The sequence below is a fragment of the Siphateles boraxobius genome, unplaced genomic scaffold, assembly GCF_051911475.1.
Source record: "Siphateles boraxobius isolate OS27281-9 unplaced genomic scaffold, OSU_SipBor_1 66, whole genome shotgun sequence".
Lineage (NCBI taxonomy): Eukaryota > Metazoa > Chordata > Actinopteri > Cypriniformes > Leuciscidae > Siphateles > Siphateles boraxobius.
Genome location: NW_027509193.1, coordinates 8558426 through 8677757, shown reverse-complemented (window position 1 = coordinate 8677757; position 119332 = coordinate 8558426). Strand labels below are relative to the sequence as shown.

The following is a 119332-nucleotide window of genomic DNA, read 5'->3' as shown; positions in this document are numbered from 1 at the left end:
GTGTCTGTGCACGCATGAGTTCCCAGCAAACACAGAGCATTGGCACAACGTACCCTAACCTTCTAACAACGTTTTAACAACATGGCCAAAAGGTTGTTATAACTACGTTGTGTGGTAAGGTTGTTACAGGTTGTCACAATGTTGACATTGAACCACCGTTCAGGGCCATTGCTTAAAGGGATAGTTCACCCAAAAATGAAAATTCTGTCAGTATTTACTCACCCTCATGTTTTTCCAACCCCGTAAGACCTTCGTTCATCTTAGGAACACGAATTAAGATATTTTTGATGAAATCTGAGAGCTGGATCACTCCTCCATACTAGTCCATAGGCTTCTTGAGGGATTGAAACTTGCCGGCCTCGAAAAGTTATTAAAGACATCGTTAAAATAGTCCAAGTGACTACAGTGGCTCAATCTTAAGTTTATCAAACGACGAGAATACTTTTTGTGCGCAAAAAAACACATAAATAACGACTTTGTCAACTATTCACTTCCTTCTCTGTGGGCCTTAAGTCAGTTAAACTAGTGTAATGGCGTAGAGCTACGTCACATGTTGGCTCACTATTGGTCGACGCTGGTCATGTGGGTGATGTGTGTGACGTACACAACAGATCATACGCTGTTAAGAATGGTTGCATTCTGATGCTGGAGTGGACAGCAAACAGTCATTGAAACTATGTTAAATCAACATTCCATTGTCAACATTAAGTCATTGAATCAACATCGAACTCTGATGTTGATTCTACATCATTTTGCACCCTGTTTTAATATTGAAATCCTGTCCATAGATCAACAGAATTTCAATGGTATTTCAATTATCAGGAATATTGAAACAATGTTGAAATTTCAACTGAACTAAGGATCAACATGATTTCAATGGAATTTCAATCGTTTTTAAATGTTAATTTTAAATGTAATGCCATAAATTAAATAGCCTGCTACAGCCAGGATGTTAAAAAGTAATGGAACATTTGAAATCTTGTATAAAACACTGAACACACCACACAAACAAATTCATTTTTATTAGCCTTTTTATTTAATTAATTGTAGGCAACTCTTTATTTACACTTCAATGTCCTCTGACATTAAACAATTGAGCATGTGCAGTGTGAGTGTCATTACTCTAGCTTGTTTCTGGTTGGAGAAAAATGACATGTTGCAACCATCCCCTGTTGCAACATGTTCCTCGTAAGGTGAGCCAGGGGACCTCAGCCTCCGGTAAGTGATGGGCATCGAACAGATCCCTGGACAGGCTCTCGGCAAACATGGTAACCTGGGACCCTGTATCTACCAGGCACCGAACAGTAACTCCATTGACTTTGATCTCCACGAGGGGGCAACGTCCCACCAGGCCATCTCGTGGGGCTGAGCTTACAAAGGGGTCCATCCGGGGACACAGTATGGACTTCTGGCCGCTCAACTCCGAGTGGTACCCTGCCGACTTACGCCAAAAGTTGTGTCACCGATGTTAAGGCCAAGGGTTATTTACCACACTCCGGAGGAGCAGACACCAGAGGACAGACAACCAAGGTAAGTTTAAAAGGTTAGTTTTTTTATTAAAATTAAAAAGGGATAAAAGCAGGGGCAGGGACGTTCGGGGCTGTGGCTTTGGTACGATACAGGGAGGGGAGTGCTGGTAGGTATTCTTCCGTTCTTCAGGTAAATATATTCCTCTCTGGGTGGGCTCGTGGGACGGACAGTGACTCCTCTCGTCGTCAGCCTCGTTGAATAAGCTCGTAGGACAGACAGTGGCTTTTCTCGTCGTCAGACTCGTTGAATAGCTCGTAGGACAGACAGTGGCTTTTCTTGTCGTCAGACTCGTTAAATAGCTTGTGGGACGAACAGTGACTTTTCTCGCCGTCAGACTCGTTGAATAGCTCGTAGGACAGACAGTGGCTTTTCTCGCCGTCAGACTCGTTGAATAGCTCGTAGGACAGACAGTGGCTTTTCTCGCCGTCAGACTCGTTGAATAGCTCGTAGGACAGACAGTGGCTTTTCGCGTCGTCAGACTCGTTGAATCAGCTCGTAGGACAGACAGTGGCTTTTCTCGCCGTCAGACTCGTTGAATAGCTCGTAGGACAGACAGTGGCTTTTCGCGTCGTCAGACTCGTTGAATCAGCTCGTAGGACAGACAGTGGCTTTTCTCGCCGTCAGACTCGTTGAATCAGCTCGTGGGACAGACAGTGGATCAAACACAGCAGTCAGCAGACTCACAGAACAGCAATAGCAGTATACAGCGGCGGACGGCAGAATCCCTGTTCACAGAACAGCAATGGTGAGTACAGAATCCAACAGTTAATAACTGAGTCTTTGCTTACCACAGGACAACAATAGCAGAATGCAGCAGCGGACGGCAGAATCCCTGTTCACAGAACAGCAATGGTGAGTACAGAATCCAACAGTTAATAACTGAATCTTCGCTTACCACAGGACAACAATAGCAGAATGCAGCGGTAGACTCTCTGTTCACAGAACAGCAGAGGGGACAGATCAGTTTGAATGAATCTTCAAAGTTATGGGTCAATTTCATCCGTCAGAGACTCAGAGAAAACACAGTTGTTTGATCTCACCACACTTGTGCATAAATCACTCTTGTAAATCTCCACACGTGTTTGTTTCACTCTTTCAGACACTGCAAACTTACTCAACCTTCACAGTGATTAATCAACTCGTTTCTCTTCTCTTCATAGGGTGAATGATCCAAGGAATAGTGGTCTCAGAAGATGAACATGGATTCAGCGATCTTCCCAGCCGTTACCATTCCTGTTCTTTGCTCTGTCAACAGGATAACACACACTGCCCACAAACACAGGTTAGTCGTACACTGGTGATGGTAAATCTTTACATGTGATTTTCTCCAGAAGGTAAATCAGAAAAGGGTGCACTTAACTAACCTCGGTGAATCACGTGAATCCTGCAGCGGGTTTCCACTCTCTTTTCTGCCAGTCACTCTCCTTCTTTCTCTGTGAAGTTTTCTCACTTACTTCGTTGCGTTGCTGTTCGTGGTTTCTTTTAAAAGACTCACTTAATGAGCATGTCTCGGGGGACTCAACATAGAACACTGATCAGGTCTTAAACCGCTGCTTTCTGCACCTGTCACCGCTCACTGCCGCTGCTACAATCCACTCGCGCACTCTTGTAGAGCTTTCCTACTGCCCGAGCATTTTTCCTCCTCTTACTGTGCTTCAAGCCCCTCTCTTTATACTCCTTTTTCCCGGACACATGCATCAATGAAGCGCATCTCACTGGCTTCAGCTGGTGCTTGTTATGGTCGGCGGCCATGACAGGTAAACCCAGCACCGGCCCGGTGTTACACCGGCATTCCTTCCCCCTGGAAACGAGTCAACAATTTTTTTGGTTCCCGGTTTATTCACCCGGTGACAAGAGGAACGTCTGCGCTTCTCGTCCACTGACCACGATTCAGCCATTTCTTTTTTGGAAGTTTTTTTTCTTCAAGCAAGTCAAGCAAGTAGTTTTAAAACAGGTGCTACAGCGGTGGCTGTTTCTGGCTATTTAAATCTAGCGGTTTTGATGTCTCGCAAATACAATGACGCAGGTAGTGACGATTCTGTCTGTCTGACCAATCAGTGATCTACAGTGCTTCCACGTCACATTTTAGAATCGGTATGGTACGCTTGGAACCTCAACAGAGGTGGTACCATTTAAAGCGAGCCAAAGCGAGCCGTACCGTACCATGCAGTGGAAAAGCGCTACAAGTGAGCTGTAACGAGCCGAGCCGTACAGTACCGTACCATGCAGTGGAAAAGCGCCAAAGCGTGCCGTACCGAACCGAACCGTACCGTACCATAAAGTGGAAAAGCGGCAATAGTGTCGGCCCACATCTGGTACACACGGATTCCACACGGGCCAGATGTGGGCCGGATCTGGGCCGACATTATTTTGCTGTCTGGGGTACATCCAAATTTCATTAATATAACACACATTCATTCTATTTTGAACATTGTTTTTTAACAGTCGCAAAGGAAGCTTCAAACCAAATGTAGTACTACAGTATTCGATTACGGACACAGTGAATGCATTACTAACCAGTAACCAATATCAATGTAGGCCTATGTACTAACCACCTGGCCACGACCACAGAGAATGTCATTTTAATTTCAAAACTGTTTAAGAATAATTCACTGCATAAGATGGCTAAAACTTCAGTTCCATCATGGAAGTAGGAATGAAATTTAAGTTATGAAGATTCACATAAAAAAGCTAAAGGCTTTTATTTCATGGCCTAATATGTTTTGGGTTTTATGCTCTTTTCATTTTTGATGTCTGAATGTGTGCTGTTGGCCATGATCTATAAAATATCAGTTCACATTAAAGGATGTGAAACTGCGATATTTCCTGACCACAGGGGACAGGACGTAAATGAGATACTGATCTCTCTGCCACAAAAATAGTTTTGTGTGAACGCTTGAGCTCAGGTTGGATGACAACTAGCAGCCTTTGTGAAATTTTCATCTACATAAACGCCATACCAACATTTATTCAGAGCATTTCAACAGAGCCTTTTCATAGCCTTATTTTGAGAATTGTTGGGGAATTTTTTGGTTTATCAGTTATTAATTAGTTTATTGGTTCTTTGGTACATTGTCAGTCTCAAAGCCTTCAGTGGATGTCGCAGGGTGGGCAGCATATATATATATATATATATATATATATATATATATATATATATATATATATATATATATATATATATATATATATAGATAGATAGATAGATAGATAGATAGATAGATAGATAGATAGATGCCATAACAACAGGAACAAGGATTTTTGATTACTTGACAAATTATAGTCTGTCTTTATTTGCAACTACTGTGTGACTGTCAGTCAGACCACATGTTAAAAAGAAAAAAATGAAAGAAGAAAACAAAGAGAGATAAAGAGAGATCGTGTGAAGATATGACATGTTGTAGCGAAAAGGACAAACTGTTTTTTTACTTTCTTTTTTCTTTTTTCTTTACATATGAGCAGAACAAGCCTCTGTAGATCACAATGTTGTTGTGAGAGAGAAAAATGTCTTATGATATTTAAATAATATCAGACAAAAATGTGTTTCTGTTGTTGTGGTCTTCAATTTTATATGCAGTATAGACCTCTGGGTGGATCTCAATCAGCATATTTCTATATATGAAGAGTATCCGTGCACTGGTGATGAGGATGTAAGTATGCACACAAGTGTGCCATAAAAGTGTAGGCCAGGATATTCTACACAACTATAATATACCTTCGTTTAGGGGTGGATTTATATGACGTTGAGGGCAAAAAAAAACAAAAAAAAAACACTGATGACACTATCATTGTCTGTTTTGGCTCTATTCAGAGCTCTTTTATCAATTGTACAGAAAAGACAGGGAAAACTGCGGAAAACATGTGTAGACTAGATAGAATTTCTGTCTATCCGGAAAATAATGAGTGCTGAATAGTTAACAGAAAGAAAACAGCAGAATATACAGTTTTGCTCATGCACAATTAGTTAACTTGCTTTTTAGTGCACAAAAGCACTCATTTATATGAATTTGGTGCCACATCATTTTGTGTCCATCATCAGACTCAATAAAAAGCCCTGGCCACCCTGAATTTATAGAAATTACAACAGGCTATTTAAAGCCAACCCTTGATTTTTTTCCATGTAATAGGCTATGCATCACACGAGTTGTTGATGCTCTGTGGCCATCATTTTATGCTAAAAGCATGCACTGTAGCTAAATTCATCACTGAGCATTGCAAACTTTGTGACCAAAAAGGTTCAAGCAATATAAGCGTACAAAGATGCATGCTTCAAAAATCTATTTAAACAAGGATGCCATCTGGGGATAGTATTTTCAATCTGGTAAACTGTGTAGTAAGAATAGTATTTGAATTGTGAATGTTCAGTATATCCAGTGGATAATGAAGGAACTGATCTTTTTTTTTTTTAGTTTTGTTTATGTTTAAGTTTATATGTTCTCTTTTTTGTTTTGCGACTAATTGTAGTGTATGTGTCTTCTGAGCAAGATTGGGGTTTGTGGGTTTGGGTCATGTTTCCATAAGATAAAGATTTGAATGGTTAGCTGCACATTAGCTTAATGCTAGCATTAGCCACAGGAGGCTGGTCATGTGCACCTATCTGGATTTTTTATGTGTTTTGCGATGATTGTATTCATTAACAGAGTAGTTTTATCTTCTCAGAATCGTGTATGTGAAAGTTTGCATATTCGTGCTTGACTGATATCTGGATTCCCCTATTTCTAATTTGATGTTAGTTCAACTCAGTTCAATTTCACACCTTTATGCTTTCGTTTCTTGTGCGTGTGTGTGTGTTGACAGACAAAATTCTCTATATACTTCTTTGAGCATGTGTAAGATGCAAATGTTTGAGTGTACTTTTTAGAAGGTTCAATAAGTCTTTAATTCACAAGGTCTTGCCATGCAGGTTTTTATGACACTGGTTAGTCATTTGGCTGCTGACACTACATGACATTTGAAGCTGTGACTCAGTCAAGAAGAACATTTTTAAAAGTCACATGCTCTTCTTGAGTATAAATGTATCTTTTTCCCTAGGTCACTCTGTAAAACTCTGTCCTGTGAGTAACTCTTTTCACCCATGCGCTTGATTCTCTCAAACAAGTCACTAGAGGTTTTTGTGTTCTCAAGACTTCAAAACTTCCTTGTGACAAGTGCCATCATGAACTTTAAAAGCCACAAAAAGGTTAGAACTTCCTCAATTTCATTTTTTTCAGGACCTCTTTATCCACTGTTAAACCTTTAGTTTGGCTTTCATATAGTTTATTTTGAGTTGTTCTACTCTACTCCAAAACCAGACGGTGACTCATGAACAGGTAGGAAGGTTTTGTGGCTAAAAACTACTTTCACTTCAAGTTAGGTGTTTTACAGGAATTGCTTTTGGAGTGATTTTTGTGTGTTTTCTGTAGACACCCCCCCAACCCACCTAAAAACAAAAGAAAAGAAAAACATGCAGTAAAGCAATTATGCCTTTTTGATCTTTGATCACCAAAATTACATATTTAAAAGTTTTTTTTCCCTGTGAAAAACAGCTTGAATGTAACTCTACAGCCATGAAAATGCAAATTAGCCCCGTCTCCACTCATCTGCACGGGCGGCCAACTTAACTGAGGTAAACACTGCACAATGGTATCGCTCTTACAACGTCGGACATGTAACGGTAATTCATATTATTAGTCTTTTGCTTGACTGTGTTATCAAATAAATAATAATGTGATGCTAATGTTACACAAACCATGTTCCCGTTCACCATCTCAGAGTCAGGCAGCTGCCTTCTAACAATGATCATCCTTAAAAATGCCTTGAACAACTCAGAACCTCAGCAGAGAAAGGCATATAGTTAATCATAACATCATATACATAATTCACCTGAAATATTGCTAAATGGAGCCAATTTTTCATATCAACAGTAAAATATAACAGGATAACATCTCGGTCACATATGGTAACCCTTGTTCCCTGAAGGAGGGAACGGAGATGTACGTCGTGACCGACTAATAGGAATCTCGCTAGAGAGGCCAATCTACTTAGAGTGACACTAAACAAGCCAATGCACATTGGCGTGCAATCATTTGCATCAGCTGCTCAGCCTCGAAGCGTGGGTATATACTGAGCAGCAGGTGTGATTGCACTTCAGTTTTTTACTGAGAAGCCAAGCCTGATAAGCTGGCCGTCCCTGGCGGGTGGCAGCAGATGTGGGGACAGGACGTACATCTCCGTTCCCTCCTACAGGGAACAAGGGTTACCATATGTAACCGAGATATTCCCTATCAGTCGGTTTCTCGGCGTACGTCGTGACCAACTAATAGAAATCCTTGAACCAGTCATGTAAGTTAGCCGGTCGTTGTACTAGTTACGGCAGCGTTTTGCTTGGCGAGTTTGGTATTTCGTTATGACGACGTAAGAGCGGGTCGAGGCGGCGCCTGCGCCATCAGCCAATGTATTGGCGTGATTCTATATGGGCTTCAGACAGTCAGCACAGAGAGGGCGTTCTGACGTGTAATTTTAAATGTGAAATGCAGCCAAACCTTGGAGCGTTTAGTCTTCGGCATCTTCATTAATCCCCTCGCTATCAGCAGACATCCCAAGTCTCCCGGAAGTTCCGGGAGTCTCCCGCATATTGATAACTTCTCCCTGATGCCCGCAAATTAGTTAAAATCTCCCGGAATCTAGAGCGAGTGAGCAAGAGCGCGCGCGCATGCGAGACAGAAAAGACTGTGCTCCAAACCGTAGTGCCTTCACGGCGGAGAGGGAGAGCGAGAGACCGAGAGTTCTTGCGTGTGTGTGCCTCATGACATAGAGAGTCAGGCAACGAAATCAGGCAACGAAATTTTCGTTCTTATTCGGTCTGGTTACTACGTCGGAACCGGTTCCCTATTGGCACCGCGTTTTGGTACCCAACCCTACTTGTAAGCCTTGCTGGATAGGTCCGACGAGTACCTACAGGTCCGGGAAGGAAGACACGGTTCTCCGCGCCAAGTGGAGTTAGGGCACAGCTGCATTGCAACGGCCCGCTCCACTGGCGGGATACGCGTGTATCCCTTAGCTGCCCCGCCATCAAGGGTGGTGAGGGAGAAGGAGCCACCGAGATGGTTTCTGGCAGTAAAAGGAGCCGTCCATGTTCCCGTGAGCTCCTCATGCACCTCCGGGAAGAAAGGCACTGTGGTGGGTTATTGAGAACCAGCGCGCGCCACCCCGAGATACCAATCATCCAGCCTCGAGGGTTCCATTCGAGCCCGGTCCTGTTGGCGGCCCTGGAAAGCATGGCCATCATCTCCGGGTCTGACTCGGGCACCGCTGGCACACCCGAAGGAGGCAGCGGCACCGAGTTGTCGTCCTCGGAGAAGTCTGACCCACCCTACGATGCAACGATCGACATCAGATCGTCGCAGGGAGCACCAAGGGAAACGACTGGTACACACCTCGAGGATGGTGTAGCACGTTCCGTTGGTAACTCAACTGGCTGCGGAGCGTGAGAGGGATGCAGGTTCCTAGGGGTTGGTACCCTGAAGGAAGTGCGCTCACCGTACTCCTCAGGTCTCCCGCGTCACTGCCCGAAGCATCCCTCTGGGGAGGGTTGGATTGAGGCAGAGGCACGGGGACCCCGCCCCTTTGCAGGAATGAGAGTCTCGACTGCAGCTCCAAGATTCTCTTTCCAAGAAACGCACAGATAGAAAGTCATCTTGAAAAAGACGCGATCAATATGTGTAAGCTCTTTTAGGGACTGCTGTGTGCACCTGTCTGTGTGCTGTCTCTCTCTCGCTGGTCTTACCAGCCGTGAAAATGGCTGTTTAGCGCTCTCACTGCGCACCTTACCAGGTGTGACAACAGCTTTTTTTGTTTTTGCTCAGTATTCAAAGAAAAACGAAAAAGGGAGAGAGAAGAGAAGAGCAGTCGCGCTGCTGTGCTGTCACGTCTGTACCAGAGTGGAGAGTTCCGAGAAGAAGGCTTGAAGTTTTCACAATCTCCTGAGAGTTTGTAGAGAGCTTCGAAGTGCTTGGCTCCGAAGCAAAAGGCTGTAGTGCATTCGCAACATTATATACCCGCGCTGCGAGGCTGAGCAGCTGATGTAAATGATTGCACGCTAATGTACATTGGCTTGTTTAGTTTCACTCGAAGTAGATTGGCCTCTCTAGCGAGATTCCTATTAGTCTGTCACAACGTACGCCGAGAGACCAACTGATAGGGAACTAGGCTTCTCTTGAGACTCCGCTTCGCAACATAGTTAAAGCTCCAGTAGGTAACTTTTGTAAACAAATATTTGTTAAAACTGTCATTATGTCCTGACAGTAGAATATGAGACAGATAATCTGTGAAAAAATCAAGCTCCTCTGGCTCCTCCCTGTGGTTCTACCAGAAAGACTCGGGAGATTAATTGAAAAGCTGTATACATTTATTGACAGCTCAGCAAGCATAAATTTATAAGTTCTTTGGCGTAGGCCCCGTCCTTAGCGAGCAAAGCGAGGTTAGCCGAATCTGCATGTCCCGCCTGAGATGAAGGCCGGGGCGCAGCCGACCCCCTGGAGGTAAGGAAGGGACCATCCTGGTGGTGGTGATGGGGAGGATGGAGGGGAAGGTACCATCTTGGTGGTGGTTGGGGAGGATGGAGGTGAATGGCAGCGTCAGCATCTGCAAACTCAGACAAGTGTAAGTACCAATCTTTTATACTGTGACTGTTAACACCTGATTGGATAGGAATGAGGTAATGCATGACGCGCTGATTGAGTCTTCCTGACAGAACTTAAGCTAAAGCTTTCATTTCTACCAGAAAGACTCGGGAGATTAATTGAAAAGCTGTATACATTTATTGACAGCTCAGCCAGAATAAATTTATAAGTTCTTTGGCGTAGGCCCCGTCCTTAGCGAGCAAAGCGAGGTTTGCCGAATCTGCATGTCCCGCCTGAGATGAAGGCGGGGGCGCAGCCGACCCCCAAAGAGAAGTGGAAGAATAATTCCACGAGGACGGAGCCCACCCCCAAAGAAATGTAAATAAATATACCCACCAGTCGTGGATCCTGCGGTTCCTGAAACGAGAAAGAAGAATACAGATAAGATGATGAATATTTATTTACGAAATTATTTATTTATATATTTATATAGAACCGGGCCCAATGGACCATCACGCAAGACCACATAAACACGGGGTCAGCTTGACCACAGGCCATGATAGACCACATAAACACAAGGTCAGCTTGACCACAGGCCATGATAGACCACATAAACGCAAGGTCAGCTTGACCGCAGGCCATGATAGACCACATAAACACGAGGTCAGCTTGACCACAGGCCATGATAGACCACATAAACACGAGGTCAGCTCGACCACAGGCCATGATAGACCACATAAACACAAGATCAGCTTGACCACAGGCCGTGATAGACCACATAAACACAAGGTCAGATTGATCACAGGCCATGATAGACCACATAAACACAAGGTCAGCTTGACCACAGGCCATGATAGACCACATAAACACGAGGTCAGCTTGACCACAGGCCATGATAGACCACATAAACACTAGGTCAGCTTGACCGCGGGCCCTGGTAGCCACATGTACGACGGGCTTCAATAGCCCACACATAACGAGTTAATCATAGACACAGCCATTAGGCTACACAAAACCAAGACCCCTAGAGGTCACTAAGCCGCGATGGACCTTGGGGGACAAGGCCACGGTAGGCCACAAGGCCATGGGAGACCACAGAGACGAGACCGCTTAGGAGCCACACCAGCCGCTAATGCCACATGAAGACAAACCTAAAAGACAGAGCTGCTAAGCCACACAGAAGGTCGCGATGGACCACGGACCACGGATGGCCACATATAGGACAGGCTTTAATATGCCACACATAACAAGCTAATCGTAGACACGGCCATAGAGCCACATAAAACCAGGACCCCTAGAGGTCACTAGGCCACGATGGACCTTAGAGGACAAGGCCACGGTAGGCCACACGGCCATGGGAGACCACAGAGACGAGACCGCTTAGGAGCCACACCGGCCGCTAATGCCACATGAAGACAAACTTATAAGACAGAGCTGCTAAGCCACACAGAAGGTCGCGATGGACCACAGACCACGGATGGCCACATATAGGACAGGCTTCAATATGCCACACATAACGAGCTAATCGTAGACACGGCCATAGAGCCACATAAAACCAGGACCCCTAGAGGTCACTAGGCCACGATCAAGTGGATAACGTAGTACCACCACCACCAGTAGTTGCGAGAGGATTTACCTGGATTATTAATGGAGAGCTTGCTGGGCTTCGATGATAATTTTTGAATCAGTTCTTATGTAGGATTCGAAAGCTGAGGAAGACCATCTTCCCATTATTTTGATGGCTGATGTAGACACACCTCGTCCGGCTGCTGTGGTGGCTGCCCCGATCCGGAACGAATGACCGGTATAAAGGGAGGGGGGTAAACAGCAGCTTTGTGGGCAGAAACTAAATGATTCCTAAACCAGGCTTTAGCGAGAGGTGCTCCAGTAGTTAGGATAAATATAATTTTTTTTTTTTTTTCATGGATGAGTAGGGACAGATTTAATCACCATTTTAGAAAATGTTAATGTGATGCCTGAGCCTTGAGAGTCATTCTTAGAGTTCTTAAGGAGAGTAAAGAAATTAGGCGAGAAACCGAATCAGAAAAGGCCATGGGTAAGGTCGGAGTGAATCCCCTGGATACATGAGTCATGAACACTGTAACCAACCCCGTTGCAATCTTAATATAACAATAGGAAAACAGACTGTTGCGGACGGGAGGTAATAAAAGGTGGGTTGGATGGATTTGCTTTCCTAACTTTCTTAGTGTGTAATGTTGCCATTTAAGCATAACCAACATATGCAAAGTTACAACACTCAAAGTTCGAGCAATGGGAGAATTTCATTTAGAAATTCCTTTTAAGGACTACAACAGCGCTGAGAGGAACCACGCAACATTCCTCCTAGGTTAGTGCATCACAACCCTAATTTTACATGAATTCTGCCCATGGAGCATGATTTATAGAATATCGAGACGGAATAGCTAAAAATAGCTAGTGACTAGAAAATAGCTACGCATAAGCTACATTTGTCAACTAACCATTCGGAATGTTGCTAACCATTCGGAATGTTGCTAACCATTCGGAATGTTGCTACATGTTGACGCCTCTTGAGTCTCTCCATCTGACTTCGGTTTGAACATGAAGCTAATAGTTTTGAAATTTTTCTGTGAGAGGTAATCGAAACTGCGAACAAGCTGTTGAAATTCCGCCCCGTGTCGAGAGCAGCAGCCCAACTGCATCCAAAGGGACAAACAAAAACTATGCGCTTTACTCACCCTCGAATGACAATTCCAGCATGTTATACGAAAACATCCGTGGGGTATTCCGAGCCAAACCTTTCACACGCCCTAGGGGCACCGGAGACCAATCGCGCATTGGTTTCGTATTTGTTGATGACGAAGGAACAACCGGCCGTGATCAGAATGGAAATAGAAGAATCTGAAAAGAAAAGCGAACATTATAAACAAATAAGGCATATTACGTTTCTTAGGACTAGGGAGCCAAGCCTTCGGAGATATACGGTCTAGCTGGATTGAGGAGAGAGAGTAATTTGAACTCTGTTAGAGGGCAGGGTGATGAATATGGGTTGCTAAAGGGCAAAGGTTTTCTGAAGCCTGAAGACTAAAGCACGAATGCCCGTAGCTGATGAATTGCAGGGCCAGAATGTGAACGACCTTAATCATCCAATTAGAGACTTTGTTAGACCAAGATTGTTAGCACATACAACGTATACGTTTTGCAATCTCTTCGAACCCGAAAGGATGTTAACAGCCGCTATAGGGTAAATTTTTGTGAAGCGCGGATGAACGAAGCCTGAGCAGGCTTGGTAAATCTTCTAACCGCTAAATCTTAATCTTATTAATCTTAGTACGATACTTAAAGTAAGGTGATGGCATAGCGATAAGATACTACCTCAATCACACTGATATTCTAATGTTGACTTTTGAGCGTAGTATCCATTTCTCAGCTGCGCAGCATATACCTGACATACTCTCGAGTTGCTCTTGTAGGAAGAAAGTTTTTTTTTTCTTTTTTTTTTTTTCGCTGAGAATCTCTGGCCATGGCAACCGAGGATTCCCTTGAATAGAGATAAATTAACATTTAAATTGTACAGATGAGTAAATATGTCACTTGAGTCTCCTTGACTGTGATTTGTTCTGGTGATTGGTTTAGATGTTATAATCTAACTTATAACTCCTGTTAATTCTACTGTGTTAAGCTTGTTTTGGCTAAGTAAATGACCTTTGACCTGAGCATCCTTAGTCTGCCTTCTCTGTACATTTAATACCAAATACATATAACGTAAATATTTCTATAACAAAAGTCATTGGATTCGTCACCAGAAAAATTTGAGTTATGGCGATTATACCGTGTTTTTGTTATTGAAGAACTTAAAACTTAAGTATTTAAAATATATTGATGATACTATATATATATATATATATATATATATATATATATATATATATAATGCAAAATTGTTATAGAGAATTATCAGCACTTGTAAATATAGAATTTCTTTCCTTTGAATTATATACTCCTGCTACATGCCCATTAAGCCCTACGTATGCTACCATCTTCTAAGCATGAACAACGTCCAATGACCAACTTGCTCTTAAGCTCAGCTTCTTTCTTTTAAGATATGGTCATTTACATGTTTTTCACATTTTACGATTTATTTATTTATTTTTAGGAAGTCTGCAATCATCTAGGTGTGAGTAGAGATCTTTGTGATTGGAAAGTGATTTGCAAAAACGTCTCCATAAATGCCGAAGCGATAACGAATTTAAGAATGGCGTAAACAAGTTGATAGGTATAGGCTACTGCTCCTTTAAGATGGATCTAAGGCGCTCTCACAATGTTGAGTGAGCAGATCAGAATCAGAATCAGAATCAGAATCAGAATCAGAAAGAGCTTTATTGCCAAGTGTGCTTGCACACACAAGGAATTTGTTTTGGTACTGAGGCTTCCAGTGGACATATACAAATACAACATGAAACATAATACTACAAATTATAAGAATAAAAAATAAAAATATAAATATATGAGAATAAAACTATCACAGTTGGGTTTTGAATATTATAAATAAATAAATCTACATATAAGTATCACCTGAGTTGTGGGATATTGCACTAAACAGTGGGAGTATTGCACTTACAGGCATATGACATGGGAGGTGTGTTAACTGTCCAGAAGGGAAATGGCCTGTGGGAAGAAACTGTTCCTGTGCCGAGATGTTCTTGTGGCCAGTGATCTGAGTCTCCGTCTTGACGGTAACAGTTCAAACAGGTGGTGTCCAGGCTGAGTGGAGTCTGTGATGATTTTACCTGCTCTCTGTCCTGGAGGTTTGGCAGGGGGGCACCAATAATCCTCTCCGCAGTCCGGACTGTCCGTTGTAGTCTCCTGATGTCTGATTTGGTAGCTGAACCAAACCAGACAGTGATGGAAGCGCACAAGACAGACTCAATGACGGCTGAGTAGAACTGAATCAGCAGATCCTGTGGCAGGTTGAACTTCCTCAGCAGGCGAAGGAAGCACAGTCTCTGCTGGGCCTTTTTCACAGTGGAATCAATGTGATTGTCCCACTTCAGGTCCTGAGAGATGATAGTGCCCAGGAACCTGAATGACTCCACTGCTTCCACAGTGCTGTTCATGATGGTGAGTGGGGGGAGTGCTGAGCTGTTCCTCCTGAAGTCCACGATCATCTCCACTGTTTTGAGCGTGTTCAGCTCAAGGTTGTTATAACTGCACCAGGCAGCCAGCTGTTCAACCACCAGTCTGTAAGCAGACTCGTCACCGTTTCGGATGAGACCGATGACAGTGGTGTCGTCTGCAAATTTCAGGAGCTTGACAGTGGGGTCTTTAGAAGTGCAGTCATTAGTGTACAGGGAGAAGAGCAGTGGGGAGAGAACGCACCCTTGGGGAGCACCAGTGCTGATTGTGAGTGTCTTGGATGTGTGTTTCCCCAGTCTCACTCGCTGCTGCCGGTCCGTCAGGAAGCTGGTGATCCACTGACAGATCGAGGATGGTATGGAGAGCTGGGTCAGTTTGGCTGTGAGAAGACCAGGCATGATGGTATTGAAGGCCGAACTGAAGTCCACAAAGAGGATCCTTGCATAAGTCCCTGGTCTGTCGAGATGTTGCAGGATATAATGCAGTCCCATGTTGACTGCATCATCCACAGACCTGTTTGCTCTGTAAGCAAACTGAAAGGGATCCAGCAGGGGTCCAGTGATGACCTTCAGGAGGGCCAGCACCAGTCTTTCAAACGACTTCATGACCACAGACGTGAGAGCGACAGGTCTGTAGTCATTAAGTCCAGTGATTTTGGGTTTTTTGGGGACAGGAATGATAGTGGAGCGTTTGAAGCAGCAGGGAACTTCACACTGCTCCAATGATCTGTTGAAGATCTGCGTGAAGACCGGGGCCAGTTGGTCAGCGCAGGCTTTTAAACAAGCAGATGAGATGCCGTCTGGGCCTGAGGCTTTCCTAGTCTTCTGTTTTTTGAAGACTCGGCTCACGTCCTCCACACAGACCTTAAGCTCAGGTTGGATGGCAGGAGGGGGGAGTGATAATTGGAGAACAGGAGGTGATGCTGAATGTGTGAAGTGCAGATCAGACCGGGTGTGTGGTGTGAATGAGGGCTTTTCAAACCGGCAGTAAAATGAATTTAAATCGTCAGCCAGGTGTTAATTGTCCACAGATCGAGGGGATGGTGACTTGTAGTTGGTAATGTTCCTCAGGCCATTCCAGACTGATGATGGGTCGTTGGATGAAAACTGGTTTATCAGTTTATCAGAGTAGTTCCTTTTAGCAACTCTGATCTCCTTTGTCAATCTGTTTCTGGCCTGGTTATACAAGATTTTATCCCCACTTCTGTAAGCATCCTCTTTGGCATGACGAAGGTGTTTGAGTTTCCCAGTAAACCATGGTTTATCATTAGTGAATGATAAGAATGTCCAGGTAGGAATGCATGTATCCTCACAGAAACTTATATATGATGTTACAGTATCTGTGAGCTCATCCAGATCATTGGTAGCAGCTTCAAAAACAGTCCAATCAGTGCAATCAAAGCAGGCCTGTAGATTCTGCTCTGCTTCATTAGTCCATCTTTTTACAGTCCTTATTCCAGGTTTAGCTGATTTCAGTTTCTGCCTGTAGGTCGGTATGAGATGAACCAAACAGTGATCAGAGAGCCCCAAAGCTGCCCGTGGGACGGAGTGATATGCATTTCTTATTGTGGTGTAACAGTGGTCCAGTATATTACTGTCTCTGGTGGGACATGTAACGTGCTGTCTGTATTTTGGTAGTTCACGGGAAAGATTTGCTTTGTTAAAATCCCCAAGAATGATTAAAAGAGAGTCTGGGTACCTTTGTTCCGTTTCAGATATTTGTTCAGCCAGCTGTTGTAGCACCGCGCTCACGCACGCGTCTGGAGGGATGTAAACATTCACGAGAATGAAAGAGGAAAATTCCCGAGGCGAGTAGAAGGGTTTACAGTTTATGAAATGTGCCTCTAAATTAGGAGAGCACATCTTCTTCAGTGTTGTTACATCTGAACACCAACTTTCGTTAATGTAGAAACACAATCCACCACCTCTCGTTTTCCCCGTTAGCTCCGCGATGCGATCCGCTCGGAACAGCTGGAAGCCCGGCAGATGTATTGCGTTGTCCGGTATGGCTTCACTCAGCCAGGTTTCAGAGAAGCACAAAGCAGCAGAGTTTAAAAAATCCTTGTTAGTGTGGGTGAGGAGAAGAAGTTCATCCGTTTTGTTAGGAAGGGATCGGAGATTCGCGAGATGAATGCTGGGGAGTGCAGTGCGCAGGCCGCGCTCGCGGAGTTTAACCAGCGCGCCGGCTCGCTTCCCGCGTTTGCGTCTGAACGCGCGTTTGAACAACAACGCTGCCCCTCCGACGAGAATGTCCAGCAAAACGTCCGAATAATCAAAAACTGTAGAAAAGGTTTCTGGTGTGTGTTTCCTAATGTCCAGTAGTTCGTCTTTGGTGAAACTGATAGGAAAAGAATGACTAAACGCAGAACAAACGAACAAAAACAACACAATAGCTGGAGAGCTCCACACCGAGGCAGCCATCCGCGGCGCCATCTTGGATCTATGAGGAGATGAGGAGCGCGAGCTGAAAATATATAGATCCCATTTAATATTTAATTTGCTCTTAAACTTGTTTAATTCTGTTCGGCAACGCAGTTGATGTATTTAGCAAACTGCCCTTGTAACGGCCACCTAGTGTTAAATAGTGTTCATGATATTAATGTTTATATGCCTTTCAGATGACTTCTTCTATGGCGTACGTTATTGTATGCGTGCTGTTCTTATGTGAGCGCGCACACAGAGTGAGAAGGTGAATGCTCGCGCTAAGAGGAAGATGACCGCTCTATCGCTGACTGCTGTTTTATTATGATCTGTTTACTTCCACTTTGATTAGTAGCGTTTTACGGAGTGTTTTCTTTTCCCTGTTAACATCCGCTCTTTCGGCATGTACAGGTCCTTCTCAAAAAATTAGCATATTGTGATAAAGTTCATTATTTTCCATAATGTAATGATAAAAATTAAACTTTCATATATTTTAGATTCATTGCACACCAACTGAAATATTTCAGGTCTTTTATTGTTTTAATACTGATGATTTTGGCATACAGCTCATGAAAACCCAAAATTCCTGTCTCAAAAAATTAGCATATTTCATCCGACCAATAAAAGAAGTGTTTTTAATACAAAAAAAAAAGTCAACCTTCAAATAATTATGTTCAGTTATGCACCCAATAGTCAATACTTGGTCGGGAATCCTTTTGCAGAAATGACTGCTTCAATGCGGCGTGGCATGGAGGCAATCAGCCTGTGGCACTGCTGAGGTGTTATGGAGGCCCAGGATGCTTCGATAGCGGCCTTAAGCCCATCCAGAGTGTTGGGTCTTGCGTCTCTCAACTTTCTCTTCACAATATCCCACAGATTCTCTATGGGGTTCAGGTCAGGAGAGTTGGCAGGCCAATTGAGCACAGTAATACCATGGTCAGTAAACCATTTACCAGTGGTTTTGGCACTGTGAGCAGGTGCCAGGTCGTGCTGAAAAATGAAATCTTCATCTCCATAAAGCTTTTCAGCAGATGGAAGCATGAAGTGCTCCAAAATCTCCTGATAGCTAGCTGCATTGACCCTGCCCTTGATAAAACACAGTGGACCAACACCAGCAGTTGACATGGCACCCCAGACCATCACTGACTGTGGGTACTTGACACTGGACTTCAGGCATTTTGGCATTTCCTTCTCCCCAGTCTTCCTCCAGACTCTGGCACCTTGATTTCCGAATGACATGCAAAACTGAGCAACAGTCCAGTGCTGCTTCTCTGTAGCCCAGGTCAGGCGCTTCTGCCGCTGTGTCTGGTTCAAAAGTGGCTTGACCTGGGGAATGCGGCACCTGTAGCCCATTTCCTGCACACACCTGTGCACGGTGGCTCTGGATGTTTCTACTCCAGACTACTCCACTGCTTCCGCAGGTCCCCCAAGGTCTGGAATCGGTCCTTCTCCACAATCTTCCTCAGGGTCCGGTCACCTCTTCTCGTTGTGCAGCGTTTTTTTGCCACACTTTTTCCTTCCCACAGACTTCCCACTGAGGTGCCTTGATACAGCACTCTGTGAACAGCCTATTTGTTCAGAAATTTCTTTCTGTGTCTTACCCTCTTGCTTGAGGGTGTCAATGATGGCCTTCTGGACAGCAGTCAGGTCGGCAGTCTTACCCATGATTGCGGTTTTGAGTAATGAAACAGGCTGGGAGTTTTTAAAAGCCTCAAGAATCTTTTGTAGGTGTTTAGAGTTAATTAGTTGATTCAGATGATTAGGTTAATAGCTTGTTTAGAGACCCTTTTCATGATATGCTAATTTTTTGAGACAGGAATTTTGGGTTTTCATGAGCTGAATGCCAAAATCATCAGTATTAAAACAATAAAAGACCTGAAATATTTCAGTTGGTGTGCAATGAATCTAAAATATATGAAAGTTTAATTTTTATCATTACATTATGGAAAATAATGAACTTTATCACAATATGCTAATTTTTTTAGAAGGACCTGTATGTGAAGAGTGTGCTTAACTGAAAGAAAGCAACTATAAAAGGCCTCGTGGAACTACCAGTTCGTTTGCACTGTCTTTCCTATTTTTCATCTGGGCAGACATCAAACTCTGACAGACGTTACACCCTATGAGCGTGGAGTCAACGACGCTAAAAAATAAATTACCACTGAGCTGTGACAGTTACGTGAATCTGCTTACACTTTGCTACAACAGTTCAGCGAGCTATCCGGTCCTACTTTTTAAGCGTTACAGTATGTTGCGTTGCAATCTCTGAATCAGCTGTTTAAGAAAACTGCTGCGTCACCAATTTGAACTTTACCGCTGATGAAGTGAGCAGCTGAGTAGCCAAGTTAATATACTTACCTAAATGAAGTTTGTCAAAGTAAAGGGGGTAAGTTAACAATGGCTGCTGCAAGCGCCTACTAAAACTTGGAAACCAGCGTAAAAGCCTTGAAAGTTGAACTTGAAAACCATGTAAGGAGATCATGAGATTTAAGCCCATGCGCTGGTTTCCTGCACGCGTGTCTCGCACTCGCGCACCGCCAGAGCCGGTGAGATCAAACCAACGACACGACCCGTGCTGCAACGACAGGTGTCGAAATGAATGGCAGCGTCAGCATCTGCGAACTCAGACAAGTGTAAGTACCAATCTTTTATACTGTGACTGTTAACACCTGATTGGATAGGAATGAGGTAATGCATGACGCGCTGATTGAGTCTTCCTGACAGAACTTAAGCTAAAGCTTTCATTTCTTTTGCCATTTGCAGAAATACACCGCTCCCGGTCAGAAACAACCAATCAGAGCCAGGAGGAATGTCTTAGCAGTGTCAATCACCCTCGTGTACGCGCTGATCACCCCTCTCTTGCACAGCGCGAGCGTGTACCGTCGTTCCTGACTCTCCTGTTCGAACTCGTTCATCCAAATGAATCGTTTCTCTAGTCTGGTATCGTTTAAAGCCTTTTGAAGCTGCACTGAAACTGTCATTTGGTCCTTGAAACGTTTGTGTCCTATTGAAGTCCAATATATGGAGAAAAAGCCTGGAATGTTTTCATCAAAAACCTTAATTTCTTTTCGACTGAAGAAAGAAAGACACGGACATCTTGGATGACATGGGGGTGAGTAAATTATCAGCAAAAGTTTTTTTAAAAGTGAACTAATACTTTAACGTTATCTTACTAGCTATTTACAACTTATAGAAAGAGTGCAACGAGTAAAACTTTTATTGCAAAATACACAGTGATTTGAGGACCAAGTTTGTAGTTAAAGTATGGGCAGGCCATAGTCAGTGTAAAGCATATTGTTGATGTTTCGTCCCTATTAGTGAAATGTTCCATAACTGTTTATAATCCGCCATCATCGGTGGCCCTGCTTACTAGCCTGCGTGTTCACGGCAGGCTCCGCTGTGGGGGAGGAGCTGTGGAGGGAGGGCTGTAGCGCAGCAGAGAGCAAAGGGTTTGGACCAGTAAGTTGTGCTTGTTCAAATTTTCAGGCTAAGTCAACATTTTCTCAAAACTCCCTACTGCTGCTTTGGTTACAAGGAAGTCTGTGACGTCAGAAACACCAGTGATTTCGAGATTTAGATCACTGAAGTTTTAAAGAGAAAATAGTTAGCAATGGTGTTGACTTATGAATGTGCACATGGTTTGTCATAAAGCATATTAAAAACACCACATAGACGTATTTACAACATTAATAACTTGATTTTCACCACAGGGGGTCTTTGTAAACTGTGTTGCAGTATCAAACAAGCAGAGCTCTTAAAACAATAAGCACTGGTAAAATGTCCACAATAAGAAATATTACTTATATGTTGCATGGGAATGCTAACGGATAGCTTTCTATTGGTATTGTAGATGTTCTCGTGCTCCTTGGTGATAAGTGACTTGAAGCTGATCAAATGCTATTACTGAATGAAAGTTTGCCCCCATAGTGCCACCTAGAGTTCTTTTCTTGACATTTCCATTCATATTTTAATAGCAGATTACTCAATGGTGTTTTGTGTGAAAGTGTGTTTCTTTCTCTTATTCTTTAAAATAACTCCTAATAATGCAAGTGAACACACACACACACACACACACACACACACACACTCGCGCGCACGCACAGTTGTTTCTCAAAAGTTCCTTGGTTAAAAGAAGTTCCTTAGAAGTTGTTGTTTCTATATGATGTAATACTGTTTTGTTCAGACATGAGTCCACTTTCTGTAAGCACAAATTTCCTTCGTGGTTTTTTGATTCAAGCTGAGCTGAGGCATATTACCAGGAAACATCTTTATTACAGTATTAGCATATTTTCCTGAATAGAAGAGACGCTTTCTCATCTGGGATGGGAAAACCGTCTTTAATGGGACTTTTTCTTATACCCGAAAAGTTGTGTATTTGTTTTGTGTAAAGTTTTGTGCCTTAAAACTTTTTTGTAGTCATATGCAGCATTTACAAGGTTCCACAACCATTTTTGAGCGATTAATGCTGATTGAGGTATAATGTGGTGCAATATTGTTTTGCAGTGTGTCCTTTACTGTTCTTCAGAAGCTTAAGCCATGGGCTGTGATGTTGAAGCGTTAGTGTGTGTGTGATCCAGAGGGAATTATGCAGCCTTCGTCCTTCATGCTAGGGCTGCACAATTTACTCTTCAGTAGGCTTAAATGGACTACAATTCCCATGGGATGTCCACAGGATACTGCATCCTCTCTATAGCCTACTTTAATATTCACCCCAGTCAGCTGGTTGAAGACCTTCAAATTCCTATAGATTGATTTATTAATGTACAGAAACATGATTGATAATCCTGAATCTCTATACAATTTGTGTGTTGTTGCAGGTGCAAAACTCCCTGCCACAATATTTGTTTGTTGGGTTTCCACAAGTTCAGTTTGATGTCTCATTTCTCATCAGACCTCAACCTCTGGCTGATCCCAGGACTCCGGCCCACTCAACAGCGTACAACTAAGCATGACCACCACCCAGGTAAAAGCTTTTGGATAGGAAATGAAATGGAGAACAAGTACCATAAACTTGCCTAGCAACCAGTCTTTGCTCACTGGTTGAAGTCAAAAGAGTTGACCCCCAAACCCTTAATACTTTTAATGTTTCAGGGGTTTGTTCATGAAATATTCACTTAATATTCTCGCAGATTAACAGAGCACTGCATTTGTCTCATGATTTGTAGGTACAAGGTTTTATCAGGGCCTCTTTATCCATTTAATTATTAATCAATAAGCTTACTGCACATTAAATTAACAAATTCCCTTTTGGATCCCAAAGCAAACCGAGGAAAGGAGAAAGCATCCTTTAGTATGTTGTTCTGGAACATCTATCAACTCTCTCCTGTGTACACTGGATCATTCACATGGAGAAAAGTGGTGTACATGCCTCCCTCACACTACAAACTCTTTACACCAGATTAAGTTTTCAGATGAGTTTGTTTCCTGTCATTTTCAGCCAGCTGAGTAATGTATGCTTGCGTACTAATTGCCAAACCAGTTTGTGTAAACAGTGAATCAGTCTATGAATTACCAAACAGCTGAAACCTTAACCCTGGTTTGAGTAATTCTGTAATGTGGCTTGTTTGAGTGCTTCCCTTGAAGGTTGATTACAGAGCAGCATGTTGCTTGATGTGATATTGAACGTCATTAGCGTTTAGCTGATCTGGGAGCTGTGTTGGCCGTCAGCCTAAAAGCGCTCTTTTTATATACACCAAAGAAACCCAGTAGCCCATCTCAAATCTCTCCACTCAAGTATGCATGCCCTAAAACGCTGAAAAAAACCAGCAAATGTTGCCTGTGTTTGGTTGAGGCACTTGACAATCAAAGTCACTGATTATGGCAAAGTATGTCGTTGTATTCCAAGTCTTCTGAAGTCACTTACCAACCCGAAATATCCATATTTGCTGAAAGTTTTCCCCTTCACCATTCACACTCATTCAAATTGCTTCGGATAAATGAATATGTTTTGGAAAAGTTGCTTTTATTCAGGGAATAAATGTAAAATCATTGTAATGGGTCGTGCATTGTATCAGGATTGTCAGTGAAGCCAAACAGCATTGTTGTGTTTTCATAACCAATTGTGTCTGACTAAGTTAATGATAATGAAGTGCAAATGATATTAAAGTGGCCATAAAATGTAAATCCATATTTTATAATTATTTTATTTCACAAATCTATATTTTATAAATGCATGTTATTGATCTAATTGTAAACGTTTTCCACCCATGCATATGTTTAATTGTTTTGACCTCATAATTTGTAATCAAAATATCTTGATTTCTCTACGATGACGTATGCCAGATCTCTCCAGTCATTTCATCTGCAATAACACATTAACATTTCTTAAAATCGACTGCATACTCGCATTCAGATCTGCCTTCATCCAATTAACAACTAATGGACAAAACCAAGTTTCCAACCTATATATATATTTTTTTTTTCCATAATTCGTTTCACTCGGATGTACAAGACACAATCTGTCGCTACTTCTGTTTCATCGCAATTTTAAATTAAACAGGAAAAAATCCAGCCTGTTCCCCACACAAAGGTATCATATGGCTGCATTTTTGGGCTGCATTTAACACAGATGCTGCTGCCACTCTGAGTGAAGAATGAGAGAAAGAGCTGCTGTGGCACACATAGTGATATGACCAGATGGAGTGATATATGGCTCATTGGAGCATGTTTCCAGGATTGTGATGGGACAATAACAGGCGGATGGGTTTCTGTGATGCTGAATATACATGCTTGAAGACAAATTATATTTATTTCTGTTGTGTCTGAAGCGCTATACTGTATCTCACATTCAACCTCTTGTTCTTTTCCCCCCATAAAATAATTGTTTATGTGCCTTTAGGTCATTCTATTAATTTGGACTCATGCCACTTTCTGTACCCCTCCTGGGAATTCATCCCTCGTTTTTGCTAGTCATTCTTCCCCACTCAGCAGCTTTTGGTCTTTTTGTGCATGTTCCAGTTTATTAATCCTTGTGTTTCATCTTTACCTCAAAACATAATTTTCCTCAGGGTTTGATCAGAGGCTTCTGCATTGTTCTTTCATTTCTCAGAAGATTTAATTTTCAGTTGTTCCCATTTAAGTATCAACTTTTCCTCCTAAAATGACTTAGATTACACACAAAGAATGTAAAATGAATGTAGATAGCATATAGTTTAGAATAGATCATTTGGTCTTGAAAGAATTAGATGAGTTCATGTTGAAATCTTTGACTTTGGAACTTGAGGAACGAGAGCACAGTTTGAGACATTGTTGAGATCTCCTTTGAAACGTTTAATGTTGTTAAAAAACAAGTTCGTTGTTCTTCCAAAAATCAAATTTGTTATACCGTTGGGGTCCAAACAACTTGGATCGCATTAACTTCACATGTATGAATGGAAAGAAATTGTTTTTTTGTTAATGTTTACATTTTTCAAAATAAAGTCAAACAGGTTGTGTGAGTATATAATGACAGAATTTTAATTTTTGAGTGACTTTCCGTAAATTCTTGTTGTTGTTTTTTTGACTGAGATAATCATATTTTGTGTTCATTTATTTGTTTGTTTGTTCAGTTTTCAGTCATTTTATTTGTTTGTTCATTGATGCATTCATTAATTAATTTGCTTATTCATTCATGCATTCATTAATTCATTCACATTCATTAATTATTTGTTAGTTCAGTAACATTCTGATTTTTATTAATTTTCTCATTAATTTGTTATGCGTTATTATTGAATGATCAAATTATGAATTAATGCAGTCATTTATTTGGTTATTTTTTCATTCTATCATTTCATTCATACATTGGTTTATTAATTTGTTCAGGTCATGTATTACTGTAAGTAATTTGTTCATTCGCTTATTCATTCCTTCATTAGGTCATTTATCTATTAATTAATTTGCTCATTTGTTCATTCTGGTCATTTATTTGGTCATTTGTTCATTCGGTCATTCATTGATTCAGTCATTCATTCATTCACTGATTCTCACTTCTTTTCTTACGGCATCACGCTGTCCCTTCTATCCGACTTAAGCCCCTCCTCTTCTCTCTCTCTCTCTCTCTCTCTCTCTCTCTCTCTCTCTCTCTCTCTCTCTCTCTCTCTCTCTCTCTCTCTCTCTCCTCACTCACTTTATCTTTCTCTGTCCGTTTATCTTCCTCTAACACTCTCTCTCCCCTTCATCTCACCTCCAACTAGTCAGTGTTCTGTCTCTCTGTCCTGCTCTGTCTCTCTCTCTTTTTCCCTCTCTGTCTGTCTCCTTCTCTCTCTCTTTTTGGTGTGCTCAAGCTCCAGTTTGGTTTGCTGTCTGTCTGTGCATTGCCGGTCTTGTTCCTCTGCGGACCTGAACCTCCAGCTGAACCTGGGACTCCAGCTCACTCTACAGCAGGTAATACTCCGGCATGCTTCACTACCACAAAGAAAAGACTGAGGAATGACTAGAGACGGTAAAACAAAGAACTGCTGTGATGGGCTGGAGTCAGAAAGGAGAACAAGTACCACAGACAGCTTTAAAGGAAGTGAGACAGAAAGTACACTGATAACTGGAAGAAATGGGTAAATGATCAAGTAAGGGGAAGATTAAAATGGTTAGGGGATGCACAAAGAGAGGGAGAGATGGTCATCTTCTATCAAAGTCAGAGTAGCTGCAACATCATCTTCATGTAATATCCCATTCACAAACCACAGCTGAGCTCTGCCAGCCCTCTGCACTGTCAGTGTGTGTGTGAAGGAGGGAAAGAGAGCTTGTACAGCATTACTGAAAATGCAATAGATCACATCTACACAAAATAAGACTGTAAAATGAGAAAAGACTGGCAGAGAGATTTAAAAAGAGCATTATATCTATCTATCTATCTATCTATCTATCTATCTATCTATCTATCTATCTATCTATCTATCTATCTATCTATCTATCTATCTATCTATCTATCTATCTATCTATCTATCTATCTATCTATCTATCTATCTATCTATCTATCTATCTATCTGTCATTCTGTCTGCCTCTGATGTTGGAGTGTTGTTTCTCTTAATGCGTCTATATTGATTTCATTCATAAACTCACGCCGATTCTACAATAAATTTACAGAGATAAACAAGCCAAATAATTTTTATAATAATTATATTATCTGAATCAATTGATTTACTTTTCTGTCTCTTTCAGCTCTTTTTCTACCCTTCTCTCTACTTCTTCTCTCTATACTAAGTTATCATTTGCATGCACAGGGTCTTTCCATTGACGTCCTTTGTTTTATATTGAGCTATTTTCAATAAATCTAAACCTAAGCCTTACAGAAACACTTTCAAGTCTCTTTATAATTTTATAAGTGGAGATTTCAGGTTTTACGTTTGGTCACAATACATTCAAAACCTCTACATACAGCTTTTCTTGAAGTCCAGATGTTGCAATCGCTCAATCTGGAGATTGAACTTGCACAGTAAGAAAGGGAGAGATTTACAAGGATGACAGAGGGTGAGGAGAAGAGCTTGGCTGCATTAGTGCTACTCCAGTCCTGGTGCAGTAACGTGTCTTTGGGTTCAAAAACTCTCTGATGCTTGTTGTCAGGGTGTGTGGGGACTGCTGGAATGGTGTTTGCGTATTAGCTGAAAGGATGGCATAGCAAAAAGATTACATCCATTCTGCAGTGATGACACAAAGAGAGAGAGAGAGAGAGAGAGAGAGAGAGAGAGAGAGAGAGAGAGAGAGAGAGAGAGAGCGCGAGATGCATTACTCCTGCAGGCTGCCTGTTCTGGTTAATTGACCAAATCAGTCACACTCGCTCAGTCTCTTGCACATTTTTGGCCATTTAACTCTTTTGACTAGATTAACCGGCATCCATCAGAGGTTACCAGTTTATACTGTATGTCTTCTTGAAGTAGTCTTTTTTTCCTGTGGTTTCTCTGGTGTGGTTTACTGTTGTCCTGATTTAAAAATGAAGTGTGTAATTTCTGTGGCAGTAGCAGCATCAAATAGAATGGTTCTGTCCCATAGGAGCAGTCCACCTGCGAGTCCACACTTTTATGACATAATGCCACAGACTGACAAAGAATAATCTGTTCTGGAGCTCACAAAGTCCTTCTGAAACCTGAAATGACAAATAAGACACCCTATGTCTTTGTGGACTTTGTGTTCAATGCTTGTGCACGCCAGTTGTCAGAATCAATGATTGTGTTGAAACAGTTTTCGAAACACTCTCCTCGTCTGCCATTGGTCTGCCAAACTGATAGTCCTGCCCTAAAGATACACCATTAGTTAAGAACCAATGTTTGAATTTTTTCATTTTTGATCATATTCACAAAACGTTAATCGCTCCCAGAACATTTTATTGTATTAATATGTATATTGTATTTTTGTCAAAACCTTCATCTGGATTAGATACAGAACGATGATCAAAACATAGATAGACTAAATCGAATCCATCAACAGCCCCAAAGCGCATGCACCTCTTTGAGTCTGACATTTTTCTCAGAAATCATCGCATTAGCTTACATGTGTGGAAACAACTTCTTTCTGTTTCTCTCTGGGCAGCGTTTAACTCCACTTTTAGACTCGTGAACTTCCCTAAGAACTTCCCCTTGAGGAAATCACCGCCACCCTTTTAAAGTGCTTCGTCAAGTGGATGAGGCAAGTTTATTTGGACAGACCCTCGACCCCTCAGTTTTAATTGAGGAAAGTGAGTGTAGTCAATATGTACACTTCAGGCAGATCCATAGGCCACAATGCACCATGATTGTGACTTCACAGCCGGTGGCGCTTAATTTACCCCACCCCCCACAACTGTAGTGTATGATATTGGAGTTATTTTTACATTTAACTGCATAATACTTGTAGCTACCTTAAGCTGACTGTTATAGTTTATTGTATTATCATTTTCGTTCTCCAACAGCCCAAGCATACATACAGGCCTATATGGAGCATAAAACAAATTCATAAAGAGAAAAACTGTAAATGATAAATCGGCTCCATTGCGGATTCCAAGTGATCAAGGGTTTAGAGTGTTTCAAGGGTTCTGCCAATAGTGAGCAATAACGAACATCCGCGTGAATGAGGCAGAGGGAAGAGCATATAAAAAATTGGGCTGCATCCGAAATCGCATACTCTCTTGAGTAGGTACTGAATAAGTAATTACTCCACGACCGCTAAAAAAGTATGTTCCATATAGTATGAATATGTGTAGTATACATGTAATTCAGACATACTACTGTTGTAATCAGAATTATTCAACCCCCATTGCAAATAAGGTTTATTGGCAAAATTTACAGACTTTCAATGCAATGAACAAATCAAACAAAAGTAATCGAAATAGCTGGTTTCCCTAAATTCAACTGAATTTTTTTAACCCCTTCATGGTAAGTATCTTTAGTACTTAGTAGAACACCCATTTGCTGCTATGACCTGCTTCAAATGAGATGTATAACCAGACACCAGCTTCTGACAGCGTTTCTGAGGAATCTTAGCCTATTCCTCATGAGCAATGGCCTCCAGTTCAGCAATATTCTTGGGTTTGTGTGCTGCAACCGTCTTCTTCAAATCCCACCAGAGATTTTGGGGTTCAAGCAAGGTGACTGTGATGGCCACTGTAGAATCTTCCAGGACTTCTTCTGCAACCAAGCCTTGGTGGAATTTGAGGTATGCTTGGGACCATTGTCTTGTTGGAAGATCCAATGTCGCCTGAGCTTCAGCTTCTTCACTGACGGCATGACATTTTCTCCTAGGATTTCCTGATACTTCAATGAATCCATCTTGCCTTCCAAATGCTGCTGGTTTCCAGTGCCAGAGGATGCAAAGCAGCCCCAGAGCATCACTGAGCCCCCAACATGCTTAACTGTAGGCAAAGTGTTCTTTTCAGCATATGCTTCATTCTTCTTCCTCCAGACATACGGGTCCATATAGGGCCGAAAAGTTCCAGTTTTATTTCATTGCTCCAGAACAGAATCCCAAAATGTCTGCGGCTTATTTATAGGATTTTGAGCAAAGTGGAGCCGACTTTCCTTGTGCTTTTGGGTCAGTAGTGGTTGTGCGTATTGGAGTTCTGGCATGCGTTTAGTACGCACCTTACTGTGCAAGCGGAAACCTCAGTGCCGGTTGCCACCAAGTCTTGCTGCAGGTCACTCAAAGTTTTTTTCTGAACCTGCCTTCTCAGAAATCTGGTTGCAGCAGTTGATAGCATCCTTTTTCTGACCTGTCAAGGTAGTGTTCCTTTAACTTTGCAAACTTGCGAACTATGCTTCCAACGGTGTCTCTAGGAACATTAAGTGCCTTTGCTATCTTTTTGTATCCTGTTCCTTGTTTGTGAATTGCGATGATATCTTCTCTTAACTTTTTGGGGAATTCTTTTGACTTGTCCATATTTCTAATATGCAGTCAAAATTGACACGTAACAAATCTAGTCAGTTGAGACATTTCATGTGTTCTAGCTCAAGCACGCCTAGTGCAACTAATGAAGCCCTTGATTAGTTGCCTCAGGTGTGCATAAGAATCTCACTTGAAGGAGTAGGAGATCCGGGCAAGTTTTTGTACTGAGTACTGCGAATTCGCACATACTTTTGTCAAATACTGTTTTGCTCCTACTATATAGTAGGGAAGTATGCGATTTTGGATGTAGCCTTGGTTAACGCAGACCTTCTTCTCTTGTTTTTGGATCCAGAGATGTTGTACTATTTCAGAAGATCCGAAACGGCAACCCACCGTATAACAGTGAAAACACGGATTGCTGGAAAAACTGCGGGCAAGAGTTAAGGAGAAAATATTTAACATTTGCTATTATAGGAGATTGAAACGGAAAATTACACACTTTCTGCTTTTTTATGTTTATTGTGATTGTTTGTCAGACCCATTGTGTCTTTTTTTAGTTATGGTCCATTAACTGTGGTTGTGTGTTTGTGTATGTAAGAGTATAAGTGTGTGTGTGTGTGTGTGTGTGTGTGTGTGTGTGTGTGTGTGTGTGTGTGTGTGTGTGTGTGTGTGTGTGTGTGTGTGTGTAATTGCGTATGTGTGGAAGTGAGAGTAGTCGAGATTGGACAGCTGACACTAATTGAGTATTGGCAGATAGAGAATGCAATGTTGGTGTGTGTGGGATGTGGTGTGTATGTTTTGAGTTTCTCTCCTACGTGGGCAGCTTTTAGATGAAACTCAACAGCCACCTATCTCTTGCGATCTGTTTCTGTCTATCTTTCTTTCTTTCTCTCTCTTTCACACACACAACACTCAGTGGGACTTTCTGGAGATTAATTAATTAATGCGCTGTACTGTTGTGACAGTCTTTAAATGATGGATTAATTGATTCAAGACTTTGTGAGGTCTGCGTTATTTCAACCCCGCATTAGTAGCTTCACGTAAAACGATCAAAGCAATAACGGCCGATGTCTCATCAGAACTACATATGCTGGTATGCATACTAATTAAAGCTGAAGTGTGAACTTGTGGTTTGGAGGATATGGTGAAGGTATGCCGTTGTTTACTCCCATTCATATTATTCCAAACCGGCATGAAATTTTTTCTGTAGAATTGAAAAGAGGTGAATTTTTGGATAATATTTTGGGCAGCTTTTTTAATTTATTTTTATATACACATAATGACAGTGAATGACTAAAAATAGCATCATAAACGTTGTCCATATGACATTATATTTCCAGTCTTCAAGAGGCGAAAATTTGCAGTGATAATTCAGCAAGTTGTTCAGCAAGGTTATGCAAATTCATCAAGAGTAAGTCTTACTTAAAAATAAATATTCTATATGATATAAATGCTCTTTTTTTTTTAGAAATGAAATGGATTTTTTTTCCAAAAAATAATTTTTGTGTTCCATGGAAGAAAATAAATATTCCTTTAATATTTGTTACTGCATGTGTGCATCTGTGTAGGCTTAATGAACCATATTTACAGCCGCATGTATTGAATAGCTGCACCTACTGAAGACCGCCACAGCTTTCTGCTTCCAGTCACATTCACAAAGCAGGAGACTGATCTTGAGTCATAACCAAATATTTGAGCTGTCAAAGCCCCTAGATTTCGCACAAATTCAACTTTAAATTCCCTTTAACCGTTTACGCCCGATCACATGCTCATTCAAGGTCAAACGGTCTGATAACTGCCTCTCTTTGTGCTAAAGCGGACCACTGCAGTCAGGTCAGAGTCTTGGCAGTTGTAGAAGGTTGTAGGCTGGCAGATATCCTGGGTAATACACTAGATGGATGGATAGATGGATAGATCTCTCTATGTTCTCTTTCTCTGACTCATAATTATTCTTAGAAACTATTAATAACAAACATTTTATAATTTATTCTAACACACGTCTCCATGACTAGAGGGTTTTTATCTTGTTTTCTCTTTAAATAAAATGCTACCATTTTCACTTTTCATTTTTTTATTTATTTGCCTCACACATTTAGTTTCACAACAGCAACAGCAAGCCAAAGAGGGCAAGGTTTCAACTGAGCATATGCATTTTTTAAATAGACTACATTATGTTCTTGCTCTGTCTATTCAATAAATGCACGTTCTTAAATGAGCGAGGTTTTCAAGCGTATTCCCACTGCCCAGGTAATTGCAATGGTACGACATGACCTATTTTAGTGGCGGCCAAATGACACTTTAAAATCAGTCAGAATTACTATAGAAATGTATATTCATATGTAAATATGAAGGCGCATAATCATTATTCGCACTGATGTTTCTGCCTGCTTTTGCTCATGTGATTGTCCTCTACTTTTCTGCTACAGACTGAAGAGTAAAATAGGTTGCACGGTTACTATCAGTTAATAAAAGACAAATACTGCAATTTTCTGGTGTTTTTATGTATTTATTTATTTTGATTGGTTGGGGCAGCTCTTCATCAAAATTCTAAATACACAGATAACCTATAACTATATAACCTATACTGATAGATAAACTATACTGCAACTTATGAAAGTCTTCAGGACTCATTTAATTTATGAGGCTCTGATCAGGGATGGATCACAAATTACGGATACACCAACATTATTACATATTGATAAAGTAATAATTATTTTCATGTTATGGCCAATAAATAATATTAATATAAAATATTTTTTATTAATAATATTAAATGTGCATGTAATATTGGCAGCTAGCGGTTGAACTCGGTACTGCAGTCAAAATGAAAAATATTGGAGAGAGTTTTTTTCCTCAGACTCGACTCTCACACGGGTTGCCAGATTGAGGACAGACAACAGAAATTAGCGCAATTGACATTGGAAGGCGACTAGCCTTACAGAATAAGTTGATCAGCTAATGTATACGTTTGCAATGTTTTTCCAATGCTTTTTTTGGGTACAATTTACGATTTCTGATCCAGTTTATTTGCTGGCTTCCATCGCTGTGTTTTCCACCAACTGGCAACCCATGGTGTCAAAATACTGTTGGGTAAATTAGCAGTGGGCGGGATCACATAGACCAAAACAAAAACAGACATTCTGACACAGAACGCATGTCAAAGTAGAATAACTGGCTGTAGCATTGCTTTTCAGGTAAATGAGTAGCCTATTTGAACTCAGCATGTTTCCTACATCTTTGCAAACATCTTATGGTATTTGTTATGCTTTAGTACAGTCAAAAAATTAAATACAGCACGTTTAAGATTTAAACTATTTTTGTCTGAGAAAAAAATTAAAATCAAACTTAAAATCAATCAACAATTTTAAATGATGCAAGTGAATGTAGCCATCGCATAATTTGAATTTACAGTATGGAAAATGGATATTGATTTTGGGATTTATTTATTTAGATATTTTTAGTGGAAGAGCTCTAGTATTGCTGTCCTTGTTTCTGATGACTATTATCAAGAAACAAATCCTGCTATCTTGTTTGTGTCCTTGTAAGCGACATTCTGTGGGTGTCGGGTTTTTGAAAAGAATATGTGTATGTTTGATGCCAAGCCTCTCATATGCATGTGTGTGTGTGTTTATCTCATTTGATAACACACACACACACACACACACACACACACACACACACACACACACACACACACACACACACACACACACACACACACACACACACACACACACACACACACATCTCATCTCATGATTGTATCTGTTATGCTAAAATACCTGCTAATTATCCACTCAGATTGAAGCCGCATGCTAATGGACAGACACACATTATCACACACACACAGTAGGCCTATCTGGCACTCTATGAACCGATAAACATGAGATGTTTTCTGTTAATACGTTGTTTTATTTGGTGTGACAGTGCATGAATGTTCTCTGTAGGAGTGCAGCGTTCAACAAGAATGCATAGAGAGAAGACTTTCTCACCTGTGCTAATTTATAGGCTAGATCTGTGCCAAAAGTGCGAACATGTAGGGACGTGAGCTATATCTTTTACCCTTTGGGCTGTTTCTTAGACAAATCTATCATATGCCCTCAGAAGACTCACTTTTTATTATACTTTTATGGTGTTTTTGTTTTCTGAAATCTCTTCTTATTGCAGACTTAGGTATCAATGTGTATGACTGATCTATTCTCAGCTCTTTGTACCATTTTAAGGTGACTATTTATTACCTTGGCTTGTGTTCGGCAAGGGAAAAGTCTAACTTTAGACTGACGTTAAGGTCACTGTGTCGCACCAGGAGTCACGCCTTCAATTAGGCAATTCATGACCTCCTAAATGAGGTCAGCACTGTGGCAGAGGTCCATCGGGACCGCAGTCTAAAACTGACTCAGTCTTATCGGTTACTCTCACTGTTCTTTCTTTAGCTTTCTGGATGATCATAAATACACACTGTGTTATGCCCTAAATTTGACATAGAGCTTTAAAAGTAGCTGAGCTTTGGAGAAATGATATGCTAGTTTATATATAGTGAACAATTATTACAAAATGACTGATTTCTATTTGAATATATTTCAAAATGTAATTTATTCCTGTGATACAAAGCTAAATTTACAGCATTTTCTGTCTTCAATGTCACATGATCCTTCAGAAATCATTCTAATATGCTGATTTGCAAGAAACATTTCTTATTATTATCAATGTTGCAAACAGTTGTGCTGCTTAATATTTTTTGTGGAAACCGTGATACATTTTGTCAGGATTCTTTGATAAATTGAAAGTTAAAAGAGAACAGCTTTTATTTGAAATATAAATATTTAACTGTCTTCTATACTGTCATCTTTGATCGGTTTAATATGTCTGTGCTGAATATGCAGCACATGCATGCTCATTCTCTTTCTGTCTCTTTTGCAGAGGTCAATTGTTCATTCAGTCAGCAGAAAAGGAGAGGTACAGTACGTTCCTTTGCTTTTCACTGAATAGCGGTTTTCTGTTACAGTATCTTTGCTTTGTCATCTCAGAAACCCGCTTGATCTCAAGGGACACTCCCACCTAAAGGGCAAAATAATAGAAGTCACAACGGTAGATATGAATCCGCAACTTCAATCTGACGACCAGTAGGATTTCATGTCTTTGCCCTGTGGGGAGTAGAAAAGTCCTTTAGTCTGATAGAGTTCCCGAGGTTAAGGATACAGCCTAAGAGTCCATACTAACTGTGATTCTCTCCCCCGCTGAATCATGATTCGTTTTGATTTGTCCTCCGAGATAATTAGCCATATTATCCTGCAGTCTGACCCCATCCACTCTGAGTGAACCAATGGCAATGATTCACATGCACTAGGGTGCTTTTTTTTAGCTGAATCAAATCCAGGTTTAAAAGTTCAAACCAAAAATCTAAATCCTCCCTTCACGTTGTTACAAACCTGTATGACTTTCTTTTTTCTGTGCAACACAAGAAGATATTTTTTTTTAAATCTGTTTTTGTTCCTAAATTTAAAAACTTTTTTGGATGAACTATCCCTTTAAGAATCCGTTGAGTCATTTATATCCATGACTGCTAATCTGAATATTTGGAGCAATTGCTCAAGAATATTCTGATAATAATCATGATATGGTCATACAAGCAATTAATGACTTCGCTGCTCTCGGCGCCACATTTAAAAAAAACAAGGACTAGTCAGAATCATCATCATTTGTGCCAGGCCAATCAAAATCAACCAATCCTGAGGGTGCACCGCAGTCCGGAAGGTCGTTTTGCCCCCTGCAAAACAGACAGCGCACAAGGATGTACTGTAACACTGGCACTGCTTGAAACCAGTGAATTCTGGGATAGCCCAGGAGATAGTTATGATCACGGTGTGGCATGAAGTTACTTAATTAGGCCAAGCAGTGCTTTAATACCCACAGGGCTCTGGACAATTACAGTAAGAGGCCATTATTACAGTATTAGCCTACTCTCTCTCTCTCTCTCTCTCTCTCTCTCTGTGTGTGTGTGTGTGTGTGTGTGTGTGTGTGTGTGTGTGTGTGTGTGTGTGTGTGTGTGTGTGTGTGTGTGTGTGTGTGTGTGTGTGTGTGTGTGTGTGTGTGTGTGTGTATAACTGCATATATAGCTTAATACTTTCATTTATGTCCTGTATGACCATGAGATGTAAGACCTCTCTCTCTCTCTCTCTCTCTCTCTCTCTCTCTCTCTCTCTCTCTCTCTCTCTCTCTCTCTCTCTTCATTTCGCTGTTCTCTATGAAGCACTTAGCGCATTGTTTTTGCCTTGGGCTCAGGCTGGTCACCAGAGTGTGAAGTAACTGTATGAGTGAGTGTGTTTTGTAGATGTATGTCGGAATATCTAAACTGCTGTAAGAAGCAGAGTAGTGCTCTACTGCCCTTGATACTGATACAGGACCTCGCTGGCTGTCTTACAGCTGTAGACATGACGAAGATAATCTGTCATGGTTAAACACATGTAGCAATGTCCGATTTCTGAATTAATTATTCTATTGGGTCAAATCTTTTTAGTGAACCTGGTTGATTTACAAAACAATGATTCATTCACATTGGAAACAATCATTTCTCAAATTCAACTCATTAACTAGGATCTAGTCACAGCAATGTCTGGTCTGAGTTTTCACTGAACCACTTGATTCACACACAAAATAAAGCATCATTTTGAGTCACATCCTTTTATGATGCAGTTGATTTACAAAACCTGTCTGAATTATTTGTTCACAAATCTGACAGCAGCGATTCTCATATCAACTCACTGATCTACAGCAATATCCAGTTGGGATTTGCATCTTTCTATGAACTAGTTGGTCTGAATGATTTGTTCACAAATGCATCAGTCCTCAGTTTCAACTCACTGAATGATTCAGTCACAGCAATGTTTGATTTGTGAATTTTTTATTTTTTTATAATCTGGTTCATAAACAAAACCTGTTTGAATGATTCGTTCACAAGTCATACTGAATCAATTCTCAATTTCAGCTCACTGGCTCAGTAATTTGGTCACAATGGGTAGGCAGCTGCTCACTGAAGGGGAAGATTATCAGTGACTAACAAAAACAATTTTGCTCTGCTCGTCACAACAATGCTGTCGTATTACTTCAGAGAAAGGACTTGGAATATGATATTTTTGGTGCATTTGCATGCTTTTTGAAGCTTGAATACTTCAGTCTGGAAAAGAGCGACCAGCACTTCAGAATGTCTCCTTTTGTGTTGTTGACATGAGGGTGTGTAAATGATCTCAGAATATTTTCAGATGAATCAATCTATTCCAGAGGTTTTCTCTCAAAACCAGCACTGAAAGTCTGCAGATTTCATCTAGGCTAATAATTAGTTGTCCTTTTTGCTCATTTTTACATGCTGTCTTCATTACTGTTGGATTGTCGTGTGTTCGTGTTGATGTGTGTCTTACACTGAAGATTTGCTGACTGCAGAGGGACTCTTCAACTAATTCTATTTTCAAGGATTCTTAAATGGTGAACAACAATCCCCTCTAGTGCCTGTGTACACACACACACACACACACACACACACACACACACACACACACACACACACACACACACACACACACACACACACACACACACACACACACACACACACACACTCACTCACTCACTCACTCACTCACTCACTCACTCACTCACTCACTCACTCACTCACTCACTCACTCACTCACTCACACACACACACACTTATACTCTTACATACACATTGCACCAAGCATGAGGAGAATACTAATTTGACGTTGGTCTTCTTTTTTCACGCTGTAAGCTGTGGACATGACAAGAATTTAGAGAGAGAGAAGGATAGAGAGAGAGAGAGAGAGAGAGAGAGAGAGAGAGAGAGAGAGAGAGAGAGAGAGAGAGAGAGAGAGAGAGAGAGAGATAGAGAGATAGAGAGAGAGAGAGAGAGAGCTGCCCGCTGGGTTGCGGAGAAGTAGTAGGAATAAAAGAGGACGGGAGAAAAGGAATGAATGAATGAGAATGGAGGTGAGGAGTGTGTGAATGGAAAAAAAAAGAATAGCAATAATTTCAGCTCGCATTAAGAGGGATGAATTAGCAGAGCATCGGAAATTAGTTTGAAATTAATCTCAATGAATGATGGTTTGTACAAACAAGCACCATCTGGTTCTTAAGCGGGATGGATGAATGATAGCTTTCCCTTTAAACCAGTTCAGTCCTGTTATGGTGTTGATCGGGTCAGTTCTGAATCAGTTTGTTCAGTTCATTGTGGTGAAGTGGTAGGTACAACTTCAACACGAGGACCAAAACATCTCTGAAATTAAAGTCTTCACAAATAGTGTTGTTTTGGCATTCAGGGTTGGTGTGGTACAGTAGTTAAAGGAAATTTTTTGTAATTTATTCACTCTCATGTTGTTCCAAAACTGCGTGACTTTCTTTTGAGAAATCTCTCTGTTTTTGTCAGTGGGGTCTATTATTGTTTAAAACTCAATGTTCTTCCATTTAAATGAGGAAAGAACAACTAAATTATCCTAGCTATCATACATTAAAAAGTATGTTTTTGTTTTTTAAATTTCATATAAAGTTTACTTGATCCTACTTTACCCTGGTTCTAACAGTCAATAACCCATTTCATACAGCAATCCTGGTAAATTACCATAATATTACCAGAATGACTTTACCGGTAAATACACAAATATGCTGTTCACACAACACAAGTATCTGCGTTTTGGCATTTTACCGGTAAGAGACCATTCACACATCAGCAGCAAAATACCGGTAAATTCTGTGATGTCAGTCATCGGAAATGCAGAGCCGCAGCGCTGAATAGAAGGCTAAAGGTCTCGAGCGCGATAAGTTGAAAAATCTGCAAGACGTGTCGCAACGGTCAAAGATGATCATTTAGTGCATATTTAAATAGAAAAACTGTATCAAAACTAAAACAACTTCAGAGTATAATCACGTCATCTCCATAAGTCTTAATGATTGGCCAAAAGCAGACTTCTTACGTGATCGCGTTCTGACTTAGTACGTGATTATCACACTGCTAATCTTATTTACGCGTTCACACAGAGCACTTTACCGGTAGTTTACTGGTAATGTTACAACTTCCCTTAGGCCTACTGGTAAATTGCCGGTAAGGGGCTATTGGTTGGTGGCAGCAATCATGTGCCACAGTCGAGGGTAACACTTCCATCATGCTTTTAATAATGAGAGTTTTGTGTGTAGCCTACATACATCGATCTCAAGTGCTGAAAGAAAGACAAGAAACACTCCCTCTTAATGACCAGAAAGCTTTAGTAAAGTCTTCTGTGGCCACTTATTTACTGTTATTGCTGTAATTAAAAGGTATGAGTATCTTTGCCAGCACAGATAACTAAATAACCTCAGCAGTGTCTCCTGTTCTCAACAAAATACCAAAGTGTCAAAGTCAATAGATACAAGTGGACACATGAACCCATTCTGAAAAAATGTAAATGAATCTGATGTTTCAAAAAGCACTATTTTCTGTTAACCAAAAGTCTGAAGGAATGACTTTGCCAGCAAACCCAGAATCTGTTTTGAAAGGAATTGACATTTGTCACAAACTGTCCGCCAACAACCAGAGCCTGTTTTCCAAGAGTCATTTCAATCAAATCATCATTAAACATCTGCACGGGAGTCATGCTGTAAATTGAAGATCATTTTCTCCACCATTAAATCTTTGTACTGATATCATGGCTGTACAAAAGTGATTAGCTCATATTCAGACGGCCACAGCAGCTGCTACAAACTCATTAGCGGAAAATTTATGTTTGCATGTTCCTCTTGAAGTTTGTAATTCAATTAGTTAATTTTGTTGTTTATTGCTTTTTTCCTTTTATGAATGTGATTATCAGTATCTTTTGTCACTATATAAGTTTCTGCATTATTCCAGTTTTTGTTACTACTGTAAAAGTATTATATTATATAAATGTTATAATTGATAATCTACTGTAAATATAAATATTTATAATAAATTATAATAAAAATGAAAAATTAATGTAGGATATATTTCAAACGTTTTAAAAAATATATATATTTCTGATGAGTAGCCTAAAATCCTGTTTCTCTTTCATGGCTCAGTAGATTCATATACTGTAAGTATCAAATTGTCTCATCTGTGTCTCCTAAGAATTTTTGTGATACAAGGGTTGAACAATTAGTGTGGATAGGATAACTCTGATTATATAGCCTTGAAAGAATTCGATGAGAAATATTTGAGTTCATACTGAGATCTCTGACTTTTATTACAAACTTTCTTAGCAAATCTGAGCACAGAGTGAGACTGTGTTGAGATTTCTAATAAAACTATAGAGAAGACTTTTAGTAAAAAGAGACTTAAGCTAAAATCTCAATTTGATCTCCATTTAATCTCACTGATGTGGGGTTCTGCATTATTTCATGAATTGCTTTACATTCGTGACAGAGTAGGAGCACATCTCAGAGAACCAAGGCCAGTGACAGTACACTAAAACACTAACATTTCCCAGCAAGCACTCTGGCAGCGAGCCACATCCTCTCCCTTGTGTCTGATCTCAGAGCAGTTTATACAGATCAGTTTATTCAAGACTGCCTACACTGTAAAAAATGATAGTGATTTTAATCGTGATTTTAATGGTAAAAGACAGATTGTGCAACAGTGTGAAACCGTTAATTGGTTAATAGAAAGTTTCCTTACTATATACGTTAAATAACTGTGATAGATCAAATGGTAAATTTAATGTAATTTTACTGTAAAATACCGCTAAATTTACAGTTTTTGAAAGTGAAAAAGAAAACTCATTGCATAATTTACGGTGTAAAAACGTAAATTGACATTCCCACAATTCCCTGCGTGACACTTCCCATTTGAATTATTTTTGTTAAAATAACTGTTTCTTCATAGTTTTCTTAGTTTTTTTCTAATCAGTTATGTACATTAGGGTTTTATGTTACATTTAATGTTGTTAAATAAATGTTTACTGCATTTTTACAATTTCATGTGTGTTACCATGATGGCGTTTAATGTTTGTGCGAATGACCCATTGCTTGTGATGAGCTTTGATTTATCATGTGACTCTCACCACTGCTGTGATGATTGTTGGTTCTCAGTGTATTACAATATTACAAAACAGAAATTAATACTTCAATAGGTCCGTAAATTAACATTATATCAGATAATAAAATACGGTTTATTACTGTAAATTTTAAGTTAAGTCTGTAAAACCAATAATGTTGCTACCGTATTCTTGATGGTAATGTTCTGGCAACCACAGCTGACGTTTTTTTACCGTAAAAATTACGGTTTTATTTTTTACAGTGAATATTCATTACTTCAGCTGCCTCTGTTTTTCTCTTCACCTAATTGAATAGTGTGACTGTGGTGATTATCGGTGGGAGTTGAAGTGACTGAACAGTGTTGGTGTTTTAGTAGGTGTATTTGAGGCCTTGAATGAAGCTTTTATCAGAAGGTTAAAGGGTTCTTTAAGACAAATACGCACTTATGTCTGTTTTTGAAATTTCTATCTATCCTTACCTGCGTCTCTCTCTCTCACACACTTTCAATGTCTGTATCTATATATTCACTTTGCGCTTAATCGGTAGGGATGCAAAATCTAACGAGTCAAGCTTTTTTTTTTAACAGTGTATAGACTTTTCATGTTGGCCATTTATCAGTTATCGACCATAACATGAAAATAATTAACAGCTTACAACATTTTTAATATTGGTGCATCCCTAATTCAGACATTTTTTAAATGTCTTGAGTGTCCAAATATTTTTTGAACTCTCTGTATGTGTGCTGCAAGGCGTTCCACCTCAACTTGAAGCGTTTTTGACCCACCTAATGCTACCTCTAATATCACCAAAGGTCAAATTATTGATCTTTCAACTCAAACACATATGCACACACACACACACACACACACACACACACACACACACACACACACACACACACACACACACACACACACACACACACACACACACACACACACACACACACACACACCCACACACACACACACAAGATGATGGTCAGGTATTACAAACGCGTTTTTGAAGCACAATCTTCAATGCACCAGGTCTAGTTCTAGTTTTGAACTTCTGCATGCAGCAGCTCAAAGGTCAGTGTCACAGAAGAGTGCCTGTGTGAGTGGAAGTCTGATATTTTAAAGCTCCCCAGGTTACCAGTTGCAAGAATATTTTGATATTAATACTAAAATGAATAGAATATAATTAAAAAAAAAATTGTCCCTCAGTTTGTAGAAATGAACAGTAGAGTTAGTTAGAACAGAACAGTTTAGTTAGTTTGGACTATGACTGATTGGACTATGGTGATGGGAGATTTTTGGTTATGTGTTGTGAAAAGGAGGTCTTCATAAATGGACAGATGAAAGCATAAATGGAGTGTGTGTGGATGGCAGACGGGAAGGGACGTGATGGGATGCGTGAGCTAGTTCGAGGACCATATTGCCCTCAGGTTGTGATGCATTGTGGGAATCCTGCAGCATGCAATGAGACTCATGCAAGACTGGGCATGTGAAGGAGGAAACTGGTAAAGCTATCACTCCTGTTGGCGCATTGAGCACATGTATCTGCGCACACACACCCCCACACTCTTTCATTTACCAAAGCTTTTTCCTCTTCGTCTTTGGTTCTTAGACTTGAAGTCTTTTGCCTGATTCTCAGGGAGGCAAGGTTTGGCCTCTTTACCCCGGGTCAGTTATCCCCTGCTGGTAGATGCCATAACGGCACCATCTAAATGCAAAGTGCGGCTATTCAGAAGTTGTTGTAAACCCATCCACCCATCCACCCCACCTCCCCCCCCCCCCCCCCCCCCAGGTAAACAACACATAAATCACAAATATATTTTGAAGGCTTTTAAATGTTTGGAATGGACTAATACCTTTCCCTATCTGCTGCCTTCACAGTTTAGGATAGTCACAAATAAAGGTTTGGGACTGGAAACATCTTTGTAGTGTCATCAACCAATCAGGGGTGCGTTTCCCAAAAGCATCCTTAGTCAACTATGGTTGCAAGTTCCATTGTTACTAACATAGTTCAACGATTTGGCGTTTCCTGAAACCTAGTTCCAGTGAACATTTGAAAACAGCATTGCAGCTTTTGTGGTTGGAACTACAGCTCTCTTTCAGTTCCATGGTAATAGACATGTGGATTTAGGTCATGCTCTTGGGCACAATAAGCAAGATAACATTCAGTGAATTCCCATTTAAAAACGGAATGAGCAAATGCTCACGACAGAAGACAAACACTCAGAGCATGAATGTCCGAATCCTGACACAGAACCGATACCAAGCATGACATGAGTGCCGGAATCCAAACAACATGCTCCGAACATGAAACCAGGCACACAGACAGACAAGGAAATATAAGAGTGTCAGGGCTCTGTCACAAAACCAAGAACAAACTAGAATGAAGTGACAGAAACCTGACAGCATGTTTCTACAGGTAAATGTCTTGAAGAACAGGTCATACTGATAGTGAAGTTATATTGTTGTACGGAATAACCAGGAACCATGTAACCTGTTCTATTCCAATTGGTTCTAGAATGATGAGTCACATGGCATTTATGGCTCAGATTATTGGCTCAAAATGTTCGGTGATCTGTAAACTTCCTTTCCTGGGGGTTCTGCACTGCACTAGCCAAGCAACTGCCATAAATTAATGGAAATCTCAAAAGATATGCTTATCCAGGTATCATAAACCTTCTTGGTACAAACACACTTTATAGCCTAAAGCTAATTCGTCTTCCTTATCTTCCTTTTCTTTAAGACCAGAAATGCGCTACAACCTATTTCCCTTTCCCCTCTCAGTTTCCTTCACTGAAAGGTATGTTCTCCTCTTGAGCCCTTATCTCTAAACACACATTCAGGGAAATGCTTTGTCTTACTCAAAAGAGTTATATGTAATTGTTCATTGTCACGGCCCAGGTTGTTTTACTTTACTTCTATTCTAATGTTGCTTCACCTAGGTGGTTGTAAAACCCGCACAAAAGTATTTATGAATTGCCAAAGATGACCACCTCTTTGTTCAGTATTTCGAATGCTTTTCCCCTATACTCAAATAATTTAGTTTTGTTGGATGTGCTCACGCTCCATCGACCTCCTGCTCAGTGATGTTTCATTATGTGCATGAATAACAGGCATTTTATTGTTTCCTTATTTTGCCGTCCCGAGAAACCCACATACCTTGTTTCATGGCACCTCTTCTCCTCCCTCCATCCATAATTGATGAGAGAATATCTGTCTGTTTTTTAAACATGTGCTCTGCAGTAGCAGCAATATGGAAAAATTACTCTCTGATTCAACTCAGCTGTAGCTTATCTTGCTATCCTAAATGTTAAAAGTTATGTCTATTTAAATCATTTTTATAAAAAAAATATATGAAAAAATAAAATAAAATGCATGACACATTTAAACGTTTAGAATGATGGCAGTTGACTACACAACTGTTGATTTTATGGGTCCTGTTAAACTTTTTGTTATGATTCCAACATTTTATTTCATTTTAATAAATCTAGCCCTGCACGTGGATCGTCTTCCCAGCCTGCTTCTTTGCTTGTCTCAAATGTTACACCTTTATTATTATATTTATGTATTTTCAAATAATTTGAAAATGTTTTATAAATGCCATCATTTTGGTATTGACAAATGGATTTGATACCGTCAGCTGGAGTGATTGAGGCCACGCCACACTGAGTGGCAAAAAGACTGAGCGGCAGCATCCCAGATAGCACAAGTCTATTTGATGTGATGTTTACATCTGGAAGACGTATTTTTAAGAGTGTTTGCTCATCTGCAATACGTCTATAGGACGTTTCCTGTCAGATGTCAAATAGACGTTTAGAAGATGTCTTTAAGATGTAGTGATTTAGAATGCATGTTAAACTGACATCTTCTAAACGTCTATTTGATATCTGACGGGAAAACGTCCTATAGACGTATTGTAGATGAGCAAACACTTAAAAATATGTCTTCCAGATGTAAACATCACATCAACTTGTGCTATCTGGGATTGGTTTTCAGCGTGAATGCCGTGAAAAACAGAAAAAACACATCTAAAACGGGAACGAGTTTAGCGATTGACTGTACAACTACATTTGACAAGAAATATGAGATATATTTTTACAGACTGCCGAAAGCTACAGAACAGAGAAGCAAATCGATCGCTGCAATTCATAGAAACAACTGGACTCCAGGCAGCGAAAGGTGGATTTGCAGTTATCATTTTTGTGTCAATATGCTGAATTTAGTGGTAAAATCATTCTCTATATATTGTATTGTTATATATTGCAGTGACAACTCATCAATCAAATATTTACCACTGTATATTCTGTATAATTTGACATTTTTAAATAAACACTGACAAAAAACTATGCAAGTTTTAGGTCTAGACGATATGATGATATATATAACATTGATATAAGTGATCACCTGGATTTAGACCTGCCTATATTGTATTTATATAAAGCGTTCACAGGCAAATTTGCTGTATGTATTTCCCCGGTGTCAAAATCAGGCACATATAAATGTCAGGAAACACGATTCCTGGCTGCATGTCAATATCCATGGATCACTGGATCTTTAGTAAGTTGTAAGGAACACTATATTGAGTCTAATCTTTAGTTTAAACTGATAATCGTTTGTTTTACTTGCGTGTTCGCAGTTTCCCCTATTAAATCCAGTCACACAGCTGCTCTTCTGCCACTCAGTCCGGCTGAGGGGGCGTGTTCCGGCGGGAAAGTGACGTTAATGCATTCCCTCTACACTCAGTTTACCAGCAACTGAATGAGTTTTGGGTGCTTGTCCTGGTTTAGCAGAAGGCTTTCTAGACCTCTTGAAGTCCTGTAAGAGATCCACTATCTCTCTGACAAGGGCAGAACGCCTTGTGCGTGTTCACACCTGATTTAAGCTGTGCTTTCTATTCCTGAGTAGATAAACCGGAGCACTTCGGAACACTGTGGCACAGATCAATGAACTTGTGTCTAATGTTAATGCAACGTCAGCACAACACTCAATACAGGAGTTGCAAAAGTTAAGTTTAATATCTACACGGGCCCTGAAAAGTAATTGGAAACACAAAAAGAATAGTTCACCCAAAAATTAAAATATCATAATTTACGCCCACACATGTTAATTCCCCACACACAATTCAAAACCTGTATGGATAATTTATTTATTTATGCAGGGCAAAAAATAAATAAATAAAACCACAAAAGAAAATATTTTGGATGTTTTATGTTCAATGCAAAGTTGTTAGTTGTTAACCCTGATTTAAGCTAAATTTCTCACTCGTAATTTTGAAAAAGGGTTAGCAAATATCAATGTCTGAGGGAACAATAACATTTTAAAATGCTATGCAATAGCGCACATCTACACGGTGAATGGCCTTGGGTTAACAAATCCGAGTGTGAAAAGACGAAAAGTGTGACTCAGTACTTTTTGAGGCCATGTACTATAGAGAAAAATTTACACTTTTTAACTTTCCCCAGTATTGATCCAATAAAACCAATGATAGAGACAGAGTGAGACAGAGGACAAGCACTGAAGAGTTTAAAAATCAAATGCCTCCTTCCCCCGAGTCTAGTGCGGTTTGGATAATTATACATCATTGTCAGCAGAGAAATGCACTGAAGGTTGTTAACCAGTCTTAACCGCACACACACTCTGTGGATTCTGTGCCCCATAGCCCATGTAATTGACGATAATGACGGTCTGACTTTCCCGGCTCGTGAGATCTCTCACCTTGAGCAGAATTGGACTCCCGACCGCAATGCGGTTTCTCCACAACAGCACAAGTTTACGACCCGGCGCACAACTGATGTTTAAAAGTGAATTTTGTTTGAACACCATGAAAATGAGTCTCCTCGCACAGACTCTGAGAACAAATCTAGATTAGATTAAGTCCAGTCCTATACATACAGACGATTCATAGTTTGGCAATTCAGCTGAAAACACTGGTGCAATGAAAGGAGAATATATAAAAACCTCTTTGCAGTGAAATAAAATGTGCGTGACTACAATCTTAAATGCAATAAATGTATGACTTACAGCAATAGTTAATGTGCTTCAATTTCATTTCAAACCCATGTTGTTTTGTTATCTTCAGTTGAACAGAACATTTTTTATTTCAGTGAATGTGCATGCTGCTTTTTTTCTGTAGAATAAAAATGAAAGGGGTTTTGGGCTGTCAAAAAAAATCACCATTAAATTGTCACAAAAGTGGTTCATATGATTTGTATGTTCTGAAGACATATGATAACTCTGTGACAAAAATTTTAGTCTTTACTTAACATTCATGTTTTGTACAAACATGGCAAAAATATGTCATGATCATGAAATCAAAAATTTTGCCTTTTCACACTTTTATTTAGAGAAGATTCTCAACCAATTGGCTATATACTGTATAAACGACTGGATTGCTCATTGCGTTCTAAACTGCAGGCATCTTTGACTTACAGCCAGAGCATTGACCTAAAATTACCTGATTTGCAGCGTATCAGTCACACTTGAATAGTTTTTAAGATAAATGTATACATTATTTGATGGTTAGAATGTTATCTGTAATGTTTATGGTCTTTTCAGGCAGGATAAGTGGATAAGCATAAACATATATCTGGGATTAAACTGAAATTTATTTGAATATACATTAAATATTACAATACATACAATCCCCTATTACTAAATTGCACTATATTAAAAAGGTTTACTATACATGCATCATCTTGTTCTGAGTGACAGTATAAATGCTTGAAAATAAAGCTTTGTATCTTTAAATCCATACACAGTCAGCACCAGTTCTATGAATAATTTGTGAAGCGTGTATATTATTTCCTGATGTCTTTTTTTTGACCAACTTCCACATCAGACTCTTGGAGATTTTGAAAACCATTAAAAAGCCGGTCAGCTCAAATTCAATGGCTTTTTACTGACAGTTTGCGTATGAATTAAGTCTTATATGTATACATTGTTGAGCTTATTATTAATTTAACCAACATTTAAGTCTTTATATTTACTGCTTCAAAGTACATGCTGTTAAAGAGAACACTGTTGAGTCATTTACAGTTACTTTACGAATAAAAACAGTATTATATAACACAACATAATTACATAACCACAGTGAATAACTGCACATGACAAATTAAGTTGAATGTGCATGCCTTTCAAATCATAAGTCTGTATTTAGATTTCAGAAGAATCATTTTGACATTTGTAATATAAATGCTGAGGTGTCTCGTTAGCAGATCTGATATTCACTACTATAATGATGAACATAACTTACAGAAACTGAAAGTGTTCATAATAATTAACCATAATTCATTTTGTGATTCAATAAATTTCAAGAACTGTATGTGAAATAAAAAGGAACTAATTATGATCTTTAGCTTTTCAATTAAATTAGAATATTTTAATATACCAATAATGAATTAATATACATTTTATTGATAATAATGTAAATGCATTTAAGTCATTATGTGGCCACTAATATAAAAAACCCAAATGATTTTTGCCACTTGTTTAAATTAAAATGAGCTACTGCAACACAATAACATTTTGTCATAACTTAATTTCATGTTCATTCCATTTCATTTTGAAAAATGGATGTTCATTTAATCAATTTGTTTTGGGACTTCATTAATCATTTTTGTTCCTGAAAGTCAGCAGTAGGTTTCTAGCTCCCAATATGCTTTGCGTGGGACTGGATTGGGAGTGAAAAAGGTTAAATTAACTCTAATTGACTACTTTTTTTGAGGATCATTAAAGTATTGGTTATGTTGCAGTTACCATTGTTTACCATTGTGAGCTTGGTTTGATGTCCAATACCTGAAAACTACAGTGCATATTGCATTAACAGCAAATACTGTGCTATAGTACATTACATATAGTAAAAAAAGTTGCATTTATCATGCTAAGCTAGCAGTTAATACGCCATAGCTCCGTGTACACATTGTGGGAGGGAAGGGGAAGTATTTGGGATTCAGTGCACACTACAGGTAATGATGGATTGTACTGATGAACCTGATTCACTCTGTCGACTTCACTCTACCTCTTTGTCCTATTCCTATTTGCCAGTGAGAAGAGCAAAATGTGACTAAACCAAACAGCTTTATGAATTCAGACTTCCTAAGGTCTCGGCAAACACAGACGCTTCTCCAGACGATCATTCCATCATCTTTCTCAGATTGGTTGACAGCCTTTTCTTATGGCTATCAGCTGATATGAAGAGAAATTAGTTTTGGATGGTCTCTCTTTTTCTGTCGTGAATGTTGTTTCTACTCCCTGAATGCAGACTTTTAAATCAATCTGGTTTTGGCTTATTTCCATCGGTTCTTCTCTGAGGAGCAAATGATTAACTAAACCATTAGAGGTTTTCAATATTTCATAATAACTGTTCGTGGTACGGTTTGTATGTGTGTTTTATCCTCCTGGGACCCAGTAATTTATTTTTATTTACTGTAGTGCTCATTTGTTTTGAGTGAATTCCTCTGAAAGCATATAAGCCGTAGTTCATTATGTGAATTGGTGCATATTAAAGAGGTAATTCTGGGCTTTGTGTGTGTGTGTGTGTGTGTGTGTGTGTGTGTGTGTGTGTGTGTGTGTGTGTGTGTGTGTGTGTGTGTGTGTGTGTGTGTGTGTGTGTGTGTGTGTGTGTGTGTGTGTGTGTGTGTGTGTGTGTGTGTGTGTGTGTGTGTGTGTACAGTGTATCAGGCGTGTGCACAATTCAGAATTGAATTGAGAATGACTCCTAAATTCCAATTCAATTCTTGAATTTGAATTGAATTTGAATTGATGTCAAAAACAGGATCTAGAATTACAATTTGAATTTGAATTAAAGGAAGCAGAATTGCAATTCAAAGCAAATTCTAAGAAATTCATATAGATATTTTAAGTGAAGTGTTTAACAATAAAGCTTTACAGTATATGTCAGATATGATTGCATTACATATTCTATAAATTATATTAGTTTGAACTACTTGTACAGATTACATTAACAGGAAATATTTTCCCCTAGCAATGAATGTTAAAAGCTCTAGTCACAGAACAAATAATTAAGTTTGATTTATTGTAATTGTAATTTTGTGGAACATGATAGAACATGACTCCCAGAATTACTTTAGTAAATCTTTAGAAGAAGAAAAAAACAATTTGAGGTGGAAATTTGTTTATATATATATATAATACATATATATTAGAACAAAATGTATGCAGGGTTGAGGAGTGAGTTAACTGTAATGAAATTATGTTATTTAATTACAAAATGAATGTAATTGTATTTAGTTGTATTACTGAGGTAAAATGTGAAATTTAATTAGTTACTAATCAAATTAAAAGGAAATTGCTTTACATTGATAAAGTAATCCAAATAAAGTAATACAAACCACATTTATAATGGGTAACTTATAACAGTAAGCAATTACATTTCCAAAGTAACCTTCCTAACGCTGAATGTATGTGAGATTCAACATATTCTTTATGTTGTGTGACTGTGTGGAATTTCTTTGAATTGCCATGAATTTAATTCCAGTTCCTGTCATTCCAATTCAAATTCAAGTTCTTGTGGGGCGGAGTCAATTCAATTCAAATTCCAATTCATGAATTGAATGGAGGCCAATCGTGCAGTGTATATCTATATGTGTGTAAATACACTGCTGTTGGGGTCAGTAAGATATTTTTCCCAAAAGAAATGAATACTTTTATTCAACAAGGATGCATTATTAAACTGATGAAAAGGGACAGTAAATACATGTATAATATTACAAATGAGTTCTGTTTCAAAGTAATGCTGTTATTTGTACCTTTCTGTTTATCAAAGAATCTTGCAAAAATGCACCACAGTTTCTAAAATAAAATAAGCAGCACAACTGTTTTCAACATTGATAATAATACTTTTTTTCTTGAGCATCAAATCCACAATTTGGACTGATTTCTAAGGATCATGTGACACAGAATTAAAGAGAATCGTTAAAAATTCTTCAGATAATTTGTCTGTTTATATGTGTGTCTAGAGTAAGTCTTATTTATTTATTTATGTTGTTGTTGTAATGTGTTTCGTATGCTCCAATCAGAAGGTTAAACGGATTGTGCTTTTGGAGTAAAGTCAGATCTCTTGATGGACCCTAAAAAGCCTTTTTACCAGCTTTCACTGGTGTCCTTCCTCAGATTTACCCTCGGCTACAAATATATTGTTTCCATCTCTCCATTCAGAGCGTTAATAGACTCGCACTGCTGTTTTCTCTAATGGATTGCTGTGGCTTTTATATTTGCTCACATGCGGCTATGTTTTATTAAGTTCATGGATCACTGAGCATGCCGTAATATAAAACTCTCCTTCTGGGCCAAGCGGAATATGTGTCTATCCTAATTTCTTATTCATGGTCTTCATCCTGTGCGTGCAAGGCTTTAGACGGAGAGAGCTGTATTGTTAGATGAAGCATGTGGCTTCAACTCTTCAACACGAGAGCCTAAAGCACTGCATCTTTTCTCTTATCTTGTGAACAACAATTTTTACTCATTCAACGTGTTCTTATTTGTCTTGCTTTTTTATTTAAGTAGCATCACAAAAGAAAATGTGCTGTTGAACTGATGTGGTTGCAGCCATCACAGCCATGCTATAGTACAGAAGGACTAAAGGTTTGTCCCGATTCGCATAGGCTACTTGTGCACTTTTCTATGTTGTTTTGCAGTATTAAGTAGTGTAGATGTTGCCTTACAATTGATGTTACAATGGATGTTGCAAGATGTTCATAGGTTGTTGTTTTTTTTGGCTGATAATGAAATAAAGCAACATGGTGTTCCTTTCAAGAGTTTGCTTTCTAGATGTTCTTGTTGTGACGGTTATGCTGCATTACATGGACTATTGAGCGCTTGCTACATTACTTGAACAATATTTGATAGTTTAATATTAAAAGCCCTAGACGTTATATATATTCAGACATATTCAGTATTGGAAAGTTTTAACAATCTGATTCTTTGAATTGAAACTAATTAATCTGACTGTAAATAATTATTCATTTGAGTTGTCTCTGAAAAGTGTTCCCAGAACTCTGCATTGAACCTTATATATTTTAATTAATCATTAAATGTTTTTAAATGAAATGAAATGAAACTAAACTTAATTATTTAAATTTAATTGGCTATTTAAATATTTTGGTTAAACAGTTATTCTTATCACTGTTTTTCTTTTCTTTTTTTTATAGAATTCTGGTGTTTTTAAAAGAGTGTAATTTATGTTACAGTCCCGTTTACGTCTGCCTCCATAATTGCGTTTTATGTTTACACAATGTAATTCACGGTCTGCTCTGAAAACCTTGACTCTCCCAAAGTAGATATACATAAAAAATTCATGCACTATCGTGAAGTATATGCACTTAAAAAAACCGCAGCCGACCAATTTTAAAAGAAAGATAGAGAGAATTGCATCTAAGAGAGAAGACTCTGGCACTGCTGACCTTCGCGCTTGTTTGTGAAGGTCCTCAAACTTGACCTTGCTTAACTTCTTTACAAAATGTGTGTTTACTTCCAGCAACATTTTCACTGCTATTTGTTGTTGTTTCTTGTGCTTTCCCCTTTTTCCTTCATGATTATTCTTTTATGTTTCTTATTCTCTCTTGATCTCTGAGACGGTAATAAAAAGTGTTTGTGTGTGTGCACCTGTGTTTCTGTCACTGAATACTGTATTCCCATTACAAAGCTGCCTGAGGCATCCGGTTAAGAACCAGTCGCTCTGTGTCATGTTTTTGCCTGCATTGCATGTGAATGTCTGAGTAAAAGAGAATTTAGAACGTTCCATTAGTGTGTTGTATTTTAGCTTCTATTTTATTCAGTGAGCCTGACTAGCATGATCACTTGATCACCTCATCTTCTGGGCTTCAATACAGCAGTGTTGATGGAGTTACTTTGAAACTAGCTTAGCGTACAACATGCTTTTCATAATTAAACCATCTAAAACTGAAAAGTTAAAAGACAACTTCAAAAATGCCAGTCTAAACTACCAGCCAAAATAAATGAATACTTTTATTCAGCAAGGATGAATTAAATCTATCAAAAGTAACAGAAATCTTCTTTTTCAAATAAATTATTTTCAAATCATCATATTAGAATGATTTTCTGAAGGATCATGTGACACTGAAGACTGGAGCAATGATGCTGAAAATTCAGCTTTGACATCACAGAAATAAACTTAATTTTAAAATATATTCAACTAGATCATTTTTTAATTGTAATAATAGTTCACAATATTAATACTTTTTTATCAAATAAATGCAGCCTCGATGAGCATGAAGAGACTTCTTTAAAAAAAAATCTTGCCAAACCCAAACTTTTGAACAGTGTAAGCCATTTTGGTACTTTTGACACTACACTAGTTACTAATGAAAACAGTTGTTACTGTAAAAATCTATAATCCACACCTCTCATACACAATAAATACATAGGAATATATTTGTATTATTATTTTTAATATTAACAATTTTATAAATCGTGTTCATCATGCAGTTCTTGTTGTGACCAACGGGAGTCTTAGTTTGATATTCTTGGTAGTCAAAACCAAGTAACATTTCATTATACTTGATAACACAGCAAATCCAATATGATATTAAACACCCTCTTTTATTAAATTACTAATGATAGAAATATAAACAATTAAATAAAAATGATGGCATTCCATTTTTTTTAATTAAATTAACATAGCTCCAAGTGTTAAGTAATTACTGAAATAGACAGTGAGAAACAATAAAAAAAGAAATAAATTAAGCGCAGTAAGTTGGTTTATCATTTACTTGTCAGTATTGTTCATTGAACACTATTAATCATATTATAGACTGTGACACATATATATATATATATATATATATATATATATATATATATACAATACTGTATAAAGACATTGTTACATTGTTGTATCTGTTTGGTATCAGTGCACCAGTATTTTTGACATCCCCAGTCTTAGCTAATTAACAAGGCTGGTTTGAGCCCAGATGGGCAGGTCTTGTCTGATCTGATCTGATCTGATGTGGTTTGCTCTGTTCTCTGTTGGCATTTCTCATTGTCAGTCTCATTGTGCGTCAGAGCGAGATGGGCTCTGTAAAACACCAACTCAACTGTTTAAAAAGCATCTCACTGCTCTTCACGCTCTGTTCCTATGGCGCCGGACTGTCTTTTCCTCTCTTTCTCATGCACTCAGTGCCTTTGATGTCTCTCTCCTCATGGACTCATTCGCTGCTTCTCCTCCCCTCGTTGTGTCTTCAGTGAGGCTTTAGGGTGTGTTTCCATCTGCTCCTCAGTTCAGTAGTCAGCGCACTGCCCAGGGAGTCACCAGTTCTTGTGCACTGAAACCATCCCTATTTATTAGGAGAAGATTTAAGGCCCGTTCACACCAAGGACATAAATATAAAGAAATAGTTCTAAAACTCATTCTCAATATTAAAGAAAAGCAGAGTTCACACCACAGCTATAATGATAATGGCACAGAGAAACCATATCGTTGGAATCACTTTGAGCGATTTATGAGAAAATTCATTAAGTTCAATTTACATCGTAAGGAAGCTCAATGTTCTGAGAATGTTGTTCTAAGAACGTTTTCTCTCTACGTTACGAGAACATTCATCAAGTACAAATTAAACCATGGACGTTCCATGAACGTTGCACTCAGAACAGTATATGATAACATTATGACAGCATTCAGCAAATAAAATAACATTAAAAGGACTTTTCCCGAGAATGTTATTCTAAGAGCGTTTTCTCTCAACATTACGAGAAAGTTTATTAACTGTTAACAACATTACAAGAATGTTCCATAAACATTCTTTTAAGAACGTTTTGTCCTAACATTTACATAACTTTGTAAGAACGATAGTGGAAGTTATGGGAATGTTCCCTGTTAGCTGGGATTGCCTTTGCCCTGCAGACATACTTCTGTAAGTGCTACAGTGAGTTAAAAACAACTATTATGAGGTTTTGACTGAGACCAGAGGTCAACTGTATTTCAGATCAGGGCATTAAGGGCAGCTCTCCACATAGCAGACATAACCGTGGCTGTCATTGCCGATTCCTCCCTCTCGAGCTCCCTTTCATCTCCGTCTCTGGCAATCTTGACATTCCCTGGCCCTGCTGCCAGCGAGGCTCATGAGGGTTGACAGTTACGCCCAGCGATGCTGCAGGATTAGAGATGATTCTCCAGGGCCCCGGGGTCTCTCCGAGCCACAAGGAGAGAGAGAGAGAGAGAGAGAGAGAGAGAGACAGAGAGATAAAATTAGCCCTCGGGAAGGGGAATTGGAGACTTTGAGGTGGGAGGAAAGGGGAAAGCCTTACAAGAAGAACGGCATCTTCTGGGAAACAAACAGCGTGAGACATGAAAAACACAAGGAAGAAAAAGTCTTCTGGGCTTGTAGCACCATCCCTTGCAGTTATAAAGTTACTGCTATATATGCTACTGAGACATATCCTACATCCTAATTCACACACTTATACTAAATGTTATGTATTTTTCTTGTAATAATAAAATCTATCCTCTCTTGCAAGAAAATATTGTGTTTTGACACTACAGACCCCTTTGAGGGCTTGAAATACTGTGTTTGCATGTTACCGTATAGCCTCTAAGAGGACAAAAAGATATACACATTTTGAATGAGTGATTTCAGTTGTTAAGAAGAGAGTGAAGAGGAGTGGATGAGGGTGGAAACAGAATCATTAAAAAGAGATGCATATCAAGAGACTGATTGGAGGGTGAAGAGAGATGTCAAAGAGGACCGATGACATCTCTGAGAGGGGTGTGAAAATTAGGATATAAAATCACATATAACCCAGACAGCAACGTAGTGTTGGGCCAGGTCTGGCCCACATCTGGTATGTGGATTCCACGCGTACCAGATGTAGGCCAGATCTGGGCCGACAATATATGCTGTCTGAAAAGAGTGGAAGGGTTTTGTGTTGTGCAAGATCCCCTTTCCTCAATACCTGATAATAGACCTTCATGATGAAGCTAAAGAGTTTGGCTGAAGCTCGTGTGGTAGATTTTTCCCTATGCACCTGACTTAGGTTGAACCTGGTGTCCTTGACACCTGGAAAATATTATACTCAGTTGAGTTACCTCTGAACGCGCGAGTTGACACAATCTAACCCCGCCTAAGAGTCTTACAAAGAGTCGAACGACGTCTAGTCCCCTATCGAACACTATCACTTGGGAATAAGGTCTCTAGTGTTCCTAACACGCTCCACACTATCACTTGGTGGTAAGGTCTCTAGTGTTTAGCTAAATAACTTGTTCCACTAACTAGCTTACTTCCTGCGCAGGAATAATCAACAAACAGACTTAAGCAAATGTCCTTCAAATGCTTTAATCACGGCCAGGAGAGTGCTCGAGCTGTTCTCAGAGCATCTCTCCCGAGAAGAAGCTTTAAGCTAGGCCGGAGGATCTCAGACAAATTCCATTGAGAATCCCACCAGTTAACACGGATACAACAGTTTTTATAGAATAGGGAGGTATGGCAAAATGACATGAATTTGATTGGTTCTTCATATGCAAACCTTTCTGTTACGAGGCTAGCTAAGAGCAAATTCTGTTTTTGTTGATTACTAACAACAAGGTTTCAAGTTTAGACATCTGTGTAGGTTCATACCCCATATAATTTTACACTCAACAGAGGTAAGGCAACATAGGCCAACAACATTTAAAAACACAGAACAGACCGTTTTAGTACATGGTGTTTCAAAGTGTTAATATGTTAGATAAGGTTAGATGTTAGAAATATGGTTAGTTTAATATTCAGTTTAACATTTCCACCACACTGGTCAGCTAACTGAAAACAAAGAAAGGAAAGTGTTTAACTTGACTGTTTTAGCTTTGGTATTATAATGTGATATGTCATTTGAAAGACATTAATTAACATATTCTTGTGATTTAGAATAAACAGCTAATTAAACAGCTAACAGCTAACCCTGCCAAAATTGATTTTACCTGTCTTCAATGTTTTTCTAATTAAACTTCTCTGTGTTTTGTTGGTTGCTGTATTAGCATGTTTGGCTTTGCCAGCGCAGCTGACATCCACATTAGACCTTCACATGCATTGAGCAGATAGATCTCGCTGTATCAAACGCCATTGTGGAAAGTCAGCAGCCGCGCTGAACTCCAGTCAGCAGAGCTGAAGCTTGTTTTTGCCCAAGCTGACCTCCAACTGATCCAGATCAATGGAACGAGGAGCCAGCTGAAAGCAAAAAAACACAATCTGTACTTTCACTGCACCTGCACATACCCATACTGCCGGGTATGGGGCAAATGACAATGAGTTTTTATTTATTTATTTTTTACTATGGGCAGGTGAAGGACTAACAACTGGTCGAGGTAAAGTAGAAAGAAGCTGAGAGGACTGCAAAAAACTGTTTTAAATGATGACGCCAGTCTGATCGTGACTTGTTTGGAAATTATCACATTGCTCACTCTTAAAAAGACAGTTCATCCAAAAATTTAAGTTTTGTCATTATTCACTCACTTTCATGACACTCCAAACCAATTATATTACTGAAACTAAAACATAATTATTTTTTTGTAACTTACTTTATTTTAGCTAGTTGCAAAGGCAACATGTCTCATTTCTGTTTAGGCCTACTAACTGAAACTAATGAATACAAATGAATAAATACTGTATAGACAAAACTACTTATGAAAATGACAAAAAACACAACAAAATTACTAAAAGTTCAACAAAAATTGTGAAAAGAGAAATATATAAAAATAATATCTAATTCAAAACATTAACAAAAACTCTATTGGTATATCAATGATTCTAAAATAACACTGGCAGGAGGTTCACATTACTCTTCTATACAATGATAGTGAATGGTGACCAGAGGTTGCACACTTCAAAAATTACACCTAAAAATTATCTTAACAGTACCACATATGACTTGTGCATTATCTACTGTATTTCAAGTCTCCTCATATAAAGTAATAGTTATGTATGAGGAACAGACTAAAAATGAAAGAATTATTCATTCAAATCCCATTCACATGATTTAAATGCACATATACAATTGGTTATGAGATGACTGAATGTTCATTTTTGGGTGACTGTCCCTTTAAAAACCCTTAAGAACTGAGCAGTACAGTCTATACACTTACTATCAAAGACTAAACTGTGAGTCATCTGCGTTTGGTGAATGTGTGCTAATGATGCAAAGACAATCTCTGGACGACTGTTGGAAATAAGTATATCTGACAGACGTAATATCTCAGTCGGATGTTAATTTCACCTCTTTTTTTTACCTTACTTTATGAAGGGATATAGAGAAAGAGAATGGTATAGTGAACACTGGAGCCATCATGTGTGTGGAATCACTGAAGGACTGTAGGCATTTTGCAGGATGCACTCTTAAAAATAGAGGTTCTATATTGGCATTGATAATTCCATGAAGAATCTTTAACATCCATGGAACAAAAGGTTCTTTAGATTATTAAAATATTCTTCACACAAGGTTATTTTAAGAACTGATCACTGTAAGGTTCTTTATGGGACACAAAATGGATCTTCTCTGCGAAAACCTCTTTTGAAACCTTTATTTTTAAGAGTGTCCGATGGCAGATATAGAAGCCTTCGAGATGTTTTCCTCTCTGATCTGGAGTTGGACCTGAGCTGTGTGGTTTCAAAGAATCACACACGTCAGATGTTTGGTATTCTCTCACCCCTCAACACACGCTCATAATTTATGACTTTTTGAAGGCCTTTTATCCATTCCTTCTCTGTATGATCTCTAATGCATTGTTTCACTGTGTATCGCTTTTCTACTATACAGTATATGACTGTTTGTTTCTCTCTGCCTCTTTTTGCTGTTGTAGAAATGGCGATGAACAGCATCCTCAACCCTGATGACATTCAGAAAGCACTGGATACATTTAAAGGTGAATATGATCCACCTTGTCATTCACATATGTACACTTACTCTAAAATATGATTTGAAGAACAATCAGTTTCAATTTTCTAAAAGGTTGCCCAATTCGTATGAATTCGTTCGAATGACCCAGCCCTGACCCTGACCCTAAACCTACCTATCACTGGGGTTTAGACAAACCGTATGAATTGAAGTGAAGTTGTACGACTGTGTACGAATTATTAGCCACCTTTTACTCACTTTTACGAATTCGTACAAATTGGTCGTGAGATAGCTTTGGCCACTCTGCTGCATCAAACCCATCTAATGCCACAGCATTTGATTTAAGAGCTACAGCAGGGGGCAAGTTTTAAGGGATACAACTGAAGGGTTTACAGGACAACGACGTATAGCCTACTAAAATGGAAATGTTTGTGTTTTCAGTCCCCCCAAAACACCGTTGTCGTGAAACGGCCAAAACGTTGTTCCTTCTATTTGAAGCTTGACAGTCCCAGTCCCCATTCACTTTCATTATATCAAGAGAAAATTCACCATTTGTGTTTTACAAAAGAAAAAAATGGGGGTGATGTAGGGCTGGGCGATAAAACGATAAGGATATGCATCGCGATAGACACGTAATCAATATCAATAAAAAATGCGTTCGATAAAATGTTCGATAGGCCTAATTATTATTATTTATTTTTTGTCGGAAGAAAGTTTTGTTGCAAGTTTGGTTGCATGAACAAATTTACTCACTCTCTGGTTACATAGCAACGTACTGGGTGACACGTTAACAGCCGGTCATGTAAAGCGGGTTGCACACCTTATACACCGGACAAGAAGCGCAGCACCGCGCCGCATCGCGTCTAGGACAGGTATCGCTGTCGCTAGGTAATTTTAAAGACATAGCGCTATAAACTGAGAATGTGGGACGTGCACCCACATTCTCAGTTTATAGCGCCATGTCTTAAAAATTCAAACATATTATTCTCTTTGAGTGTACACACACTCATTCACAAAAATTAGCTGACTTAATGAAAATTGCTGATGTTATCGGATGTATAGGTGAGATTCTTAATTCATGCAGTTAACGGACGCTCTGAGGTAAAGTGTAGCAACGATTGTATTTAATTGTACAGACCTTATCTTAATTTCATAATGTCCTTAAACATAGCCTAATAATATTGCTGGCTATAAACTGAGAAAGTGCTCGATACCTCTAGTTGTTCTTGACGCGACGCGGCGCTTCTCGTCTGGTGTGTGACGCCCTAGGGTTGCGCCATATCGTTGTCTCGTGTTGGATTCTTCAGTAACAGAGCCGGCGGGGAGTGATAAGTGGAAAATGAGTGCCGCAGCGATTGTTGATAAAACAGGAAAAGTCAGCTCGCCAGTATGGCAGTTTTTTGGATTTTATAAGTCTGACCGTAGTCAGACCAATGTCGTCTGCAAATAATGCAAGACCGTCGTCGGTTTCTCTATGTTTATTTAACACGTTGCACAATTTTATTACTCTTTTTTTAAGCATTTCTTATGTATTCTTTAATTTTGCTCCTTGATTTTAAGAGATAATTAAGTGTTCATTGTGATTTTAGACTTATGTTTACATTTTAATTATTTGATGTTTTCCATGGTTGTGTTGACATTTCTGCTAATATATTATAATCAGAGGAATGTTAAGTTTAAAATAAAAATTTTTTAAATGTAGTCTAATATATTTGTCTCCTGGTCCTTTAAATCAATAATTATCGATATTGACCGATATGAAACACTTATATTGTGATACAGTTTTCAGCCATATCGCCCAGCCCTAGGGTGATGACATAATTTCCATTTTCGAGCAAAGTATTCGTAGTTTCCAGACAAAACATCAGTGATTCTCTCTGTTCTGATCTTCTCGCAGCCGTCGGCTCATTCGACCACAAGAGGTTTTTTGAGATTGTCGGACTGAAGGCGAAGTCGGCTGATGAGGTGAAGAAGGCTTTCCATGTCCTAGACGCCGACAATAGCGGCTTTATAGAGGAAGAGGAACTTAAGTAAGATTTACACAATTTATACACTACAAAAAACAAACAAACATGTTTTCTTGTAACCAATTAACCCCCTATGCCAGGTTGCACCGATAGACAATGATATTGTGTATCGACGATAGCCAGACGAGATATGGTCAAAAGCATCAGCTATCAGCCATATCAAGGGATTTGCGCTACTCCACTGCTTGTAACCCGTAACATTTGTAATTGAAACTCTCTGGATAAAGGCGAGCACACAAGAGGTTTGAAAGGTGTTCGACTCGCTCTGTTTCCTCTCTGCAGGTTTGTTCTGAAGGGGTTTGCTACAGACGGGAGAGACCTGACCGATAAGGAGACCAAAGCATTCCTGCAGGCTGCGGACAAAGATGGAGATGGAAAGATTGGAGCAGAAGGTAAAGTGAAAGGAATATAGCCTACCGTAACACCAGGGGCGTCTGTTATCTGATTGATAGTTTATTTTATTTTTTTGGGAAGTAAAAGCCTTCTAGTGTAATTCTAAAAATGTCCCCCTTCAAGTTATGTTACACACGTTCAATTGCTGTCAAATCTTTAATGATTTTTATAAAGCAAACGCAAGATTAACTTTTATTTTATTATTAATAAGTTGCTTGACTAAAGCAATAGGTTTACCTGATTATATTTTTAAAGGTGCAATGTGTAATATTTCTGAGGATCTATTGACAGAAATGCAATATAAGATCCATAACTATGTTTTCAGTGGTGTATAAAGACCTTGCATAATGAACTGTTATGTTTTTATTACCTTAGAATGAGACATTTATATCTCCATAACCGCGGGCACCCCCTTCTATGGAGGTCGACATATTGCGTCGTCATGTTTCTACCGTAGCCGACAGCTGAAAAACAGCGCTACAGAGCGTGTTTCATCACTACCTTGAAGAAGTTTTCAGTGGTGTATAAAGACCTTACTTAATGAACCGTTATATTTGTATTACCTTAGAATGAGCAGTTACTGTCTACATACACCGTGGCTCCCCTTACATTGAAATGCGCCGACATGTTTCTACAGTAGCCCTAAACGGACAAACGCATTTCTTTACTATGTTGCTCTTCGTGCAAGGAAGCAAGCTTAGTTCAGCGAATAAAACACTGACACAATGATGAACAAGTAACAATAATATTCGCAATAACATAGTTTTACTGAATAATTAAGTAAACATAATTTCTTAATTTATCCTTGTAAAGAAACCTAATTGCTGAACTGGCTACTCTGCTGTCTCAGATGATGACATCTTTTCCTGTCGGCCACTGTAACTTTTGTTGTTTGCAATTCGTAACCTCACCACTAGATATCGCTAAAAATCACACACTGCCCCTTTAAGAAAAATCATGTTAAAATGTGAGAATCAAATATGATACTTTTTTATTAGGTCCATTTCTCAATCATAATTGTATTGTATTGCATTGCATTGCATTATATGTTTTACCCTCACGATAAAAACGACAGAGGTTTGGTCATAAACTGATATTTAAATATTAATTTTATGCAAGAATTCTGCTATAATATTATACAAATCTAATTGATTTACATTACAAGCTATTAGAATTTCATCTTACTTTTGGCATTATAAATATCATCAACCAAATTCCATATTTTTTGCTTAGACTTTTTCTTTCCTCTCAAGTATAAGCTCCATTTTCCCATTACGACTCTTTTCTATACTATACTATAGAGCCATAAAAATCTGTCGTATCAAATATGATACTCAACAAAAAACACATATTCAACTTTTTTATGTTTTATCAAATGTTTAATAATCTGTTCCATTTTTTAAATACATAAATAATAAAAATAGATTTTTCTGACTATTATTTCATAAGTCAGGCTTTGCAGGGTTAAGTTCAAGTAATGGTTTCCAGTTCAGACAGAACCGAAAAATAGTTCAAGGTTCAGTTCAAGGAGTCAAACTCTACATCAATGAACATCAATGAAGGCTTTTAGAATGACGCATTAAAAATAACTTTTTCATAAGGTCATTTCGCCAATATCTTATGAAACTTCATATGGAGGCACACAAACTGACAACTGACTAGATTTTAAAATTATTGTCGCAATTTCTTTTGTATGTTTTTATTTTTATTTTTATTGCACTTACAACAATTTTAGTCACAGTCTCTGAGCCGTTAAGGACATGATGTTTTTACTAAACAACATTATGTACCTTTTTCATCAAAAACTACTAATAGTGTCTCTATCTCTTTTTGTTTCAGAGTTTGCTGCTCTGGTTCGTGAATAAGTGATACAGACTCTTGGCCTGTTCATACCTCATGACCCCTTGACCTCGACCTCAGCCTAAAATGCCCCTGAAGCACAGACGCACATACACACTCACTTAAGCCCCGGGTATACTTCGTTTTCCGTGTTCCGCTTGTGGACAGTTGAGTGAACGAGCCTTTGAAAGTATACTCCCTTATCCGTGAACGTGGAAAGACGCATTCAGCGCACATCACACATCTAGTGGACTTTGCTTTCAAGCGCTCAACACGCACCGGTCACAAAAATTGGGCTGTGCGCGGACGTCTGCGGACCCTCCTGATGACGAAAATTACGCCACACAGACCATTGTGGAACGCGGACGGCTGAAGTATACTTTGGGCTTCGCACACATGCTTGCACACCCAATACTGAAGACATCACCAACACACATAGACAAATCTCCCAACATCATGCTATTTATTTTCCTTTTTATACAAAAGTGGGTGTTTCTGCTATTGTATAGATCGAGACCTTTAACTGGGAAAACCTCATGCCGTCAACATATAGATATAATAGAAAAGAAAACAACATACTCTCCATCGTCCACTATTCTTTGTCTATCTTAATTTTCCTTCAATCTCTCCCATTGATCTCTCCACTGCCCCCCACCTTCCCTCCAAACTCAGGTCAAGTTGTGAAAGAAAAGAAAATAAAGAGACAATGCCTGAAGAGTTCCAGTGTGAAATAAATCTGTTTGTGTTCTTATATAATTAGTCAAAAGTACAGTATGTCTGAAAGGGTTGCAAAATTCTGAATTTATCCATCCATCCATCCATCTATCTATCTATCTGTCTGTCTAAAGTTAATATTTTTCAGAATAAAGCTAACGTCACATTCTGGAACTAAAATGGTTTGTGAAAAAGTGGCATAAAAAAGAAAAGAGTTAGTTACTCCCTAACACAGCAGGTGACTTTGTCCCTGTTAAACTCCTATGATGCTCAAAAGGAAAATTTTCAGAGAAATTGACCACTTCAGAGACAGCGTATCAACTTCACATTAGTTTATTTGTTCAGCAAACAGATCACGATGTGAAGAATCGTATACATAATTCACAATACCTACAGGAAAGAGTGTATGTCTGCCATATATTTTCCCTGTATCCGCTGGTTAAAGCATAATAGGCGTAAATCACTGTGATATAGCCACATATTTGTGTATTGAACTATTCAATTAAACTAGAAAATATTCTCAAAGAAAAAAAACATGCTGATTAGATGCAAGACATTCCTAGAAATGGACTTGTGCTAATGGGCTTGACACCCCAGGAGAAGGTCACGCCAATTACTGTCAAGGTTAAAACGAACATTCACTTTAGAGGCACTTAAGCAGACAGAAGAGCCAATTTAAGGGCAGCTTATAATTGGGCACATCAGATGAATTAACTGAGCCGAGAGACAAAGTTCAAGCACAGAACAGGAGAGAGAGACCGATAGTCGCTAATCAGAGATGCCGGGGGTCCAAGAGGTCAGACCTCAAAGAACTGTAGTTAAACCAGTCCAAATGGCAACAAGCATGACAGTATACATATATAAAGTGCATTTGGAGGACCAGTGATGCTTTAGGAAGTGTTTTTCTTAGTCCAAATTATATACAAAGATGTGAAAGATGAAAAATACACTTGTTTCAGCACTTAAAAGCACTTGAGCTGACCTGCATTTACATTTTCTGGTTGGTCAGCACAACTACAGCATAAAAAACCTGCTGCACTTTATAATGGACTGGAGGAAACATGGGCGAAAAGAGAACCAGGAAGTGATGTCATGTTTCAAACTACACAGATATGACCACTGGTAAAGTGGCATTAAATATTTGGACACACAAGCCACATTGAAAAATGTAATTGCATTATATGACAATATCAAACTAAGTGCATTTAGTTTAAAGAAAAATAACTTTTCAAGTCATAAATTTCACAAAAAGAAAGGTTTCAAGTGATAGGTACACTGTTCTAAATAAAGATAAACAGTATTGTGAAACTTTCTGGTAATTGAATGTTGCAACATGTCCATAGGTATTGTGATGGTCTATACCTGTTTACTCTGAGAAGAACAGGCTTCATACATCCACTAAAAAAACACCTGCAGTATTTGTTTGTATACGTCACACCGTGAAATTCAGGTATTTTAAGTGTGACAAAGTGTCCAAATACGTTATAGGGGCCACTCTATTTAAAAGAGAGTTATTAATTGTGTGTTGCCACCAACCCTCCAATACCCTGCAGATAAAGGTAAATGTTATTCACTACCTGATTTAATGGATTTTTAAAGACCAGTCATTAATCATTGTGTAGTTGCATTGTCTTAAATGTGATGCTTTGAACTGATTATGCTGGAAAGTTAATGTTTCTGAAAATGGCTGAGCAATGTATAGTAAAATGTGGAGCACTGATTAGCTGTTGAAGAATTGTTGCCATTGGTTGAAATATCTTTCATATGCGTGGAGCTGATCTGTCATTGGTTTTGGTGGGTTTCAGCTTCACGGTGGCAAATGGATTCGTGCCTCTGCAAAAACAGAGAATGAAATTATGTTAAACAGAAACATCTCCAATATAGATGATCTCTTATTGGTGCTGTTGATGTGAAAAGCAACATAATAAAAGGTTAATGGACATGAATATAAAACAGGTGTTTTTACCGACCTTGGAAAAAGTTCTGGTTGAGACTCATATTGATCTTGTCTCTGTCGAAAACAAAATAAGACAAGTCATTTAGTATTAATGAATCGTTTAAAATGGTTTTATACTATTCTTACAATTAGTATGCAAAAAAACATCACAGCAAAACCACACAAATGTAATGTTTTCTCCTAGAGACTGATCTTGAAATCAAGGGTCAAACTCAAAAAGCAAACTAGTGAAACTAACTGCTTATAGTTGCATCAAAGGTACAAAACAGATGAACCCTTTCAGCCCATTAGATTTTATTTTGTGGCCTCCCGATACTAAATAAAGATTATATAAGTATGTTTTATAAGAAAATACTCTATTATCAGTCTATTTCAAAATATCATGCTTAATCCAATGTGTTACCTTTTTTTGTAATTATTTGTGAAATTTACTAGCACATTTCTGAGAGAACATCCTAAGTAAATCCTACACCAATTTTTTTAGTACAATTTACATTTTATATATGTTGCAATAGAATTCTAACGTGAAAATGTCCTACTTCTTATCGCGTGAACATAATATTTCATAATTATTGAACAACAAAACTGTGACATCGATGCGGAAGTCACTATGCAGTACATTATTATGAATGTATTCATATATTGGACAAAATATTCAACTTACAATTTATGAAAATCATGTTGGTTTTTTTGTTCAGTTTCGTATGAATATTAAACAATATTCCCAACAACTAATGTTGGTTTAATATATGGTTTAATTGGTCGTCAATTAAGGTTTTTCCTGTGTCCTCAATATCACACCTGTTAGTCTTTTGTAAAATCCCTTTATCTAACAAAAGCCACATCATACTCCAAGACATGACGTCATTTTGGAGGGAAATTGACAGCACACATGGTGAGCCATGGTCCATTGCCAATGGATTTGTTCAATTCTATGTTATCTGTGGTGTTTGGTTGGTTTCACACTAAAGCACTCTCTATCCTGTCTGATAAAATCAATTAAATCAGCATGATGATCAACATGGATGCTGTCATGTAATCCAACTCACTCCCTCACTGAGAGAGAGAGGAGAGAGAGACATAGACACAGCAAACCAGAACAAATGGAACAAGAAACAACAGGCTCATATATAACTGTTACGCTTTGCATCAATTTTGGTATAGCAGAGGATCACACCAAAGCACACACACACACACACACACACACACACACACACACACACACGCACGCACGCACGCACGCACGCACGCACGCACGCACGCACACACACACACACACACACACAGACCGTCAACAGAAAGAGCTGCTCCCCTGCAGCCACCAGAACGAAGGATGCGGTGTCGTGGAGAACAGAACTTCACCACAGTGCCCCTGCTGGCCACAGTAGGAACGGACACTTAAAATTCAACGCCAGCCTGCTCTGATCTCATCTACACATTTACATTAACTTACAGTCCGGAATCTCTCCAAGGATTTCAAATATTCTGAACATCAGCCGATCTTAAAGAAACTCACGAACCACATCAGAATTTACAACACACTCAAAGGATTTCTACATTACACTCACTGAATCTTAATCTTTACTTAAAGACAAAATGTTTGCCTTCATAAATTTCATCAAAATGTAATAACTTTACCTTTCCATCTGAAATCATCAATATCTTCAACCTGTCATATATTCTTTAATCGCAGTCTAATAGATTGCTGATGGATAAAATCCAGCCATTTTAATATAATTAATGAATAATTTTCATTTCTTAAATTCGATTTTTTTTATGTTGTTGTTGATGTTGTTTTTAACAGGTCTTACTCTGTTTTCTGAAGGGGTGGGAGTGACAGGCCTGGAGTTTCTAGATCTGGTTGATGGAGATGGCGGTGGAGGAGGTGCAGGCGGATTTATGTGTTGGCTGCTGCTCACGGTTTGATCGAGGAGGTTACTCATACTGCTGCTGCTTCTAAAAGAACTGCTACTGAACAGAGAATAATGGTTAAAAGTCATGAGATTGAAGAAATGAGAAAGTAGAGAAAGCAGTATAGGCTTACCTGGAGACGGGTGGCCCAGGTGGTTCATTCGCGGGGCCTACATAAGCAGCAGGGAACCAGCCTTGCCTAAACAATGCATATCAAATGAACAGGAAACAAAATCAGGTGGTCTGTTTGAACATCAGATGTTTTTAGCGTGTTACTGAGGATAAAAAAGCAACTCTCTTTCAAAAATGGACATTCATGGAGTTTGAACACCGTAAAAAGTAAAGACGTTCTAGTCTTGAATGAGAACGAATCATTCTATTAAGCGGGTAACTGGTTCACAGAATCGAACTGAATCAAACTTCAGTTCTGGATTGATGACACAAGACACCAATTTGAAGTAGCACGCACGCTCCCTGAGCTAATGAGATAATAGACATGTCCAGACGGGTTATTGAACCAATGAACTGGTTCGAAATGAACAAATCAACCCTACAGGCAGAGTTGAAAGTCACCTTTTTCAGTCATGTCCGACCAGGGGCACCGCTGGAAACATCCCACCCCATTAAAGTGCACCTGTGTCTGACTCAAAGGCCCTGTTCACACCTGGTATTAAGATGCATTTTGGTCGATCGGATCACTAGTGGACGATACTAAATACGGTGTAAATGGGGTCTAAAACATTATGACCATGTCCACTTTTGAAGACTTCCAGAGGTAGTCGAAAACACATTTGACCGGATTGTTTTCATAGTGTAAACGCTCATGTGGTCGAATGTGTTCGAACAGTCAAAAGAAGACGCCTGCTCTCCACCTACTGACCTAATGTGTGACCTAAACATTATGGGAAGCGACCTAGCTGGACAGTATTAAACTTTGTCGGCTGGAGACCCAAATTGGGTTTGAAGATGGAAAACGTATCAAGCACAATGTTCTCTTGCCATTCCTGATTTCTAACATTTGGTCTTGCGGTTGTCAGAGAAGTAATGAAAGCTGATGATCTCCATGTTTTCCCATCATCTCCAGTCACGTTCATATGTAAATTGAGTGAGCTTATTTTGTCCATTAGAGCGAACGATCTGAAAAAACACATTTACCCGCCCATAGACCCTCCCCTCGAAGAAATCAGGACAGAAGTGGTTGAAAGTGGACAAAAGAGACAGATTAAAACACCAGGTGTAAACGGGAATGTGCCTCCCTCAATCTACTTGTAATATATACTGTACTTGTGATCCGATCAACCAAATGCATTAATACCAGGTGTAAACGATCAAAAAGAATCAAATGAGCCGGTTCTAACCGTCAAGTTTTTCAAGGTTATCCTCTGACTGTCAGTCCAATTTTTGTGCATTTCCGATTGGAATCTGATCATATGTAGCATGTGTGACTGTGAAGGCTAAAAAAATCACATGAAATGATATTTTCACACATCAGTTTTGAGCTACATTAATGTGTGGTTTGAAATCCTATTCAAATCGTATTTCTGGAAATCTGCTTCAGTCTGACCACTCAAATCAGACTGTGCGTGATTTATGTCACTATCACGGCATGTAAAACATAAACATGTCAGACGTTGTTATAGGAAACATGCTTAAAGTTGCTGCGGAAACAAGGTTGTGTTGTTTGCAAAGTGCCGGATGAACAACAAATGACAATATAATGGAGACATTACAGTACAGAATAAAGCTGCGCATAGTTGAGCAAGGTAACCCCCAATCATTCCTCGGGTGCCGCAATGAATGGCTGCCCACTGCTTCGGGTGAGTGTGTCCGCGGTTTGTATTGTGTGTGATCCCTACTCACTACTCCCAATGTGTGTGCACTAACTTGAATGGGTTAAACACGGAGTACATATTCAGAGTATGAGTTACCATACTTGGCCTTCACGTAACTTCACTTCACTTAAGTTAGATTCACATTGAGTCTAAAAAAATGTATTTAAATTTAATGCTCAACTGGACCAGAATCAAACAGCCCTAATCAAAAGTCTAAAGGTGAGGATTAAGGTGTTAACTGCTCTCACCGTCCAGAGCTATCAGAGAGTCCATACAGCCAGCCGTTCCTGGGCTCTTTAAGGAGCAGTGTGATGGCTTCTCCCCGAGAGAATGGCAGGAGGGTGGAGTTAGCATTGGGAGGGTGGGGCACCAGTGCTCGCATCACTTTGCCACCAGCCAATCCTGAGACGGAGTTGGAACGACTGGGCTGAGGGGAAGGGCCTGCGGTGAATGGTCGAAATTTTGTCATATTGAGCAAAAAAAGAAAGAAAACATTTCGTCTGATGTCAGAATAAGGTCTCCACACCTCTAGAGGGCACCGTTCCCAGCGGCTGCTCCGCCCAGCGGTTAACATCAAGCTGACAGAACGACATGGAAACGTGGGTGAGTTTAAACATCCACATCTATGAACAGCATCATAATTTTGGGTCGCTAAGTGTAATTAAGTATAGGATCATATGATTATTTTTAAATATGCTTATTGTGTCCTTATACTGTATCTCACAATGTTGTCCTCCAGTCGTGAAGGAGTGCGTGGACGGGGTTCTCTTGTGTGATTCACCAGATCTTTCCACCCCTCTGCTCTGTTTTGCAGGCCGCCCCCTGTCTGTGGGAGGAATAACACTGTCGATGCTAATCAGACTGAACACTTTGAATGAACAAAATTTTTTAAAAATGGGAAAAAACAATATTCAAGAAAATAACTTTTATGTTGCACAGAGCAGGTTTTTAAAGTCCCCTCGAAAATTGTGTAAATAAAAAGTAAATATTTACTAATAAGCTTTTACAATAACACCTTTAGTACATTTCAAGCCCTTTTGACAATTTCTCCTTAATAATATCTACATATTACTTTGGTTACAACTTAAAGCAGCACATTAAGCAGCAAGTTAATTACAGACACTAAAAATACAATATAATATATATAAAAAGAATGACATTAACCTTGTTCATGAGATATGCAATAGACTGGGTGAGTCCGCAGTGTTTCTCCGCCAGGAATCGATATCTTCTTTCTTCCTCCTTTAATGCGTCTTTCTGACACTCTCTGAGAAAGTGCACATACTCGCTGCCATCCTAAACACAAACATCACCATCAACATCATCATCATTCTTTTTTTAAGAGAAATTACATCTAAAGTGCCATTAGGGAAGGGTCACACACTGCTCTCACCTGTGGGACCCCTCGCCTCATCTGTCTCTCCAGTGATGTTGCCTGGTTTCTCACCTCCATCTCATACTGCCTCCTGCTGTTCTGGAGGAGAAAGTGAACCACATCAATATATATATTCTTTTAGTTTCAACATTCAGATTAATTTTAATCTGCTAATGCTCCATGCTATGAGTTTTGATAAGGTTGAAGGAATGAATCCTTTATTAAGGTGCTCCTAGATTTAGCTGCCGTTATAATTTAAATAACAAGCAGTTGTTTTTGCAGGTTTTGTTTTCTTAAAATTCACATTTAATTGTTTGCATTTGCAATATATACATAATAAAAAAACTCACCAATATGTAATCTTTATCTAGTCTGACATTGTTGTCCATCTCTTGAAGGACTTCGGAGTGGAACCAACGGAACTGAATCAATCAGACATCCTCATTAAACACGGGATTAGCCGTACAGACAGTCTAACAAGTATTACGTCAACAAAGTGAAAGATATTAAAAGATGGGTCAATAGAGAAAGGTCTGTAACACACCACTCCCTCCAGCTCATTGGTGAGTCTCCTCTGACTGTCTGAGATCTGTATTAACACATCGCCTGGAAAACAAACACACACATACATTTTTATTTATGATCTTATTACAGCCATTGTATTTTCTGGTTAAGTGTCTATGTGCTAAAGTATAGGTATTTCCCTCTAAAGGTTGCACTGCCAAGCTGGCGTTATGTCATCATTTATTATTTAACATCACAGGGGAGGTGCAGTTATCTGATATTGACTACAAAACTGACACACACACACACACACACACACACACACACACACACACACACACACACACACACACACACACACACACACACACACACACACACACACACACACACACACACACACACACACACACACACTGTCACACCATCTCTCTGTGGCCATAAAATATGATTCATAACAACAAAAGCACCATTGAAATTTAATGAATTTTTTCCATTAAACCACAACAGGGTGATAGATGTCAACCATAAATAAACTCACTCTCACTCTCACTCACTCTCTCTCTCTCTCGCTCTCTCTCTCTCTCTCTCTCTCTCTCTCTCTCTCTCTCTCTCTCTCTCTCTCTCTCTCTCTCTCTCTCTCTCTCTCTCTCTCTCTCTCTCTCTCTCTCTCTCTCTCTCTCTCTCTCTCTCTCTCGTGTGTAAGAAGGTGCTGGGGAAGAACAGAGTGCCTTTACAAGAGCAAAGTACAATATGAGTGTTTGAAGGACACTGTCTCCCTCCCAATTTATCACTCTCAATAAAAACACACTCAAAACTCTCTTTCTCTTGCTCTCCCACTCAGTCCCTGTGATGGAAAGTACATATTTAACAGAAAAAAGAAAATGAACTGTCTATCGAGAAAATCTCTGACGTTGACAGAAATGTGTCCTGCTGTCATTTAAAAGTAAAAGAATGTGAAAGAAAATGAAATGATAAGAGGAAATAAAAGCTTACCCAGCAAACGAGATGACATAGTCTGCATGGCCTGTTCACCCATCTTAGACAGAGCATTGAAATAGGCCTCACTGGTGACGGCAAGGGCTGTAGACACACACAGTTTGATTCGTTTACCACGGTAAGACTGATTTTAACATCTTCTCACAGTAATAATATCTGAGCATCCTTTAAACAAGATGAATTTACCTAAGATAAAATATTAAATACATTTTCATTCAAGAACTTGTTAGACAGAGAATATATCATTAAAGTTAGGCAATTTTCTGGGCGGGCAGGGCGGCTATAGCAGTAGCAAGCTAACTTTGAAAGCATGAGATCCCACCCTCCCTTCAGAGCATCTCCAAACACATGCCTCCTTCAAAACACATGAATGCACACAGCAGAGTCTGCAAAGCGTCACGAGAGACGACGTTAAATATTTCCTCATGTCTCAAAGCACATAACATTACAATAATAATGAACATAAACAACTTAAAGTGACACTATGTAGTTTTTCAACCTTCATAATATATTTCCAAGACCCTTGTGATGGTACATCGACTTACAATAGGCTAAATTATTTACGACAGCGGTAATGGACAATTCCGCTTCCAACCTGTAGGGCGACCGCAGAGGAAAAGTTCCTTGGTGTTGCTTTAAAGAGCACTGACCTGTACCACCGGACTGCTTCAAATTCATTTCAACTTTGATAGTGTTGGCATGATAAATATGTCTATAGAAAGCTTGAAATTTCTACCTTTATACAAACCAATTAAAATCGAAAAGAAATTTGCATTTCTCTGCGGAGATGGTGATGCAGCATCATCAACTTCATCTTTGCAGCCGACACTGACACACTAGTTTATTAATTAATAAATAAAATGTCTCCTCGCTATTTTTTGCACCGACACATTCATAACCATTAGGCTACTTTTGCTGGTGCTTTGCGACAAGCTTTATGTATGCGCTTGAGAGTGGAAGAGGCTATATTACCTCTATATATATTAATAGCTCATTATGGTTTAGTATTCTCCTCAGTATATATTTAAGTAATTAAATTAATATAAACATGCGATTAGTCGACTAATGGCTTAAAAGAACGACTACAGTCAACAACAAAAATCTTTAATCGGGGGCAACCCTAATAAATAGACATACATAAATCCTGTAGATCTAGCATACTGTATCTAGGCAGGTGGAGCTGGGGGAGGTGGAGGATTTCAGAGGAACTCTGATAACGTGCTTTACGACCAGCCTACAGCAAACACAAAACCAGATTTAAATGTTGAGCAAGCAATCTCTGTAAAAATCTATAATTTAATTATTTTCTTTCTTTGGGCTGGAGTTAAGTGTTTAGTTCTGTATGCAACACTGATTTTGAAGACAGCTGTAAAGTAAAATATATATTGTGTAATCACCAAAACACTATAAAAAGCTATAAAATCACTTTATTGGTTCTTTAATCAATTGGAAGATGACTATCAAACAATCGGAATGTTGTTTGATAGTTATCAAGTTTATCACAGGAACAGACACTATCAAAGCTTCTGACGTACATATGTCAAGTTTGCACAGTTGCCCTTCTGTTAGTGAAACTCAAGACTCATAAAATAGACAGTCATTAAACAATGACGTTGAATGAGCCAATGACGTTGCAGCAATGCTGACTTATAATCATCAATGACAACCAGCAGGCCAAAGTTCAGCCACTCCAGGTTCTTTCTTCCTCCTTTCATCTTTTTCAGTCTTACTTGCTTGCCTCACTCAACCTCATTCATTCTTTCTCATGTTGACTTGCCTTGGAAAGCCTGAATGTAGCTGTTTCCCAGTGCCACCAGTCTCTGCAAGCTTGGGTTGAACTGCTCCATTACGCTCTGAGCGGGTGGACAAGCGGATTGAGAATGACAGTCTGATAACCGATCAAGTGTCAACACATTTTGTGACTATATGTTACACCACATCAATCTATCACCTTGGTTACAGATTACTATTTGTCACAACAAAGATTCCTAGCTAAAAAACACTTCTGAACAAATATATAAATATATTTTTTAACTTAATATGAGCAAATTATATGACAAAAAAATGATATGCTTCATGCTGAATATTTATAGATTTATTATAAATTATGTAGGCAACATTTCTGGACAATATATATATATATATATATATATATATATATATATATTTGTATAAACATGTAAATAAATATCAGTGTATTTTATTAAACATTTTGTACACAGTTAATAGACATGTGATTGTGTAATCCAGACTCAATTGTGAGAGACTTCACGCTTACCGTATAAATGCCCAGAGTGGTGCGGTGCAGTTGATCACTGTTTTGTCCTGACATCCTGATCTGTCACCTTAGCACAGCAAACAAATAAATAACTTCCACTTACTAAACAACAAATAACCAGACTGACAGATGACACACTGCTGATCTCCCCCTTGTTTCCTGTGTCCTCTCTTGTCTTGTCCTGTTTGTGAGTGTGAGCGTTTGTGTGTGTGTAAGAGAGAGGGAGAAACAGTGAGCTATTGTCACCCGTGTGGCCTGTGAATTATTGAACAGTGTAGAGTAATAAAAGTGTGACTGAGGTTAGACACCTGCCGTAAACACGGCACACCAGAGATAGGAGACAGGAGACAGGACTGCTGCTGTACCGTCTTAGCATTTTTCTCAGTGCAGTGATCAGACACCTTTGCAAGTCCCTTACATTATTTAGCTACATGTATGCATTTGGCAGACACATTTATCCAAATCGACTTTATATTATGTTGCAGTTGCTTTGTTGTCATTATTATTATTTAAAAAAGTAGCGTAGTTCACATAAAATATTTTCATTGCGACAGACCCCAAAATAGTTTTATACAAACTTGCTTGTGCTTGGAAAAAAATTATAGTCTTTCAATCACATCACTTATAGGCTACTTCTTTATCCTAAGCATGATCATACAATATATAGTAAATGTAATAGCCTATATAATTTTATAGTCAAATGTGTATTATCACAATGCCTCGTGTCATTATTGAGGATGATGATGATAGTTTAATATAGGCTAATGATAATAAAATAAAAGTAATAAAATGAAAAATAAATTATATAATATAGGCTACTAATATTTATGAAACTGGCCGCCCACAAGTTTCAATTAACCGTCGATCAGTCTCTCCTTGCATGGGCCGTATTGTCAGAGAGGCGCGCGGGCGCATGGGTGTGTTTGTGTTTATTTCACTCCTCCACTCCACGGCGCAGGATCTTTCCATCGCTTCCGCGGAAGAACCCGTCTCTGCTGTCCCACTAAAGATGGAGCTATCTGCGGCAGGCGACCGTGTGTTTGCCGCCGAGGCCATTCTGAAGCGCCGCGTCCGTAAGGTCAGTCTGTTTATTAAAACTCATTTTATTTCCTTTCACTGCGGCCTACAAACGCAGTAAACTTCAGCCCTGCAGACGAGTGCAGTGAATTGAACTGCATTTAGAGCACAATACTTTCTGTGCAATCATAAAACCGCTCGAGTAACGCGTGTTACGCGCATTTTGTGTATGCATTCATACTCAACTAATTTGACTGAGTTGCTTAATTTTGAGCTCAGGGTGCAGTGTGTGTCTGTTTAGATTAGACTGGCGCCAGCTGGAGTTGTTGCTGGTGCTGTTAGCGTGTTAGCTTTTTTGTGTCTACCCGGAGTGCAAATTTTTGACAAAGGCCGGTTCGTCTGACACTGCAGGCGATGCGGTGAGAAGTGCGGCACGATGCGACGCGACGCTACAACACTAAAACCCGTGCATTGTAGCCTACACAACGGGTATGATTACATTGCGTTGAAACCAACCGAACGGTAGCCTATACATTTTTGCGCGGTTGTACAGTTTCGGTCATTTATAATGGCATTTTTGCGTTCTGTATCTGTGGCGTCGCGTCGCGTAGCAACCACTAGTTTTTACGTTCAAATCGCTGTTTGTTTTTGTTTTTCCGTACAGCAGACGATTTTTTCTTTAGGTTCGTTACGGGTTAAATTTTGGTTGTCAAATCACCAGCATCTACTGATAGTTACAAATCTGAAAGACTTTGTATATTGTGTTGCATTTGATGGAGTTCACTGTCTAATGGGCATTTATTATTATGAGATAATACGAATTTTAAAGAAGTAGTTTGCCCTATTTTTTGACCATCATCATTTATTCACTCATGTCCTTCCATGCTTGCATGACTGACTTTCTTCTGTGGAACACAAAATGGGAAGTTTTGAAGAATATTTTCTTTTCCATAATGGGAACTGGGGATGTAAAGCTCCAGGAGGGGGGGTGGCGGAGTGGAGCATAAAAACATCTTAAAAGTGGTTCAAAGGACTTTATCCCATGTCATCTAAAGCCTTAAGGGATAGTTCACCCAAAAAAGAAAATTATCTCATAATTTACTCACCCGCAAGCCATCGTAGGTGTATATGAATTTCTTCATTCAGCCAAACACAATCGAGTTCTATTAAAAAAGGCTCTTCCAAGCTTTATAATTGGATTAAATGGTGCCATTTTTTGAAGCCCCAAAAAAGCCGACGTATGACGTAAGCGTAGCATTCATAGCATTGAACTACGCTGGAACTCAACTCTCTCGTGAATGCGTCTATGGCCATTACAGGAAGCCAGAGATTTTAGTCTATAAAGTTAGAAATATGGATATTTTTCTTAAATTATGGGATAATTTTCATTTTTTGGGTGAAGTAACCCTTTAAAATAGCTTTGTCATTTGGACAACTTCCACTCGACTCTAAATAGGACATGCATTTTGAAGCATGGATTGATGAATATGGTCTGCTTTGTATGATATATTTACAGTGCTTTAAAAAATGGAGCATCATCTGTCGGAGCAAGCTGAGTTAGGGCTGCACGATTTGGGGAAAATGTCATATTGCGATTATTGAGGTCAATATTGCGATTGCGATATAATAAACAAATGGTTTCATGAGTAAACTTGCTTGGTTCTCAAGGAAAATGCACTCACAGATTAGTGATAATGCTGAAATGTGTATTTCTCAATTTAAATGAAAAAGAAAGAAAAATCTTGCCTAATGCTGTAAACATACAGAGAGCACTGTCAGCTGGAATTATTATTAAAGGTTAAAAATAGCAACTCAAATTAAATAATAAATATTTAATATAGTGCACATATTTAGCAAAATACTCCTCTCTACATAAAATTTGTCTAGCCAACTAGCGTGCTATCAAATGACTTTCCTAGGGTAAATGTATAACTTTGTGACATTGTTCTCCAGCTGTTTTATTGACCTCTTTCCGCAGTTGAAAAAAAAACACTGATTGATCGATATTATGTCTACAAGGCATAAACATTTTGGTAAGTTGTACTGTATCTTTCAACACACCTATTGTTAATTCGTGTTTATTTACTATTAACTAGTAAGTTGAAGTAGATTTTCTGTTCACGACCACGATCTGTCACGACACATTTACAAGCACCAAAATGTTATCCACATTATTGCTACGCCCCATGATGCTTTGCACAAATTATGGGTGTAACTTCCGGTAAGCTGTAAACAATCAGTGAAAGACTAGCTCTATGGACGCAATAATATATTTCTAAACTGTGTACAATGACATTACATTATTCTACCCACCCTTCAACCATTGAACATTAAAAGGACCTTTAAAAGTGTAAAAGCATCAACAAAGTACTTTCAACAGACCATGAATAACCCCATAAGCACGATTCTTTCCACAGCAAAATCTGGCGGTTAAATATCACTGTGGTAATCTGTATTATGTAACATACGTTGCCTATAAATAATTTTTATTATTATTATTTAGCTACTTCAGCATTGCGTGATATTATTTCAAAGTGATTTCATTTCATTTTTTCCTACGCTCTTATCTGCGCCGGTTTCAAAATATTTTTCAAAAATAATAATTTCTGCTTGTCCGGCACTTTGCAACAACACTGCCTTGTTTCGGCAGCGACTTTAAGCATGTTCCCTATAGAGAGCCTAAGTCCCTCCCCTTCCGGTGGACCACCATGGGACCTTATTTCGGAAAAATGTTGTATGGTAGTCAATGGCGAGAGACAACAAATATTTGAATTACACATATGATGTTTGTCAATTTAAAAGACACATTTTAAAGTCAAGAAAGTCACAGTTTGATGTACAACTGTTGAGGTATAAGACTGTGAAAATACGTAATTACAAAGACTACAAACCCAAAAGGCGCGCATGTGACGTCATACCTTTTCTCTCAATGAATGAAGCTAACTTTACTGAAGCTAACGTCTGTCATTTTTTAGTCTAACGTTATAATCGCAACGTTATGCCGTCATGCCTGTGTGCTTTGTACCAGACTGCACACACACGAGCTTGGTGACGTACATAGATGACGAGAGATGTAATTCACTGAGCGATTTTCACATAAAACTAAATGTTACATTTCTGTTTTATGAAAAACTGCAACTTTCTTGACTTTCATAATTATCTTTTAAATTTACGAACATCATATGTGTAATTCAGGGCACAGTTCAGACGGAATAAAAAGATAAGTTGTCTCTCGCCATTGACTACCATACACATTTTTTCCGAAATAAGGTCCCATGAGCCGGAAGCGGAGGGGAGTGACTTAGGCTCTCTATAACAACATCTGACGTTTACATTTTACATGGTGTGAGAAAGTCACATACCACGCGAAATCCGATCAGAGCGTTCAGAATAGGATTTCAAACCACATATGGATGTAGCTTTAAACGGATTTCATGTGCTTTTTTTGGACAGGCTACGTTCAAATTGTCAATGTCGGGATAAGAAATAGAGGAAAGAATAGCATCAAGGGCTAGAGAAGCTAGCTCGTTCGGATCTTTACCACACATCAACTTTAGTTCGTCAAAATTCTGCGCTCTTTCCTGCTTACTAAATCCTTCTCTATATGATTTCACAGTTTCTGTGTTTTTTTCCCCCCATAGTTTAGACATCATAAATTAGTGTAACAATGCGTTCAGTAGTACAAAATCATTGCAATCCATGCTGTTGTTTACATCCGAATATCTCCAATATGGCCGCGCATCCGGGTAACTGACCAAATCGTGACGTTGGTGCAAACCCTCTATTGTCTGAATTTCATTTTCATTTTGCGTCATATAATCACATAGGCTTGACATCGCGATTGCAATATGATTAATCGTGCAGCTCTAAGCTGAGTAAAGATTCTTTAAAAATATCTACTTATGTCTTCCACTGAAAAATAACAGCATGCTGGTTTATAAGGGCATGGTGGAGAGTAAATAATGACAGAATGATCTTTTTGGATTTACTTCCTTCAATGAGATATCTTTCATAAATGCTGGAAACTGATTTGTTATTTCCATAGGGACGCATGGAGTACCTTGTGAAATGGAAGGGATGGGCAATAAAGTGAGTTAACAGGAATATGATTCATTAGTTAAGCTTGTATGTGTAACAAGTAGTGGATGTTAAATGATCTGTATATTTTTCAGGTACAGCACATGGGAGCCGGAGGAGAACATCCTAGATGAACGACTGGTTGCAGCATTTGAACAAAAGTGAGTGATTGCTTGTTGTCGTTAATGATTTTCCCCTGATTAGTAATTTTAAAGGAAATGGAAAAGTTACGAAATGTTAACTCCTGCGATCATTCGAGTTAAATACGTTTGTGACCGTTGATTCTTCTATTTGAAGTGGTCTCCGAGTCAAAGCTAGATTGACTCTTTCCTGCATACCCACAGGAAGCAGTCTCGAGACATCTCTATCCACATCACACAAATACCTGAGTCTCACATATGAAGTAAAACTTTTGTAGTCATGCTTTATGCTCAGAGGAAGTTTGTTGTTCATAAAGCTGAAACTGTCACAACCACTCTGTATATAAGCTCAAACACATGACAAAATCACAAACCCTTTGATCAACTCGTTTTTTTACTCAGAGAGCGAGAGCAAGAGATGTATGGACCTAAAAAGAGAGGCCCGAAACCTAAAACGCTGCTTCTAAAGGTATGTCAGCCGTACCAACTGGCATGGAAATAAATGTGTTTTGTGGTGTGATTTATTGAATTTGTTTTGTAAATATGCCTTGAAAATATTTCAAGGTATAGTTCACCCCAAAAATAATAGTTCTCATCATTTACTTACTCTCATGTTCCAAACCTATAAGACCTTCGTTAATGTTCGAAACACAAATGAAGATATTTTTAATGAAACCTGAGAGATTTCTGTCCCTCCATTGAAAGTCCATGCAACCAAAAACCTTGACGCTTCAAAAGGTTCATAAAAACATTAAAGAATTGAGCAGTTTAAAGTATTTTTGCTTTATGATGAACAGATTTAAATTAGGCTTTTATTGACATATAAACATTGTTCAACACTCATACATGGAGTACATCAAATATGAAAAATGGAATCTCAAATTAAGGATGTCACGATACCAAAAATCTAGTATTCGATACCGATACCACTAGGGCTGCAACTAACGATTATTTTGATAATCGATTAATCGGACGATTATTTTTTCGATTAATCGATTAATCGGATAGAAATTAAATTAGATATTTTTTTATTATTATAACTAAATAAAACCGTAAATCAGGGTATTTATGTGTAAAAGTGTACTTTAAAAAGTGCAAAAGCCACACATTGAGTTTTACTAATATCAATATTTGCATTGTTTTTAATGATAATTGCTGATGGCAAGTTGACAAACATGATTATTGGTAAAAAAATGATATCCAACATATTATGTTTTAACAAAATTTTTGTTAAAACAAATTTACACAGACATGTTGTTCAGATGTGAATATCTGAACTAAAAACAAACTAAAAACATCTAAAATATATAATTCATTTAATCTTTATTTAAAATTAATTATATATAAGGAATATAAGGATAAAGAATATAATATATATTATATATATAATATAGAAAATAATATAATATAAGGATAAATTGATTAAATAAATATAGAAAGACTGAAAACAATTGTGTGAATGTAGAGCCGCAGTAGATCGCGTTTGAAAAACAATTAAAACTTAGTAGACAAATGCTATAAAAAGAGAACGGAATGGAGGTAACGTTACCCAGCAAGCTAACAGGCTTGAGTAAAGGACAGGAGAAATTATGCATTAGTGCACAAGCATTCGCTGAAAACCACTGAGTACAGTGACTAAAAAACAATATTTTACTGCTGCTGTTATTAACTGCCTTTATATTTAGTGCTTCACTTTGTAAAGACCGTTTTAATTTAACCTATTTCTGCGGTAGCGCTATTTTAATCCATCACTTACGTTGGGAGCGAACTGATTGCACAACCTGATGCTCGAGACAAAATACAGACATCCCGGAAGTCCCGGGAGTCTCCCGCATATTGATTGCGGCTCCCTGATGCCCGCGAATTAGTTCAAACTCCCGAAATCTAGAGCGCGCAAGCAAGAGCGCGCATGCGAGACAGAAGAGACTGCTCCAAACCGTGTAGCGCGCGCGCTCGGCAGAGCGCCTGAGGGAGAGAGACCTTGCGTGTGTGTGCGTACCAGTAAACGCTCCCCGTGACGTAAGCAGACCAACTAATCGATAATGACATTCGTTGACAACGATTTTCATAATCGATTATAATCGATTTTATCGATTAGTTGTTGCAGCCCTAGATACCACCAAAAGTACACAGTAGTCGATGCCAAAGTCGATACCACGGTGAACAAAAAACAATAATACTAAAACAATGTACTTGTGTTTCTATGAGGTAATTTTTTGCAATAGTCAGTAATAAAACGAAAGAATAAGCACATTAGAAGCAGTAGCATAAATATATACAATAAAATGAAGTTACAAATTAAACAATGCTGTATATATTTTTCAGGTAGGTCTAACAGTAGTATTCAAGTAAACATACCACAGAAATTGAATGATTAAATATAAAACAACTCTGCATAGTCATAACAGTACAAGTTAAATATAGATTAATCCTTATTAAAGCTTTTCTTTTGTTGTTTGATTATCATTAATAATACAGAAAGCCAATATTAGACAGTAGGAGGATTTAAAGGCTGCTGCCACTAAGACCTAATGAACTGAAACCAAATGCTGTTACACATGCTGTTCACATTCACATAACTGACGTGAATATTCGCCAAGACAGGCATTTAGACATAACTGTATGTGTATTTGAGCATTTATGTGTAATAAGACGCAAAAATATGACACTCACGAGAGGCGGCCATGTTTTTGCGCTTTGGTTGAGAGCATACTGACTGAAGAACGTCTCTCAGAGAGCTCGTGAGTACCTTATAGTTTCAAATCGCGTGAATTTATAAATTGGCATGAAATAAAACGATGTGCGCTAAAGTCTTGTATTGCACCGTGCAGCTTGCTTGCAGAGCAAAATCAATGTGGATACTATGAAGCTATTTGCGCATTTTGAAATAGAGAGCGAAGACACAGTACTGCTGAGTCACTAACACTGTTTGTGAAATCACATCTCTCAGAAAGTTTTCAAATTACTGATTTGCTTTGATAATCTGTTTGGGTTCAACCTACATGCTATGGTGCATAAATGTTTGAGACCATCAGTACTTATTGTACTGTAGAAAAACATGAACGTCAGGATTTTAAAATGTTGGTATATCGACTTGTTACCGAAGTATCGGTTATCATGACATCCCTAGCTCAAATGTACACAGTAAAAAAAAAATTGTTATAAATAAAAGATTGTGCATTTTACAAGAACACTTTCTTTCTTTTTAATAAATTGTGAAATTTACTACCAATTTCTGAGTGAATTTTTTTCTACACCAAATATTTTCAGTGTACTTGCTTTACGTGCAAGAACAAAATCATTGGTTTTTGATAAAAGCTTAAACGTGCTTACATGAGGTTTGTTCTCACGTGTCAAGCAAGTGCAGTTTTGGTTTAATGGCGGGACAGAAATCTCTCAGGTTTCATTTGTATTTCAAAGACGAACGAATGTTTTATTGGTTTGCAACGACATACGGTGAGGTAATAAGGTGACATAAGGTTTGACTAACTCTTTTAAAAGTGAATAATTTTCGACATTTTCCCCATTATTTAGTCAAGAGCGCAGGCTGCAGACACTTCCCCAAGAGTCCCGGAGTTCAAGCCTAGTCGTCCTCAGCCGCATTCAAAGCTTCCTTCGCCCTTAGCTGCACCGTCCTACACCCCAACTGCCCCATCTAATGCTAAACTGCAGTCGGGCGCTGCTCAGCCCAAACTGAAAAAAGACATTCACCGCTGCCATCGCATGGCACGTCGCCCCTTGCCCCGCCCGGATCAAACAGTTGGTCCCTCAGGCCCTTTTTCGTCCCGTCCAACAGTCAGTCCCTTTTCGGAAACAGTCCGTATTCTCAATCGAAAAGTCAAACCCAGGGAAGTGAAAAAGGGACGGGTCATTCTGAACCTCAAAGTGATTGACAAGGCTGGGAATGGCGGAGTTGCTAATAGTAGAAGGACACACTTGCCCGCTACACAGCAGTCCCATTTTGGGCGGCAGAAAATTCCATCCCGGAACAGGGTGATTGGTAAAAACAGGCGGTTTGGAGAAGGGTCTTACCGAGGAATCCAGCCCCCAATTAGGAGTTCTGGGTTTCCTGTTTTCGGAAAACTCTTTGATTCTCACTCTCTGAACAATGCAGACAACCAGACTCAAAGTGGAGAGAGTCGCAACAACACAAACAGTATCTCTTCCTCCAAAAGTTCAAAGCTCCGGGACGTGTCCAAAGGTCAGACTCTCAATGATGAACTGCCTCCGTCAAACTCAAGCTCGGAAGTTTCAGACGGCGAGCCAGCCTCTCCGCGACAAACCCAATTCCAGCATTCCTCATTACCATCCAAAACCTCTGCAACCAACGCCCAAGATCCTGCCCTTCACAAAGTGGGCGCTCAACCCGTGGCATCCAAAAACAGCTCGGGTCCTTCTGCTCTTCCTTCCTCTCCTATGTTTTCCTCTTCATCCTCTGCGTCGTCATCCTCCGAAGACAACGAACACATCCTGGACCTCTCCGTACCTCATGAAATGGACAGGCGGTTGCGGCGACGGCATCCCTTCTCTGGCCGTCGGCAGCTCAAGGTCCCAGAGGTTCCCGTGTCAGAGGAGCCGTCGGAGGAAGAAGATTTGGACTGGCATCCTGACATGACATCCAGATGTGCCAATGTGGTCGTGACAGATATCACAGCTAACCTCCTCACTGTAACCATCAAGGAGTTCTGTCATCCGCCATCCGCTACCTCTCCTCCATGCTACCCCAAAAATATATCAGCTCAACACAACACACAACAGCCAAAGCATCCCCCTAACAAAACTTGAGTGCAGACAACACCGATACGGCCTCCTCTAGCCTTCAAAAGAGATGTTGGGAGGTTTGTAAGTAGATTGTTTACAGTTTTCAGCTGCCTTTGTTAAGAGATGTGGTCAAGCTGTCCACTCTACAACACTGTGCCATGACTTTTATAACTACGAAGGAATGTCTCTGATGAAGGTTTCTTGGCTCATTGTGTTCAATCTGAGCGCATCGACTTTTCTAAGCAGATTAACTCACCAATGGCTTCTTTAGAGATGTGCCAATCAATTCCTTCATGGTATTTATTCCATAAATCACAACTGATTGAGTTGTACCATTCAAAAGTTTGGGGTTGGTAAGATTTTTGTAATATTTTTGTCCCTTAGGCAAAAAAATATAGTAAAAGTAATTTTGTAAAAAATTACAATATAAATAAATCTTTATTTGTGATTACAATTATTGCTATGATGAATTTTCAGCATCATTACTCCATTCTTAAGTGTCACATGATCCTTCAGAGATAATTTTAATGATTATTTGCCCCTCAAGAAACATTTATCAATGATGAAAACAGTTGTGCTGCTCAATATATTTGTAAAAACTGAAAACTTTTTTTCAAGATTCTTTGATGAATAGAAAGTTCAAAAGAACAGCATTTATTTGAAATGCATGTTGTTACAACGTAAAAGTCTTTACTGTATCTTTTAATCAATTTAATACATCCTTTCAAGTATGCATTTATTTTTACAAATCGAACCAATCCCAAACTTTTGAATGTTTATATTAAATGTATACACACACACACACACGTATTAACTGCGTCTTATTCAAACTAAAACTGCAGCATGTTCGATCATTTCTGTGAGTGAATGTATTATGTATAGCATCACAAACATTGAAAAGTGCTGTAAACTGCAATTGAGGGCTGAATTGTAATATATGTTTTAATTATATATTCACAATATTATATATATAGAGAGAGAGAGAGTCCAAATTGATCAAATATGAGCAAGAATTCACTTTGGAGAGTAAATAACCAGTTGTCCAATAATTTCTTAGGAACAGCAACATAATACATATTTTAAATGTTAGTGTAATGCAACCCAAGAAATGATAGTCATACCTTCGCCAGAGTTTTTCTTATATTGTCGTAATAACGACAACGAAAGTGGTGACATTCGAACCCGATATCACGGCAATTTATATGTTTTTTACAAGGTGGCTAATTTATTCGATTTCATATGATTTTTCAAAAAGTGTCATCAGGAAGACCACCCTAACCATGCCCTTAAATCTACCCATCACTGGGGTCTAGACAAATTGTACGAAAACGTACGAGTGTGGTCGTACGAATTAGCCACCTCGTAAAATACGTACGATTTGCTGTGAGATTGCATTGGTCATTCTTGGCGTTAAACCACCGATATATTGTTTTTGTGAGATTACCTGCAGTAAATATTCCAGAGGGAAACGACTAAATATGTTGTCATAACGAAAGAATAAAATTCCTTTGCTGGTATATTTCTTATAAGAAATATTTATTGCCATAAAAGTTCCTCATTTCTCCTGTCATTGTGACACAAAGTTAATATTTTACCCTGGTTATTTTTTTATTTTTAGTTAAGCTTTGGCATAGCAGGATTCCTGATAGAAACACTTTCAGCTTTAAGGGTCCCCACAGCCAGTACCTTCATTATGAAGCAGAATAACACAACCATTTCAAACTTGTATGTTTTATCTCAGTGTTTATGCCTGACAAGTGTTTATAGTGCTGTCTTACCCATTTTAACTTTCACTGAGGTTCCCAGAAAACAGTAAGAAAAAGAGAGGGATAATGTAAAATAGGAAGTTATTGTTGCTAAGCTGAAATACAGAAATAATTGCCAGAGATTCAACTACAGGAATCTAAGCCAGCAAGCCATGTGTTCCTTCTCTGCTGTTTTCTAGATTTTCCTCTTAAATTTGGCTTAAAACCTCAGACAGGGAGCAGTAGATTTTAAAATCTAGCTGTTAATTGATTAACTCGTTCAAGAAACATTAACTGTTATTTAATGACTAGCGTGTTCATGTTAATTTTATTTTATTTTTGCCCTTTTAAAGGTATTTGTTCTGGTACAGCTATTTTGCTTCTTACTGAAGTTTTCTTTTTTGTAGTAGAGAATCTAAATGTTTGTGCTGCAAAAAGCTTCGAGTTAAAGTCAATAATGTCAACTATCATTCACTTGGAACGTGAGGAATCACTTCGGTATCATCCCGGTCTCTCTTTATCCCAAAACTCTGTTGGGATAGAAAAATCTCAACAGAGAGAGAGTGTGTACTCTATCACTTTGAATCCAGATTTGCGTAGACTTTGGTGAAGGGCATTCTGGGAAAAGCAAGCTTTTGATCTAGTCCTGACGTGGTTGGAACGGTCTCTTCCCTCCAGTTAGGTATTAATGAGAGCTAAAGTTTAAGCCCCAGGAGCTTCGGTCTTGATGCAAACCAGTGTCAGTTTTTAATTAAGAAAAGGCACAGGCGAAACACACCAGCCTGATGAAGTGAATGGTGATGTCATTGATATGGAAACTTTTGCTGTAGCCAAATACAATGTTTTGGGCTTTGCTTAGTCATAAAATGAGCTCATAGTGCAGTTTTTCTTATGTTTTTTGGCATGCCTTGTTCTTAATGTCCAACAAGCCTTTTATATATCTTATTTAAAAATTGAGACTTGATTGATTGACTGTTTTGTTTTGTGTTGCTTTTCAATATCCATTTATGTCATCAGAGATCAAGCACTCAGTCCTGCTTTCTGCAGCTTTGTGGTTTGCAGCTTTGTGGTTTGCACCAATATTGTTGGTCCCAAATCCCTGATATTTGCCGCAAACACTGGATTTTCTGACCCCTGATACCTCCCCTGTAATCACACTTAACCAGAACTTTAAGACTTGTGCATAGAGAGGGGGTCAGAATCAAGATTTCCTCTCAAAATCCTTATCTGTATTTGGCATCATTCTGTTTATCTCACTAAATCCTGACTCTCGTTATTCCTCCACATTTGTCGACGGTTTATCTCAAACCTCCATGATGAGGATGATTTAAGGACACATTCTCTCATTGACCTGTAAAGAAATTGATTTTTATTGTAATGGAGTTGTTTGTTCAGCCATATTGTTTGTTCAGCCATATTGTTGTTTTTTCCCAAAATGGCTAATTTGAGGAATTGCAAACTCCTCGGCACTTAGAATGCATGTTTTCAAGTCTTAATTGAAAAGATTCAACTGTAGTGCACTCGTGCCTTTGTGCAAAGGAAGAGTTTTTGAATATTTTCAAAAGGATCATACATGGTTCTTTTTTTTAATGTGATTCTTTTGAAGGAAGTTTGAATATATGGAATTAATTTTAGTTCTGGTTTCATGTACTTCCGAATGTATGCATTTTCCATAACTTTTACATACAAGTCATTGTGTTTAACTTTTTACTATGTTGCCTTGACAAAGCCAGTAATATTATCCTGTACACAGACACTTCGGTTAACTCCTAAAAGGATGTTCAAGTTACATCCATCAAACTCAGTCAGTCCTTCAGACTGTTCTCACTTCTTTGCTAATTTATTGGACTTCCCAGGAAATTTTCTGACTAATTCCTGAGCTTTCAAGCTGTGTTAACCAAACATATTAGAATTGGCTATAGTAGTGGCCTAAGACTTGAACTTCAAGCGAACCTTCAAACGTTCAGGCTCAACTTTCTCCAGCCGACATTCAAAAGTTTTTATTTACATTTGCTGTCTTGTGCAACCAGGTCTGTAGCGTTAGCAGTGTTAAGCACACAGAACATGTGCAAATCATTAATGGCCTGACTGTTTGAGAACAAACCCTTAAACTGTGTTCAGGAGATCAGCGCCACACTGCTGCACTGTGTAACTTCTGAACCATTCTGTGCAGTTTTGACATTTTCTGGCTTGTGTGTGTGTGTGTGTGTGTGTGTGTGTGTGTGTGTGTGTGTGTGTGTGTGTGTGTGTGTGTGTGTGTGTGTGTGTGTGTGTGTGTGTGTGTGTGTGTGTGTGTGTGTGTGTGTGTGTGTGTGTGTGTGTGTGTGTGTGTGTGTGTGTGTGTGAATTATTTTTGTATAAGTTCTGGAATTTGACACTCCATCTCATCTTAATCACAGATTAAATGTAAATATTTATTGTGGGTCCCCCTTTAAGTCTGAAAGCTTGTAAGCCAATTTTATTTATTAATTTTAATTTCCTCTAATTTGTTAATTTTGTTGTAAATATTTACTTTATGCCTGATTTGTATTTTGTACTGGCCATATAAGAATTATAATTATTTTTCATTGCTTTATGTATTGTGTACAGATTTGTAACTGAAGTGTTGAAAATCATGATAATTTTTGTATTGTCTTTGAAGTAGAAGTGTAGCTAAGCTCACTGGCCCTGTTTTAATAAAGGAATTGCATTTGTGATTTTGCAAATTACGTGTTGTGTAGTTTTTATATTTATATTTTGTGGTTTATAGTCAAATCCTATTCAATTGTCATTTTCACTGAACTTTTCAGTATTTGAGTAATTTTGGATGCACTTTAAAAACCTCATGTCTCAGTATTGTCACCAGCATCAATGCAGTATCCATTTGTGTATACTGACTGTCAAGACAAACCAATTTCAGTTAACAAATGTGCCTCAGTGAAAAGATGTGGAAGGAAAATATTGTTTGTGTATTGTGTAGTTCTGCAGGCCAGACATTGTTCCACTTTATTCAAGGTCTTTATTTAGATTCTGTGATTTAATCTCATGTAGTCAACATGGGTACAACATTCACATGTAATTTCACTTTAAAGGGTTTGTTCACCAAAAAATTAAAATTCTGTCAGTATTTACTCCCCCTCTTGTTGTTCCAACCCCGTAAGACCTTCGTTCATCTTCGGAACACGAATTAAGATATTTGATTAAATCTGAGAGCTGGATCACTCCTCCATAGGCTTCTTCAGGGATTGACACTTGCCGGCCCCAAAAAGTTATTAAGGACATCGTTAAAATAGTCCATGTGACTACAGTGGCTCAATCTTAAGTTTATCAAACGACGAGAATACTTTTTGTGCGTTTTGTGTGTATTGTGAAAAACGCTATACAAATAAATGTGAATTGAATTGAATATCACAATCATGCAGTTGGTCTGAACATCAGAATTGCATCTGTGACGCTCGTGGCTACAGACAAATCACATATTCAGAACAAAATGCACTCTTGTGATATTGCTCAAATATGTAATTTTTCATTTATATTTCTGATTTATATAAAAGTCAGCTTTTTCCATATTGTTTATCATATATGTGTACATTCAATTGACAGGTGAGGTGATCAGTGGGGCTGAGTTTTTACCATCTTTGTTTAGTGATGGGCAAAAATATGGAAAGAGTTTCTCAGTGAAGGTCTGGCCGGTGAAAGAGTAGATATGAGACTTTGATTCCACTGATTTGCGACCAGACCTTCCTCATAATCCACAAACACTCCCACCTACTGGGGCTTCACCCTCAAGAGAGAATAAAACCCGGGAATTTGCAAGTGCCTTGTATTAATTTCCATTGCGCAGCCATATGGTCCAGTATCCATTCCAAGGATTCAGTGTGATGCTCACTTTCCTCATGACAGATTCTCTGGCCACTCCTAAATTCTATTCAGTCTTGTTCATCACCTGCACCTCAAAATAAGATGTCCCTGAAGAGAATTCCTCCCTACCTAGTACAAAGATGTAATGATCAAATCAAAAAAAACTTCTAAAGCTGCGTTTCCACCAAAATGACCTGGAACTATTTTTCCCAGGAAATTTTCCCCTTAGACATGTTGCTTTCTGCATTTCCACCACGGTCTAAAGTACATTGAGGATTAGGCAAATTAGTCCGGTGACGTATAGGACTGTGCGCACAGCAAAAGATTTTTAAAAATGGTGGTTGAAATGAAAAGCTGCGTGGAGTCAACCAAACAAAATACTGCGTGAACTTAACCAATCAGCATGTTCAGTGCCCATTTCCCGCCCCCGAAAGTTCCTGAACTTTGAAAAAGTACTCCCTCGCAAGCAGGGACTTTCTGAGGGGGAAACTTTTACCGGAAAATTCACTTAGACCATGGTTCCTGCAGTCAAAACACACAGAGTACCACCCCAAAGCTCCTAGTTCCTGGGGAAAGTTCCTGCGGTGGAAGCGCGGCTTAAGAGTTTCCGTATATTCAAGCATGTTTATCTGATAGGATGCCACCTTTTCAATAAGTCAGTTAATGAAATTGCATCTCTTTTATACAACAAAAACATATTTGATATTCAGTTACCATTTTCATCTAACTAAGTTTTTCATCAAGAGTTTTCTGCAGGGCTTTCCTGAGGGTTTCCAGACTTGGAGGAGTGTTAATGTCGATATCAGGCCATTTCTTGATGTTGAATGGGCTGCGCAGGGATGGGTAAATCTACACGAAGAGAAAGGAGAAATCACTCAGCATGAGGAACAGATTTGCCCTGTGATGTTATACGTTTCCATCGGACACTGACCTGTAGGAGGTGAAGGTGATCCTCAGTGTGTGAGAGCTGCTCCAGCTCAGTGTTTCTCAGCTTGAGCTCAGTGATCTCCTGCTGCAGTTTTTCAATGAGCTTTTCTTCCTGTTTCTCTGCTGCTTTCTGCTTCTGCTCCATCATCTCCAGCCGCTCATCCTGACATCGCTCAATGGGGCGGATCATTGCCATAAAGAGCTCAATGCTCTCTGATATTTCTTTCTCTGTGTTTTGCTGATAAAGATCGATGAACAGATTCCATTTTAATTGTAATTCAGAACCTTGCGAATGTCCGATTTTTTTAAACTCACTTTTCTGAGTGTTTGATATCTTCAATCTTCTCCATTCTGTCCCGGATAATCTGCTGCACTTCTGTTTGTATCTTTATCACTTGAGTCTACAGTCACAGATGAACACACATTTTATCACTCATAGATTTATTGTTAATATATTTTGTTATTTGTTGTAACTCCTGCCTTCTCCTCGCTCTCCTCCTCCATAGGAACAGTGTTGGGAGTCTTGTGGTCTCCATCAGTACAGGACAGACACAAACGTCTGATCATCTCTACAGAACAGCTTCAGAGGTCTCTTGTGTTTCTGGCATATATAGTCTTCCAGATTTTCTACAGCGTTTATAAGTTTCAGTTTTTTTAATCGTGGGACTCTCGGATGAGGCTCCAGGTGAGTCTCGCAGTAAGAGCTCTGACATATCAGGCAGGACTTTTCTTTAAAGAGCTGTACGACCTGCCTAAGTGCTGTGTTGATCTTGAGGTCGGGTCTTTTACCAAATGCTTCTTTACAGAGTGGACAGCAGCAGGCCTCACTCTTGTCCCAGCACTGGTTCAGGCAGCTCTATCAGGGGTTGTGTCCACACGGGATGGTGACCGTATCGGTGAACACATCTAGACACATGAACACTGAAGCTCCTCAGTTAGAGGACCAATGGTGAATGTCAGGCCTGAAAAGAAGACAAATGAAGATAAGATTGTTAGCATTTCTGGACACTATATTCTCACAAAACTGGTCAATCATTAAAAACAGCTCTATAGGACACAAAGTTCTGAGAAGAAATATAATACAACTTTTATGTTGTTAAATGTAGGCATAATTATGATTGACGTGTGACAAGCAAGCGTGACCAACTCTATAAAAGCAGAAGTTTTGGCAATTTGCTGGTCTGGAGTGTTCAGGTGTGTGTTAAAACACAATGTCAAGGAGGAAAGACATCAGCAATGATCTTAGAGAAGCAATTGTTGCTGCCATCAAGAGTTATACAGCCATTTTCAAACAATTCTACAGTGAGGAAGATTATTCACAAGTGGAAAACATTCAAGACAGTTGCCAATCTTCTCAGGAGTGGACGTCCCAGCAAATTCACTCCAATGTCAGACCGTACAATGCTCAGGGTAATCGCATCTCAGACTCTACAGGCCTCAGCTAACATGTTAAATGTTCATGGCAGTAAAATTATAAAAAGACTGAATAAGTATGGCATGTTTGGAAGGGTTGCCCCAAGAAAGCTCTCTCTTCAAAAAGAACATGGCAGCACGGCTTAGGTTTGCAAAGATGCATCTGAACAAACCACAAGACTTCTGAAACAACGTCCTCTGCAAAGTGGAGATGTTTGGCCATTTAATGGACAGCACCATGTTAGGTGAAAATTAAGCACAGCATATCAACACAAACACCTCATAACTGTCCATCGCACTGGTGGAGGGGTGATGATTGTTTCCTTGTTTTGCAGCCACAGGACCTTCTGGGCACCTTGCAGTCATTGAGTCGAACATTAAACTGGGTCATGCAACAGGACAATGATCACAAGCACACCAGCAAATCTACAACAGAATGGCTAAACAAGAAAAGAATCAAAGTGTTGCACTAGCCCAGTCAAAGTCCAGACCTCAGACTGATTGAAATGTTGCGGAGGGACTTTAAGAGAGCTGAGCATATAAAAATGCACACAAACCTCAATGCTGTTCATCTGAGGCTGTATTATCTGATTTTAAGACATGCTAAAGACCAGGGGCCGTATTCACAAAGCATTTTATCTTACCACTAGGAGTGCTCCTTAATCGCACTAAAATATTTTAGCTAGGAGTTTTCTCTTAAAAGTTATTCACAACGCCTTTCAGACCTACTCTTAGTAAAGAAAAATGACAACTCCTAAACTAAGAGTGAGTCTTCGTTGCTATGGATGACGTCATTACTCATGCACGAGCTTGACTGAAGTGACCACCTTGATTGGCTGATGATTGTAACGCGGGAATGATTCCAAACACCTCCCCTATGATGATGAGTGACAGGTGACAGGTCTGAGAATGCGTGCGCTACACAAGTAGTGCGAAGGACGGAAGATGATGAATAACTGAATAAATAGCCTAAATGAATAAAGAGTAAGGAAAAACAAATAGCCTAGTAGCCTAATGAAACATATGGATTGATGCAATATCTTTGCAACATTCTTGAATTAATCTGTCACTATATGCCTCTGCCTACGTTTGCAAAGAGAAGAACATTTTAATTTGATTCACAATGAAATGTTACAATTAGTTTACATGCAGTGAGTAGTTTTGGTTGTTGTTGGTGGCGTTGTTGCATCCCTAGTTATGCCTACAATGCAAAATTGTTCCCTCGTGATTGGAAGCTCCTGTAGCCGCCGCATACGCATTTCAAAACATCGCAACGTGAAATGCCACAAAAAGCGGTTTGTGAATAGGTCTTAGTGAGTTAGGAGTCCTCTCGACCTCTTTTAAGCTGTCCCAGACTTAGGTGCTACTTTTAGGGCTAAAATGCTGCGTGAATTACTCTTAGTCAAAAAAATTAGGAGTCCTAAAGTTACGAGTGACACGCCCATTATTTTTAGGAGTTGCTCCTAAATTCGCCAGTTAGGAGCTACTTTTAGCCTTAAAATGTGTTGTGAATACGGCCCCTGATGATTTTTTTTATTATGTCCTGATACGTAAAACCATAGGATGTAAAAAGGTGTACTTTCATTTTCACATGACTGTATTTCACCAACATACAGTATATTAATATTTGTAGTAAATCTTTTTTTAAATGTGTCCACGCACTCATCTGCGGCAAAGCGACATTTGTGTAGTATGCCAGATTTAGAACCGCAGGTAACAGGACAAGTCTTCATCATCATCTTCCTCATCATCATCATCATCCTCCTCCTCATCATCAACATCATCATCATTGTCCCTGCCACTTGATTCTACAACAAATGCACAAACACTCAGGAAACAGAATATAAAGAATACTGAAATATACTCATAACTGTTGATAATAATGAGCATTTTGTCTCGTTACGGGTCACTATCATACTGATCAGAGGTGTAAGGGAGTAGCTGTTCCCAGCTCGGTGAAAACGGAACAGATGCAGGTATGTCAATGATGAGGAACACAGGAAAAGATCCCTCAACCTAGTCTAGTCCCAGACTACAATGCATGTTTGAGCTGTTTTAACTGAAAGCAGCTTTCACTGCCATATTTTAAAATATTGTTTTGTCTCAAGATTCACACCAGTAATGTTTTTTTTCTTTCTAAGGCATGTTTCCTTCCTGTGAAACCAGGCCTCTGTGTTCTAGACATCTAAGAGCTTAATGTACATATCTGTCCGGAGGATCAATGTAAAGTCATCATAGAATCTAACCTTTCTTTTTCTAAGCCCGCCACTTACAGGTGAGGATTCAGGAGAGTAAATCTCTGCAACACACAGAAAATGTGTAAATATATGAGAACATAATATAATGCTTTGTTTCACAAAGTATATCAATAATGTAAAAAATTCCATTAAAATATATTATCAAAATGTAATGAAATAAGCTTTCTGGAAATTAAGTATAATTTTAGGGGCTTTGGGTCATTTTGAACCGCGAGGGAAGGATGAGGGCATATCTTGATGACTGTGACTGACTCCTGCTTGAATAAGGAGTGAATCTGAGGATTTTCTATAACAGCAGGTGATATACTGATGAATGCTGTCCTGCTCCAGCTGGGTCATCTGTGGTCTGGACGGCCTCCTCTACGACAGGAGAGACTCCAGGTTCTGAAGCATCAACATGTTTGTGATGTGAATCAGGTGGATCTTTGTTTGGGGAAAGACAAAGAGTGTGAATTAAAAACATTATGGTATTTTAGGGGGTAACAGTTTAGGAACCAAGGACCAGATGTTTGAAAGAAGACCCAGAGTCAGAATTACAATAAACTGAAGAAAAGTTTTACTGGAGATAGTTTGCTGTTCCATCAGCAGAAGTCAGCTTCAAGACTCACGTGGAGTTCATAGGCCGCTCCACTTACAGTTACACAGCAGTTATACCCTACCAAGGTCTAAGCTACATCCATGATTCAGGTTACAGTTTCTGATTGGCTAAGAAAAATATAAACATAGTAATTTTCCACACATATACAGATAGACTGAAGCATATCTCCATGGATTATGCAGCTGACACTCGGACCCTGAGGTTAGCCACGTCGTGACCTTCCCGGTTGTAGATTTGGGTTGCTGGGCGCCAGGCTGTCTCGAACAACAACTCTGTCAATCTCCAATAATGTCAGTGGTTCCTTAAAGGGATGGTTCGAAGTAATTTCAACCTAGGGTCCCCCTGTAATTTAATAATTTTAATAATAATATAATTTTGTAATTTTAATCTGTAATTTAATTAATTTTGGCTGTAAAGTCTGTATTATTTTACAGTTTTTGCATGTAATTTTGTGAAATGGTTATTCGCTATAATTTAACAGAGTCAGTCTGGAAACTCTGCTGCCAGACTTTTTACCGTTTTTTTTAAGTTTTGTTTTGTTTTTACAGTGTAGGTTTCTATAGAACCCCACTGAACCTTTTATTCTAGGTGATGATACACATAAACTCGGCAACCAGGTGAGACACAGGGCCCACGACCAATCTAAATTATCCAAATAGAAAATTTCTAAAAAAAAAAATGTAATCTAAGACTTTTTTTGACTTAGATCTCAACAATATCTATTGTTTTATCATTGAAATTTAAATAAACTAAAATTTTGTGAAATATTTTGCCTATGCATATGCTATCCTTCTTAAAGTCTACATTAACTGGAAGTTGCGATAGTCTTTTCTTCTCTATTGTGACATTAGGCTAGCTTGAGATGAGCAAAATCTGCGCAGAACCGATCACAGATGAACACCGCGTCCGTGAGAGGCGTCCGAGTGTGGTCTGTCTGCCGGAAGCTAATTATTTTAGTCGATAAAGTTTAAAATATGGATATTTTTCTTACACGAACACATCGCTTCACTTCAGAAGGCCTTTATTAACCCCCGCAGAACCGTGTGGATTACTTCTATGGATGGTTGCTTTTTTATGGACTTCAAAACATAAACGGCCATCACTGCCATTAAAAGCTTGGAAGAGCCGCGACATTTTTAAATATAGCCTGACTCTGATTGTGTTCGTCTGAAAGAAGAATGTCATATACACCTAGGTCTAGGATGACTTTGGGTGATCTTTGGGTGAATTATCCCTTTAAGTGTTAACTACTGTGATTTCCAGAGGGCGCTCATGTTAACTGCCCACTAGAGGGCAGCAGTAAAACACTTCAAAAAGTAAGAACGATCTGCTCCCTGAAGAGGAAAAGGTCTCCTGACATTTTAAACGGTGGAGTAGAAACTTATGCCCATTGACAATTAAGAAACATGAGCATAGCGAAGGCATACTTGTTTGATATGTGTTTGCCATCTTTCAAGGCTGTATAGCTACTCTTATGCTATTTTTGTTATAATTCTGTGAAATGCAGTTCAGGTAGTTTTGCTTAGTTCCCGACCATTTTTGATTAAAATGGTTTGGATTCAGTGACTGAAGACAGACTGTTACATTTAAGGATTCTTTTATCCTTCTGAGATCAGTATCCTTTTATCCATCTGAGATGAGTAGGTTTTTTTATGCTTTTAACAGTGACCTTTTTTAATCTTTCACAGCACAGTCAGTCTTTCTGTTTTAAAGTGACACATTCTATTCTTAGACTGTTGTCCCAGTTTTGCTTTTAATGAAATCAGGAATAGTATTCCCTCTCCTCCCCTTCTCTTACCTTGGTGTTTCACGCTTGTTAAAGTCACCATGAAATCAAAATACACAATTCTTATTTTTTTTATGGAAAATTGCAGTATTTATTGTAAATTATTGATCTATTTGTCTTTCTATCATTATTTGTTTAAAATTAATGTGTCCTTATAATCTTTCAACAATATAACCCCCCCTCCCTCTTGCAGCTCATCTCTTCTCTTCTCTGGTGATACTGACACGAGGGCGGGACAACCTATGAGGTGCCCCGAGGGACATTATTCAGAATTGCATGCACATACATGTACTTTTCCTCTCACATACACATATGAAACCAAATTCATTCACATACTATAGTGAAATGCTCACACACATACAAGTGAAATGCTTTTACAAACACAACTGAAACGCTCTCATACATACAACTGAAATTATTACGCGCACACACACAACTGAAATGCTCACACACACACAACTGAAACGCTCACACACACACAACTGAAATGCTCTCATACATACAACTGAAAATATTACGCTCACACACACAACTGAAACACTCACACACACACAACTGAAATGCTCACACACACAACTGAAATGCTCTCACATACACAACTGAAATGCTCACACACACACAACTGAAATGCTCTCACACACAACTGAAATGCTCACACACACAACTGACATGCTCTCACACACACAACTGAAATGCTCACACACACACAACTGACATGCTCTCACACACACAACTGAAATGCTCTCACACATACAACTGAAATGCTCACACACACAACTGAAATGCTCTCACACACACAACTGAAATGCTCTCACACACACAACTGAAATGCTCACACACACACAACTGAAATGCTCTCACACATACAACTGAAATGCTCACACACACAACTGAAATGCTCTCACACACACAACTGAAATGCTCACACACACACAACTGAAATGCTCTCACACACAACTGAAATGCTCTCACACACACAACTGAAATTGTTCCGCCCCAATGATAATGAAATAAGCAACAATCTTAAAATGTTTAAATTTATTGAAGTAACAAGTAGTATCAGTATAGTAACAAGTTGTATCTAAATACAAATTAACTATCTACATCAAATAACAGCAAGTTCAAAAATAAAGAAATAAAAGTGCAGCTGTGTCAAAATTTGTATCAAGTTCAAAAATAGAAAATAAATAAAAGTGCCACTCGTCATAGCATCCCCTGGTTGGGGGATGTGGACTAACATAATATTGTAGGCTACTTAAAAACGTGAAATAAAAAAAAAAAGTATATAGCCTATTACACATATTAAAATAGACATAACATTTGATATGGGATTAAAATGATGGGCAGTGTATAAGATATAAACTAATAATTAATTATTTTAATATTCCTTTGTTCCGATTAGAGCATGTGAGCGGAGAGAGAGAGCGCATTTCTGAATATTCCTCCGCTCGCTCATTCCGCTCAGGGTCGCGCGCGCAACCCAGAATGTTCTGCTGGCTCGAAAATATGTGGAATAAGGGCTGTCTCCGACTAAAGTTTTTTTCTAGTCGACTAGTAGCTGTTCATTTAAGCCGTTAGTGGACAAATCGCCCCATTATATTAATTTAATTACTTAAATAGGCTATACAGGATAATGAGCGTTATATTGCCGCACTCAAGCTCACGCATAAAGCTTGCCACAAAGAACCGGCAAAAGTAATGATTATGAATGTATAAAAAATAGCAAGGAGACATTTAATTGTTTATTAATAAACTGGTGTTTTCTGTGTTGCTGCAAAGATGAAGTTGACGATGCGGACTCGCCATCAACGAATAAAGAGCATATAAAGGAAAATTTCCTCCCGTTTGGTGCGCGCCACCTGTCACGTCTCTATTCCCCACCAGTGGGGCGCGCCACACACTTCGAGAACCGCTGGTGTAGCGCGATTGGCGGGCGAACGAACCATAGGAACGAACGGTCAACTTCGGTCGCTTGTATTGTGAAAGGCGCGCTTTTGTACTATGCCTTCTTTCAACAGCTTCTAGTTCTTCGTCTTGAGGTGCACTACTGCCACCAACTGGACTGGAGTGGGGACTTTAACCACCTTCCGTTTCAACTGAAATGCATGCATACAACATACTGAAATGCTTGCATACAACATACTGAAATGCTTGCATACAACATACTGAAATGCTTTTCAGTTGTGTGAGTGAGAGCATTTCAGTTGTGTTTGTAAAAGCATTTCACTTGAATGTGTGTGAGCATTTCAGTTGTGTGTGTGTGAGCATTTCAGTTGTGTGTGTGAGAGCATTTCAGTTGTGTGTGTGTGAGCATTTCAGTTGTGTATGTGAGAGCATTTCAGTTGTGTGTGTGTGAGCATTTCAGTTGTGTGTGTGTGAGTTTTTCAGTTGTGTGTATGAGCGTAATATTTTCAGTTGTATGTATGAGAGCATTTCAGTTGTGTATGTGAGAGCATTTCAGTTGTGTGTGTGTGAGCATTTCAGTTGTGTGTGTGTGAGTGTTTCAGTTGTGTGTATGAGCGTAATATTTTCAGTTGTATGTATGAGAGCATTTCAGTTGTGTGTGTGAGTGTTTCAGTTGTGTGTGTGTATGCATTTCAGTTGTGTGTGTGTGAGCGTAATATTTTCAGTTGTATGTATGAGAGCGTTTCAGTTGTGTTTGTAAAAGCATTTCACTATAGTATGTGAATGAATTTGGTTTCATATGTGTATGTGAGAGGAAAAGTACATGTATGTGCATGCAATTCTGAATAATGTCCCTAGGGGCACCTCATAACCTGTCACTCACATGACATCACAGCAACAGCAAACCACACATCCAATCAATTCCTGATAGACAAAATCAAGTCCCACCCTTCATTTTTTACAAAGCCATATCGCTTGGATATACATCACAATAGAGAAGAAAAGACTTTCGCAACTTCTGGTTGATTCCGACTTTAAAAACTGGCAACCATAAGCTCCATTGAACAAAATGAATCAAAATCAGGCCTGAACATAAGGCTCTACTTGTGAATAAATATCAAGAATTTCAATCTCTTGACTTACTACGAATTCACAAATAAAGTTTACGGATGATTATGGTTAATGTTTTAAGTAACGGAACAGGGAATAGGTGGTGGTGTGGGAGGAAACATTATTTTCCAAACATTAGAATTATGTGGCAGCGAGAGGAGAGGGTGACCAGATTGTTTTTTTGATTATGTAATGGCAGTAATGGGATGAATTCATACACATATAGAAATTTCCTGTTCACTTTGATCCAATCAAACATCTGCAAACTCGTTGGATGCTGCTTCATTATGCGATACCACCAACACAATTCTATTTTAATCAATGAGCTTTCAAAGTGAAAAATAAATTAAAGCTTTTTTAAGCTACTCATCTCAGATGGATAAAATAATCCTTAAATCTGACAGTCTGTCTTCAGTCACTGAATCCAAATCCGAACTGGTTGTGAACTAAGCAAAAAACAGCTAAATTGAAGTCACCGTCCACCATTTCTTACTTAAAGTTTGAAATAACCTAAAGCCTCCAGAAATACAAAAATCCTCACATAAAACATGATCGTTAGGGATTATTTGATATAAATCGGTGTTAATTTTCTGGCTTTGGCCTGGGTTCTTTTAGGCACGATTTTCTCATCCTCCTCACGCGTGGTGTAGGCTATGAGTGTAAGCGTGTGTGGAGGTGGATTACACATAAAAAGGCGACTCCGTAGACTTGCTGAGTACTGTGAAATGATAAGGTCATGCTTATCCAGTACACTAATCTCCCCCTGTGCTCGGTGATTTCACACTTCACTGGGGACAGTATGGGATCAGAGGTATTCCAAGGTTTCGACACACCTATCCGGGATGCTCATAAACGAGGTCAGGAAGAGGCATGCAAATTTGTTGCCACAACATGTTTTTATTATAAAAATTGTACTAGCCCATTGATGTTAGAAAGTCACTATCAAAACATTTATACACTTTAATTTCAAATTTAAAGTTGACTTGCAAGCAAATTCTTCTTTTTATTCTTTATCTTTTCAGTTCAAACCTCTTAAAGACACCTTTCAAACTTTGTATTGTGGGTATTTACAGTTTTAAGTGTGCCATCTATTTTTTGGTTTTTATAAACTTTTCAGAAATTATATACAATGAAGTTTGAAAATCTGATATTGACATGCATTACGAGAGTGTTTGCTATGGGAGTTTTGGGCAATGTACTTCGGTATAGAGCGGTGCAGGTGTGACATCACTTTGTAGGCCAAAACGCGGAAACAAATTAGCATTTTAGGACTTACGGGTCCATCGTGGGTTTTTTGGTTAAATGGTTGAAATAAGGTCTGTGGTGAATACAAGCTCAAGACACTTTCACGTTTTATTCTACGACATGAGAAACATCTGTATTACCCCACTCAAAATTTTTAAGCTGATAATTGTTTTGAAAAAGGCGGTTGCTATCAAGTAGCTAAATGGGACTAGGCTGTCAAGGAGATTAAACGTCGAAGAGATTAAACGTCATCACGCCAATCAGGTAAACTGAAGAAAAAAAATCACTTTTACAGCATCGTTAGTCTCATAAATGTGCTCTTACTAACTATTCTAACTCGAACTTTCAGGGAAAATGTTTTTGGATAAAACCTGAATGAGTTGTGGAAATCCTAGTGATGGTGACGTTGAAGTAGGAACGTGGTGTAGTTTGTGTATAGCCTACCTTTAGCTTTTGACTTGCGACTACATTTAGGCTTCAAAATTCATAAAAGTTGTGTTCATCTGTGATAATAATATTGATGGACAAAACATGTAAGTATCATAAACTTTTGTTGATAGAGATTGTTTGTTGCAATAATCCAAATAGGGAAATCCTATTGGGTTTTTGTAGAGGGAATCAGTGATGCTAATTGCCGATTAGCCAACGTAGTGACATCATAACTGCACCACTCTGTAAAACAGGTTGCATCGTTTCAGGTATTTTGAATGTGCTTCATTAAAGGTGCTCTAAGCGATTTCAGGTGACATCACTTCTTGTTGACGTTTAAAGTATTGCCAAACAAAACGAAGGCTAGCTAGACCCTCCCTCCTCCTCATCCGCGCAATAACCCCCCAAACCGCACCCCCAAACCCTTCTTATCGGTTATTGCCTGGAACAGTTTGTTATGTTTCGAGGTGTGGGTTAGCCCAGATTGTTTTTGTTGCCGTTTGTGGAGCCTGGGGTGTCAACAGAGACCGTGTTTTGTTACAGTGTGTTCAGGGGACGGGCAGCTAGCGGATAGTGAGGAGATGTTTGTTGTATGTGACAAAAAAATGTTTTGGCCTAAAAAACGCGTGACATCGCTTTGAGCACCTTTAAATACAGAGTCGTTTTACTCAAGATACTTGAAAGGAGCGATCAAAGATTAACCAATGACGTATGCAGATCGATATCTAGACATTTTTATTTTATTTTCTTCTTCTTGCTAACAAAAAAAAGTATTTCCGAATTCACTTTACTCAAAATGGAAGTGAAGGGGCCTAATTATTTAGCAGCCATGATGTATTTACTTTTAAAAAATAAGTGCCTGCTCAAGAAAGTATGCGATTTCGGACGCAGCTTTTCTTCGACAAGCGGATGCAGTGATACCTGCTTTCATGTTTGTTCATGTGACTTTCGGCATAAAGTAAACTAAAGTAAACATAAAATAACTAAATACATAGATCAATGGCATCACAGTATTTTTTGCATACTGAAATGAAATGCCTTATTTCTTGCATTTATTGAATTCTTAATAAATAAATAAATAAATAGGCCTAAATTGATTTTACAATAGGCTATTTTATGATAGATCGATTTTTATATCATTAATAAATAGGTATATTGTGAGTGTATTAAAATATGATATAGCCTATCCCTATCATATGATAAGACATGGTTGGACGCAGACCCCCTGACTGTAGGCTAGGCTATATTGCACCCTTGCTACTTGCTTTATAAGCACTATACAGGTATTTTTCAGATGATATGAAATCTAGCTCACATTGGTCGAACATGAGGTTGATGTTGTCTCCACCTCCCTCGCATGTGCAGCCCACCCCTGATGATGTGTAAGCTAAACCCCCACCTCTTGTTGTCCCCACGGTAATACCGAGATGGAGATATAGAGAGACGCTTCCTGTGGGTGGACACATTACAGAAGAATAGCTGTTGACATTGAGTCGTGGGTTGAAGACTTTGTTGATGAAATTAATTCATTCTTAAGGTTTAAATATCCCCGTTATCTTTTGTTTCTTTTCATTACTGATTTTTTTAAACCGCCACCCTGAAGTTCATTGTTGTCATTTTGGCCGCCGGGATGGTGGCGTTTATCGGAGCGGTCATCTGCATCATAGCCGCGGTCCACAGCGGATCTCCACCGGCGTCCGCGGCCGCAGCGCAGCCCCTGGCCGACAACCAGTCGCTTTCACCGGGCGCAACCGGGAAGGCTTTTTCCTCCGGGTCAGTCGCCCAATCAGGACCGCTGGACGCTCTCCACGGTACTGATGCGACCAGCAGAGAACGAGGAGGTCCGGAGGCGCCGACATTCTACGGTTTAACGGGACTAGGGACCGGTGGAAGCGAACAGCAGGTGACCTACAGCAGACTCATCTGCACCCCTGTCCCCGCCGGTGAGTGCAACCCGAAAAACTTTCAGCAACAAGCGGACGACCGGTCGTTATATGCGGGAGAGGACTTGGGGTACCTCCGCACCACCGCCGAGGATCTCCGACAGACCGTCCTACAGCAGAAAAATGAGATCCTCACCGATCAGAGAACCATACGGGAGCTATCGGGAAAGCTTTCGGAATGCGAGAGTGGCTTGAAGGGACGGAGGGTCTCGGAACGGAGCGCAGGACTTGGAGATGCGCGAAAAGACAATAAGGAGCAACTCATGATGCGGGACGATGCGGGATCCTCAATGCGGACGGCTCATGCAGTGGAGGAGCTGGGGCATGCCATAACTCAAATGAAAGACCGCATTGAGAAACTGGAGGTAAGAAAACCTGCAATACATTGTAAGATATTTATTTACGTGGCTGAGAATCAAGTTTTTTATAGATCGATAATAAATGCCTGAGATGATAATAATGGGAAAGGTAGCTTATAAGAAATTTAAGAAACGTGCCAAGTTTTTAGAAATGTAGCAATCAATTTGATTCCACATATTTGTAAAAAATAAAAAAAATAAAAATTGGCATATATATATATATATATATATATATATATATATATATATATATATATATATATTTGGCTGCAAAAAAAGTGCAAAAGTAGGCTAAAGTAGGCTACTCCAAAAATAATTTCTACTGTTTAAAAATAAATAAAAAGACTATTTAAGGTAAAATATATGTGAAATGACATTTTTCAGGAATGAATATGCTGTCAGTATAGTCTAATCGTGGGTTTTATAAATTAGTTTAAAATATATATATATTTTAAACTTAATGATTAAAGTCACATGACAACAAAATGGCTTATTGCATGTTTGTTACGTCACACTGTCTTTGATATGGCTGGGGGGAAAAGTTATTTCGAATATAAACATAGGCTTTTAAACAAAATATCGACTTTTTAAAAAAAAAATAGTTTACAAAAAAACAATAACATACATTTCAGTAATTTAATGAGATATTTATTTTCCCCATATTTAACCAGCACTACAAAAATATATCAAAATTAATTTTGATTCAGAAATGTAAACAATGGTCATTCAAAAGTATTTTGAATAAATGAGCGTAGCCTCAGATAAAGCTGGTGCTAGATGGCTATCTGACCTGTTGATAAACGCGATTAGTATTATAGCAGCCTCTTTTGAACATGTAAGAATAGGTGCTGCAGTGTGCTTATAAAGTTAATCCCTCCGCGAGTCCTGGATTGCGTTTCAGCTCACGTACGATCATGCGCCTGTGCCGTGATTTATCGCTGTGCGCCAATGTGCGCGTCCCTGATTGGGTTTCGATGGAAATATGGGTTAAGTGAGCCGATTTCATGGTTTACGAGCCGATGGGAACAACAAATCACATCCTCATCAGGACCACATTTAGCACATCTGATTAACCTCGATCTAACCCAAATCTATCAGTCTGAAAATCTAGACATAGCCTGCTAGAAGGCGCAGTTGAACAGCCTATATTTCACATACCAAAGAAAAATAAATGGTGAACAGCAGTTATACCCAAGAATGTATGTTTAAAAAGCGAGGAGCCTGTGCCTATCAGTGACTTCAGCATGTGTGACAGCAGGAGAGAGATGAGAAACATGACACACTCCACTGAAAGCATATTATGGACTCCTGCAGCTGCGAATGGGAGCTCTGCAAGCTGGTGCAGATGCCTTTGTAATGATCCCATCATAATAGAATAGAAATGAACTTGTTATTTCCATACAAGAAGTAGGGAAATTGGTCTCATTGCACATCCAACCTTTCTCATTGCAAGAAGCCCCGTCAAGGGGTGCAATATTTGCTCTGAAATATGATTCCGTTTAATTAATCAATTAAATGACATGATGCATTATTAAATCTTAAATTTAGGCAGGGTTTGATGTGATCGGAATATAAGATGCATAACCGTTTACACTTGAAAAGGTTAATAATTGCATTTTGACTAATAATGAGCAGTTTGTTATGCATTCACTTTTCATTGTTAGATTGGTTGCATTCATGTAATGTTGATAAATGAGGTTCTTACATCACAACACACAGGAACAAAAATGACTGTTTTTTTTTTTACAGTCTGAAATGGCACCACCAGCGTTCAATCATACAGACTCAAAGTCACAGAAAGCAGCAGGTGCTGCCGCTAGCGCTGCCCGTACACCAGCGGCAGCTGCACATAGACGACTGGAGGATCTGGAAGGGGAACTGAAGAGAAAGATAAAACTGCTGGAGGAAGAGAGGAAAGCTCTGCGCAAAGAGACACAGAAACATCAGGAGAATATTGATTATGGACTGGACACTGTACACCAGCGGATAAGCACTCTGGAGAAAGGTGAGGCAGAGGTTGGATTTACTGCTGGAAGAAATATTGATTTTAAAAGACTAATTTGACCAAAATCTTCTTACAGAGATAGTTCAATCGAAAAAATAATATTGTCTCATCATTCACTCGCCTTCAGGTTTTGTTCCATGGCTTTCTTTCTCCTGTTGTACCTAAAAAGATATTTCAAGAATCGAAAAGAAATATATATACATATACTTTTTTTTTTTCTGCAATACAATGGAAGTCATTGGGGTCTAATGTTGTTTGGCTCCCAGCGTTCTCCAAAGTACCTTCTTTATTATAGTTTCGGAACAACATGAGATTGAGTAGATGACGAGAGAATTTTCTTTTAAAAATGAGCAAGCAAATTGATAATGTTCTTTCTTTCTTTCTTTCTTTCTTTCTTTCTTTCTTTCTTTCTTTCTCTGTCTCTCTTTCATTTGAATTCTCTTTTTTTTTCAAAGGTGTCTCTGAGAACAAGTTTCCAGAGGGTTACAGGCTCTCATTCCCTGTACGGGGCACTTCCATGTATGCTATCATAAAGCAGGAAATCCCTGTCCTCCACACTTTGACTGTCTGCATGTGGCTCAAACCTGGAAAGCGCATCTTGGGAACAACAGTCTCTTATGCTGTTTCTGACCAGAGCCATGAGTTTGTGCTTCAGCAGTTGGTTCATGGGCCCATTGAGCTCATCATTAATAATGAGGTACCGCATCACAACATGATATTTGACAGAAGTTTATAACGATTCTGACCATTGACAGAACCGACTGTCATATGCCGAAACGACTCTGATTTCCCAACCATATGAATGTACCTGACTGGGTATATTCTGTGCTGTTAAAGTGTGAACGTCTAGTGCATATTTACATTTAAAAAAACAATAAAAAAGCAGTGCAGTGGAATTTAAATAGGTTTTGTGTAAACAGCCCCTAGACAGAAGATTTAACCATGATATATTTGGTTAACATCACCAGAAGCGCCGCGTACGCCACTGATCACTGACTCAAATCTATACTGAAATCTAAAACGTAATGACTTGAATCATCAATGGAACATAACATGACTGGGACTGATCAGACCCATATTATTTAGTTTAGAGCCATTCTCACCAAGAACTATTATTATGAATATAACAATAACGATAACTATATCAGTCAAAACCTGCCGCTTTAAATGCTCAAGCTCTATGAATGTTTAGACAAGATTTTGTGATTAGTTTTGGATAGATTATAAAGTTTTGACTGTAAAAAAAGACTACTGTCACATTAAATAGGTACGCTTTTGTTCACCAATTTCTGCTCATACTTAAATATACTATAGTATGATGTTTTGTCAAAAATAAAGTAGGTATATTGAATTATCAACTAAGATGTTATTTTGGTGTTTGTTCCAATATTCAAACTAATGAATCCTTACCTTTCTTAATACGTATGATAAAATGTATACTTTTTTACAAAGAAATACACTTGAAATATTTTTAAAATTGTAATTGTTGTTGTAATTGTAACCTTATTTGTAATTGGTTACAATTTCTAATTGTAAAATATGTATATATAGATCATTTATTTTGTCCTTGCATTCTTTGGGATCCTGTAACACACCTGAAAGGCTAATTAATATGCAGCTCATTATGTATGTGGCACATTATCTGGCCTTTGTCTTCTCAGGTGTAAACACGCCTCCACGCATATTGCCTTTCCAAACAAAACGTGTCTTATAAAATTTAAATCAATGTATTGTTTTATGTAAATGATTAGGCAGGATGATTTTCAGATAATTTTGAAGCAAAAATTCTAGGCAACAACACTCATTAGTCAAAAGTCTTGTGGACACATATTTAGTATGTGTTTTGTGGCCTTATTTCAGACACTATAAGTTTTAGTTTTTTCAATAACCACGCATAAACATTATTCTCTAAAAAATACAAACATGTACATACATGTTGCTCACATATTACGGTAGCCTCGTTTGTGCTATATAGAGTGAATTTACACCTTTGCTATTAACATGTTTATAAATAACTGAAAAAAGCACAAATGTCAGAGCATGCCAGAACAACTCAAGGACCCCAAAAACCCCTTAGACCTCAGAGGGTTAAACTCCAGTGCGTTCTGATTGGTTGTCTGTTTTTATCTGTCATCAGCTGAAAAAAAAACATTTGGAAAGTGATTTCAACTATATTTTTTCTCTGTGCTATTATTGTTATAGCTAGAGTAGAGAATAGAATTAGAACGAGTATTAAAAGTTTGTCGTTATCGTCCTTAGAGTCAATAGCCCTTAAAAGGCAGAGTGAAGTTTTAGGATGCATTCTATTAGGATTTTAAGTGATGTTTTTGGTAACAGATGAACAGATGCTTAGATTGACCTCCGACAGCTCTTACTGAATGTAAAAGCAATTGAATTTGTTTTGCCTGTGTGTTTTTCAGAGCTGTAATAGTGGACCGTATAAGATAATCTCTCAGGCTTTCAGGCTGGTCTCAATTATCTAAGCACATGGACCACAGGATCAGTCTTTGGATTGTAATTTGGGATTTTCTTTTTTTGATCCTCCATCTTTTAGGTGGCGCTGGTACCTCTCAATTTAACAGTGGGCAGATGGCAGCATATGTGTGTGAGCTGGAACCGGAGAGCTGGAGCGTGGCATGCCTACCTAGGGGGCAAGCTAAAGAGTGAAGGAAGTGGCCTGGCAACCCGTCACAGCATCCGACGGGGAGGAACCCTCATGCTTGGCCAAGAACAGGTACGTCAGACTTTGGCTCTTGTAACTGGTTGCCAGACGGTGGTAGGTCAAGATGAGCAGCGTTTGGGATTCACACTGCACATACTGTAAAACTCACTGTTTGTTTATCCTTCCCTTTACCTTTTCCTGCCCTCTTTATTCCTCTTTCGTTACACTCCTGAATACTTACACATACATTTGAACAAGTAGGGCTTAAAAATATTTTCTGGTCCATTTTGTAGTCTAAGGTTGTGTTTTAAGCTGTGGACTGACTGTGATAAATATATATATATATATATATATATATATATATATATATATATATATATATATATATATATATATAAAGGAAACCATGTTTCCTAAAAACATGTTTCCATGTTTTCATTTAGCATGGGATTTTTCTGGGAATTTTCTGAGATGATACAAACGGGGTGGTTCCAGTATCATTGGCTATGCAGAGTTTATATAATACAATTGCGGATGTGTCTGGGACAATTTTTTGATATTGTAATATAAGAGACCTTAAAAGACACACTGAAATGGTATAATCACATTTTTATGAGGCAAAATTTTGATTACCGCACTGGAGATAAAACTATAAAGGTCCCACTATCAGTTGTCTCAGTCTCAGAAAGGGCCAAATGTCAAATGTTCTTTTGCTGTTTTAGGGCCATATGAAGTTTAAATGCAATTGTGGACAACATATGGATGGAACAAAATTCCAACTACAAAGTCATCAGTTTTCTCTTAATTTGTCTTTAAAATATTATTTTAAAAAGCTGTAAAGAATAAGCTACAGTATTTACCAGACATTTATTAATTTTATCTGAAGTATAGTGTTACCACTACATACATTGTAACACTACATTGGGACATCAAGTACTGGACATGATCATTTAGTGGTAAAGGCAGGTAACAAATAAAAAAAACTTTGTCACTATGTAATTTATTTCAATTAATTTTTAATATGATTTTTTTAAACAATACAATTAAAAAAAAATTATACTTTGCTGCAGAGTCTGAATATGATTTCCTGTCTCCTGCAGAGCTCAATGGGCGGTCTTCGTTTCGAGGTGTCGCGGGCTATGGTGGGAGAGCTGTCTCAGTTTAATGTGTGGGACCGGCCGCTTTCACATATAGAGCTCTCTGCTCTAGCCCACTGCAGCACAGGGATGATGGGTAATGTAGTCCCGTGGACCAGCCGTGAGGTGGAGGTTTTCGGAGGCGTCACCAAGCAACCGGCCGAACATTGCCAGTATCGAACCAGTGCCATACAGTGATGGACGCCTGAGGGGTTGTTTAAAGGGTCAGAGATGGTTTCAGAAATGGAAAAGATTCATCAGAAACCCAAGCCACCAAATGTGTGTTGATTTCAATGGAAAGTTTTATATTAGTGGTGTTTGCTTAAAACAAGCCTCACTTTCATTACAGCTCAGGGTTAGTGTTTTGAACAAACCCCTAACCCTAAGTGTTAAATTTCAGCGCATATAGCTCGTTCCACACCATTTGTGCTACAAACAAGAATGATACCTCAAATTGTGTGACTTGTTGAGGAAGAGTGTGCTCTTATTTCTCTAAGCAAGCAAACAAATTTTCACTTGGTGGATGATAAAATGGGTGCAAATATCCTATAGATTTACTGAGTCACATTTACTGTTGTTTGGTGAACAATGAAAATGAAATACAGTCTTTTCAATCGGAATCCAGGCGAACGATTTACCTGTGCAGATTTTGCAACGAGTTCAAATTGGTCATGTGGATTCGCCATGTTGACCAAAGGAAAGCTTCTTGGTTTGAAAGTGACTTGTGAGTTATTCTTACATATTGTCAGCGAATTTTGGATTCCAGGGAAATTTCGGCCAAATTTTGCTAATGTGACCATATCTATGGACCATTCTGGACACATTAGCAAACACATAGCAATGCCCTGGCAACACCTTAGCATTATGGGGCGGGTTTTGCATGAGAAAGTATCAAGTTTGAAATTATTTACATTTTTTTGTACGAGTGGCAAAAATCATTTGAGGTGTGATCTTCAGTCGCAGTGTTTGATTAAATTATTTATTTTTTACTATAGTTTGCATACTCTTCAGATGTGTTGTTATTTATGTAGCCTATTTGAATGAAATTAGTTTTGAAAAACACACACACAAACAGCTGGGAATTTGTTTGCTTTTAGTCTGCCATTTTTGATACTAGTTTTTTTGTATGTTTGATCTATTCAAGTTTTTTATTTATCTGATTTTGAATCACACTGTTTCTATGGTGATCACTCTGACAGACTGAATCCTATTGGTAAGGCCAGTCCTGAATTCATCTCCATTAAAAACCCTTTAAAATCATCAGAATCACATCGAATTAGAACGAATGACAGAAAAAGGAGCAGTTGAAGAAGGCATTTGGCCAGATGAATACTTCAGCAATATTTCAAGGAATAGCTATTAATTAACCTTTAAAGCCATGGTTCTGTATTCCTTTCTAATGTGGCATCTGGAATGACATGCTTACTGAGAACTGTTTTCAGTGTTCCTGTTCAATGTAATCTGCAAATATCTACAGACAAACAAATCTCTTCTCATGCTGAGAAATTAGCAAATATAGCCTATATAGATTTATAAAAAAATCTACTCAACAAATTATATTTGTAAAATAAGCAACAATCATTCCGTATAATGAATGTATATTATTCACAACATTATATATATATATATATATATATATATATATATATATATATATCCCACCATATATCTATCTATCTATCTATCTATCTATCTATCTATCTATCTATCTATCTATCTATCTATCTATCTATCTATCTATCTATCTATCTATCTATCTATCTCTTCATAACTGTGACTGAATAGACATCTCTTGATAAAGAGTTTATGTAAATTACATTGCACATATGATATGCTTTATGTGGATTATACTCAATGTATTGTTTCTGTGTAAAATGCAGCGGGCTGAAAAATGCCTGTTTTGTGGCCTTGTCAAACACAAGAATGCTGTCCCAAATGTGCATTCAGATGACATATATACGGACACACAAAACTGAGATTATGGATGTCATTTTGTGTATGTTTTTAAGTAGTTGTTTTAATGGCATGTGTTTTGAGATTCCGTGGCCATACAATTGAACATGCACAAGATCATCATAATGTTTTCAGCACTAAATATATTTTCTTTCTAATGTATACTGTACTTGCTATTGTTAGTGTAATGCCTGTTTGTTTGCATTTCAGTGGTCATTTTGTGGTGTTCAATTTGTACATGCACAAGCTTTGAATTTTATTCAGAAAGAGTGGTTTACAAATGATTGTTTAATACTGTTACCTTTTCTGGAATATATTTGTTTTTGAATGAAGAAATGTCTTTGAAGTTGGATGTAAAGTTCTCTCTTTTTGCTTAAACATTTTTTCTACACTGAGGATTTACTCATTCACATTTTTCTAATCTTTCTTCTATCATAATGTTAATCTCTTGAATTCTGTCTGTCTTTGTGTTCAAATTGAGATTGAATGTGTTAATATCTAAGATGGCAATGAGAATAAAATATATATAGCACAACGAACACCAGTGTTCTCTCTCTCTCTCTCTCTCTCTCTCTCTCTCTCTCTCTATCTCTCTCTATATATATATGTATGTATATATATATATATATATATATATATATATATGTGTGTGTGTTGTTTTTGTTCAGTTTGTTTTGTACAAATATCCGTGATGTGAGAGAATGTAAAATGTTTTCGAGAGGCTGTGCACTATTTCTTTTTATTAGTCCCATTCATCCTTGTACATATTGACTGAATGTAATTGTGCACACAAACTGCATATAGGTGTTCACCATGTTTCACCGGTCTAATTTTAATCTAATTAAATCCAATCTTCATTTCAGAGACTTTTTTTTTAATGATTGAGATTTTTCAACTAAAAAGAGCATGTCAATGTTCCATTGCTGTAAACATGATTGCTCCTGGACCAAATAATTGTCATTTATGAGTATGTATTACTTTTGTGTTATGTTGCCCACTTGTGTTTTTGATATTTAACCATTTCCTGTATTTGTATAGTCCTCTTTTGTATTCATTGTATGAGTGGATTAGATGACACATCTTCCATTATCTGTGCACCAGCCATGTACATCTGTCTCCTTTTTCTTTTTCCTTTTTTTCAATATAAAATAATCCCAGCATGCTTTAATGACATTCACCTTTTTACCTGAGAAGCAAAGACCAATAATCTTATATCTGAATGTGTTTTTAAAAGGTGGCCAAGAGGTTCTCCAAAAGTTCTGCCAACATGGAACCTCCTCAAGCATCTTTTCATTTTGATCTTTCTTGTCATCATTTGTCCTCGAATGAAGGATAAATGAAGATTGACGTGTTTTTTTGTTGTGAAATCCTTGTGAATCCTGAACACATTTGGAAATTAGTTAAGGGGATATCTTCGGAACACAAATGGAGATCTTTTTTAATGAAATCTGAGAGCTTCCTGTCACTCAATTGACGAAACTCATTGGTTCTTGCTGACGCTCAAACGTGCAGCATAACACGAGAATAAACCTCATTGGTTCTTGCAGAAACTCAAACATGCTGCTGTAACTAGTCTGTTGTCTGCGTTGTGTTTTGTGCGTTGTGAAGAATGGGACAGCAGTCGCCAGTTTCACTGATCTTTTATTCGTCTGATAAAGAAAAAAGTAAAAGCAGCCTCTTCGTGAATGAGTGTTACTCTTGCTCTTTGCATTGGTGATGCACTGGAGAGGAAACAAGGGTGACTCTAAACAAGAAAACAATATAACAGAAGACATACCTGATAAAGAAAGAGTAAAAGCAGCCTCTTCGTGAATGAGAGTCACCCTTGTTTCCAAAAATAAACATGATGTACACTTGTCACCATGTGCTTCATTTCCCCTTATAAGACATAAATAGCTCAAAAAGAGTATATGACTAAATAACCACACAGATAAGTAAAATAACATAATACACACAAATTAGAGTGAAAATATAGACATAAAGGCAACAATTACAATGTAGATTAAATAAGATTAACAGGAGCACAAAATAACCTCACATCACCAATGCAAAGAGGAAGAGGAGGAGACAAAACAGGAAATGATGTTAGTTTATGACATAACATCAATTAAAGGGGAAAGCAGTCATCTCAATCAGGCAGGTAGCTATATCAGGTATATGTAAATTAACAATATTGGTGTGAATTCTAACAAACAATTGTTGTGGCAAAAATTCAGTTAAACATCATCACTGCGTAAGAGACACTCAGGGTCAAATTAATAAAAAGAGAAGTATTTATTTTTGCAAGAATAGGTTCAGTCTAGCAGTCTAGAACACAGAAGTTACGCTGTGCAAGAGAGTGACACACAACAGGAAGATATGAGACAGCCTTTATCCTCTTTTCAAGGTTCCTCCTCACCAGCTGTACCTTTCACCCACCCAGATAAGGTCCTTACTGCTGTTCAGTTTCTACTTAGACACAAACTGGTACTGAAATAAACTGGCCAAAACTGACTGTCCTGAAACGTCACGCACAAGCACGTACACACATATGTTTTTATACATTGAATAGGTTCTCTCTCTTATGATACCTGTTAGGGATAAATGACTATTAAAATTTCTACAACACAATACATCTATTCTAACAGTACTTTCAAACGTGCTGCGAAAAGGTTCTAAAATCTTCTTCACAAGAAGAAAATGCTTTGTTTAAGAACCATATTCATGTGATTGACCTTAAATCAAGTATTATCCTACCGTGTTTGGCTGGGAATCTCCAACCCTGCTTGCTACTTTGAGGTTTTTACAACTCTAAGATGCCAATAAAGTATAAGGTGGAGAAAAGTAATGCAGTAAAAAACAAAAACAGACAACAGAGTGCCCTGTGGAGATGTGAATAGTGCTTGGGAAGGATGTGTAGGAGGTCTTTTAACCTCTAGTCTCTGTTATGAAATACTGTTATCTGTGTTGGCGGTGTGGGCGCTGATGGCAGCCAGGCTCAATAACATCTGCACACGGACCAATAAATAATCAAAGACGTGTGAGCCATTTTCAGCAATCCTGATGAGAAATTTCGTTGGATTAATGCAGAACACTAATGTGGATGGCCCACATTGCCTACTAGTTTCCTTAATCTCGAAAATGTCATAATTCCTGCTGGGATTACCTCTCTGCCCTCTCTTTAGAAGAAGATTCACGAGCGAACGGCTTTAATGCCATTATAAGCGAAAAAAACAAAAGGTTTACTGACATGTGTGGCACACCAACCGGCTGACCCTGTTTAAACCATGTAAGGTTTTAACACAAAAACACATTTATTTTTTAAAACTGTCACTGAGCCATAACTTGCAAAAAAAGTACTGTATTCTTAGATAGCCTATGCCTTGGAGCATCATGGAAATACCATACACATAGTCTCACGGTAGTTATGTCTTTTAACTAGTATTATAGTATTTCAAAGGGCAAAAACATGAACTTTAACTATTGGCTTTAGGTCTTTATTGTTTTACAGTCTATGGGAAATACACACAAAAAGTTAATACTGTCCAAAAATCATATGGCATAGAAAAAGGAAAGAAAGAAAGAAAGAAAGAAAGAAAGAAAGAAAGAAAGAAAGAAAGAAAGAAAGAAAGAAAGAAAGAAAGAAAGAAAGAAAGTGAACGGAGGCGGAAATAAACAGGTCACGTGGGTCGGAGGTTGCCAAGGCCGGTGTGTATCCATGACAACACCAGTGGAGGAAAGTGTCTGTATACAGCGCGACAGAACGGTACGCTATTGAAATGTGGTGATATAAATGAACTATTTCAGAGCTTTAAATGATTTACATGCTTATATTTCTCCATTGTTTTCAATCATTTATCAGTCGTAGCGTTTTAAGTGATGGTGTCGAGCTAGCACGCTAACATTAGCTCAGAGATGCTAAAAACAAACGCTTACTCGACACGTGTTTGTTTATCATTTTATTCTACTTTTACATTATGGTACACTAAAGACTGAAAACACATGTCATTTTCCACTAGCTATTGTTTATTTTAGTTGGACTGGTACGACAACTTGGTGTTAATTTAGTAAGACTCTGGTTCAGTTTGCAAACTGTCTCGCACTGTCACCGTTCTCTTTAATAATTGGTTTTAAACAACATATTGGTTATCTGTCAAAATCTTTTACTGAAAAATAAATGTCTGTTGCCTGTTTTGTAGTGTGAAGGTATTTGTGCAGTACATTCAAAATGCCTTTACAGTATTTTGTTACATAAAAACACGTGATAATTACAGTTTACGCATTATGATGTAACGTTAGTTGACTATTGACATGGACTTTAGCTTTATTTTTCAACTTCAAGATTTTAGATTAAAATACATTTACATTTGTATAAGAACTAGTCACCGAGTCCTTCACAATTTGAAATTAAAGTTACCATGAAATCTAAATCGACAATTTTTTTTTTTATGGAATATTGCAATATTATGTATAATAAATCTGACAACATGTTTACTGGCATGAGGGTGAGGCAATCTGTCACTCACATGACATCACAGCAATAGCAAACTACAACCATTCAATTAATTTCCCATGGACAAAATATACACCTAATACAATAGGGAGGAAAAGAGTATCACAAGGTCTAGTTTGACAAATTAAGCTGTACAAGTACAAATTTTCCATGTACCAAGACCTCAGTATGATGTCATGAAAACTCTGCACAATACTAGTTACCTGTTATACAGTTAGAAAAAATGGTTGTTTTAAATTTGTTTTAGATTTTCAAGTTTCAGATTAAATTAATCATGTCACTATTAATCATGTCACAAACACTACTTTCAAGATGAGATATTTTCCCACATTGTTTCAGTGAAACTCCTATGGGGTCATTCCATGTCAGATCAACCAAATTTCAGAAACATTCCCAGTTCAAATGTTCAAAAATGTAAAAAAAAAAAAAAAAAAAGATCTGAAAAAAGGCAAACATAAATGGTGATGGAAGCCAATATTTTGTCATGGATGTATATTTCCTGAGTAATCCACTATTTTGTATAGTTGGAGCCAGATTACGAGGGGTTCAAAATGATTTGAGAAAGATAGCAGCATAATTTTATTTTTATTTAGAGATTGGTAGGTCTATTAGTAAAATCTAATGACTTTAGATCTTTGTTGCATTATATGCCAAAGGTGAAAGTTTAAAAATGGGAAAAAGCACTTCTTGTGTATTTTGCCTCAAGTTTGCATAACTCTTGCTCCAGAATTATTAAAAATATCTTAATATCATTTTGGATTTTGGTTTTTAACAAACATTTTTTTGGTATCTTCATTTTAAAGGCCCTATATGGCGTTTTAAATGGTCAAAAACCAAATGTGGGTCACTTTGCATACAGCTTATACTTTTTGTCTTTTAAAGAGGAATATCTGAACAACAAATAATATTGAAACTAGAAATGTATCTCATTTTTCTATTAACACAATTGCATAGAATACATATGTGTATAATATGAGTGCCATACATATTCTTTTTCCAAAGTTTGCGTGCCTTTCACTCAAAAAGTTTATTACTCCATAAATATACATTCATGACATTTAATATTTTGGCTTTCTTCTTCATTTATGTATTTCTTTCAACAGAAAAAAAGGGACCAAAATCAAAGAAATTTGCCGGGGACCCATGGTTAAAGGGTTAGTTCACCCAAAAATGAAAATTAGCCCATGATTTACTCACCCTCAAGTCATCCTAGGTGTATATGACATTCTTCTTACAGACAAACATAATTGGAGTTATATTAAAAATAAAAAACTTTCAATCTTTATAATGGCAGTGAATTGCTGTTTCTGTTTTGAAGTTCATAAAAGTTTATCTATCCATCATAAAAGTTCTCCACACGGCTCCGGGGGTTAATAAAGGCCTTCTGAAGCGAAGCGATGCGTTTGTGTGAGAAAAATATTAATATTTAAAACTTTATAAAGTAAAATAACTAGCTTCCGGCCAAACAAACATACAAATTTCACTTAAGTGTAAAGCACAATTTATGCGAGTAATGCGACATACTGCTGATATTTACGCTACGCCATGACGCACTACGCTACTTACGACGTCACAAGTTGCATAAGTTGCGCTTTAGATGCAAATAAACTGCGTTTGGACGGAAGCTAGTTATTTTACTTTGTGTGTGATATGAGTGTTAAATATGAATATTTTTCTTACAAAAACTCATTATGGACTTGAAAACAGAAACGGCAAGTCACTGCCATTATAAAGCTTGGAAGAGCCAGGACATTTTTTGGAATAACTCCAAATGTGTTTGTCTGAAAGAAGAATGGCATATACAACTAGGATGGCTTGAGAGTGAGTAAATCATGTGCTAATTTTCATTTTTGGGTGAACTATCCCTTTAAGTTGATTCGGAATGATCCTGTGGTACAAATGTATTAATAAGTGAACCTGTAACTCATTTTACGCTCATTAATGCTGAGAATCTGGTTTTATAATGTGGAGGCATTACACTTTAAGAACACAGAAATAGTACAAATAAACTTTACAAATTGAGGTAATAGTAGGACATTAAACACAAATCCCCAACACAGCTTTAAAGCTGTACGATGTCTAATTTACTTGATGTTGGGGTATTCATTTTCAAAAATCATTATCAAAGATTCCCAAGAGTTATATAAATATGGCAATATTTTTAAAAATAGTATTTCTATCCTCAGTGTTATTTTTGATAAATTTACATATTTTATGATGACAGTCACCCTGCAAGAGAATGTTCACATTTTGCTTATAGGGGTCATCGGATGCCCATTGTCCACAAGTTGGTATGATTCTTTAAGGTCTTCATGTAAAGTTTGTAACATACTTTGGTTAAAACTCCTCAATGGTTGTGTAAAACGACACCCTTTTTACCTCCTCAAAAACAGCTCTGTTCACAGCTCTGTTCCCTGTGGCGAGCAGGACGAGGTCGAAGGCCGTGGGAGGGCGGGGCGAGGCCGGTGCTGTGATTACCGATGAGCGACTCCTGCGTGACGAACCGGTCTCGGATCTCTCACGGAGGAGCGGAAGCATAAAAGGAGGAGCGAAGACAGTGGAGATTGAGAAAGGGACAGGCCTGGACTTATGTTGTGTTTTGTTTTATTATATGTGACAGCAGTCGTCCGTGAGGGGCTGCTGTCTTTTAATTTCGTTTTGTATTTGTTTATTTTATTATTAAAGTAGTCTTTAAGTGTAAAAAAAAAAAAAAAAAAAAAAATCCTGGTCCGGTTCCCAAAAACGCACTGCCATCTGGTCCTACACCAGCTTGGCGATCTACTGCACGGTGCCTGGCAGTGGTGCTGGATAGGGGTGTCGAAATTAATCGTTTCTACGATGCATCGCGACGCAGACGAGGACGATTCGGTATCGGTTCAGTAATAGACCATAACCGGTTATACTGAC

General features: G+C 38.5%; 5 protein-coding genes, 1 long non-coding RNA gene and 1 pseudogene across 11 annotated transcripts in view; 4 read left to right on the top strand and 3 right to left on the bottom strand.

Moving 5' to 3' along the window:
* Nucleotides 1-22499: 22499 nt before the first annotated feature.
* On the top strand, nt 22500-63769 carry pvalb6 (parvalbumin 6). Of its 3 annotated transcripts, XM_077212043.1 has the most exons (6): nt 25772-26026; nt 34854-34889; nt 58761-58823; nt 60693-60825; nt 61105-61214; nt 63055-63769. In XM_077212043.1, the coding sequence occupies exons 3-6, from the start codon at nt 58763-58765 to the stop codon at nt 63078-63080; spliced, it is 330 nt and encodes a 109-aa protein (XP_077068158.1). In that variant the 5' UTR covers nt 25772-26026; nt 34854-34889; nt 58761-58762; the 3' UTR covers nt 63081-63769. The 3 variants fall into 3 exon arrangements, with proteins under 3 accessions (XP_077068156.1, XP_077068157.1, XP_077068158.1); XM_077212041.1 differs by lacking the exons at nt 25772-26026; nt 34854-34889 and adding an exon at nt 22500-22628; XM_077212042.1 differs by lacking the exon at nt 34854-34889 and having other exon boundaries at nt 25769-26026.
* A 316-nt stretch (nt 63770-64085) lies between these two features.
* Nucleotides 64086-75694, bottom strand: baiap2l2a (BAR/IMD domain containing adaptor protein 2 like 2a). Of its 2 annotated transcripts, none has more exons than XM_077212030.1 (14): nt 74625-75694; nt 74124-74199; nt 72344-72430; nt 71388-71449; nt 71194-71265; nt 70862-70942; nt 70633-70764; nt 70193-70294; nt 69995-70046; nt 69717-69909; nt 67770-67835; nt 67537-67693; nt 65739-65779; nt 64086-65601 (listed from the first exon to the last, which is right to left on the bottom strand). In XM_077212030.1, the coding sequence occupies exons 1-14, from the start codon at nt 74676-74678 to the stop codon at nt 65529-65531; spliced, it is 1248 nt and encodes a 415-aa protein (XP_077068145.1). In that variant the 5' UTR covers nt 74679-75694; the 3' UTR covers nt 64086-65528. The 2 variants fall into 2 exon arrangements, with proteins under 2 accessions (XP_077068145.1, XP_077068144.1); XM_077212029.1 differs by having other exon boundaries at nt 67537-67696; nt 74625-74847.
* Nucleotides 75463-89069, top strand: cbx6b (chromobox homolog 6b). 2 transcript variants are annotated; one of them, XR_013196747.1, is made up of 6 exons: nt 75463-75702; nt 79687-79730; nt 79814-79879; nt 80261-80327; nt 83393-84700; nt 87382-89069. XR_013196747.1 is itself a non-coding variant. In XM_077212021.1 (5 exons), exons 1-5 carry the CDS (start codon nt 75505-75507, stop codon nt 84641-84643), a joined length of 1626 nt encoding a protein of 541 aa, XP_077068136.1. In that variant the 5' UTR covers nt 75464-75504; the 3' UTR covers nt 84644-89069. The 2 variants fall into 2 exon arrangements, 1 of the variants encoding a protein (XP_077068136.1); XM_077212021.1 differs by having other exon boundaries at nt 75464-75702; nt 83393-89069.
* A 1858-nt stretch (nt 89070-90927) lies between these two features.
* On the bottom strand, nt 90928-92910 carry LOC143722370 (E3 ubiquitin-protein ligase TRIM17-like; annotated as a pseudogene).
* A 4134-nt stretch (nt 92911-97044) lies between these two features.
* LOC143721541 (uncharacterized) overlaps nt 97045-119332 on the bottom strand; it is a 323157-nt gene continuing 300869 nt past the window's right edge. Inside the window, exon 2 of the long non-coding RNA XR_013196748.1 lies at nt 97045-97396. This is a non-coding gene — a long non-coding RNA (uncharacterized LOC143721541). The remainder of the gene's footprint in view (nt 97397-119332) is intronic.
* On the top strand, nt 103182-112472 carry nptxra (neuronal pentraxin receptor a). Its single transcript, XM_077212022.1, has 5 exons — nt 103182-104183; nt 105927-106182; nt 106638-106879; nt 108737-108916; nt 109945-112472. Exons 1-5 carry the CDS (start codon nt 103506-103508, stop codon nt 110176-110178), a joined length of 1590 nt encoding a protein of 529 aa, XP_077068137.1. The 5' UTR covers nt 103182-103505; the 3' UTR covers nt 110179-112472.
* dnal4a (dynein, axonemal, light chain 4a) overlaps nt 114000-119332 on the top strand; it is a 10159-nt gene continuing 4826 nt past the window's right edge. The window contains exon 1 of one of the 2 annotated variants that reach the window (XM_077211984.1): nt 114000-114069. The gene's annotated coding sequence lies outside the window, so the exon portion shown is untranslated. Of the gene's footprint in view, nt 114070-115540; nt 115679-119332 lie in introns of those variants that run through there. The other variant, XM_077211983.1, reaches the window with a different exon arrangement.

What these genes read in the sequence shown, in the direction of transcription:
- baiap2l2a (XM_077212029.1), bottom strand. Translation starts at nt 74,678, where the DNA reads ATGTCAGGACAAAACAGTGATCAACTGCACCGCACCACTCTGGGCATT. An exon ending in CCACTCTGGGCATTTATACG is followed by an intron (nt 74,200 to 74,624) that starts GTAAGCGTGAAG and finishes CCACCCGCTCAG; the next exon opens with AGCGTAATGGAGCAGTTCAA. An exon ending in TATGTCATCTCGTTTGCTGG is followed by an intron (nt 71,450 to 72,343) that starts GTAAGCTTTTAT and finishes TTTGTTTTCCAG; the next exon opens with GCGATGTGTTAATACAGATC.
- cbx6b (XM_077212021.1), top strand. Translation starts at nt 75,505, where the DNA reads ATGGGCCGTATTGTCAGAGAGGCGCGCGGGCGCATGGGTGTGTTTGTG. An exon ending in TGGAAGGGATGGGCAATAAA is followed by an intron (nt 79,731 to 79,813) that starts GTGAGTTAACAG and finishes TATATTTTTCAG; the next exon opens with GTACAGCACATGGGAGCCGG. An exon ending in GTTGCAGCATTTGAACAAAA is followed by an intron (nt 79,880 to 80,260) that starts GTGAGTGATTGC and finishes TTTTTTACTCAG; the next exon opens with AGAGCGAGAGCAAGAGATGT.
- pvalb6 (XM_077212041.1), top strand. Translation starts at nt 22,538, where the DNA reads ATGTCTCATTTCTCATCAGACCTCAACCTCTGGCTGATCCCAGGACTC. An exon ending in TAAGCATGACCACCACCCAG is followed by an intron (nt 22,629 to 58,760) that starts GTAAAAGCTTTT and finishes TTGCTGTTGTAG; the next exon opens with AAATGGCGATGAACAGCATC. An exon ending in ATAGAGGAAGAGGAACTTAA is followed by an intron (nt 60,826 to 61,104) that starts GTAAGATTTACA and finishes TCCTCTCTGCAG; the next exon opens with GTTTGTTCTGAAGGGGTTTG.
- nptxra (XM_077212022.1), top strand. Translation starts at nt 103,506, where the DNA reads ATGGTGGCGTTTATCGGAGCGGTCATCTGCATCATAGCCGCGGTCCAC. An exon ending in ACCGCATTGAGAAACTGGAG is followed by an intron (nt 104,184 to 105,926) that starts GTAAGAAAACCT and finishes TTTTTTTTACAG; the next exon opens with TCTGAAATGGCACCACCAGC. An exon ending in TCATGCTTGGCCAAGAACAG is followed by an intron (nt 108,917 to 109,944) that starts GTACGTCAGACT and finishes TGTCTCCTGCAG; the next exon opens with AGCTCAATGGGCGGTCTTCG.